This window comes from Rhea pennata, chromosome 18 (assembly GCF_028389875.1).
Source record: "Rhea pennata isolate bPtePen1 chromosome 18, bPtePen1.pri, whole genome shotgun sequence".
NCBI lineage: Eukaryota > Metazoa > Chordata > Aves > Rheiformes > Rheidae > Rhea > Rhea pennata.
In genome coordinates, this window is record NC_084680.1 from 4,185,172 (window position 1) to 4,325,463 (window position 140,292).

General features: G+C 45.5%; 5 protein-coding genes and 1 long non-coding RNA gene across 12 annotated transcripts; 3 read left to right on the plus strand and 3 right to left on the minus strand.

Moving 5' to 3' along the window:
* Nucleotides 1-5,686: 5,686 nt before the first annotated feature.
* Nucleotides 5,687-65,952, plus strand: LOC134148528 (discoidin domain-containing receptor 2-like). 4 transcript variants are annotated; one of them, XM_062590734.1, is made up of 17 exons: nt 5,687-5,748; nt 32,357-32,491; nt 36,795-36,897; nt 39,555-39,783; nt 42,798-42,945; nt 43,152-43,257; nt 46,121-46,307; nt 50,039-50,285; nt 51,508-51,600; nt 52,130-52,287; nt 52,512-52,707; nt 53,922-54,166; nt 56,750-56,871; nt 57,262-57,459; nt 60,351-60,585; nt 61,937-62,086; nt 63,348-65,952. In XM_062590734.1, exons 2-17 carry the CDS (start codon nt 32,428-32,430, stop codon nt 63,486-63,488), a joined length of 2,622 nt encoding a protein of 873 aa, XP_062446718.1. In that variant the 5' UTR covers nt 5,687-5,748; nt 32,357-32,427; the 3' UTR covers nt 63,489-65,952. The 4 variants fall into 4 exon arrangements, with proteins under 4 accessions (XP_062446718.1, XP_062446717.1, XP_062446721.1 ...); XM_062590733.1 differs by lacking the exon at nt 5,687-5,748 and adding an exon at nt 21,239-21,328; XM_062590736.1 differs by lacking the exon at nt 5,687-5,748 and adding an exon at nt 21,457-21,526.
* Nucleotides 65,953-74,610: 8,658 nt separating this feature from the next.
* Nucleotides 74,611-81,954, plus strand: CIMIP2A (ciliary microtubule inner protein 2A). 2 transcript variants are annotated; one of them, XM_062591200.1, is made up of 6 exons: nt 74,611-74,696; nt 74,854-75,230; nt 76,278-76,395; nt 77,518-77,612; nt 79,746-79,863; nt 81,454-81,954. In XM_062591200.1, exons 1-6 carry the CDS (start codon nt 74,663-74,665, stop codon nt 81,552-81,554), a joined length of 843 nt encoding a protein of 280 aa, XP_062447184.1. In that variant the 5' UTR covers nt 74,611-74,662; the 3' UTR covers nt 81,555-81,954. The 2 variants fall into 2 exon arrangements, with proteins under 2 accessions (XP_062447184.1, XP_062447185.1); XM_062591201.1 differs by lacking the exons at nt 79,746-79,863; nt 81,454-81,954 and adding an exon at nt 78,349-78,549.
* Nucleotides 77,170-81,174, minus strand: LOC134148744 (uncharacterized). The gene is made up of 2 exons (XR_009960268.1): nt 80,237-81,174; nt 77,170-79,572 (listed from the first exon to the last, which is right to left on the minus strand). It is a non-coding gene; the product is annotated as an uncharacterized LOC134148744 (long non-coding RNA).
* TUBB4B (tubulin beta 4B class IVb) lies at nt 81,533-83,712 on the minus strand. Its single transcript, XM_062591199.1, has 4 exons — nt 83,613-83,712; nt 83,418-83,526; nt 83,234-83,344; nt 81,533-82,743 (listed from the first exon to the last, which is right to left on the minus strand). The coding sequence occupies exons 1-4, from the start codon at nt 83,667-83,669 to the stop codon at nt 81,683-81,685; spliced, it is 1,338 nt and encodes a 445-aa protein (XP_062447183.1). The 5' UTR covers nt 83,670-83,712; the 3' UTR covers nt 81,533-81,682.
* A 9,173-nt stretch (nt 83,713-92,885) lies between these two features.
* Nucleotides 92,886-106,457, minus strand: LOC134148578 (ectonucleoside triphosphate diphosphohydrolase 2-like). Of its 3 annotated transcripts, none has more exons than XM_062590861.1 (9): nt 106,308-106,457; nt 104,095-104,212; nt 102,197-102,347; nt 101,268-101,427; nt 99,534-99,761; nt 97,893-98,165; nt 96,908-97,003; nt 95,837-95,971; nt 92,886-94,773 (listed from the first exon to the last, which is right to left on the minus strand). In XM_062590861.1, exons 1-9 carry the CDS (start codon nt 106,419-106,421, stop codon nt 94,543-94,545), a joined length of 1,506 nt encoding a protein of 501 aa, XP_062446845.1. In that variant the 5' UTR covers nt 106,422-106,457; the 3' UTR covers nt 92,886-94,542. The 3 variants fall into 3 exon arrangements, 2 of the variants coding, with proteins under 2 accessions (XP_062446845.1, XP_062446846.1); XR_009960239.1 differs by having other exon boundaries at nt 94,686-94,773; nt 95,837-95,967; XM_062590862.1 differs by lacking the exon at nt 95,837-95,971.
* Nucleotides 106,458-109,253: 2,796 nt separating this feature from the next.
* NELFB (negative elongation factor complex member B) lies at nt 109,254-121,385 on the plus strand. Its single transcript, XM_062590804.1, has 13 exons — nt 109,254-109,385; nt 109,632-109,795; nt 109,988-110,087; nt 110,881-111,111; nt 112,544-112,729; nt 114,073-114,185; nt 114,872-114,974; nt 115,967-116,062; nt 117,421-117,563; nt 118,532-118,638; nt 119,613-119,754; nt 120,567-120,675; nt 120,932-121,385. The coding sequence occupies exons 1-13, from the start codon at nt 109,284-109,286 to the stop codon at nt 121,067-121,069; spliced, it is 1,734 nt and encodes a 577-aa protein (XP_062446788.1). The 5' UTR covers nt 109,254-109,283; the 3' UTR covers nt 121,070-121,385.
* Nucleotides 121,386-140,292: the final 18,907 nt, after the last annotated feature.

Here is a 140,292-nt window from a genome sequence, read left to right on the forward strand (position 1 = left end):
TACAGTTGTGTGCTGGGTTTGTACTGTGTTTACCTTCCTGTCATTACTGTATAACTTCTTTCAGCACCTCCGTTTGCATGCTGTAATTTAGTGTCAGCTCTCACAAAGAAGTAGCTCAGCTCTCAAAGCAATGGGAGTTCAGAAGTCCTGCATGTTGTTCTCCCTCTGTAACACTGTAGAAATAAAACTGCTAAGATCAAACTTTCAAAGTGCAAATTGAGATTTTTTTTAACTGAGATTTTAAAATTAAAGTTTGCCGCTGTACTGCAGCCTGATTATTGCTGACAAACCTGGGGAAATAAATCCATCCAACAGCAGGATCAGTGGAGTCAAAGCCACAGCAGGACTCCGACACTGACATGCTGGAGCCCAGCACCAGGACAGGGTTCATCATAGGTCCAGATCAGGCACAGCAGTTCTGATCAGGGATATAGGGTGCAACATGAACCACAGCACTTGTGTAAAATGTCCTCCTGGTAAAAAGTTGGGAGTCCCCTGAAGGCAAGCATAGGACATGCTGGAAAAGAGGACTGGTCAAGGGGAGATTGAACTAGTGCTCACCAGAGGTCCTTCTAACCAACGCTTCTAGGATTTCTATGTTTCTCAGCAGGGTGTAGGGAATTCAGCAGCGCACTGGGGTTCTCCGTGTGAAATGTGGGATTTGCCACTGGTCCAGGGCAGCATGTCCACAGCTTTTTTTGGGCAGAGCAAATGTGATGGTCTATACAGCAATGTGTAGAGCTGGGCTGTTGCCTCCCAAACAAGAGCATGCTTAGTGAGTCAGACATAAAGAAATCTGGTTCAAGACCTGCCTCCACTCCTTGTCCAGCCATGAGGTCTATTGCCTAAGAACCACTCAAAGTCCCCTGCTGGAAATGCATGGTCCAGGATTTGCAGTGTGTGCAATTTTGAGTTTATTGACACTGAATTTCCTGGGCTGCTTTATCACCTAGTCCCTCAGGCTAGGCTTCAGCTGCCCTAATTCAGATATTCTGAGGAAGTGTGACTAAGTCTATCTTAGATTTTCCCCCAGTCCAGTGCCCTGGGCAGTGCCTTCTGGGAAGCCCAGTCTTGGAGAAATGACACCAGAAACCCTTTTCCAAGCCACGGCCTATGCTCTGTGCTCATGTATTGCTTTTCCTCAGATGAAGGTCAGTCCCCAAAGGCCATGCTACACCTTTGTAGCCCCAGACTGTGCCCCTCTGGTCACTAGTCCAAGCTCCCACTCCGCAGAACAGCTTCAAAACTTCAGTGGGTTACTCAGGGCCTTGTCCAGATGAACTTTTACAATGTCCAGGGATGGAGATTCCACCACCTCTGTGGGTAACCCATTCCAGTCACCCAGGTCTTAATTCAGGTCTTTTCCATACCACATCATCACAGACTGCTGGTGTTACTCAGCTGTTCACCAATCAGCTTGTCTCAGAAAGCATATCTTTTCATGGCAAAATGAAAATTTGACCACTTAATTTCAACTGGATAAGTGAGCAATCTGTCCCTGTACAGACAGGGAACTGTCAGGAGAAAAAAAATATTTTTTATATGGAACAGAGTAAGTAGCAGCTGCAACATCACTTCTGTGAGTGGTGGTCTGGGACCGGTCCTTCAGAGGGGCTCTACATTCCTTATGACATGCAGGTAAGACATGTGATCGTAGGAAATTACTGAATGTGGAGTTTGCAAAACTATGGAAGTCTTAAGATTGTTGAAAATAAAATGATCTTCCAACGATTCTGGGGGAGAATTTGAAATCTTTTGGAGCTGATGGTGAACTTGGTGAGGAAGGACTTTCCTGAAGCCTGGCATGTCCCAAAGGCATCACGAGAGGGCAGCAGAGACAGAATTTGAGCAGGACACACAAAGGCAGTGAACTGCAGCATTTCAGCTATCCAAATATTAAACTGCAATGGCGCATAAGCAAGAAACCCTGAAGATGCTGTTAGTACCCTGCAGAAAGCTGATTTGGTGGGAAAACAGCCTCACAAAATAAACCTGCATGTCAGGGTTTACACAGCAAAAGGATGCAGAGACCTCCTTAAATGTAACCAACCCATCACTGAGTCTCATGGATAGGATGTTCCGTTTTTTCCATATGGAGCAGGATGCTGAGCTGAGATATGCGGTGATGCAGATGTAACAGAGACTACCTTCAACAAACTTCCAATCCAGACATCTACAGCCTAATTACTGAAAATCCATTTCAGATCTGATGACTTGAATGAGCTAAATACAAAAGGGAGTGTTACATTCAGTCTATTGCATAGAGTCCAGCACTTCATGGCATCGTCAGTCCCTACTCTTATCTCTTACATTCCCATTTGCTGCAACACTTTTTTTTTTTTCCTAGCTTGCTATAACATGGACAGAATCAGCTCAGACTGATAGCAGAAGTGAAGGAGACTGCTCTCCAGGAGACATCCCTGGCATAGTAGTGCATGTCCTGCTGTGCAGCCATCCCTCACCCAGCCCTCTCATAGCTGTCCCCAGGCTTGTGCCTTGCTTGGGTAGTTTAGAGGCAGGTAGCTCCAGCCAAGCTACCTATGGATGAGGCATCCTAGGAGGGCGGCTTCAAGAGATTTATGGTGCCCTGGAGCAGGGGGGTAATGTGCTTGCACTGTGCTGCAGTCTGCAGAGCAACATATCCGGGCAGGCTCTGTAGCCAGGACAAGCCAGGACTCAGTCCTGTACCTGCACACCCAGCCCTAAGCAGGGGTTGTGGCTCCTGGTAGTAACTGCCTTTTCTGTGGGTGGGTGGGGGGCCCTTGCACCCCAGCTCTATTGCCTTGGAGGCTTCCACCCCCACATGAAGTCTCCTCACTCCTTCCCCTCTCAGAAGTCCCAATTCCCCCTTCTTCTTGCTCCAGAGCCTCCCAGTCCATGCTACAGCCCCAGCCCCTTCATACCATCCCTGCCTCCGCTTCCTCCAACCTCTTTCTGTAACCAGGTCTCTTTGCACTGCTCTCAGCTCCCTCTTCCTGCTGCCCTGAAGTCCCCCATTCCTGCTGCTGTGAACTGGGTCCTTTGCTCCAGCACAAGTCTCTGCTGGCAAAATCGCTTCGTCTCCAAAACAAACTGCACCCGGATGCATAATGGGAGCAGTCAGTGCAACATTCCCACTCCCGAGTCTTCCTGAGGAATGGCTGCGGAGAGTGATGACTGTAGTACACCAAACACACGCCAGGGACCATTCTGGCAGTTAATCATTACAGATGATCCCATTCCTGTATCCAGCAGAATTCCCAGGAGCTGCTTCATTTAGTAGCATAGATTTATCCTAAGGGACCAGGCACACTCGAGTTTCTTTGACTCTCCCAAGGTGTATGAGCTGCAGTACTCTAAAGATGCTGCTAAAGGGGTACCTCTTGTCATATTTACCTGATGCTGTAGTATCAACAACCCTTTTAATCCCAGGTTCCCATGCCACTCACAGTTTGGAAACAGCTGCTCAATATTTTTTTTTCAGAGGAAGATCTGTTATAACCGTGCTAGCACAGATCCAGTCTCTGTCACTGCAACAGAGAGCTCTGTGGCAGCTTTTTGACTCTCCACTCAACATACAGTCTGCACCGCTTCTTTTCACTGGGATCTGAGGGCACTGAGGTTGCTCCATGCAGAGGCATGCCAGGGGAATTATAAACACAGCTGCCTTCATTAGACACATTATTCACCCTCTGGCTCAGTCTAATCTCTTCTGTCGGACTGATGATGTCTCAGGAACGCAATGGAAGGAATGGGAGATAGTAGAGAAAATATTAAAACGCTTTTTCATACTTCAGTTACACTGCCTCACTTAGATATTATGAGCTGGACGACCTCATTTCGTTGAAAAGGATAACGCAGAACAACAGAGGGCTATAGATAGGACGAGCACAACTGGATGCCTAATAAAGGGAAGCCTGAAAAGAATATTGTAGACAAGACTTTAAAAAGAAGACAAAAGTGAAGGGAAGCAACAAAAAAATCTAGAATCCAGTGAACATTTGTCAGGATCTGTACCTCTCCTTGCCTCACAGCATTAGAGCAAAAGGCCACGGAACAAACTAGCTAAAAGCTGTGAAATTCAAAACTGATTAAAGGAAGCATTCATTCACACAACAAAGAGTGAAAATTCTTCATTAGAGACAGAATATTTGATTATAAGGACCACAGAATCCTTATAAAGTACCCTAGCACTTCCAGCACTTCTCCTTCCTGAAGCAATGGAATGTTCTTCAGTTTACTATGTTTTTGCTCTTTAACAGTAACTTCAAAAAGTTGATCAATACTTTACATCACAAGACTATGTAGCTCAGTCTGACTAGTCACTAGTCTAATGTTTTAGCTATGTTTTCAGAAGATGCATTGAAAATCTCTTCTGAGAACATTCTTTCCCTGGTAACCAGTGCTTTCCTTTCTTTGTATGTCACAATAAATTATGCAACTTTCTCCCATGCTCTGCTCAGGAGAGTTTTTCTGCTTGCCTTGCTTTCTCCTTTCTCTTAGCTATGTGTCTGGACAACCCAAGGGAAGTGCCAGTCTTCTTTACAAAACCTAGCCGAAATGATAGGAAGTTTGCTAAGAACAGACATGTAGGGGAAATACCATTGCAACAAAAGCTCTTCTCCATCTGCAGAGCCAGCAGAAAGCCTTTAACCACTAGGACATTTTGATGGTGTCCCAATGGATGCCAAGTGCCAGAGCAGCCACAGACCACATTGGCCTTGGCCCAGCTGGGAAACAGGGAGGTTGGCAGGAGCTGGGAGCTCTGCGGAGAGGAGAGCCCTGGTGATGATCGAGGAGGCGTTGGGGACATGGTGGTGACCTGGGGAGCTCTGGGGCAACCTGGTGGCAACCCGGGCAGTGGCCTGGGATCATGTGGTACACAATGGTGGCATGGGAACATAGCAGGGTCCTGGGGGACATAGGGTGACCCAGGAAACATTGTGGTCCTGAGGTACATCAGGGTGACAAAGGAACATGGCAGGGCCCCGAGCTGCACAGGGCGACCCCGGGACATGGCCAAGCCCTAAGCTGCACAGGAACAGGGCAAGGCCCTGAGAAACATGTCACGACCCAGGAAACACAGCAGGGCCCTGAGCTACACAGGATAACCGAGGAATAGGGCAAAGCTCTGAGGTGCTCTGAGGCCCCAGGGTGACCTGGGGACACGACAAGGCTCCAAGGCATATAGGGTGACCCAGAAAAACAGCAGGGCCCTGAGGCACACCGGCTGGCAGAGAAACACTGGAACGTGCCCTGAGGAACGCGCCACAACCTGGGAACACGGCAGGGCCGCGAGGCCCACGAGGTGACAGAGGCAGGCGGCAGGGTCCTGAGGAACATGTCGCGACCCAGTAACGTGCCCAGGCCCCGAGGCCTGCGGGCTGACACAGGAACCCAGCCGGGCCCCGAGGCCCTTGGAGCACCGCAGCGCGGCGGGGCCAGGCCGGAGACCACCCGGGGAGGCCAGGCCGCGCCAGGGCCGCTCTTCCCCCGCCGCCGCCGCCCGCAGGAGCCGGGGGCCGCCAGGCCGGGCGGGCTGCGCTCCCGCTCCCGCTCCCGCGCCGCGGCGGCGGGCGGCGTTGCCGTGGCGACGCCGCCCCTCCCCGCGGCGAGCTGTCGCTTTAAGAGCGGCGAGCCCGGCCCCGCCCCGCCCCTGCCCGGCGGCTCGAAGCGGGGCGTGGTGCAGCGCGCCCGCCCGCCCGCGCGCCGCCGCCGCCGCCGCTGCTGCTCCCCCGCCGCTCCCCCGCCTCGGGCTCCCGCTCCCAGGTAAGCGCCGCGCCGCGGCCCGGCCCGGCCGCCACCGCCGCCGGCGTGGGCGGCTCCGCGCGCGGAGGAGCCTCCGCGGGGGCAGCGCGCCGCGGGAGAAGCGTTTCGAGGCGGCGGCTCGGCCCCCTTCTCCCTCGCCGATTGAGCGCGGGGGGCCCGCGGGGCAGCGCTGCCCCGTCGTGCCGCCTGGCCGCCGCGCTGGGCTGCAGCCCGCCCCCGGCCTGGCGCGGCTCGGCCTCGCGGAGCGCGGCGGCGGGCGCCGGCGCTGCCCGGCGGTTTCCTCTGTCGCTCCCTCCTGGACGCGAGCTCTCCGTTTTTCCTCCCGCTGCCCGGCCTCTGGGCGAGAACCTCGGGCTCCTAGTTCGGCTTTTTGTTGGATTAAAGTTTGGTGTTCCCGTTTGTTTCACTGGTGTTTTTTTCCCTTTCTTTTTCGCTGCTAGTAACACAGATGCCAGTCAGTCCTTGGCTTGATTTTCCTGCTTCTTTTACTTGTCTGCCTTGTAAGTGTTAGCTTGGGGGTGGGATAGTGGGAAAAGATAAAATCTGCAGCTCTTCCATGTTAACTTTTCAAATGCAGAAAGGGAAAAACGTTGTGAAGGGGTGCCACTGAGACTTTTGTCTTTTTTTTTGTTTGACTTTTGTGCAAAAGAATTTTAAAAAGTGGGGTGAACCAACATTTTGAACTGCTTCTCTTTGAAATGCCAAGCTGTTCTTTTCCTTTTCATCCAACTCCATTGAAAAAAAGCTATTAAAAAAAAAAAAAGTGGAAGCAGTTCTCCAGCTGCGGAGCCAGAAGTGCTGAGTGTGTGGGCAGAGAAGCCTTTCTACTCCTCCATCGGACATTCCTGCCTTCTCTCTGCGGACAGTAAAATTAGAAAGGCTCTTGTGTCCATTTAGCCTGATTGCCTGGACAACGTGGGCCATCAAACTGAAGAGACTTAGCCGCGATGCCTCCTGGAGCTTGCCGCTCAGCCTGCGGGTTCTGGCCGTTGCGCTGTATAAAACAGAATTGCTTTTCTCAATTACATTTTTAAGAAGATCTGAATCTATTACCTAGGCGTTTGTTTGTCCCCTGGGAAAGATGTTGGGGTATATGAGGTTTTTCTTTTGCTGCTAGCAAGTGACCTGTGGTGATCCTTGACTGCAGTTTGTAAACCAGCTTATCTTGAGAAACTTCCAGGAGCCTTCCACATCAAACCTGTAGGCTTTATTCTCTTCTCCTCCTCTGCAAGAGTTGCCCAGGTGACCTGCCTTTTGACCCCTTGCATTTCTCAGCAGCTCTCATTTTTTCTCATTGAATTCCCTGTCCCAGAAGGCTATTTTTGTAAGGAAGGTGATTGGTGTTTGTTGCTTCTCTCCTGAATTTGCTTTTGTATTCAGCCCAGCCATGGTCATCCAGAAGCTGTGAGCACAGATCTGTGGTGAGGGAAGGAGAGCCAAGAACAACTAGAACCATGTGTAATTGAAAACTGTCAACTTTGCAGCAAAGGAGGAAGTTCAAAATAGGTGACCATCTACTGAGGCTTAAGAGACTTCCTTGGATGACACTGAATAGAGATTTGGATCCTCCAGTCCTGAACAGTTGCTGAGGAGAGTGGCCAAAAGTTGCCTGAGACTCCAAATGTCATGGATTCATTCAACTGGAGTCCACAGTGAAGTGGAAAGAGGACTGAATGGTTTTTCTTTAGAAGAGCTCCTGTTTGCTATAGCTGATGTGGTCACTGGTTACTGTTCCTCTGTGGAAGATGTTCTAGAGTAGCTTCCCATCAGACTGAAATGTCCAGAAATCATTGTGTCAAAGTACTTGCCTTGTTCCTTGTCCCCTGCCCTGCCCAGGGAGTTTTCTTGCAGAGGGGGTCTCTGGGGGCTGGGCATAGGAAACAGTGTGGCTGAGATGGCTGCTGCTTCCATCTGACATACCTTGACTTCATCAGCTCCCAGTATATTCCCGACTGGAGCTCTTGGGGTGAAATCTGTTGTCTCATTCCTATAATCCCTAAATGTCTGCCATCCCCTCGGGCCATTTATATAGGCTCGTGTTTGCCAAACAGTGCTTGAACTGCTTTTTAGCTGCAGCTGTTTTTGCAGGTTCCCAGTTACTGCACAGTTGTTCTTACTGTGTTTATTTTAAGTGGTTATAAACTGATTTTTTTTAAAGGAGTTGGAACTTGAGCCGGAAAATCTCCTTTTTCTTTCCCTTCCATGATTTGGTTGAGAAACTGCACTGTAGGAGGTAGCAGCTGAGCCCTTCAATATTGTGTCCACCCCCCCTTCCTGCTTTGAATTTGCTGAGATGTGTTTTCCCAGGCTTTCAGGGGCAGTTGTCCTGTACCTGGGCAGTATACTTTGCTTTTAGTGGCTAATTTATTGTGGGAGAGTTTCTGCTCTTGTGAAATTAGGAATTTGGCTAAGGACTAAAGAGTTTGGAAGAGACTTTTTTCCCCTCATTTTTTTCCCCTCAGTGCTGCTGAAGTGTCTGTCCTCATGGTAATAAATGTGTGTTGTTTTTCTACTCTGATTTGCTTCCTTCTGCTTGTTTCATAACAGTTACCTTTGCAAGTTGAACTGAAAATAGGTGCTGAAAGCTGTGAATAATGATTTCACATGAAGTAATCTGTGGCTGAGAAGAGGCATGGATTCAGTTCTCCTAATCTCTTTTGCCAGAGACAGGCTAGAGGGTTTTTTGTTTAGTTTGCTTGTTCCCCCTCTGCCCCATATGCTGTGTTGAACAGTCATTTATATGCAAAAATTTCAAGGAAAATCTTTCAAAGTGCTCAGATGACCAACAGTGTCTGGGGAAGGGCTGCCCTGCTGATGCTGTTGAGAGCAGCTATGCAGGCTTTCATCAAAGGAAGTGAAGAGCCGGGATCAAGGTCCTGCTTCCCTTTGGGTTGTAAAAGTGGCTGTCTTTGTCCTTCTGAAGGCTCAGGAGATGACACTCCGAGTTTGCAGGCATGAGAATGCTGCTTGTTCTACTCACCCCAATACCTCTTCGAAGAAGAACAAGGTGCAGCCATCCTGCACTGAGGAACCAGTAGCGTAATCTAGGAATCAGTCACTGTTTCTCTTTCTACCCTTGGTCTGTTCCTGCTTCCCCAAGGCAGTCACCAGGAAGCAAAGCCTGGTGACTAGCGTGAATTTAGCACAGGGAAGAGCATAGGACTTCTGGATGTTCCTGGAGCTTTAAGAGAAACTAGGTAAAATTCCTTCACACCATTTTAAACCATCTCAGTGTAAAGATGGTTTCCAGGGACCCTGTTGACCACTTCTCCTGCTGTGATGATGAGTCTTCTCTTTGAGAGCGTGTCTAGGATACAGCTGTAATTGTGGAGAAATGCTGATATATATGTAAAGAATCCAGAAATAAAGGAAATACTGTCTTACATGTCCAGTTTACCACTGTTCACTGTTTAATGGATTTCTTTTCTGGATGATAGTTAACTTGGAGCCCTGAGTTTGTTTGTATAGTCTTCTAGTGGCTTCTTAAAATGAAAGAGTTTGCATAGAAGTGAGTGCTTTCAGACTGCGGAGAATCAAAATGTGATGCTCCAGTTAGGTGTTGGCAATGTGTCCTGCTGTCTGGAATGGTGTGGGAGGAGAAATGATTTCTTGGTTGTGTGACCCCTTTGGGGAGAAGAGCAGCTGGTGTTTAACAAACTGGTTAAAATTGTATAGGCCCCCAAATTCTCCAGAGACATCTTTGCTTTCCTAGAAGCTTCCTTTAACAAGCTGATTTCTCAGGCTGATTGCTTGCAGATGAGGTCATGCAGTGTGTTTTGCAGGGAAAGAATCTGAACTCAGACTGGTGAGCCAGAAAGATTTAACACACGAGTCACATGTCCAGTGTCCTCATGGCACATACAAAACACTAAAGACTGCAAAAGCATCTGTCTTTGGCGCAGCTTTGTGCTCCAGAAAGCTTTATCAGTATAGAGGGTACCAAGGGATGCTCTTAAGTGCTAGGCCCTCATGCTTGGACAGCAACAGAAGATAGCAAGAAGTGTTTCATTTTTCCTTAGCTCTGTTTCTCTCTAGCATGTGTGGTGCTGGGATGAGCCCAAGTTAGAGAAGACTTTCATCAGCTTTGATTCTGCATCGTTCTGTTGGCTTCAGCAAAGGAATTTGTGTAAAATGGATAGTATTTTTGATGTTAATGCATGAGAACTTACTTAGCAGTAGAGACTGAATATTCATGCTCTGCTGTAGAGAATTGCACAAAACCCTGCTCTCCTTTGAAAGGGCCCTTGTTTTCCCTTTGAATAGCTGCTGAGTTTAAGGGGTCCTTAATAGGCAGCTTCTTCCAAAATAATCATAGCTGTTGTTTAAGAATTTTCAGAATTAAACAAGACTCTAAGATGATGATGGGTGCTCTCAGCATAAAGGAACAAGCTAAAAAGCTTCCTTGCCATTAATTTTGCCCAAGAGAATGGGTTTTTGCTTTAAAATGGAATGATACCTTTCTGATACCAGGGCTGCTTCATGTCTAGGATGATTTTGTCCTCCAAATCAAGAAAATACTAGTAATTCAAAAAAAAAAAAAAATATGAAGGGAAAAATAAAATAGTTTTGCTAATGCTGGTCAGGGAAATAGGGAACTGCTTGTTCCCATTTTCTAGTTTGGAGTCCTTGTGACTGTAGTATAAGAAAGTCAATATCTACTGAGTATCTCCTATTTCCTATGTCTTAGTATTGTTTTATTCCCTAGATAAAACAGTTGTGAATGTAAGTTGTTTCAGTTCCATTTCCTTACTTGGTGGTTAATAATCCCAGGATCCCTTTTCTTAAATGAAAAAGACTGGTAAAACACTTGTTGCTCTGACTGATTTCAGTGAGGTTGTATATTTTTCTTAGCAGCTCAACCATTTCATTCTTCAAGCTGCTTGCTGCTCTTGGATGGGATCCCGTTTGGGCCTGCTCACAGGCTATCCACCTGGAGGCCAGCGGATGATCGCCTACGGCTGCTGGCTGGGAAGAGCATTGCATACCCATGGGAGGTGGGGATCTGTAGCCTGAAGTGCTGCCTAAACCTTGTTTTGTCCGTGAAGCTTCAGGTATAGAGCTTTTAAAACAGCAACCCGGTCAGAACTAATGCTTGCAGAATGCATGAGCAAGAGATTAAACTGGGTGGAGTTGCTCCAAATTTTGGATATGTGGGCCTGTCTGCTCCTAGTGCAGCAGCTCTCTGGGTGTTTGCTTGGAAGGGCTCCTGGGGTGGATGATGCTCTCCTGACCTGGTTTGACTCTTTTCATGATGTTTGAGTACTGTGCCTGGATCTGTCTGAAGGATTCTGCAGTGCACAGCTCAGTGTCTGATGAACCTGAAGCAAGTGCTGCAGGGCAGCTCCAGTTCAACGAATGTAGGAGATGATTGGTTTGTGTGTGCCATGGGAGATGGAGGAGAGGGCAAGAGGACAAGGGGAGGGAGGGACAAAGTAAACAGTTGTGTTTCTTCCGAAGGATTGTTGTGCATCTCAAGTCTGCCAGCTGCAATTTAGAAGCCAGAAGAATAGGGTGGGGTATTTTCTTCCAACTAGATGAATTTATGCAGTGAAAATGAGAAGTTAGTTTGGTTTCTCTGGGAATAGCATTTAAGATGTAAGTGTCCCACCCCTCAGTAACAGATCTGCTGAAGAGTGAGCAAATACTGACACAGAGCGTGTAGAGCACACTTTGCAACTTTTCTTTTTTCTTGAAGGATAAAGGGAATATTTTTGTTGAACGTATCATTTGGAAGTGGTCTGGTCATTTGGCCTCTTTATTGAGAGCTGAACTAGCCAGGATTCAGGATTTGTTGTCCATCTGTATTACTGCTGTGTTATTTCACTTGTCCTCCTTTATTTCTGCCTGTCAGAGTACAAAAAAAGAAAGCTACAGCAGAAATAACTGGCGTACTAGTATTGTCTAATATGAAAATGTCAGTCTATAAGTAGTGCTTTTCACTAAGCTCAGGGCTGTTTCCACTGTCCCTGACGAGCTGTCACATCTTCATGCTGGGTAATGTGATCTTCCAGGAATGTTTCTTTTGCTTCTGCATTTATAGTGGGAATGAGTCGTGGGCGCTTGCGTGAACATGTGCAGCGTGAGCCTTCGATGCCATGTTATTGTTTGGGATGAGAAACTGTCCATGTGCAGTGTGATTCAGCAGTTGAAGAGAACAAATTGACTGAGTAGCAGAGCAAGTCATAGTGGGAGCTCTCTCGCTGTTTACCTGGACATAGGTCCCAATGCTGTAAATTCATCCCATGGACTTTGGTTTCTTTGTCTGGATTGTGATGGATATTAGTCAAATAACCTTACTTTCCAAAGTACATACTTAACTAGCAGCAATTTTGTTCTCTTTCTCGTTTTGAGACAACCTGGGTAGGGCTTCATCCTGAGAAAATAGCCTTTTGGCCAGTGTCATGTGCAGATATTCTGGGTCAATTCTGGTAGCACCACAGGTAGACAGGCAGGAGGAGCTAACAGCAGTTTATTGTGCATGCATTGCTGGCCAACTGCCCTCTCTAGCCACGTGCCTGCAGCTGCTTCCTGATCGCCCTCTGTGCAGCTCCTTGGGCAGATGTGCTGCCTTTCTTCTGATGACTGAGCCCCCAGGTGTTTAGGAGTTCCTCAGTTTCTGGTATGGCACTTTTGTAGCCTCGTCCCAGTACTGGAAGGACACTTCTAAGACCTCCCTAGAGTAAAGTCTTACACTAGGGAATGATTTTTCTAGATGCTATGAACTTCTTGAGAACTATTGGCTAGGACAGTCTGACTCAGTATATTGATCCTGTTTGAGGTCAGTGCACAAATACTGGTATTTCAATGTCTGTCAGTACAAAATTAGCTGCAGTTATGTTAGGATATCTTTGTTTACCAAGCTTTTAATATACTTTAGAAATGTCTCTTCAGAGAAACTTGATGCAAGTCTCAAAATTGGCAGTAATTATTCCACCTCTTCTCATTCTCTAGCCGAGAATCATGGAAACACTGGTTGGAAAGAACACTTGGAGGTCTGACCTCATGCTTGAAGTGGGATTGTGTCCAGCGTGTGATCAGCTCTGCCATGGCTTTCTGTGGGCAAGTCTTAAAATGTCCAAGGATGGAGCAGTGTACTATGCCACACTGGCTTTTGGTTGCTTTTGCTTGAGCTATACCAGTGAACCCCCTTATAGTGTGAGCTTATCCATTTGGGTTTGAATTACCTCATCCTGCACGTTTAAAAACTGTGAACTGTTAGCAAATACTTCAGTAGGGCACATGCTGTAATGCATGGTATATCTGAATACTTGTCTTCCACATCAGTAGGTGATAAATGACAGATCCTAGCTCTGTTTCTGTGGATAAAAGGCAGGCATCGCGTGTTAGGTGGTTTTCTCATGTTTGCATAGGATATTACAAGTGAAACAGCACTTGTACAACCTGTGTCCCATTGCATGAATAAAATCATGGGTGTTTTCTTGTCAGTTTTATCTGTATTTACCCAGATATGAGCTGCTCTTGTCAGAAAGCACAGGATGAGTGCTGAGAGCATCCTTTACCCTGAAGCTTAGTGTGGGATTGGATGCACACCAGTTGTTGAGACCAGGCTGAGGCCACACACGCAGAAGGCATCTGGTTGCCTTTTATCTATCTTCCTCAGTCCCCTGTAATATGAGAGAGGGAGGAGGTTTTCCCCAGAGACTGTTGTATTTGTTTCAGAAAAATACCAGGTCATGAGATCAGCATGCCTGTTAACGCGCACACCTAAGTTGCCCATCATATTCCTGAGTGTTAATGGGCTCAGAATGATTCTCTACGTCTGAGAAGTAAACTTGCCTCCAGAAATGCCACAAGCTTCTAGGTACAGTTGATGTCAATGAATGGCATGTAGTCAGGCCAGACCAGAGGCCTACTGTTTCATCTGGATTTGGATGTATTTCTTCAGAAAAAATTGGGGATTGCAACATCCATCTACTTAGGCTGTGAGGCCTTGATTGAAAGAGAAATGGTTGAAATACAAGGAGCTGCTGAGGAGGTAAAAGCTTCACCGGCCAAAGCCTCTTTGCTGCTAGACCAACGCAAATTTGGCTGCATCCCTGGATACTGCCATCGCCTCATGTAGTGGGGAGGAGATCCTGAAATTTTATACCACCTTCACTGATGTTAAACGTGAGATCCTATGAGTTAATCATGATGTTGCCAGCTGTAATCATTATGCTGTCCTGTGTTCTGTATTTGCCTGGAGACTTGGATTGTGGTCCTATTGCAATGTAAATCAAACTGTCTCAGATGAGTCTAGTGCTGTGCGATGAGGAACACTGTCTTTGGATGTGTTAAAATTCTTGCTGTCTCCAAGCAGGAAAGCTTGCTGATGTTCTGCCAAGTGCACTCCATACCCGTGAGCCCCTTCTGCCTTTTTTTCCTCTTCCTTATAAGAGCGAGGGAAGAGAGCTGTGAGTGCTGGCTTCTGTTATCTTTGGGTTATTTGAAGATGATAGTCCTTGCTGAGGAACCAGAAATGTGATGCTCACTGTTGTCAGCTGCTCCTTGCATACTAGCTTGGGCCTAAAGTGCAGAGGTCAGGTTTTGGGCTGTGCGGCCACAGGGCCCTGGAGCAGCAGCTATACAAGACTTCAGGGACCTTGACTAGATGCTGATCTTGATAGCTTGTTTTCCAGCCAATTCTTTGGTGTATCGCTTTTGCAGCAGGATAACCGCATGCCTCAGACTAAGGAGATATGAGACTCTGCCACAAGCTATGCTATGCTCATATGGTTATTCTGTTGCTTTTAGTGTCTGTGGCAGGGAAAGCGAATGGTTTGTGCTGAGTCTCTTCCACGTGTTGCTCTTCCCAGTTGAAGCTTATAGCTGGTTCTCATGGTTTGTTTTGGCTTTCTGCTTCACTTCATGTCTCTGGAATAAAATCTACAGTGAAGGAAGTTGAATAGCTTTTCTAGGAGCTGGATTTGGAATAACTGCTCAAGTGCTGGGTCTTCTCAGATCCCCACAACCTACAGTTTTCTGACCTGAAATGTGCCCAATGCAGACTTACCGAGCTTCTAGGAGAGGGTAAGAGACATAGAAAAGTTGCTGCTTGTGGGAAGGCAGTGTGTTCTCCAGCAGGCCCTGAGACCCGCACAACTCAGCTCATCAGTGGTAGCCCTTTTTATGCCTTCTTCCTTGTCTGAACTCACTACAGAGGTGGAGGGCAGAAAGAGCTGGCCTGTTGGAACAGGGGAAGAAAGTGCAGAGGGTAGTTGCTTAGGATAGTGGATAATCCCTTGCTTAAAGAAGGGTCAACTTTGAAAGAGGACAGATGCCTGTTGAACATGCACCAGCTGCTTCCAGGGTTTAGGTGTCAAAAGCTGTCTCCAGCCATATAAACCATGGGCAGAGACTTATTTGCTCCTGAGAGTGAGTTAAGCCCTTCCCTGGAGTAGCAGTGATTCTCATCTGCAGTGCTCACTGTTGCAGGATGCCAGTGGGCGCTTGGCTCCGCATGCGGACAATATAGTGAGGCAGAGGCTGGAGACATCCTGCTTGTGCTGGTCCCAGTGCCCAGGGGTAGGGAGGGGTGACTGTTTGCACACAATGTTTCTCTCTGCCTCCTTTTTCACAGTTCAACTGGCAAGGATGATCAGGGAAAGTGTTTACAGGTGTCTCTTTGGGCCTCCCTTCTACCCTAGAAGCTTTCTCTTTGGATGAAGTGTTCAGTGCTGTCATTGCCACAAAAAGCTGAATTGATCTCACAGTGCAAGTACAACTTTTCTTCCCTCTCTTTGTCCACATCTTTGAGGCAGCCCAAAATAAGGCAGCTGGGAACAGTGTTTAAAACAGGGTAAGCAGGAGGCTGTCAGGTGCTGCTGTTTTGATCTTCCATGATCTCTGAAGGGAAGGTGTCAAGGGGATGGGGCTAAACTCTTTTTCAGTTGTCCCATGTGACAGGACAAGAGGCAATGGGCAAAAATTGAACCACAGGAAGTTCCACCTGAACATGAGGGGGAATTTCTTCACTGTGGGAGTGACAGAGCACTGGAAGAGGTTGCCTGGAGAGGCTGTGGAGTCTCCTTCTCTGGAGATATTCAAGGCCCGCCTGGATGCAGTCCTGTCTAGCATGCTGTAGGTGACCCTGCTTGAGCAGGGGAGTTGGACTAGATGATCTCCAGAGGCCCCTTCCAACCTTACTGATTCTGTGATAGTATTTAATAAGTGCAGTGAGGTTTTGGGGGCTGGATAAGGAGACATTTCTCCTTCACCTCCTCCCCAGCCATTCACATCCGGTCTGGATGTGGTTGTGGTGGTGGCCGCTGAGTGAAGCAGTGCTGAGGGCCTGTTCTGCTCCTGCATCCCAATGGAAATGGGATTTCTCTGTGCAGCAGTCTGTGAGCCCAGGAGCAAGGCAACTTGGAGCAGCTGCAGAATTCTGTCAGCTGGAAGCATCTCCATGCTTCCCATGGCTGGAGCAGAGGTTGTGCTTGTTTTAGTGAGTTAGCTCTGGGGCAATCACTGGGGTGCAAAGGAGATGCTGTACTGCTGTGGTATTTGCCCTCTTACAGGCTCTCCTCAGGCTGTCAGTAGTGCAGGAACAGCTTTCTCAGCATGATGAGGGTGGGGGTTAACATTTCCCTTGTGCTCTGAAATCCCTTCTCATTTTATACTCCTTGGGGATGCACAGGGCTGTACTTGGGGAAGGTCAAGTGCCTGCAAATATTGCGCTGTTCACTGTCTTGTCATCTCTTATCCCTCTTCCAGTAATCCTGCAGTATATGCAGCTTGCTGCACTGATGAAGCAGCAAGATGTAGTTGTAGCCAGCACTGCGTAAAAGTGTTTGAAACACTTGTAGGCTTTTTCAGAGGATGCCACACAGGCTTCCCAAACCTTTTCTCATCCTAGTGCCAAGTTTTGCTCTTTTGCCATCCTTTTCCCTGGGTGTATGGCTGGAGGTTGCTTTCTTTGCTGCAAAAGGATACCAGCAGTCTTTGAGCAGTCAGAAACAGTCTTCTGCATTGGCTCACCATGAAAAGTCCTTGGGTAGGAAGGGTAGCCTGGTAGTAGTGCAGCGGCTTGTTGCCCTGTTGCAGGGGGAGATGCCTGGCAGAAAAGCTTTAGGCTCTGTTCTAATCTTATCAGTCTTCTCACTTGGACGTGTATTCCTATATCACAACTAACTGGGGGAGTGCTCTGGCTGCAGATTTTAGGATCTGGTGCATCTCTATTGGCCTTAGTTTTCAGTGTGATTATGTATCAAATTTCTGCTTTGCTGCTTGGACTCGACCAACTATAGGTGCTATTTTTAAACATAGATGGGAAGAAAGTTTTTTTTTAATACAGAGCAGAAATGATTAAGCCAATCTGAGAACAAAATGAATGTTAAAGAAAAAAGACCTACTTAAGTTTCTTAAATGTCAGAGTTGTAAGCAACTGACAACGCTTTCAAGACATTTCCTTTTTTTTTTTCTGACCACCTTTTCTCTTCTACAGTGCTTTTGAAATATTCATAGGTTACAGGATACCACATGATTCCTTAAAAACAGCCAAACTGCCCCTATCAGAATAAACAGGCTTTTGTGTCTAAATTTGCATGTGGAATTTAGATATTTGTTAATAGGTTTTCCTCTGTTAATTGGTTTGATCTTTTCTGCAGCCAAATGCAGAAATGCAATGGAGAAAGTATAAATGCCAGCCAGGGCCTGAGCTGGGTCTGTTCCCTTGCTGTTTGGAAACCTGCTCATGCTGCAGAAAGCTGTTCTGTGCAAAACCAAAACAGGGTCTGTTGATGTTATTTCTGGTCCTTTGAGAAGATGACTTACTGGTCACATGTGCTGCTATGAGGTCATTAGGAAGTCTCTCAAACACACAATTTGAGAAATGATGATGCTATTGCAGAACTATGCACCCTCTGAGATGCAAGATGCACAACTTAAGTACTTTGGTTTGTAATAGCTTTGAGGGGATTTGTTATACTGTGCCTTTGGGCTTGTTCCAGTGTTGAGGGGGGAGGACTATTTTCTGCTTTTGTTTTATGCTGAGAACTGCTTAGTGAATGTATAGCTATGTCAGGATCAAGTTACATTTCAGAGCACATCTAGCAGAGTCCTCGTTTCTGTGCTTAAGTGCTGAAGAGAACAGTGAGTCTAACCACAAATTTTGTGGTTTTTCTAGCAGTGGTTTGTGCCCCCGCAGCATGTTCCCTGGGGAAGGACAGAGCTCCTCTGATCCCTGGGCAAGCTGGGCCCTTGCTCTTCCCGGCTTAGGGAGGGAGTAGGGAGCCTTCTCCAGATCCTTGATCCTTGGTGAAAGGCACCTGCACTGGTGCTTTTATTGGCTTCTCTCCAGGACTCCACGCTCCTGAGTGCCCAGAGGTATCTTCTGCCCCATGTCATCCAAAGGGAGTCCTGTTGAGCCCAGATTACCCCAGGGGTCTGATCCAAGTTCGGACCCTGTGGGCTGTTATGTGAATGGAGCAGGCATCCTTATTTTGGTGGTAGCGTTTCATCTGAATCAGTAACACGCTGTTTGTGTACGACTGTGTGGGTGGAGGTCTCATTCCTTTTCACTTCCAACCTGCTGCTGGTCATATGCTTCCGTCCCAAGCCATATATGAACCTTGGTGTTTGTCTGATCCCTCTCTGAGCTGATTTAACACACTAAAACGGGGGAAAATTTCCCAAGAGGAGGAAACAAGTAAATAGCTTTCAACTCTTGAGTGTCAGTGCGGAGGTGGATTGTGTGGCTGAGGTGGGGTAAGGAGACAGGGAAGAAAATAAGAGCAAGGTGGCGTCTGACTACACATTGCCCTGTATTTTAGCTGTCAGCTGTATTTTCCCGTGGAGCGTTAGTAGATAGGACAGTGCAGTTCATGTCTGGTAGTAGTTCTTCGATGCCAAATACATGGTTCTTCTGGTTTATGCTTTTGTCATTCCTACTTGAAGCCTGGTGCAGCATATGGGAATTTGAAGGATGGGATGGATTGCTGTGCTGCCATCTCTGCTTTTCAGCTTTCTGCTGTGGTGTCTGCAGACATGCTTTGTGCTGTACAACAGCTGCATCCATGTCCCATCCCTGCACTCCTACTGCTCACCTGCATGACTCCAGGAGGATGCTTCCCCTCTCTTGGAGTCTCCAAATGGGCCCTTGCAGCCCTGTGCCTCGCTGTTCTGCCTCCTTGCCGGAGGCAGGCCAGCACCTGCTGCTGTATTTCCAAATCAACGAGTCAAAGTGCTGCTGCTCTTCAGTCTCCCTCTGCTGTACTATTCCCTGCTGCTGGTCCCTTAAGTGCAGCATCACATCAGTGACCCCCAGGTGCCATTCCTCTCAAATCCCAGGGACCTCAGTCACCCAGAGGCAGGGTTAGTGTGGCCCCTGCCTGCTCTGCAGCCTGCAGGGCTCTGCAGTGACTGCTGCACCTGGCCCTCCTGCAGCTGTAACTGAAGCTTCCTGTCTTGCCTCGCTCCCTGCAGTGTCGGCCGCCGCTGGAGCGGGTTCCTGGCTGCACGCACGGCCGTGTACCTTGTCGTGGGGCCTCTCGCGCGGTTGCATGAGGCCCTGCTGGCTGGCCTCTCACAGCAAAGGCACCGGCTCCTCCCATTGCTCGTACCAGTTCCAGAGTCAAATGCTCCTGCTTGTGTGGCTGTTGCACTGTTGCTCTCACCCCAAAGGACCCTGCTTCTGGAGATGAATGCAGTGGCAACGTACCGCTCCAGATATTCAGCCTTCTAGTGCAGTTGCCTCATTTCAAATCACGGCACTGCCAGTTCCCCTCTGGCATCTCCACCCTGAGCTGTCTTTAATGCCGTCTGCTCCATCCCTCCTGCTTTCAGCCCCCTCCCTGCCTTTAGAGGTATGTGGTCAGACCTGTGTTCCCTGCAGTTCAGTTTCCCAAAACATGAAATCATAGTGGTGGCCCTGTGCCCGGTCCTGCTTTGCCATTTCTGCGTGCCCCTCTCCCTGGAGCCAAGCTGGTTGCTGCGAGCTTGCTGGCGTTGTGCTGCCTGGCGTTGGTGGGTGCATTGCAGCAGCCCTCCCTGCCGTGCCTGCAGACCTGTTCCTGCAAATCGTTCCTCCGGCTCTCATAGTGGAGCACAGGAATGGCAGTGCTGTTTGGGTCTGTCATGAGACTGGTACCAAACAGATTATAAAGGCACCAGATATATCAGTTATCTTGAATCTTTTGAGCAAGGACCCAGTAGTGGGAAGCTGTGAATGCCAGCAGAGCAAGCTGTGCTGATGAGGTGATCCTGGGCCTTGAGGTGGGAGGGAAGGAGAGAAGAGGTCTTGGCAATCCCTCATCACTGATGCAGCCACCACCAAGGTTTCAGGCTCCTGCCCGCAATGCTAGGAGGCAGGAACCTGGAGATGACTCCTGATGCTGCCTCACAGTTCCCTAAACCCTCTCTAGTGTAGGCTCCACTCTGCTGCTTGGCTGAGCCCAGCCACGGCCCAGGGGAGTCAAAACATGTTTTGCAGGGCTGCTCAGCCAAAGAGTAGTCTGGCAGCCCCATGGCTCTGCTCTATAGTGGTGCCTCCTCGCCCGCGCGCTCCGGTGGTCTCGGCAGGATGCCCACAGCCTGCCTGGTCGCCGGACCTGTGATGGGACCTCCTGCGGTCCTGCCCACGCTGCTGTTGGCCTCCCACCGCGGAGCCCCAGCGATGCCCCGAGCGCTTCACCTCCCGGCAGCGCTCGCCCTCGGCGGGTATCCCCAGGCTGCCGCCTTTGGGGAGCGAGTTCTGCGTTTCCCGCTGCCTCTATTCCTGTGTTTTGAAGTGAGAAGGAAATGAGAGGTGATGTCACGCAGCTGTCCGACAGCTGCTGCAGGGAACCGCTGCTGCGGGATCCCAGCCTGGGAGGAGCGGCGGGATAAGCCGCCCGGTGTCACGGCTAGGCTCTCCCTCTTTCAGGAGGAACTTCGGAGGCAGGAGTCCGGGTGTGCGAGCAGCCCCCTGCTCTGCTTTTTCAGTCACAGCAATTTCTTTGGCTGGATGTAATGAAAGGCTCATTACAATTTTGCTTTTAAATTCCCCCCTGCCAATGCCACAGGCCAGAGAGAGGGGCTTGGAGCGCGCGGAGACCGCTGTGGCCGGGGCGTGAAAGGGAGATGTCTGCGCTGCGACGCTTCCCCGGCGCGCCGGCCGCGGAGGGCCGAGGCGTTTGGGCAGCGCCGGGCCCGGCTCGCCCCGGGACTACGCGGGCCCCGCTTCCTGAGCGCGAGAGCTGCTTTATGTTGTGGTTTGACTAAATGAATTCAAAGCTTGGCCTTTCTCCAGGCAAAGCCCGGGCCGTGTGCCAGCGGAGCAGCCCCCGGGGAGCGCGCTGGAGCGAGGAGGGGCCGGCGGAGCGGGGAAGAGCGCAGGAATCCAGAACGGCTGCTTTTTTTTTTTTTTTTTTTTGCCTAGAAAACGGTGCTGTTTCCATCTGTTCGGGCAGGAGTCGCCATGGGAACGGCGCAGCCCGAGGCAGGGCCATCCTCGGGGCCTGTCCCTGGGTGCGCGGGGAGGGAGGAGTCGCGCGCCTTTGAACAGCTCGTGCGGGCCCATGGCAAGTCGCACGGAAGGTCCCGACTGCCGCCCGGCCCCGTCCGTGGGGCCCCAAAGACCCTGTTCAGTCATTCCCGGCGGCAGGTAGGGGCCTTCCTGCTTGATTAAGACGCCTCTGGGCTCGTCCCCCGCGCGCGGCTGCTGGGGATGGAGGGTGCTGGGAGGCGAAGGCGCTCCCCGCTGCGCTGGCGAGGCGGTGGTGGCTCTCGGCACGCCGCTCTGCCCCGTGGATCCAGCGCCGTGTGCCCAGGCACCTCCAGGATTTGCGATATCTCTTATCCGGTAGGAAAGTGAAGCCGGATGGTGTGTTTCTCTGCGCGGCAGCGGCTCCTGCGGCCGTACCTCCGTGGGCGAACGCACGGTGTTTAAGCTTTCCGCTCGTGCTTGTCTTAATTTGGGGCTGGGGCAGAGCCCGATAGGCAAAATCAGCGGCTGTTGCTGGATTGCAGATGGCGAGCTGGGGGCTCCCTGCCTCCCCCCTCCCTCCGCCTGGCCCCGCGCGGCTCCTGCGTGCTTTGCGCCCGGCGCTGCCTGCGCGCGCCCGGCTCTTCCCCGGGGGGCTGCGACCTCCCCGTTCCCCCCGCGAGCCGCGTCGCTGCAAGACGCCGTCTCAGCGTCGTCACGGGTAGCGTAAAACCCAGAAGTATAAATACGGAGGAAGCCGCTTCTGAAAACCCGCGTCGTTAGGGTTGACCGCGGGGCTCTCCGCTAGCAGCCCCTCCTGATGAATCGCGGGCGGTTTCCCCTGTAAACCTCCCTTTCCAGGTGCTCAGAACTTCTCAAAATAATCCTGTTTGCCCTGGACCGTTCCAGGGCCAACCTCTGCTCAGGAGGTATTTTTTCGATAGGGCTGGGTGGAATTTCACCTATCCCCATGCCTTATAGAGGGTAAGCTCCACTTTTAAAAAGCAAAACAATACTATCCCCACCTTTTTTTTTTTTTTTTTTTTGGTAGAGGCTACACAATAAGCTGCGGGAGACGGAAACGCGATCCGTGTGCGCAGACATAGAGCTTGCCAAACCGGATTAGATCAGAGCCCACCTACTCAGCCGCCCCTCTTATCGCAGGCAATAGCTGCTCGGCATGTTGCAGCTGAAAGCCCAAGACCTCGAATGCAGTTAAATATGGAATAACTTATCTGCACAGGAGATACCTTTCTGGTCACGTTAATTACTGGTTTACTTAGGCCTGGATGGATGAAAATTTCTATCCAGTGTACCGTTTTATTTTACTCTGTGCGATTGTAGATGTTTGTTATGTGTATCCATTTCTAGTACTTTATTAAATTACTGCCGCAAAGCAAAGGGGGAGTATGTCCCGGAGGCTTAACTTGGCGTGCTATGGAATTGCATTTACTGTTTTAATTTTTTGCTTTGTAATTTCAGTTTATTTTCAGTAAGGAAAAGAGATAAATGAGTTTTTTTTTTTTCTTTTGCCTACACTTCATTTTTTTTCTTATGCTCTCATATTTTTCTCCTCTTTGCCTGAAACAATCCCAAGGTTTTCAGATTTTTTTTCCTACAGCTACCTGCTTTCTGTTTAATCTGTAAATCCTACTACCTATACGTGGACTTTTGTTTCTGTCTTGAGGAAAGCTTGGCCAGAACCTACTGTTCTGCTTTTCCATAGGTGCGAAGTGGTATTAGAGCATTTCTGGTGTCACTGTCCTTTTCTTTGACTATAAACAAAAAATTCAGCTTGATTGTTCAAAATGCGTGGTGGTAAGCAAAGGCCCCACGTCTTGCTTATTCCAAATATCGTGCTAGAACTCTTGGTTGATTGTAACCTCATCTCTGTGAGTAAGAAGTTAAACTTTATCTTTTAGATTTGTACTAGTAAATACTAGTAAATAGCTAACCTAGCCAGAACATGATTGGATCTTCTTGAAAATCCTCGCTGGGTTGTCCAGGTAGTTTCAGCTAGCAATTTCAGCCGAGTTCTCCTCTCCCAGGCGAGCGTGCTGTGGGGGTCTAATAATGACTTTCCACTTTTGTACTTCGGTATTGGAAGAATTTATGTCTGTGGAATGCAACACATAGTAATTTTTACAAAAATGCTAGTTTTTATTTCTTTCTAATATTTGCAAAGTTTATTTCACTTCTGTATCTTTTTGCAGATGTGTGGCAAGCCTTACTTTTCACATTTAGTACTGCTTTTTGTAAAATTACAGCAGCTCTAGTAGTACTCAGGACAAGGCAAATGTGAGTGACAGCTGCACTAAATTTTGGGGTTATAAATATGAGGAGAGTTTAAAAAATTGTAAAATGTGCACCCATAGCTTTATGTAGTTTCAGCATTTCTGTAGTGTTTGGGTGGCAACTAGGTTGCTAGCTAAATTAACAAATGTTCCCAAATTGTTTTTTCTGTTTTAATTTTCACTGAACCATCTTTTTGGTGTTTGGATTGCACCCTTTTAAAAAAATAGAAGATTTTTAACTTGATGCTAAAAGATGCAGGTAGGTAGCTGCTAATAAAAATTAGATATTCTGGAAGGTAGGCAGTTGATGGGGAAGGCCAAAAATAGCTGAAGAAGGGTAGGAACCAGAAACCAGGACTGAGGAAAAGTGTTTTTTTAAATCTGTGGAACAGAATGAATTCTATCAATGATGTTTGCATCTGTTAGGAAAGGTTAAAAAAATTGATTGCTAATAACAATACTGAGAATTACTGAGAAGGAGTTTCCTCCATCTGGGGATGATATACTGTCCTTTATAAGGAAATAGAAATGTGCTCTGTTGCACTGGTAACAAAGGAGGGAGTTAAACACAAGATAACATTTTAAAAATCTTTGAAACTTGAGCAGGATTTGAACCTGTTTGTTTAAAACAAGTTGGTACAGCAACTTTCTGAATCATGGCTGTTGAGGCGTGATAAATCTGGGAAGACTGAAGGAGTTGCAGAGGTTTGGAAAAACATTAGTGCTATGGCAATGCTTAAAAAAAAGTGAAAAAGGGTGAAAGCAGGTAAGTAACTGGCAGCTGAGGCTTAATACCAGTCCAGAGCAGAATCTGGGGAGGCTGATACATTTTAAGTCGTTGTCAAATTAAAGAAAAAACAGCTCTCTGATCCATGTTCTCACTGAACGCAGATCTTGTCAGAAAGACTTCAGATTGGGTGTTTTAGTGAGGTTCCTACACTGGTTGCCAAAAGGAACTGGGTTGATTGACATCGTGTACCTGGATTCAGACTAAGTTCCACCACGACTGAACGCTGCTGCTCCTGGGAGGAAGAGGTGGCTCTGCTTCAGCAGTGGGAGCACACGGAGTCCCTGAAGGAGCTGAGGCAGCTTCACTCTCCTCCTTTCTTCTATCTTCCTTTTTGCAGTGCTGCCTGGAACTGCAGGAAGGAGAATGGACCCATTTTAGCAGCGCAGCCTCTGTGGGATGGGGCAGTGATGTCTTGGTCCCATAGCTGCCTCCTGTTTTGCTCTCAACAGCTTCGTCTCTGGCATTTCTCAGGCAGGGGATAGATGGCAGGATATCCCTAATTCCTGGTTTGAGTGTCTCAGGACCACTGGTAGCTGGTGGGTTCTGGGCTTAGAAACATCCTCCTGGTGATATCCAGTCCTTATTTGTTGTTAATATGACCAGTCCTTGCCCTTTAGCTGTACTAAGGTGCTTGATTCTGAGTTTCTACTTTGGCCAATTATTGGATATGTCAAGTTGATTGGAAAGTGCCACCTGATACCTCTCAAAAATGCTGATGGCAATTGTGATCCACACAGTGCCTAAACAGAGGGAGCTGCTGTAATGCTCTAGTTGTGTTCTGGCTCCAGTTTGGGACATAATGAGCTATCCTCTAGCTTCCCCATGAGGACGCCAGTAGGAGTTTTACCACAATCAGACCAGGGCTGTCCTGGAATCTGGACAGATCCCCAGTCTCTCTAGTGGTGATTTGGGAGAAAATATTAAGTAATTTGATGGTGAAAGTTGGCTTTGTTGGGGAGACTGAGGGAGCTAGGTCTGCCTATTCTGGAAAGGAGAAGGTTTTGAGGTACCTAATACTAGAATTCTAGTATGTAAGAGGAGTTTATCAAGAAGACAGAAACAAGCTCTTTACTGAGGTGCATGGGAGGAGGATGAGAGAAAATGGCTATAGATTGAAATAGGGGTGAGTTCTGGCTTAGTGAAAGGGTTAAAAAGGACAGTGAAACAGTATAACCACTCTTCCAGAGAGGTGGTAGAACCTCCCTCTTCGGAGGTTTTTAAGCCGGAGATGGACAAAGCCCTGTGCAGCCTGCTCTGAAAGCAGTGCTAACCCTGCCTTGAGCAGGAGGTTGGATTAGATCTCCTGAGGATCTCTTCCAACCTGAATATTTCTGACTCGGTAACTTGATCTCATTTTGACTTCAATGAGTTTGAGTACAGCTAAGTAAAAGATTATAGTGGAACCCCTTGAGAATGAGGAGGGAGGAAGGTGGTTTAGATTGAGTGCTCTTAATACTCCATCTGTCATCTGTGTGGTTAACATGTCATATATGGTTGCTATGTGAGACTCTCAGTGGAAGATTGTAGGTCTTGAATATTGCTAACTTGTTGTGTTTTAAGGATTTTTTTTAAAAAAGTAAACAACCTCCTCAGAAAATAAAAAAACCCATAAAGCTGGAGAGAGAGATGCTAATGTAAGGAATATGGGAAAAATGTGAACGTGCTGCATGTTTCCCTGTGCCCATTCTGAACGAGAAGGAAGCTCTGATAAAGGACATAGATGGATCACTGCCGTGTAGGCAAGAGGAGGAGATAATCAAAGCCTTTAGGCTGTGCCCATTTTCCATTCTCTTGCCAGTTCTTCCATCCCAATGTCATCTCAAAGAAACTGGAGAACTGGAGCCTGTAGGCTATTCCTCCAAAGGGGCCTATATTTTGAAGGGCATTCTGGAATGCAGGGAGGCTCCTTCTACCTCTCCTGGTCTAGGGTTTGCAATGGAAGGTGTGTGCTCATGTTTCATGATGTCCCTGATGTGTTCACCTGGGTTGTGGAACATGTTTCCAGGCTCCTGAGTTGAGATGAGCTCAGAGTACTCCGGCCCTAAGCTTGGTGGGGCAGGGTAGCTGGGTTCTTGAGTTAGCTGAGATAGTGAAATAGCTAAGAACCACCTCATTGTTACTGAATTGCACTTCCTTGTCTTTGGCTTTGCCTTTGTAACGGTTCCTAATTTTGGCATAGTTATCTCAATGGATTAAATTGCATTTGTTCATTTATCCTTAAATCTGTTTTATAACAAAGTGCTCTAAGCAGTTTCTCAAACCCAGGACACTACTCCTTTGGGACTGGCCAACAGGCAATAGGAAAATGCTGGAGATTTGCAGGTTCAAAAAAACAAACAAACAAAAAAACCCCAAACCCCTCGATTCTTTTGCCAAAGTACTTGCATCTCTCTCCAGGCTGTAGGTAAAGCACTCATTCATGCTTGGGTTCACAACCTGAACCTTCTGCCAGTTTTTAATGGTTAGGTCACATATGGGTAACTAGAACACTATTTTTCTCCAAAAATATAGCAAGAGTGAGATGTCATCTACTTTTTTTCCATGATAGCCTCATTAGCCATGTTATGGTAGTGATAGCCACTGTTTGACTACAACATGGAAAATGAGGTTCAGACTCTCTTCAGCCTTATGGTAGCCATATCTCCCACCCTCCAGGAGGGTACCCCCAAGTACACAGAGATCAATGTTCCCATTCTTCTATCACTATCTCAGATGCAGCGCTCTGTCCTTGCCCCTATCACATGGGCCACTCCAGAACTTTGAGGTCCGTTTCTTAGCCCCACGTGTTCTTCTCTTCTCCTTTTGTTGTGATAGGCCTCCTAATGTCACCTCAAAGATCATGCTGAGGTCTTGTAATTCCTGTCTCGCTTTTCCCATTATTGCCTCTCATTTCACCTAAAATTTGGTTGTTATCTGTTCAGCCCTGACAGCTCTAGATGTCACTTTGTGGTGTCACTGTTCCCTGCCCTAGGTCTGCTATCACATTGTTAACACTGGCACTGGTTTTTGTGCTTTCTGGTGGTGCATATATTCAAGATCTCCTATTGCAGCCTCATGCTTCATGCAAGTATCTTGGTGGGAGTGGGCAGCAGCCTTCACAGGCAAGTGGTTGTGATAGCTGCTATGTTTTTTCTGGCTGTTGTCAATTGGTTTAAATAGAAGATACTGCCTCTCCTTAAGACTCTTATCCTTGTGCTCTCCTGACATGGTGTCAATGGTGTTGCAAAGGCAGCATCTTTGTTGATGGTAAATAGGAATGTGTAGGGAGAGAAGATGACGAGCTTTAAGTCCTCTTAAAAAAACTTGGATATCTGGAGCAAGAAAAAGTATTTGAGCTGTAAAGTAAGCAACATATATTTGAAGAGAAGGTTGGAATATTTTCTGCTAAGCATTTTCATTGGCATATTTTGTTTTGTCAAAACTGGCACTGTAGAGACTGCTAAGAGTATGCTCCAGAGGAAGACTAAGTTTCAGGTATCTCAGATTAATCTTAGGCAAGGAGAAAAATTCCACCACCATTCTGGAACCCTTCTTAAAAATGGGCATCACATTTGACAACTTCTATTTCTTCAGGCTTCAAATATTACCATAATTAGTAGCTCTACTGTTTCCTCCTTGAATTTATTTAGGACTCCCAGTCATGCTATCCGATCCAGTCCTCCTGACTGTTCCAGAACCTTGTCTGAGGATACTCTGATTTCACATAAATCCTCCTGTAATACATACAAAGTGCATTATACATACAGCTATCAGTGTTGATTATAACCAGAGTATCTTGGAAGATTTTGGGCACCTCTAACGGGTTTCTTGTAACAAACCATAAGATCCCACTTTGAGGTAATAATCTGTGAAGAAACCAGTTTAAATAAATGTCTGGTTCAGTTGAGACCTAAAGAGGCTTGCAAACATGCTGGACCTCCATAATGGATCTCTGGAGGCAGAACAGTACCTGGAGGAGCTCCAGGTCCCACCTTCTTCATGCGGCTCACTAAAGAATAGCTCCCTCCTGTGCCTGCTGGGCCGTGCGGTTTTGTGCTGTGCGGTTTTGCGCTGTGCGGTTTTGCTTGTAGTCCGTGTGCTATGCTAGGGACAGTGCTAGTTCATGGCAAGCTGTTTGTCTGTGGAGGGATGGGTTGGCTTCTTAGGCATGATATCTGCTTGGTATATTGGAAAAAAAACCTGCCCTCTCTTGCATTTCTTAGCAAGTTTTTCAGCAAGTAATTTTTTTCCACTCTCACAATGATTGTAACAGGATTGTGTTCTCCTGCAGCCAGCTGTTAGCAATTAGCAACTTGATCCATTCAGTCCTGAGAACAGTTTAACACTTTCTTGCCTCTGTGAGAATGTTACTAATCCTGTTTTTGCTGGTTTCAGGCTTGTGCTGCAATTTTGGTACTTTCTGTGTATGGGTGGGCAGGCTGGGAATACAGACACAAAGTAGGGAACCATAATGCAGTTGAAATAGAACTATAAAGAAAAATGCTGCGAGTCCTCTACTGAGAAGAATCTTTGGGAAGATACTTTTCCAAGCCATTTGTACAGAGGTTTGCATTTAGTATATTCCAGTGTGTTCTAGCACTTGGAAGTGCAGATTGGGAATCAAATTTATCACCAGCTGAGATTTAGACTTAGCAGAAACCAACATCAACAGTTCTTCCTACGGGGAATTCCAGTAGTAAGGGCTGATGAGTGGAGCTGAGGCTGTACATTCTTCTAAGTTGAGACAGGTATGAAAAATTGATTCTTGGTGTCCTTGCTCAAAGCATGAACAGCTGCTATAAAGTGTTAGAAGATTAGAAATGAAAACCATTTGCTCCTTATTCACAGCACCTATCCCAGGACTACCAAACACACATCCTTGGTCTGGGACCAAGTATACCATGAAGAACAAACCCAGCACAGTCAGAACCTGGCCGCTGAGGTTCTTGCGTAGAGCTAATCTGCTGGAAATATTTCTTCACTGCCAGAAATGCCGAAGGTGAGGATTCATCTCGCCCAACTGTAGCCATTTGGAAGTTGAGGCTAGTCAAAGCCAGCCCTTTAGGTTCCCTCTGTAATTAGTAGAGAAAGACACATCCAGAGAGCATTCAGTCTACTGCATTGTTTCTGCTTGATCTGTGGAGCTCCATGTGCTCTGTGAATCTTGGGGAGCCCCTGGTTTATGGCTGGGGTGCTGCCTGGGGCCAGGCAGCCATTTGCTGCACCAGCCCAGAGCTCCCCTCCAATTCTAGGTGCTGGCTCAGGGTCAGTAGCTGACATGTTGCTCGGGCATTTGTTGACTCACCTTGGCTCCCTTCCTTGTTCCCTCTTTCCTCTTGTTATCTTTTACATTGTGATTGCTGTATTTAGGCAGTTAAATTATAACGTGACTAGATATATGGTAATAAAATTGAGTATGATTTAGAGCAAGTCATGATCTTTGCATAAAGTAAATAGGCAGTTGATTTACAGCATTTGGATTTGTACCTGGTCAAATGAGATAATGCACGTCGCATTCATTATGTTGCTGTCACGTTGGCTTCCATTGTTGTGACTTGCTCATGCTCCCTTTTGAGGGGATAAGAGGAACTTAGCACAACAGCTCTTGCGTCAAAAGACAACATGAATGTCCTAATGCTAAGACTTAGCTTAGTGTCTTATATTCAAGACTCTGAAGGCTTGCTGTGATAGCCCATCCCAGCTGGGGTTGTTCTGGTGTCTTTTTTCAATAAGTGCACTTGGTCTTCACCTGGCAGGTCTTGCCAATACATGACTGCATTTTTAGCACTGTTTGGCTACTGTTTTTCTTAATGTTGGCCAACTCTAAGAGGAAAATCCTGGAGTATTTTTGTGGGAGCTAGCCTCTGTCTTTACAGATGCCTAATCCTATGTTTGACATGCTCTGTTTTGAGGCTCTGGAGAGCCTTCAAAGGGCAGTGGAGGTGGGTGAATGGGGCGTGGAGCATACCTGTGTGCTCTTCTACCATCTGAGGGCTTCAATACAACTGGCAGCTCTTTAACAGCTGAGAAGGTGTCACCTGGGTGATACCCAAGCTATTGTTCTCATGCCAGGACCTCTGGAAAGAGTTATAGCTCTGTTCAGTGGCTGGTCCAGCATGGCCCAAAAGAAGGATCTTCTTGCCTAGGCTATGCTACATCCATTTAGTGGAGCTGATATCTGGACTGCGGTCAGGATACTCCATATACCACACAAACAGCTATCTGCTATGTTTCCCGCTACCTGCTGCAGGAAGGGTGGTTTTGCTTAATGTCCGTCACACTTTCTTTTCTATGGCTCTGTGGGAGGACAGTCTCCTTTTGTGCCTGACTCTCGACAGCCCTAACATCCACTTGGTCTGTCTTTGAACTGCCACTGAAATGTCTGTACAAAAATTCTTCTCTGCACAACTATGAGAAGTCTCTGCTCCAGCTACACCCAGCTGAACAGTCTGCCATGGGACAGCATTTGCATCGGAGTTTGTGGAGCCCTCTCCATTTCACAGAGGGAGTATGACCTTGAGAGTGTTTGATTGAAATCTTTTCTGATTGCCAGAACCTCCTGTTGGGATGTAGGCTGACTTTTCTCTGCAACAGTTTGCTTTCATGCATTTCCTACTTGAGGTTCAACAAAATTGCAGGCTCTTCTGGCCTGGAACAAGGTGCTCATGCACAGTACAAGAAGGTAGCTTAAACAGGTGGGGTCTTGGCAGTGGTAGGGTCTTTCTCCATTTGCTTATACTGCTGCATTGATGGGAGCAACACTACTGGGCAGTATTCAGTGATCTCCCCGTGCAGCATGCACATTTGGCTCTTTCTCCAAGAAGGCCCTTAGACTGTCTTTTAGGCTGAGAGCCATCTTTTCTAAAGGAATCCAGCAGGGACAATGGTCAGTAGCAAATCCTTAGGAAAGAGAATTTAAAACAGGCAAGCCTCAGTGACTCTAACTGTGATTTAGCTGCTGGGTGCCTAGCAACCTGTGGCTCGGAATTTCCTGAGCCAAAGGCTTTATCTTTGGATTTAAGAACCTTCATGTATCTTTCTATTGTGAATATATTTAATTATTTTGGTATCCATAGCAACTCAGGGCTGTGACTTGTGCAGCTTAATTATTGTGTAGAAAAACGTAGTCTTTTGTTATAAGTCTGAGTTAATGGCAACTGATGTTCTGATTCTTGTACGTGTTTACATGCTGGCATAGTGATGGTCTCTCTTCCCTTTCTTCCTTTGCTAACGTGCAGTTTGCCTTTTACTACCACTGTGAGAATTCTTGAGCAAATACCCTCTGGTCCTGGCAACTTTCCTTTTATTGATTTGTTCTATTCTCTTTTCTCCTGACGTTTCTGTATGAGACAGATCCTTTAACCTGCCTTCTATAAAGCAATGTGTCAGGGTGGGAACCTCCCCGTGCTCATTGCAGTAAATATGGACACAAAAAATTCATGTAGCTCTGCTGATATGACCTTGTGTTCTTCAAGGTGTTATCATGGCTTTCCAGTGAAATTGCCAGAGTTTAAGCCCTTTGCTATTTTCCTCATTTCCAAACAGGAAATTAAGTGTACTTGTGTGTGTGAGTGCACATTCTCTTTTGGCAGCGATACGGGCATATAGGGAGGGATTGTTTTCACCTTCTTTTAGACATTTATCTTGAGATTGGATAAGAATTTCCAGAGTGGCCACTTGGCTGCCTGGAGCAGACATCTAGTGCAGATAGAGTTGAGCATTCAGATAGATAAACCCCTCTTAGGGAGCTGGTCTGCGCCAACTCCCTGGTTGGACCATCCAGGTTCACTGTAGAAGTAGCCTCTGTAGCTGCTAATATAATAAGGAAAGACCAAATGGGAGGGAGATGAATTTACATTGAACTAGCTTAAGAGCAGGAGTTGAGTATATCTGCATAGTACTCATAGCAGCCAAGCTCCTAGAAGCTGAATTATATTAATAGCTTTAGAGACAATACTGGTAGTCAGACAATTGCTAGTTTAACAGCCTCTGGTTAGAAGGATCGGAGCAGAGCTGAGGTCAGGACCCTTTTGAAGGCGTGGGCAGTGGTCTGACCCACTGCCAGGCAATGGCAGTATAGTGAGTCTGCAGCACAGAAGGCCTGTCTTTGGAGGACGCTCATCTCTCCTTTGCTTTGTCTTTCAGAAATGTAGATGGCTGCTGCCTGTGAAGGACTCGCACTCATCTGACCCTGCACAGAGCCTCCGATTGCTACCATGATCCTCTGCATGCTGCTGTTGGCCTCACTGCCTGAGCCGTCTGGCACAGAAGTCAACCCTGGTAGGGAGCTGCTAGGCTGGGAGGACTCTAATCTCTTGCCTTTCATATGTTCATTCTCAGCCTTTCTTTCCTCCCTTTCATGATATTCACACAGAAATGTAGTCACTAACATATTCCATATTCACTAACATAACTTTGAGATGGTGGAGTTCGGGATCCTGCAGGAAAGAAGTAAGGCAACAAGCAGGATTGCAACCCTGGACTTCTGGAGAGCAGACTTTGGGCTCTTCAGAGACCTACTTGGAGGAATCTCATGGGTTAAGGCCCTAGAAGGAAGGGGGGATCCAGGAGAGCGGGCTAGTATTCAAACATCACTTCCTCCAAGCTCAAGAACGGTGCATCCCTCTGAGTAAGAAGTGCAGGAGACCTGCATGGGTGAGCAAGGAGCTCTTGGCCAAATTCAGACAGAAAAAAGTACACAATGTGGAAGAGGGGACAGGCTACTTGGGAGAACTATAGGAATGCCATCAGAGTATGTAGAGATGCTGCGAGGAAGGCTAAGGCCCAGCTGGAATTGTCTTGCAAGGGATGTTAAGGACAATAGGAAGGGCTTCTTCAAATACATCAGCAGCAGGATGAAGACTAGGGAAAATGTGGCCCCGCTACTGAAAGGGACGAGGGACCTGGTGACAAAGGATACAGAGAAGGCAGAATTATTGAATGCCTTCTTTGCTTCAGTCTTCACTGCTGGGGCAACTCTCATGAATCCCCTAGCCTGGATGTAAAGGGGAAAGTCTGGAGAAAGGAAGACTTTCCCCTGTTTGAGGAGGATAGGATTAGAGATCATCTGGGCAGGCTAGGCATCCACAAATCCATGGGCCCAGATGGGATGCACCCACGGGTACTGAGGGAGCTGGCGGATGTTGTTGCCAGGCTGCTCTCCATCATCTTTGAAAAGTCACGGAGAGCTGGAGAGGTGCCTGAGGACTGGAAGAAGGCCACTGCCTTCAAGAAGGGCAAGAAGGAGGAGCCAGGCAACTATAGGCCAATCAGCCTCACCTCCATCCCTGGAAAGGTGATGGAACAGCTCATTCTGGATGTCATCTCCAGACATACAGAGGAAAAGGTGATCAAGAGTAGCCAGCATGGATTCACCAAGGCGAAATCCTGCTTAACCAACCTGATAGCCTTCTATGATGGAATGACTGGCTAGGTAGATGAGGGGAGAGCAGTGGATGTTGTGTACCTTGACTTTAACAAGGCTTTTGACACTGTCTCCCATAATATCCTCTTACATAAGCTCAGGAAGTGTGAGCTAGACAAGTGGACAGAACTGGCTGAAAGGCAGAGCTCAGAGGGTTGTTATCAGTGGTGTGGAGTCCAGTTGGAGGCCTGTGGCTAGTGGAGTCCCCCAGGGCTCAGTACTGGGTCCCATCCTGTTCAACTTATTCATCAGTGACCTGGATGAGGGGACGGAGTGCCTCCTCAGCAAGTTCGCTGGTCATACCAAGCTGGGAGGAGTAGCTGATACACCTGAGGGCTGTGCTGCATTCAAAGAGACCTGGACAGGCTGGAGAGTTGGGCAGGGAGGAACCTCCTGAGGTTCAACAAGGGTAAGTGCAGAGTCCTGCACCTAGGGAGAAATAACCCTAGGCACCAGTCCAAGCTGGGGGCTGACCTTGTGGAGAGCAGCTCTGCAGAGAAGGACCTCGGAGTGCTGATGGATGACAGGTTGACCATGAGCCAGCAACATGCCCTTGTGGCCAAGAAGGCCAATGGTGTCCTGGGGTGCATTAGGAAGAGTGCTGCCAGCAGGTGGAGGGAGGTGATCCTGCCCCTCTACTCAGCCCTGCTGAGGCCTCATCTCGAGTACTGCATCCAGTTCTGGGCTCTGCAGTGCAAGAGAGACCTGGAGCTACTGGAGAGAGTCCAGTGTAGGGCTACGAAGATGATCAGAGGGCTGGAGCATCTGCCCTATGAGGAACAGTTGCGAGAACTGGGCCTGTTTAGCCTGGAGGAGAGAAGACTGAGGGGGGATCTTATCAATGTGTAGAAGTATCTGATGGGAGGGTGTCAAGGGGACGGGGACGAACTCTTCTCAGTTGTCACATGTGACAGGACGAGGCAATGGGCAGAAACTGAACCGCAGGAAGTTCCACCTGAATGTGGGGAGGAATTTCTTCACTGTGAGGGTGACAGAGGACTGGAACAGGTTGCCCAGAGAGGCCGTGGAGTCTCCTTCTCTGGAGATACTCAAAGCCTGCCTGGATGCAACCCTGTCTAACATGCTGTAGGTGACCCTGCTTGAGCAAGGGGGTTGGACTAGATGATCTCCAGAGGCCCCTTCCGACCTTACTCATTCTATGATTCCCTGAATGCTCTTCTATGTGCTAAGGTTGCCTGTCTTCTTGGACTGCTCTGTTGGAGTGGACCACCTTTCTGGTCAGTCCCAAGAGTCCAGACACGTGGACAAATATATATATATATATATATATATATTTTTTTTTTTTTTCTTGTTCATCACCTGCATTGCCTTCTCTACCTTTTGATGTGAGAAGGCAGGAGAAAGAGCTATATACCAGCCTGTCAGACTTAGCGTATCATGAATTTAGACAATAGTATAATGATGTCTTCTGATTTATTTTATATGCATTTCCATAGTAATAAGTTGCTTTTTGACCTCTCAGTTGAACACAGAGTTCAAGCTTTCATAACCTGTATATTGGAGCTATGAGGTAGCCTTCCTATCCTGAAGTAGCTTATTCAGTGTCTTCACTTAGTTCTTGTACTTACCAATATTGAATTGTGCTGCTATTTTACGGCAGAATAGTACAGTGTCATGGAATCATTCTTCTTTCAGTTGTATTTTTCCTATATCTGAGTAACTTAATATCATCAGCAAACATTGTTACTTTATTACACATCTCCCTTTTAAGACTATATGAATGTATAGAACACCATAGACTGATATTGCACCTGACAATAATTGCAGCAAAATCCTTCTGAAATAACCTTTGCTCACAGGCATTTTTGTGTTGAAATTTGTTGTTCAGCCTCTGCCTTGTTCTATAAGGTGGCATCAGAGAGGTGGATTTCATGCTTCTGTGTTTTCTTACACCTTCTGAACCTAGTTAACAACTTTATCAAAGCTGCATAGAAAGATAGTGGTCTTGGAGATGAAGAAATGAGGAGACTCAAGGCAGTGCCTTTGCTGAGGAAAGGGCAGGCAAAGCTGCTGATATGGCAGCAGGTAGTTTGGGGAGTATGTGAATAATGATGTCAACCACTGTGCCTGTGGCTCTGGAGTGACTACTGCGTATCTTGTCTTTTGCCTGTGCCCCGGTAGACAAGGGGAAGAGCTGGAGCTGTTGTAAGTTCAGAGGACAAAGACCAAAAATCTGTAGGAAAGTATTTTGTTTGTTCTGGAACTTACCACTGACTATGCTTTTGTCTTTTAATTTTTTCATTTACGTAGTGGTTTTGTCTGCTGATGATGTTGACCTGACATGAATATCTTGCTTGCATTTTTTTTTTGAATTCTCATACAACATTGAGACTTTTGGTTTCCTGATACATCTAATATTCCAGGATGTATTTCAAAGATGATGTGAGAGGGAGAGCTCTTGGCTGGTTTATACTTGTAAGCTATGTCTACAGTGCCTTTGGTAGCTGTATTGAGCTTACAGAGCGTAATGGCTTGAGCTGGTTGTGTCCTTCCTTCCTGGAAGCACCAAGTCAAAGAGGCTGTTCATGCCTGGAGAGAAACACCTGGTTCCACTCAAGTCTAGAAGCAGAGAATAGACTAGTGTGGGGCAATGTGGATAATCGGGGGATTAGGCTCAAATATAAGCTGTAACCTGCAGTGACATGATAGAGTAGATGTTCCTGTAACTTGAAGTTGTCTGGTTGTCTGGAATTAGATGCTTTTTAACTTTTCACTTGTTATTGGACTGCAGAACATTATATCAGTTGGTCTTATCTGAATGCAAGTCAAGCATTGTGTTTCTTCCAGGAGGGAAAAAATATATAAAAAAAGACCTATTCTACAATGACATATTACTTATCAATAATGATGCAATGTAAAAGGAAGTATTGTATCAAAGATTCTGTGTAATGTGTAACACTGTCTTTTGATGTTAAAAATGCATCTCTGCAAAGTCTTTGCTCTTCCAAGGTTCTGACTCAATGCATTTTCATTACTTGCAATTTTAGTTTATAGTAATTATGAAGTATTTTGTCCTTTTTATTGCTTTCTCTATTATTGCCACGTTTATTCCATAGGCTATCAATTAGACTTGTCCAATTAAAAAAAAAAAAACAAAAAAAACAACTTTTTTTTACTTGCTTTTGTTTCCACTTTCAGCCATATGCCGTTATCCTTTGGGCATGCATGAAGGAACGATACGGGATGAAGATATCACTGCTTCCAGTCAGTGGTATGATTCCACAGGACCTCAGTATGCACGGTAGGCTAATCTTTGGCAAAACTGTAATCCTATTCTTTTACTTATCTAATATGGTCAAAGATAAAAATTCTTCTTTAGCCTCACTCACAAAGAAACCCATTTGCTTAGCTTTTTCACTGCTTCCGTAGTAGATCTAAACGCACAGTGAAAGGCCAGAAGGCAATGATCAAGGTCACAAGTTGCAACTTCGGAAATTCTGACTCAAAAAACCCTTCCCATTTAGAAGGAAGGGGTGCAGCTTTTAGATTTCCAGAGAGGTGCTGACCTCTCCATGGTTGGAGATTTTCAAGACATGGTTGGACAACGTCCTCTAGGTGACCTTGCTTTTGAGCAAGGGCGGGGCTGGACTAGATGATCTCCAGAGGTCCCTTCCAACTTCAACCATTCTGTGATTGTGTGACAAGGCCTTGAGGAAAGCAATGTAGCTTTGAAGTTAGCCATGCTGCAAGCAAGTGATTGGACTAGAGACCTCCAGAGGCACTTCCAGCCCTGTTCTTTCTGTAGCTCTATAACCATCTCTAATGGATTTGTGATTTACAGGTCAACTAGGGACAGTGCCTTTGGAACTCTTGTTGGAGCACTTGAAATTCCGAATCATAGGAAGTCACTTAGGTGAATGGACTTTTCAACAGTATCGTAATGAAGAAATGGACTGTGTGCACTTTAATTCAGAGAAGTTCTGAATTCTTTGGCTGTTTTGAATGTGATCACCCTGACCTGATGGCACTGACTGCAAAATAGTGGTGTTCTGCATCAGTTAGATACATTGGCCTTTTATGGAACTGGTTACAAAAGTGTTTCTCTTTTCTCTGTCATGAATTTTTACTTTCTCCCTAGTTAGAAGCAAGGAGAAATAACTGTTCCTAATTCAGCTTTTCTGCTGTATTCATTATAGCATCATTACAAGAAATCATGTCACCAACTTTTTTATTTTGATCAAATTTTCTAAAACTAACAGTCTGTTTTGTAAACTTGAAAATATAGAGTTAAGGAGTTGTTAAAAAGCAGGTACAGGATTTTATTTTAATGTCAAGAACTGTTAGTCTTTTTCAGCAGTTTGGCTTTTCATTCTTATGTTATTCCACTTCTTTCAAAGCTGTAGACTAATGATTTACAAAGTAACTCCAAAAGGTAAGTTTCCTTACAGTTGTTTGTAATGATATCAAACATTCGTATAATTTCTACGCAAACTAGATATGCATTACAGGTTAATTATGATGGTTATATTTATTCAAAGACTTTAGACAGTCCAAAATTATGAAATTCTTGTAGCGCTTGCTTTTTTCTTACTCTATTTTAGAGCAAGGATGCTGAATGCCATGTGTTTTGCAAAGTTTGAACAAGCCTGTGGGTCTGAAGGCTGGAAGATGTATTTTGTTCTCTCAAGGATGACTTAATCCAAATTCTGCAAGTAGTTGTTGTCACTTGCCATCTGTTACCATCATCTTTTTCTGCTAGCGCAGTCTGGATGTCCACAGGCAGAAAATGTGAAAAGACACCTTCTAGCTGACTTCATTTTTTTTTTAGAGGTCATGGATCTCTTATGCAGATGCTGCTTGTCCCTGTCACTTCACAATTGCCCTTCGCACCTTTCTTATAACTTGTTTTACTTGCTAATTCACTCTAAAAGTATACAACAGGGTACTGACTGAGCTGAGACAAAACTCCTGTTTCTAGCCTGTACCTTGACCTTCTGTGTCTCCTTCTGGGTATTTTCTTCCTTGATAGGAGATTTGACTGTGCTCACCATTCCCACTAATTAGAGTTAGGAAGGCTGTCAGAAAGAAGAGGACATTTCAAGGGCTTGTTCTTTTCTGGGATATCTCTGTTACTTCAAAGCTCATGTGGATTTACCATGTCCAGATAAATTTTTCACACTTAAAACTACTTTCACCGCCTTGTGGCTTGCAGAGCTGGATCTGGAGATGCTTTGGTAACCTGATGTTTCCTTCAGTAGCTCCACCTGCTGATTGCTAGAGCACTTGGCATGCAATCTCCAAGGCTAAAAGCTTGAGTCTTTGCAGCTAGTGCTGAAATGTTCAACTGTAAGCAGAGAAATTCTCATCAAACACTGAACAGTGTCTTGCACCAGCAACTCAGATCAATGAGGGAAACAGGAAAGATGTGTTGAGATGACCCACAATAATTTGGAGGTGGCAGAGCTTTTTTCTAGAATGTATTTTAAGATAGCTCCTCTTTGTGCTTGTAACAGCTATAGGAGGGCTAGGCAGAGGTTCAGGTGTTACTGTATGGGGTATTTAGGTAAAGTGACAATGTACTTTACAGGCCATCTGCTAAAAAGCAGTCGATACACAATAGCCTACTGACTAATATAGTTGTTTCCAAGTCAACATTAAAGTATTGGCTCCAAGAAAGAAGTGACTTACAGTAGTTAATGAGATATACCCAAAACAGTGGCTCTGCAAAGGGTAAGACTGGTTACAGGTGTCTCAGATAAGCCTCTACAGATCCTCACCCAGAAGAGGAGAGGTGTTCAGTAGTTAGCTGCCAGGGCTGACTTCTTTCTGTGCAATTCTCAGTTTCAGCAGGTCTCCTCAGTTACTGGGAAGGCTGGCTCCTCAGGAAGAAAGTGCTTTTTTTTTTTATTATTATTTTTCGTGTGGTTTTTATTTTATGTATTTGGTTTTTCTCCTCAGGTTACAAAGGGAAGAGGGGGATGGAGCTTGGTGCCCGGCTGGCTTGTTGCAGCCAGAAGATGTGCAGTTCCTCCAAATTGACCTGCACAAGCTCTTTTTCATCACCTTGATTGGGACTCAGGGACGGCACGCCCGTGCCACAGGCAAAGAATTTGCCCGTGCTTACCGAATTGACTACAGCCGCAATGGAGAGCGCTGGGTCTCCTGGAAAGATCGTCAAGGCAGGCAGGTGAGTGTAGCAGGAGCTGAACCCAAGTAAAGTCATAGGGAATTAGACTGTGGAAGATGTGTCCTTCCTTTGTCTCTGCCTACTGCCTAGTGCATCTTACTCTTCTGATTCTTCTCTGGGTCAGGTGTTCAATGTTCTCTGCCTTAGTCCTCTATTTGCTGGGGCTATTACTCACTTGACCTGGTTCCCCAAATCCTTCCCATGGCCTTGACCTAAAATAGTGGCTCTTTGCTATGTTTCTATATGTATTCAAAACATGAAATACAATGTGACTGTCCCTCTGCCAGCCTGGGACTCGCTTCTAAATTCAAAGCTGCAAAGCAAGCTTCATGTCCAGTGTCTGCTTTTGACTATTAACTACTTTGGGATCTGGCATGCCTGCTTTGTGGGTGTGTTATTTTTTTTTTTTAAGAGGTGGAGCATGGAAAGGCAATAAGGTTCTGGATGTCTGGTGGAGTTTAATTTAGCTGTGAGAAGGGAGAAACTTAGAGGGTAGAAAACATGTTGAATGCACACCCACAGAGGCTTCACTGCCTAACTGCAGTTGTTTCTGACACCCTCCAGATTCAAGCATGCAGCGCTGTACTAGCAGCACTCTGCTTGTGTTCATAAGCCTTTCTTAAAATTCACTGGAAATAAGTTTTCTTCCCTTTGCAGCTTGTCTGAGCTGATTCCTGTGTCTTGGTCATAAGCCAGGATCTAGCCCTCATGAGAAAGGTAGTTGGTGCCGTGGTGTTTTCTAGCACCGAGGGTACTTCAGAAGTAACAGTGGGGTCTGCAATGCTAGAAACAGTTCAGGTACTAACTTCTAGCTTGTTAATGAATGACTTGTTCACTCAGATCTTTAATTTGTTACTTGGCCATTACTTATCTTGCCTGTCCCTTGACTTTTTGTGCCTAGGAAAGTCGGCTCTAGCTTTGATACACTCAGAGGCAAAGGGTCAAACAGTTGTCCCCTTGTCTCTGACATCTGTTCATAGTGTCTACTAGCACTAATGTTGTGTAGTGCAGCACTGTTGGTCCTGGTCTCTCCTGATGCTGTTGGGAATGTTAATTGCCACCATCTGTTGCTGGTGCTGGAGTCTGGGGTTCATTCCACACACAGCTCATCACTTTGTTTTTCTGGTCATGAGAAACTGCAAGTGCTCAACCGCAGCAACCCCTACTTGTGGGAGGTACTGTGCTAAGTGCGTTTTTCCTTTTGCTTATCTCAGGTGATGCCTGTATCAGGCAGAAATGTTGGCTCTTCCACTATAGAGCTGATGTAAAGGTATCTTTTTATGAGCAGGGAATAGCTCTTGGAAGCTTCTTGCTCTTACTCTGTCTAGCAGCGAGTCCATGTTGGTCTACGTAAGACTTTTTGGCTTGATATTATCTTGGAGATTCCCTTCAGGTGTGGTCAACTCCAGAGGATCCGTCTAGCTCCTGTAATGAAGGCATGGGATATTTCAAGGCCATCTGCAGTGAAATGGCAGAACTTCTGCACATCCTTCCTAAGGAAGTAAACAAATCAATTTGCAGTCAAAATGAAATTCATGCCAAATGAATTCTAGCTTCTATAGGGTCTCTTTTCCTATCAATAAGATCAGGTGGTGCCAGCTGAGCTGTTTTACAGCTCTCTAATCTTAAGTCATCTGATGGTTGTGTTAATCCCTGTTACTAGATGTCTGAAGAAAAGGGTCATTTATGTGTCCATATTTCATTGGAAGAGATCATAAGTGTTTGTCTTAAGAACAGAGATGTTAAGAGGCTGCAAGTTAAGAGCCTGTTGAGAGGCTGAAGAAGATGAGAAAGCGAGCCTGCTCTCTGACTGTCCTGTATGTTGAGACTATGCTGCTTGTGGTTTCCTCCCTCACCCCAGTCAGATGTACAAGAGCATTTCATGCTATCCTGGTGGAGTTCAGAAGACTTTCTGTAAAGCTCTGTAAAGGTGGCTTTTGATAAAATAGATATGGTCTCCCTTCACATTGCTTCAACTGCCTTCCTGGGGCTGTCAATCCTGGCTGATCTTGAGAAAGATGCAGTGTTCTGAGGAGCTTCCTCTTGTGATATAACAAGGTCCAAGGTCCTTTACCTCTTTAGTGACTCTGGAGAGCTTTCCTGCTGCTATGAAGAGGAAGCCATTTTTCTGCTCCCTCATTGGCCTCTCTCGTCTTTTAAATTGCCTGCAGACCAACAGTTCCAGTCCATGTGGTCTTTTGAGCAGTCTCAGCTTCTGGTCCATTCTTTTTTCTGAGAGTGTCTTTGAACAGGAGCCCTCGCACCAGCAGTTCAGGCTCTTGATGTCAGAAGTGTTCTTATTTTGTCTCCATAGGTCCAGACCTTTACAAAAATCTCTTAGGCTTTTGGAGCCCTTCACTGGGGAATTGACAGCTCCAGCTGTTCTCATACAGTGGCCATCGAAGCAGATAGTGGGCTGTTCCTAGAACTGCGATCAAATGGGGTGGGGGGTGGAACTCCCTGCCAGATCACACTGCTCTTTACCGGGATGGAGCAGTCGTGGTAATGCTGAGTATTTCAGTTCAAGACATTTGCTGTGCAGCTACTTGGATCTTCATCCATGAATGCTGCACCAACTCTGACATTTTGTTGGTTTGTGCAGTATTTCTTAGAAAAAGGACAACAAGACCCTCTTCAGGTAACTGGTGAAGAGGGCAAGCGCTGACCACTATCTGCTATTAGAATGTACATGTAGACTCCTCAAAAGAGAGGTTACATACCAGTAACTGAAGTTCTCTGTAACGTATAGTCCACATGTACATTTGTCTTCCACCTGCCTTTCTTCTCTCTCTAAGTCCTTCCTGGTATCAGTCTGCAGTGTACAGGAAGCAAAACGGCAGGAAGCACCTTTCACCTAAGCCATGCACTGGGTAGGAGGAGGGGAACAGCAGCAGCAAACCCTCTGCGTATACTGCATGGGGAAACTCCTCAGTCTCAAATGATGGGGTACGAGTAAACTTCTGTACATATGAACTACGCACCAGGAAGTTACTGGTAGGACCTCTCTTTTCCAGGTGATCCAAGGCAACATTGATACGTATGATGTGGTCTTGAAAGATCTTCGGCCTCCCATCATTGCTCGTTTTATCCGGGTGATTCCTGTGACAGAGTTGCCAATGACTGTCTGTATGAGGGTTGAGCTCTATGGCTGCGTCTGGTATGGTAAGTAGTGACTTCCATGCCTGTGACTGAAAAGTAGCCTTTACACAACACTGACTGGGACTCTTCAGCATCCTCATGTATGAGAAAGATTTCCAGGTCCACAGAGCTGCTTTGGTGGTCCACATCATAAATAACAATCACATGGGCAGAGATGGTGGAAGGCGGCTGCTGCTGTGTTTCTGAGGTGTATGGCCTTCTTTTTTTAGATGGTTTGGCATCCTATAGCATCCCTGAAGGAGGGACAATAGCGGCTCCTGGCTTCCCCATCGTTTATCTGAATGACTCGACCTATGATGGCTACCATGAGCGCAGGTGGGAGAAGTCGTCCTGTTCTCTCTCTGTCATTGTGCAAATTATCTCTTCTTTCTTTCTTTTCCTGTCATTAGTATCCTGTATCCTAAATACTTTCTTGGTGAGACCTCCCTAGTCCAAGCTAGCCTCCTAGTTCTCCAAAGTGTTTAATATTTGAGTAGCTTGGTTGTTCCAGACCCTGTGATGCATTATCAGTTGCTGTTCTGAAGGAGGGCACAAGCTCAAGATTCATCCCGTCCTAGCTGGTGAAGGTGACCAGGAAGCAAATTATTTGTCTGTTATTGGAAGTCTTTTGATGCTTCTCTTCAAAGAGAAGGTTCTGTCATTATACAGCCAAGTACGTCTTTGTTCATGGCTTCCCATCTGTACATGGTGTGATAAGACAGTTCTGATATGTCTGGTTGCCTTAAAGCCTTCATCATTCTTGGTCTCTACTGTGACCATATTCATTGCACTGGTTTCACTGCTGATCAGGTGTAGCCCTAAGCTGTTGTTAATACTGCAGATCATAAGGTGCTGCTACTCTTTTGTTGCCCAAAGTCGGAGTGGGAGAGCTGGCTGGACCTTTTACTTGCACAATCATGGTGCCCTTGGATCAGCTGAAGGTCCTTCCCCTCTTCATTGCCTTTGCTTGTGGAGTTTGATATTTGAAATGCATTCTCCAGCAGACTGCATCTTAAACTGTTGCAGGAGGTCTCCAGGGTAAATTGGGCATCTGAGAAAGTACGCAACACCTGAACTCTAGGCCTGCACTTGATACCTGTGAGCTTCTGGACAGATGTGAAATACTCTTTTTGAAAATAAAGCCCTGAAGGACTTGAAACAATTTGGAAAACTGCATCAGTCCATGTGAGAAGCTGCAAGTCAGCAGAGGCACCACTGCCAATGTGGTATCAAAGGAAGGTGGCTGATGTCTCACTGTAAAGATTTCTTGGGTATGATGCTTTTCCAGTTTGGAGTCAAAAAGCCCAGAGTCATTGGATTTTACAGCTCATTACAAGGCATGCTAGTATTTCAAATCACTGAGGTAAATTAGGACATTTGTTGACATTTTGAGGTTTGTGGTTTATCTTATAGTGACTCCTTTGGAAGACAGAATTCATTAAGAGTCTGAATCTGAAACATTAAACTGGCTGAACTTTCAGAGATTTAGCATGATCATTTTTCTTTGCTATAAACACAGATTTGAATATGTTTTTGAATGGCTTGAAATGTTGGGCAATGGGCCTCTTGAGGCGCAGCAGATTCCTGCTTGTGCAGAAAGGTGACTGGTAAGTGACCTGGTGGCACCCATTGAGCTAAGGAGATTCTAGTGTACATTCACATTTCAGTGATTATTAACCTCCGAAAATTTCTGCTGATGCCTGAAGTTCTTCGTGTTTAGAGATGATTTTTTTTTTTAAGTAACTTGTGTCCTACTATGCTGGAGTCAAAAATGTGTGAAGAGAATACCTTCTTTGTACTTGAGGGATGTTGCAAGATAGCGGGTAATTAGGTCTTGATGGGGTAATATCTGATGCTTTCAAGCTGTATTGAGATATTGAAGTTTGAACATGAAAACCTGGCATTTGAATAAAGAGTTTCGCGTAGAGTGTTTTTTTACTTGCAGAAAATATTTTAAAAAGCAGATATTTAGAAATTCAAGGTCTGTGTTGAGATCAAAATTTCCTTTGAATCACAACTTATGTTTTAGAGTGTCTTATAAAAAGTTATATGTGTAGAATGATGTAGGGGTTGCACTTAGGTGCTGAGCCCTAACTTAGGAAGCAAGCTTTGCTGGAGAGTGCCTGGGAGCTCCAGATGCAGACATAAAACCCAACGTGCTGAGCAAGGAGTCTTTCAAACTAATTGAATTGTTGATCAAGCGCCTGACTGACCTGCAGACAGGAGTCTGCCTTTTCCAGGTGTGAATCCTGTTTGGAGTTCACAAAACATGCAGACTAGTACAAATCCCAATTATAGGAAGGCTTTCTTGGAGTGGACCTGAGGACCTTCAATGCATGTACCAGCAGTTCAGCCTTGGTTACAAAGACTGCCTAATTAAATGGAACAGGTCTAGGAAGCGAGCTCAGGCGTTGATACTGCTGAACAGTTAGCACTCTCCTTGCCATAGGACAAGGGGCAGAATATGCCAGGCAGCATTCCCAAAAGGCAGTTAAGTCAGGAACATACTGTGTTTAGCCTTTCCTACTCCATGTCGTCTTCCAGCACTATCCCAATGGGGTCTGCTCTTGCTGATACAAAGTGGAGCTAGGCAGAGTCTGGGGAAGAGAATCTAATCAGTCTTGAAAATGGTGCTGGTAACACTCTCCTCTTGAGAAGTAATGTCAGATGTAATCCCAGACAGAATTGGCTGTGTCTGCTTGTGAGTGGCTGGACTAGCTGACCGTGGCCTCTCACCGCTTCTTTTCTGCACTTTTCTGTGCCTGCCTGCAAAACTGTCTCCCACTTGTTCTCCAAGGGTAGGATAGAGCAGTGTTCCTCCTGTGCAGCTCCACAATCAAATGTTTCACTTAGGGTTTTCCTAACAGAGAGCTTTAAGTGTCTTCTCTAGAGCCTTCACTTTCATTCTCAATAGATTACTTATTGCTAGATTTTGCTGTCAGTATGTCACATCAATGCAAAAACTTATGCCTTTTGCAAAGCAGGGAAAGGTTTTCAAAGTTCAGCCTGAATAAAATAAAGGTGAGGTTGTACAATAACAAGGAATAAGTTCTTGCCCAGGATGGGTTAAGAGAAATTAAATTCATGTTTTCCTGGTACCAGCTGAAAGACTTAACTGCTTTCACACTCGGGTAGATCAAGGAGCCTGAGTGTTTTTCCTAGCTGGTGTTCTGTACAACTGTTAGTTCTTTCTTGTTAGGCACTTGTATGGAGGCCTGGGCCAGCTGACGGACGGCGTGCTGGGACTGGATGATTTCACCCAGAGCCACCAGTACCGTGTGTGGCCAGGCTATGACTACGTCGGCTGGAAAAATGAGAGCTTTAGCACAGGCGCTGTTGAAATGGAGTTTCAGTTTGACCGACCGAGGAACTTCACCTCCATGAAGGTATCAATGTCCTCCCTCTCCTGTTGCCTGGGGTGGGCTTTGGGTCTGGGTGCTTCCAAGTTGCACCTCTAGGCTCTTTTCCCAAAGCATGAGCATTTAAGGCACTTAGCAGCAGAGCCCACCAGAGGCAGGTTTTGAGCAGGTAATGTCTCACGTTTGCCTATGCAGAAAGCTGCAGCAGGGGAGTGCTTGCCTCTCTGGAGCTGAGATGCTTTCCTTTCACAGAATCAGTAAGGCTGGAAGGGACTACTGGAAATCATCTAGTCCAAACCCCTGCTCAAGCAGGGTCACCTAGAGCATGTTAGACAGGGTTGCATCCAGGCAGGCTTTGAGTATCTCCAGAGAAGGAGACTCCACAACCTCTCTGGACAACCTGCTCCAGTGCTCTGTCACTCCCACAGTGAAGAAATTCCTCCTCGCATTCAGGCAGAACTTCTGTGGTTCAGTTTTTGCCCATTGCCTCTAGTCCTTTCTCATGGGACAACTGAAAGGAGTTTAGCCTCATCCCCTTTCACCATTTAGATTAAATGACTAAGGACTATAAAGCAGACACGTGGGTGGTGCTTTGGCAGCCCCTGTTGACAACAAAGATAGATTTCAGGTTGCAGGCTACTGACTGTCTTACAGGCCTTGCCTGACCCTTGAGGCAACAAAATGTGATCGTGTTTCCCCTTTTTTGACCAAAAACGTCTCTGGATGCCTAAACCTATGCTTATGCTGTGAGAAATTACTGAATTATGCAGGAAAAGGATGAACAAAAGGTTTAGAGTCTGTAGTAAACAGCAGAATCTTTTTAAAAGGATCAGTGGCTTTTCTCGTAAAGATTTCAAATGAAGGAGAACCCACCACATCCTTAAGTAAATTGTTTTGGTGGTTACTTACCCTGGTTTTATTTTGTCTATTTTTAGCTTGCAACCATTGGCTTTTTGCCTGCTTTCAATGGCAAAAAATCTTGAGTCCTGCCTTCTCAAATTTTCCTGTTTCTAGACTGTGATTAAACCACTTTCTTAATCTTTGCTTCAGTAAACTAAGTTGGCTGAGCTGCTCAATTCCTTCATTGTGAGAGCCAGGATTACTTGTGCTGTTTTCTTCCAATCCTTTTTTTGCTTGCCAATATGCTTTTGGAGGTGTAGAGGGTAGAATTGGATGCAGGCTTTTGATCAAACTGCTTAGAAGAATAGTACTGACTTTCTACTTTTGTTTATACTTTGTTTATAAATGCTGTGATCACGTTTTCTTTTTAAGCCAAAGGACAGGCTACCAACGATCATTTAGCTTTTAGCATGATACTAAAATCTTATCCAAAAGTATTGGTTTCCAGAATAAAAGTCCAATCCAGAAAGCTTGATTTACATTTTGATGCTGAATTCTTTATCTTGAAATAAGTCAGTCAGAGGACCCAGCTTACTGCATAGTTCAGATTATTTGAGAAACTGCCGTTTCTGTTTGATTTTGCTGCTTTGTTTCTTCTATTTTATTCTTAGTGATTTTATTGTCTCTTCAGATTATTGAGAAAGATAGTGAATAGCCTTGGACTAGGAACTTGTGCCTGCTAGGAAAAAAAAAAACTGCTGAAGAATGGTGCCTTGATTAAAACTTGCCAATCTTAAAAGTTAAATTATATAATTCATGAGTTCATATTATGTTAGTTGGAGTTGCATATTACAATGAGAGTAAATGAAATGCTATATTAAAATCTGTCCTGTAAACACAGCCATTCTCGTCAGCCAAATACATAAGCTCATAGAAATAGCAACTTTGTTTAGTGTTTTATGATAAGGCTATTTTGATTAGCATAAATTATCCTTCATTTTTAATTGTGTATGCTGTTTTACTTCTGCATTTATTTCGTGTAAGCTAGCTATTCAGTAATCACTTACTCATCACTATCATGATACATATCTATCTTAATATTAGTACCTGTTAGCTTTATTTCAGTCCTTTGAACTTCTCCAATATACAAGGGAATGTTAAAAATAAATGTTATCAAATTTTGCAACTACATTGCAAATTACTTAGGCTTGCATATTGTAGAGTTGGACTTCAGTAGGTGGTGCTTAACACTACACTCGTAATAGTTGGACTAGAAAGTATTCCTGTATCACTCTAAGATGTGAACATGTCCAACTACTGTCCAAATCTGGCACAAACTGTATTGCAGGCATCAGGCTTTCCTGCCTTGTTACAGATGACTATACCTCCTTATTGAATAACATTATCTAGGCTTCATCTGTTCCTGATTATACTCAATACCCTCTTTTTGTCTTCTTCCTGCTCATCAGGCCTGTTGTCCTCATTACTGCCTCACTCCTATTCACTGCAAGACATCAAGGAGGTGAAGCAATTAAGATTCAAAGCTGCACTTATGCAGAAACTGTTGTTGTTGCAGTTGTTAATACTGCGCAGTCATTAGAAAATAATTTCTTGAGCTTTGAGGGAGAGTCAGACCACCATGGCTATGAAATAGAGGGGCTGGCTGGGAGGAACACCATGGGCTTCGAGGGCCACTTTATTTCTTTTATAGTTCCTGACACTGGTGCTTTGGTCCAGATCTTCAGTATTTCATGGCAGAATCTAAACTGTCGTTAAAAAAACCCCAAAACAAAAACAAACAAAACTCAAAACCAAAAACAAACAAAAAATACCCTAAACCAGAGACAATATTTGCGTTTAAGTAAGAGAGCATAAGTAACAGCATAAGGGATCCATATGAGCCTTGTCTCTGTGAAGTCCACTTTGCTGGAGGTCCGGCAGGGTGCTGTGTGTCAGTGTTGATGGGCCTGCAGTGCTGCAGCCTGGGGAAGCAGAGGAGCCGTAGGTCCCCTGCCCCTGTCGCTTATGCCAGAGGCCCTTGGCTTAGGTGCAGCCCAAGAGCAGGAAGGGAAAGGTTCCTACCAGCTTGTAGGAGGGTAAAACAAACCTCCCAAATAGAGAGATGTGAAGCCAGCCTGGCAGCAGTCTGCAAACTGCTTAGTCTGAAAGCAGACTCCGTGGAGCCGTAACCCGAAGATGCACGGGGAGGCCTCTGTGTTAGTGAGACGTTAGCTTGGCAGTGTAGCAATGGTGGTTTAAATTTCAGCATCATTAGCTAAGCCAGTGGTGCCGTTGCAGCAGGGACACCCTGGTGATGTACTGAGCCCCCATGGCAGCCTGATAGGTGCAGGCTTACATGATGGTATGAAGAAAACGTAGATCCTTTGTTGTCGTTAGGGAGCAGCCACAGCAGAACTAGTGCTATTTGTCAGTGGAATAGCTTCTCTGGCTTGCATATACTGCTTGGTAATTTTTTTTTTGAAGAAAGTAACTTACACTGCAGATGCTGTGGGCTTCCTCAAAGAGGCTATAGAGGCTAGATGTGGTTTCCTTTCCCCTCTTAAGATATATGTTCATGCAGAATTGTTCTGTGAGGCTTTGGATTAACATAGGGTGGTATGTTTGGGGCTGTTCTTTTTGATGATGCATTTTGCTGGGTCTTTTGGAGAGCTTGCTAAGACTGGACCATTAATTTAGTTTTTGCATGTAAGGTTAACAGTTGTTTTGAAATCACTTCTTGTACAGACATTCCCACTACAGACTAAAGGTGAATTGGGCTGTCTTAGAATAAGTCACTCAGACTGGTTTAAGAGTATTCATACAGACAGCTGTTTGAAGAGCTGCATGAACAAAAAATCATCAAGCCTCGATTTTTGATTTCAGTATGTCTTCCTGTCTGATCTGTTTCTTCGTACTAGGTGCATTGTAACAACATGTTTTCTAAGGGAGTGAAGATCTTCCAGAAGGTGGAGTGTTTGTTCAAACCTCGCCTGATTGCAGACTGGGAGTCTGAACCTGTTGGAGTGGCAACTGTCTTAGATGACAAAAACCCCAGTGCAAGGTTTGTGACTGTCCCCCTCAATCAGCGTGTGGGTAAAGCCATACTTTGCCGCTTCTACTTTGCCGACTCCTGGATGATGATGAGTGAGATTTCCTTCCAGTCTGGTGAGTATTCCTCCAGCTCAGAAGATCTAGGGGAGCATGGAGGGCAGAAGCAATGGTGTAGAGATGCTGGATGTATGAGGTTAACAGCAGTGCAGGGCAGCGTGGGGCTTCTCAAGGAGGAGCAAGAGGTAGTACTGCTGTAGGCACTGTGAGAGGTAGGAGGGTAATAGGGAAATGCAGGATAGCTGGGAGGCTGCAGGATGGTGGGGGAGTGGAGAAGGCAGCCTAGGGTTCACACCAGGGACATGGCTTAAGGTATGGTGTAGCCTATCAGTGGAAACAGGGCAGGCTGAGTTGTGTGAGGAAGAATGTGGGCATGAAGCTGATCAGGGTTGGAAAGGCAATGCAGAAACAGCAAATGTACAAGGAGGATGTTCAAGCTTAGGCTGATACAAGTGTGCAGTAGCAGGACCAGGGGAACTAGAATAGGGATTATAAGGCATTTCTTCTTTTGAGACAGTTGCTTGCTGCTTACTGAGTTGACTTTTATGCTGTGTTTTTTAATGAATAATTAAATTACATCCATAGATATCCATAAAGCTTAGCAGATTGCAAGTTTATTAAAAAGCAGAAGGCAGATATTTTTTTTTGGGGGGGGGGGGAGGTTCTTCCCCTCTTGAGTCCTAGCTGTGAGGTGGAAGGTGTTGCTGTGAGGTGCTTGGGAGGGCTCAATCTTGGAGAAAACAATTATCACTGAGAATGAAATGCAATGACTTGGGTATAGGTTCCCACTCAGAAAATCCCTAAACAGCTACAGCGAGAGGATAGTGAGAGGATAGTACTATAGTTTGCAGCCTGCTTCTGTCTTGTTGGTGGCAGCCTCTCCTGGCCACCCTCCCCATCAGACGTGCGACTGGGCAGGCTGTGGGTCTGGCCTGGGATGACCGTTCTCATGATCATGCCAAAAATGAAGCAAAGCTCCTGTCCTGGTTTCTTCTACATCTGGCCAAGCTCGGGGAAGAGTCCTGCCTGCAGTATGGCTTACTGAGGCTGGGAAAGTACAGGGCACTCCACTGAGAGGCTGTGAAGCTTCTGCTTCTCTGTGCAGGAGCTCTGGGAAGTGCTGGCTGAGCAGAGAAGCGTGCTCACACTTCGTGATCTGCTACATGGGTCTCAGCCTGGCTCCAGCTGGGGGGCCAGGGGCTTGACTGGGATTGCACTGACTGCTGGCAAAGCAGGAGCAGAGACTGACTGAACTGATGTTTTCCCTTCCATGCTGCAGACATGGAGAGTGTCAATCCTATTTTGGTGACAGTAGCCCCAAGCACAACGGAACTCCTGGAAGCAGAATACAACATCACTGAGGGGACCTGGGGTAAGGATTTCTGTCACTTAGCTGTGCTAAGGCCTCAAATGCCTGGTGATTTCACCATAACACCCTAGTAAATATGGTCTGTCCATGTTTTTCTGGATATGGTCTGGTTATCACCCTTGTACACAGGGTTGCATTTTAGTCCTCTGAGCCTCAGCTGTTTCTTCCTCCCTTGGCTGACCTAGGCTGCCTCAGAGCAAGTGGGCTGAATGCACAGGTGCAGCCACTGAAACTTTGAAAACTTTCTCCTTGGAGGTGTTGTCTGCTTTAACACAAATCCAGGCAAGGGATCTTTTCCAATGCTAGGAATGGTGTTTAGTTGAAGTAGTCCTCTGCATAGTTCTTAGCTCTGAACCTCCAAAATAAGAATTTCTGATTAAAGCAAAGTGTGAACACAGCTAACACTTGGGAAGCTGCTTAAGATCCTTTCTGTATCAGACTGAAGAAAGGAACATTGTCTCATGGAAGCTGGCTAGCACATAAAACAACCTATACTTTGACTCTAGATTCTTATCAATTCCTCTAATTGCAGAAACCACATCTTCTGTAACCAGCACCTGGATAGGAGAGAAAGCAGATGACTCTAATACCTCCATCCTTGTGGGCTGCCTTGTGGCTATTATTCTTCTGCTCTTGATGATTATAATCATCATTCTTTGGAAGCAGTATGTTCAAAAAAGGTTGGAAAAGGTAATACGATGGGGCTATTTGGCAGTTCAGTATTAAGTATTAACCCTAATGAGTTCTGAATTACATTGAAAGTACAGGGCTTCACCTGTTTTGTCTAGTAGCTAAAATGCTATTTGTAGGGCAGGGGAGGACGGAGGCCTTACCCAAGATGTTACTGGAAATGGTTGCAGCTGACACATCACTCAACGTAGCGTCAACTCAGCAGTTTTTGCTCTTCTCCCAAGGCCCCGCGCCGAATCCTGGAGGAGGATGCCACAGTTCGTCTCTCCTTCTACAGCTACACTATTGCCAACAACCAGACCCAGATCCACCAGTCAAATCCCACCTATGAACGTGCTTTCCCACTGGATTTGGAATATCATCAGCCAACTACACTGCTCCACAAGCTTCCGGAGCTCTCACAAAGTGCGGAGGATTCAGGTAATATAATCATCAGTCTCTGGAAATTGTGCTTATTTTTTCTATCTTCATCAGCTTTTAAAACTTGCCTTTTTTTTACCCCTTTGCCTTGAGTAATCTTCTCACTACTACACAATGTTAACTCACAGACCTGAGACTAATATTCTGGAGCCGTGACATTTTTTTAGTATGTAGCTTTGGCAGATGGTGTATCAGCCTCAGTACACAGTCTTTTATTCTTTTTGAAGACTGTTTGTGTTAGCCAGGTCATCTTTTAGCAGCTGCTTTTAGCTATCACAGCAGCAAATCATTGTTTGTCTCAGCTTCTTGGCAGTGGTGTTGCTGCCTGCAGCGCTCCAGGACTGTCCGAACTGGCTTGCAGAGGGGAGAAAGGCCTTTAGCACCTCTTCTTGAAGGAATGGTTATTTGAAATTGCCTCAGAAGAAGCAGAGGCAAAGTTGGCAGAAAATTATCCATGGTGCACTGGCTCCCAGACCCCTGGGAAGCTTTTGGAAGTGTTCCCTTCTGTATGCATCCAACAGGCTTTTGTACTCAGAAATGGCACTGCTGCATTAGTGAATGGAAGGGCAGTACCACATTCCTCAAGCACAGATGGGTCGCTCAGTTATTTTGTGCAGGGATGTTGACTTGGATCAAGTCAGGCAAGTTTAAAGCAAAACGAATGTTCTGTGTAGTACTGATCATATAGGAAGTTAAATACTGATTATACAGAGAGTTAATTATAAAGAGTTATTCCTCAGTATTTATGTGAGTAAGCTGTAAGAAGGTCAGGTGAAATGATAACAGCACACAGAAAATGAAGACTTCCATCAGTTTGTGTTGCAGAGGAAGATCTACAACAAACTTGCCATTTCAAACAATATTCCCTGCCTCAGGTGATAGGGACAGCTCTCATTTAGGGTGAATCAGAAGCAGGAAATCACCTTCAACTCGAACCTCTGTGTCTGGGCCAGAGTTCTAGCTCATGTTAACTAGGCAGAGCAAGCAGCTGGTTAACATGGGGTCTGCAAGTGTGGGCTTGTTCAGGTTTAAGCCTCAGTTACAACAGAGCACAGTCCTCATCTAGATGTCCAGTGCTGATGGTATAAGGTAACAGATGTGCAGCTAGGCTAAGGTTCCTAGATGGTTGCAGGATCAAGAAGAATGGAAGCCAGGCCATACTAGTTTTGAAGAAGCAAGAGCGTTCAACTCAGCTGTCTGTGGTTTCCCCTCAGTGTGCAGTGGGGACTATGCTGAGCCTGACCTGACCAAGTCCACTCCTCACCAAGGCTTCCAGAACAACGTGCCTCACTACGCTGAAACAGATATTGTCCACCTGCAAGGTGTGACAGGCAACAATATGTATGCAGTGCCAGCTCTCACTGTGGATTCACTCACCAAGAAGGACATCTCAGTAGGTGAATTCCCGCGGCAACAGCTTCGACTCAAGGAGAAGCTGGGAGAAGGCCAATTTGGAGAGGTACAGCCATTCTTTTCCATACTTCTCTCTAGTAGAAGGGAAATACCTGGCACAGCAAATGTTCTGAGCTGCTTATCGGGCACTGCTTCCCTCGTAGGGGCTGAGGGACCTACATGTCAGTTTAATACTTGCCTTTGCATTTGGGGAAAGTCAATGTCCTTTAAGATTAGGCTTCAGAGAGACCCACTTTGCACCTATGAGCTTGCTGCCTGATGCCACAGAAAAGTCTTTCCAGCAGATGAAATATTTGTGAATTTTGTTAGCTGTTTGCTCTCTGTATCCATATTTATGACAATGCAGAAAGGGCCTGAGTTGTGAATTCAGACTGTTCTATACTCTTCCATGGAGGCCTTGAACATCTGGTGACTCTCACATTCAGATACCCACCTTTAGGCATGCGAATTTGAAAGCTCTAGTGGTGAGTCCAGCCAAGGCAGATTTAGCCTAGCTCTAAAAATAGGTTGCACATTAAGAGGCAGAGAAGCCCAGACAGAGACAGACATTTCCCAAGCATGTGGTGCCCTTGCATGTTTTCTGGCATACCTGCTTACTCAAATCTCCAGTTTGTGTCAGAAGCCTCAGGCAGCATGGTATATATGGCTCAGTCACCTCCTAAGCTCTCATTTTACCCTTTGAACTCCTTTTGAGCTGTGAATGTTTCATTTGTCCTTTTCTTCTCTTTCTTTCATTACTACAGTATCCCTAGTTCCCTACTGAGCCAGATCTTCCTCTTGTTTACTCCTACTCTTCGAGTATGTGTCTGTACCCTTCCCAGCTTTCACTCACTTCCAGCCTTAAGTTCTAGCTTTCTGTTATGTTTCTGGCGAAGCACCAACCCTTTACTGCTCCCTCATTCTTTCCCATGGCCTATCTTCATGTTCCTCCCTATTGACTGCACACTATTCCCTGTTCCCCCTTCATTTCTTTTTGGGTGTCTCAGAGTATTAAATAGCTTGTGACATCCTTTGCTGTCACCCTTGGGTGTCAGCCCCTTCTGCTGCAGCCTGGATCCTGCCCCTATTATGGGTTGCACTCCAAAAGTAAAACGGTTTGGGGTTTTTCACTGTTCTGTTTGTTTCCCTCTTCCCACTCATTTCTTTCATTCTAATAACTGTTAAGAGTTCCTCCTCCTCCCACTTTGTGTTGTCAAACAGCAGTGGCCAGGCTGTCCAGCCCCATTTTTTAGTTTGATTAATAGCCTCTTCCTTTCCTTGCGTCACAGGCTCTTTCTTTTCTCATCTTCACAAATGTGCCATATTAGCCTGCCGCCTTCTCTCCTTCTTGCCTTTATAGTCTTTACCAGACTTGGTTGTCATCAAATGTTCTCCTCCACTGATGTGGCTTGCTGTGCAGTCTTGCTTCTAGCAACATGGCTCATTCATACTCTCTTTACCTCTCCACTCAGAGCTCCCTTCACTTTCAAGTGAGTCTTCTGCTCCTAACCACCCACTTCCTGGACACTTTACTTCCACTTCGTGCCCTTAATGCCATGACTCTGTTTTCTATTCCATGTTTGTACAGCCAGTCTCTGCTTGATTTTGCTGGATTTTGTGAGTGACAGAAGGACAAGTCTTGTGACCATACTTTCACTATAGCAATTTCATTCTTCCTGTAACTGCAGAAGACTCTTCATATTTTTGTTCTGCGGCTTTGTGCTGTCTCCTCTTTCTTCTCACCATGTTTGTCACATGCTCTTGACTGTTGCTTCATATAAAATTCATTAAGCTCCTATTATGTTCTCCTGTTGCACATTTTCCTGGAACTGACGCATCCAGTCTGCTCCTCTCCTTCATTCTCTTTTCCTATCCTGTACACTCGGGTCTGTCCCCTTTCCTTTATTGCAGTATCTCTTGTCTTGTTCTTCTCTTATACATGCATTTTTCTCAAGAAAGCTTTTTCATAAGACCTTAGCAGTAATTTCAAGTCTTAATTCATTTATTTATTTTAAGAATTTGGGGATTCTGTGTTCTCCTTGGAGAGCTCCTTTGAATACATTCACAGCTGAGGTGTCCATGTCACAAGCATTTCTCCTGTTTGGAGTTTAAGGATGTCAGAGTTTTCTTTGTGATTTTCGGATACTCCTCAGTTAAATTGGAGCAGTGACTCAGGCCAGACTGCAAACATCTGACAACCTGGGGCATGCTCACTCTATATGTATGGCTGGTCTGGCATGCTGTACATGCCAAACCTGCTGCAGCCGTGCTGTTTGTCTGCATGTGGAGAGCAAAACAGAAAACTTAAGGCATAGTGGCCTTCCTGAGCATGTCCAGAGCTTGTTTGGCAAGTTGGACCCCCAGTCGTGTATTGTAGCAGCAAGCTGTGTGTGTAGTAAATCTGGTGCGTTAGGGACCCATCAGGGTGCAGTCTGTGTCCTTTCCTACATCGTGGCCTATGTACTGTAAGGACATTCTTTTTGTCTAGGATCTAGGGCTGTTTGCTGTCAGAATAAAGGATTACCTTCATTAAATCGTTCACTCAGTTATTTTGCCAGCTGTGACCAAACATGGCTCAATGTGGCATTGTTTTCCTCTGGTTTTCTCCCCATTTGTGCTTTTGTAGTTGCTACTGCTTTCTGCCCTGCAGGTGCACCTATGTGAAGCCGATGGCCTGCTAGAATTTCTGGGAGTCTCTTCCACAGAATTCACCCGCCAACCAGTTCTAGTAGCAGTTAAAATGCTAAGATCAGATGTCAACAAAACAGCCAGGTAAGCCCATCTGCAGTAGCAGCCGTCTGAGAATGAGGGCTAGCATTTTCCACACAACAGTTTAACACAGATTAACCCTAGTGACTTCTGTAAGAGACAGGCTGCTGTGCACATTTTGTGTGTTTGTGTAAAGAACAGGACACAAGCAGGAAGTTGAGAATAGGAATAGACATAATGTCTATTTGTGACATGTCTATGTGCTGCCTTTGTCCCCTTTGCTGTGGAAAGGGTGGATGTTGCCCACAAGCAGAGAACCATCTTTTAAACTTACGATGCACAGATAGTTTACTGTCTCTGATCAGGGTTTTCTAGCTTCCTTACATGCTGCTTCCGTTTCCTTTAGATAAAGGAATAGCCTAGGATTCAAACCTGTGTTTTCTATTTTACAAGAAATGATTTCCTGAAGGAGATCAAGATCATGTCGCGGCTGAAAAACCCAAACATCATCCGGCTCCTGGGTGTGTGCGTGCGTGATGACCCACTGTGCATGATAACAGAGTACATGGAAAATGGTGACCTCAATCAGTTCCTGTCGCAAAGGGAGATCTACAGCAAATTTGCTGTTTCGAACAACATTCCCTGTGTCAGGTAAGAGCAGCCTATGTTTAGGACTAATCAGGAATACCATGCTACCATAGCTTCATCTGCTGTGCCTTCCAGTGAGTCACCTTCTCCCAGACTGGCCATCACTACAGCATGTATTGTGGGCAACAGTCCTACTTTGAGTGGGAGGTTGTTTTAAAGGCCTCTAGAGGCCCATCTTCCTGGGAAGAGTCCCTGACTGGGCTATGCTGGTCGCAATGAGCACCTTAGATGTTTTGTAACTGACTTAACCATCTCTTAGCAAGCTTGTATCAACTATTTAATTAATATAACTAACTAGTTACATTGGGGTGAAAGTCAAAATTTTCTACTAGGCTTTTAAAATATTACCTTGGTTCCAGATGGGTGCTTGTGTGGGGTGTTTTTGTTTCATTTTGTTAAATGAAAGAGGCAAAAAAAGGGGAGGGAGGGAAAGAGTTGAGTGTAGAACCTCACTAAGGAAAGATTTTGTCAGCCAGCTTAAAGAGAACATTTAGAACATTTCTCTGGCAAGGAAACAGTTTTTTTGTCAGCATTGGCACTAATCTGTCTTATGCAGAAAGATTAAATCTAACTTAAAAGCATCTCCACTGTTGCAGAAAGTCCTTTCCTCCTAAAGGAGTATTGTGTGTAGGATGAAGACTTATTCTGCTCAATTAAAAGACCTGCTCTGAGAATTCAATGCATTGCTTAGCCCTTGGCATGTACCCCTACAAGTGTTAAAGATTTATTTATAATCAAGCAGCAGGGCAGAACAACTTCTGTTAATGGACTGGACAGAAGATGGCTATATCTTACCATGTCTAGATAACATCAATGTTTCTGCTGGTAGCTGGCTGTGGGCAGCAGCTTTTTTGGGGAGTGTTACTCTGGTATCCTGCAGAGTCATGATACACTGGGAACTATGGGATGGGAGAGGATTTACATCTGTGTAGAAACCTGTTCCTGCTCTCTCCAGTCTCTTGTCTCTCCCACACATCCACAACAACTTCTGCCTTTAGACTTAGGGCACTTACTTGACCAAAGCCTTGAACTACCTGTTCTTCATTCTGCTCCTGACATGTCAGCACTGTCACTCATATTCTTCTTTTTTGGTCTCCATTCCTTTATGATTTGGTCTGACTTTTGGTTTTCCTATCTGTCTGATCCTTCACCCCATCCTTTAGTGTTTCCTTTTATCCCAGCTTCCCACCAAGTATAGTTTGTTATTAAAGAAGTCATGTATGACTAGCTCAGCATTTGTCTGTATAGGAGGTGTTTATTGAAAATGACATGAATCCCCCAGCCAAAGATTGCAGCATGTTTCTACTAGTGCCTCTAGATGTCTAATTCACATGACAAAATCCCACCATCCCACCCATCACTGAAGCTTATTGCTTCATGCCCAAATATGGCCTGTTTGAAGGAGAGGGCTGGTCACCATGCTTCTTAAGCCCTTATAGCTTTTAGGTGTTTGAAATGTCTTACTGTCTTTGGCTATCTAGCAAACTGTGAAGACAAGTGGGTAGTTGACTGAGAAGTATTGCCTATCCTGCCCATCTTTGTGCAGGGCATCAGGCGCTGCAGATTTTGCTGAGCAGGAGGGGCTGGGAGCCAAACGATGGTTGCTGACAGGACCTTGCCAGGATGCAGATGGGATGATGGGGCTGCTTGAGTAGCCTGTGCTAACCCCAAGAAGGGAGACAACTACAGCTGAGCAGGGGCTTCGGAGAAAGTAGGGCCTGGAGACTTTGCCTGGTCCCATGCAGAAAACTGATGACCAGGTTAACAAAGCACAAGCAGGTGGCAGAGCTGCTTCTCTGGGGAGACAACAGGTCTGCAGGGATCATGAGCAATGTTCAGCTGGCTGTGGGCCTGGCCAAGTGTCACCTGGCTGGGTTGTGATTTCACCGTGCTGAAAGGCCAGGAGGGCAGTGGTACCTAGGCCTTCCTGATGGTGCTCTGTTGGAAAAGAGACACTACCTCTGAACTGCTGTAGTAATAGCTTAGCTGTAGTTTATAATAGAAAGATTGGATATATTATCATTAGATAATTGGATTAGTATAATTTAGATAACCTGATATGCATTGCTTTTTTTCATTGCCACCAAAACATAGAGGAAGAGAGTATGGCCTCCCCCACTGGGCTTTATCAGAGAACTATTGACTGTAAACAGTTTATTCATATCAGATTTCTTGTGATAAATGCTTGTTTATGTGAAGTGTTTGAGAGTGTAAAATGGGAATTAAACAGAGCAGCATCACAAAAAAGTGGCATGTGAAGAATCTTAAGTCGGATGATCCATACTCAGCTCGTATATATTGCAGCTTTATTAATATTACCTTCCTTTTTCTAATAAAAGGAATTACAGATAAAATTATAATAGCAAATGCATTTGTTTAAATATTTAGTAATACTAAATATATAAAGCAAGAAGGATAAGCTTGCTTTAATGTTATGTGGCATACTTAGTGATATTTACAGTGCGTGTGAAACACCAAATTAAGTGATTTCTGAGACATGAGATTCTGATCTCATGATCATGAGACTGTACAACTTAATTTTTCCTGGCTCTCTGAAAAGTTGATGCTATGATGCGTAAATTCCTTGCATATCTGCTCCTTGTATGTGGAACCAATAAATTACTGCTTATGAATTATTAAACCTCTTTCAGGGGTAGTCTGTCTGTCCTTGCTTGGTCAGCGCAGGGACTTGGCCTAGACCGACAGGTAGGACTTTTAATGTCCTGCAACTGGACAACTTAGTTTTTTGCCATAACAGTGAAACTAAGTGATAGGATAAAACTACGTCCATATGGTGCATCTAATACAAGGCCCCAGCAGTGGGTAGTGTCAAGGAGGAGTTGAATGCAAGGAACGCCTCTACTCATTTTCTGTATTGTTCTGTTTTGATGCAGCTACTCTAACCTGCTGTACATGGCCACCCAGATTGCCTCAGGAATGAAGTATTTAGCATCTCTGAATTTTGTGCACAGAGATCTGGCCACACGCAACTGCTTAGTGGGAAACAACTACACCATCAAGATTGCAGACTTTGGCATGAGCAGGAACCTTTACAGTGGGGATTACTACCGTATCCAAGGGAGAGCTGTACTGCCAATACGTTGGATGGCTTGGGAAAGCATCCTTCTGGTAGGGACTGTACAAAACAATTCTCTGCCCGCTTTGCTGATTTCTCGTTGTGCCTCTGAATCAGTAACATGTCTGCATACCAACCCTCACAGCATCCCAACATATGGTGTTGGTGGCCCCTGGAGAGATGTCCTTGTGCCAGGCGTATTGCATCTCCTGGAGGAGGAGGGTGCCCTTGCAAATACAATGCAGCACAGACCATCCACAGCCTGATTTGTGTTCTGTTCCTAGCATACGTGATTCCTGCTGGAATGTAAACAAGTTGTCTTTCTGTGTCTGTATCCCAGCTGTGAAGCTTAGAAGGGCAGGGATAAAACCTGATGAGTTTCTTGTGCCAATCTGTTTTTGAGGTTTGGGTTTTTCATGTATAAGGATCCTATTGTCTCCCCTTAAGAGCAGGTTTAACAGCTGAACAAATTCAGTCCAAAGGCAGTTCTTTAATATTCAGCTTGATAGTTCCTTTTCAGACTAATCTGTGTGATCATCTACCTATATTTTTTTTACAAGTGCATAGCAAAATTGTGATTATGCATCATTATGAAGGCTGATATATTGCCTAAGCTTTTCTAAATTCACACTGCTGTCCTAGTTACAGCTTCATCTAAACTATAAATCACTTCCATCTTCCTTGTTTAACATCTTTCCAATATTTACAGACTACTAGGGTTGCCAGATAAGCCTGAGCAGTCTGGGTCTTGGGTGTTATCTGACAAAACAGGCTCTCTGGCCCCCTGATTATTTTGTCTGCTGTCTTGTGAGTAATATTTAGTTTCCCGTTATTTCTCTAGAAACACATTGCTCCAAACACAGCAGGTTTGGGCACCTTTTTTCTAAGGCAGAGAACAGATAATGAGTAGAATGTCACCAACTCCTGCATGTTCAGAGACCAACATTTTTGCCCTTCTTCCTTCAAGACATAAGCTAGAGTCTGCTTTCACCCCTAGCATTTTGCTTCATGTTCGGAACCTTTTCTGTGCTGCATTGCTGTGTTGCAGGGGATGGTAGGCTGCAGCTATCCCCTTTCCCACCCTTGTCTGCGTTGTTCTGCTACTACTGCAAACAAACATGTACTTTTTCCTCTAGAGAGGCACGAGTAACCTCTGGCTTTTTCCTGAGACTTGCTCCCTGTTTCTAGGGCTCTGCCCTGGTGAAAGTTGCACCTTCTTAGAGCTGTCTGGATCGCTCTTTGCATTGCTGAGAGCAGGTCAGCTGCTCTATCTCTATGGCGAACCTTTTCCCAGGTGCAAATGCTGTGTCCTCACATCTGGCTGCTGAGAGCTTAAATGGCAATGGCTTTCCCCAATGTGTACTGTGAGCAAAGCAGACTTTACAACATCATTTCTGTTCACAGGGCAAGTTCACCACAGCCAGTGACGTCTGGGCATTCGGGGTCACCCTCTGGGAGATGTTCGTACTGTGTAAGGAGCAACCTTACAGCCTTCTCTCAGATGAGCAGGTCATTGAGAACACAGGTGAATTTTTCCGGAGCCAGGGCAGGCAGGTAAGAGAATGCAAATGTGACTACTTTACTTGCCTCCATCACATCCAAGTGGATCTCCCAGGGGCTTTCCTGGTAGCCTGATATTCTCTGCAGAGGTCCGTACTTTTATTCCTCACCTTTTCAAGTGTGTCCCAACTCTTATATTCTTCATCCAGGCTCATTGCACTGGCTTTCCTTTCTTGGAGTCCCACTGGAAGAACCTCTTGGCCCTGCCCAGTGCTTCTTCCTTACTATAAGCCACCTCCATTTCAAGCTGCCTTTGATGCACTGTCCTTCTTAGCTTCCCTGAGCTCTCTTATACAATCCTTTTGCTCTTTTCCCTTGTCAGATCTCTCTCCTGTTACTATTTCCTCTGAAACATGAGAAAGCACTTAATGAGTTGGGGAAGGAGGAACTGATAGTTCCTGCAAGTTAGATGTTCCCTCTACTATCTCTATGCATGTAAAGATACCTCTGACCATCTCTAGTTGCTGAGGGGTTTTTTTTGTGTCATTATCTATCCTCTCTTTCTAATTTCCAAGCAGGACTGTGCAGTCCTACTACTGTTATCTTTATTCCCTTGAATCAGTGCAGATCTTTGACGTCAGTGATGGTGCTAGATCACACACAGACCGGTACTTTGGTACTGAGGATCACTCTGCCCAAAGAAGTGGAGTGCCTGTTATTTGCTGGTCTTCCAAAACTCACTATTAGCACCAAACAAATTAAAGGAAGTAAATTAAAATAAAGGAAGATTTTACCCATTATCTCCCAGATAGTGATTTATGAAGAGGCTAAAAGATGAGCCTATTGAGAGAAAAATTTAGAAAAAGCTATTTCTGCCAACCTGTGCCTTAGATGAGCTCTAAAAGGTTTTTTTTTTCCTGTCTCTGCTAACAAGCTATCACGATGCTTAGAAAGCCTCATGGGTTGTCTACGGTGAGTGAAAATATTTGGATTTTATCGTGGTAAATTGTGTTTTTAGTTTGTGTGTTGCTGTCACTTGGAAGAAACAAATATTTTAGAGAATTTCTTACGGGACAAAGGACTGTGTTATGACCAGCTCTGTCATTAAACATGTCGGCAAAGTGTTTTCTGTGCCATTTAAGGTGTCAAAATTTCATCCAGACTTCACTTCCAGATTCATGCTTAGTGGATTTTTGAACACTGCATGACTGCTATGTCTTGTAAAACCTAAAATGAAACTGTCCTTTGGTTTTAATTGAGTAAAGTTTCAGTTCTTCTGACAAAAATCACTGAAATGATTGTATTTTTCTTCCAGATCTATCTCTCCCAGACTCCTCTGTGTCCTAATCCTGTGTTTGACCTGATGCTGAAGTGCTGGAGCAGGGATATAAAAGATCGTCCCACTTTTGACATGATTCACCACTTCCTGCTAGAACAGATGGAATCAAATATTTGACTCGAGAAAAGGAGACAAACTGTGGAGAACTGAGTGACTTTGGTATCTCTCTTTGCCTGTACCTCATGGGAAGACGGTCAGGCTGCCTTGCTCTCCTCCCTTGACTGTAATATTTAAGTTGAGACGTCCATGGCAGCTGCTCATTCTATTGGCCATGGTCTGACACACAGGACCAGAGGATCTCATTTGGTTGAAAAATCATCTCCTCTTCTGAATCATTTCCTGGGAATACTGTGAGAGGGATTTTATTAGATGCCCATACACCTTTGGGCAAAATGAATGAGTAAAACTTTGCAAGGGACTTGGAGCTCTCTCCTGAATGGAATAGAAAGTTACCGGTGGATTTGGGAGTTAAGATTCAAGAAAAGATTTGTAGAAGCAGTCTTCTAAAACTATTCCATTAAATCAAATGGAAGTCTTGTGCACATTAGCAAGTATTTCAGTATGCTCTTGCTGCAGACAATTATAGTGAGAAACTAGAAATGACTAGAACTAGGAAATGGTTTAACAGACTTGAGAACTGGCAGAGCTGGATTTAGCAAACCTTTGGAAATAATTTTACAAGGGTCTACGGAGGATGCAGATAGAGTCCAAGATAGTGTTCTTTTTTTCCTGTGGTTGTTAAGCACTGCTTTGGTTATATATGTGCATTTTCCCCACACTGGATTTTTTTCTAAAAAAAGAAAAAAAATGAATGTTAAAGGTCACCAGAGGGTTGCTACAGTAGATCTTCTTTTGACCTACAAATAAAGACTAGGGTAGGGAGTTTGTATTGAAAAGTAGCTGATACTGTACTACTGTCACTATGTAGATTTATTAGCCTAATGAACTTGTAGCCACAACGGACTGATGTGCAATTAATCCTGTATAAGTACCCATTAATATGAGACCTCTAAGTCAATGCTGTTACATGTGCAGAGGGAACTTGCCTTCGGTGAAACCGAATGGCTGAGAGCAGAACTCACTATGTCACTTGTCATAGCTCGTGGGAGAGGAAAAGGAACAGGGTACGTATTGCCCCCCAGCCCACGTGCGTGTACACACACAAAAGCACGCGCACACACACACACACACACACACACACACACACACACACTCTCCCTCCCTCCCTCCCTCCCTCCCTCCCTCCCTCCCTCCTGGCATTGGTGGTTCCCCTTCAGGTCTGCAGGACTTCCAGGGGGGCCGGTTGAGCTCTGTCAGCCAGGCAGATGCACTGCACTTCGGCCCAGGCTCCTCTGTGGCTGTGATCAAACCTGGCCTCGGGAGGTGGGACTGTCGTAGCCCCTTATTCTGATCAGGGTGGGCTTGCATGTTATTTCGGATGCTTTCTGCTCAGATGAGACAATTTATTCGTTGAAGCGGGGTTGTTTTTTGTTTCGGTTACGTCACAAGCGGCTCATTCTGCAGAGGTTTTACAGGGCTCTGAAACCCATTTGGCGTGAGTTAGAGAATTCAGCTTGTTCCCACAGTAAATCCATTGTGGATTTGTCGGGTGCCTGGGGAATACTCTGCTATACTGTCCCTAATTATATAACAAGATGCTCTAGGACAAAATCAAATATTTTATAAGCTGGGAAAAGGTGAGAGTTCAGCACTTGGCTTTTGAAACAGCATTCAGTGTAGTGTATATATTGGGTAAAGCTTGTAAAGATTAATTTTTATTTTAGCCACAAGCATAGTGTGAATGGCTGTCTGTGCTAGGAGCTCTGTATGGGGACACTGCTGAGAGAAGGAATGTTGAACCAGTTATAATAAGGTAATTAAGACAGTTACATTCAAAGAAAAAACTGTTTCTGAATTGGCAGGCGCCAGGACCGTGTGTATTATGTCCATTTCTGCTCTCCAAGCAGAACAAATTCTGTAATGAAGTTGCCCAGTTGCATTTCACTCGTGTATGACTCTATCCATGTTGTCATGTTCAAGAGCTGATGTGGGATTCGTCTAACTGTATGAAGGTGTCGCCATCTGAGCTGGTCTTCTGAGCTCCCTTTACCAGATAAAGAGCCCGAGAGTACAAGTCATCTCATCCCCATGGGAGAGCTACACTGTGTCAGGTGAATCTCACCTGAAAATAGGTATTTTTCACTTGTGACTCGAAGGGGCCCTGGGTGACTCACTGCAGCACGTGTGTGCTGCAACATCTGAAGCTGAGTGAGAGGAGTCGAAGCCAGCAGTGGTTCCTGCTGCAGGCTGTGGCTGCCTATGTGACGTGATGCGCTGGTGACTGGCTAACCACATGTTGGTTTTATTTCTGGAATCTTTCCATCATGTCTTATAAAAGGTACCTGAGTAATACACAGCTGTGTGAGTGATCTCCTGTACCTCTGAGTTCAGAGATATCCATGTGCTGTAACTTCACCTGGATGGGCTTTGTACTTGTGTTGTCAGAACATGCTGTTCCTCAATTGAAATGTTGACATAAAAAGTTTCTTATCAATAAATCCTAATGATAACCTTGACAAAAGTGAATTTCTTTCTTTCTTTCTTTTTTAACCTAGGTGTCTGCAGTGAGTACAAGTATTTTGGATTGACTGTTCAGTAGCTGTTTGGTAAATCTGTAACCTCCAAGTTTGCAGGAGCAGCCACTGGCTGATTAAAGGAGCAAACTTGAAGGGAGTTTCTGAAAAAACAGGGAAGATGGGCCTGGCCCACCCTCCTGAGCTGAGGAGGGCTGATGGGACCTGGAACAGCCTGCAGTCATTGTTCCAGTGCTGTGAAACCTCCTTTGAAATACAGTGCTGCATTTCAGTAAGCGATCTTTTTCTTGTTAATATTAAACTCACAGGAAGATCTGGGTTAGGGGGGACCTCTGGAGATCTCTGATCCAATTGTCCCCTAAGAACGGAGCTAACTTGAAGGCTGCATCAGGTTGCTTAGGGTTTTGTCCAGCTGAGTTTTGAAGATCCCCAAGGATGGGGATGCTGCCACCTCTTTTTTCCATGTCCCAGTACTTCACCGCTGTCTTGGGGAAGAATTTTATGTCCAGTGGGCCTCTTCCCAGTTGCAGCTTGTGAGAGACTCTTGGTCTCACACTGGGCACATCCAGATTTGTCATGCCCTTCATGGCCCCCATCCGCACTGCAGACCTAGGGCTGCTGGTAGAGATCTGCCATGAATCAGAGCTTAAATTCTTAAGGCCGGAAACCCCAGGTGTCCCTGAGTTTAGGCACCAAGAGCAAGAGTCAAGACAGCGTTTTATCTCCGATACAATTTAGGCAAATATAGATGCCTAAACAAATGAGAATTCCTGAATAACTCTGCTTTCTGACGGGTATCTCTGAAGCCCTAAAAAGGTCCTGCTGGCCACGTGGCCCAGGTTCTCCGAGGCCGTTCAGGGAGTTTACAGTGCTCTGTGTTTCCAGCCCTTGCATGGGCCTGGTCACTGCTGGTATCACAGTTAGCTGAAGTGGCACTGGTGCAACGTGCGTGGTGCTTGTGCAAGAACGTGCTGATCACAGCGCTTGGTCAGAAGGTGGGAGACCTTCGTCCTGGGCTGCCTTCAGGCAAGGGAACTGAAACCAGGTGTGTGCGAGGCACCTTGACTGTGTGATACTCGGACCAGGAACGGCCTTTTACCCCGTTCGGAGCGAGGTAGCTCAAGCCTGCGGCTGCGAACAGCCAAAGCAGGAGCCAGGCTGCAGGTAGCCCCCCTGCCATCGAAGGGGTGGTCTGCGTCAGGCTGCCCAGGCGCAGAGGAGATGGGAGAGGAGGCTCAAAACCTCTGTGGCCCACCCTGTGCGGTGGCCGCTTATGGGAACATCTGGTGCTGCTGTCCCAAGGGCGGCGAGCCTTCAGGAAGCCTTTGACAAATGCTGTAAAACCTTTCTGCTCCTCCAAGGTTTTCAGGCAGGGGGAAAAAAGACGTATCCAGAAAAACCGGGGCTCGCGGCGCTGCGTATCTCCCGGGGCGGCCGCCGCCGGCCCCAGCGTCACAGAGGTCGTCCAGGCAACTGCGTCGGCCCTGCCGCCGCGTCCCCCGGCTTCCCCAGGCGCGGGAGGCGCCGCGCTGCCATGGCAGTCGTGAAGAGAAGCAGCCTCTTCCCTCCCGATCCTCACCACATCCCAGGGTAAGCTCTGAGGTTCGTCCGGCGCGGATGTTCGTTCCCGGTGCAGGGGATCTGGTTGGGATAAAACGCTCTTTATAGTTCATGTTTTCTGGTTTGGGGGGGTTTGATACTATTACGTATTTCATGTAAACGTGCAATGAAGGAGAAGGGGCTCCAGGGAGGGGGAAAAATAAAATACTGCCTTACAGCAGGGCACAACTCAAGCCTATGCCATAGCGCATTAGGGGAACTTTAAAATTGTTCTTTTTTTTTTTTTTAACTATTCATTTCAAGCTGCCGAATATTACTGGTGCTGCTATTCAGCCTTTGGTTCCACATTTAAATGATCCTTGTATCAAGCATGTTGGAATACATTCTTCAAATAAATATTTGCATAAACATGATATACTGTTGGCAAATTCATAGGGAGGCATCACGCTTCCAGATCTATCCAAGGTTTTTGAAGAAATTAGTGCGTATGTGGGTAATGGTGATCTAGTTAACACATGGTTGGATTCCTTTTTTTTTTTTTTTTTTTTATCGAAAGCTTTTTACAAAGTCCCCCTCAAAAAGCCTTTTGAAAAAAACAAAGCTCTCTTTTGGCTGAGAGGTCCTGTGAATTAGTGAAAAGAAAAGAAAAGGTAGAAATAAGTGGAGAGGTTTCATGGTGAAATAGAGAGAAGTAGCCGGTGGGGTCCCCGGTGATCCATGCTGGGACACGCGACCTCCAATGCACACGTAAGTGATTTGGAAAGGGCCGGATGATGTGGATGACACCGAGGTAACAACAGTTTCTAATGGTGCGAAATTGCTCGCGTTACTCAAGTCCGAGGCCAACTTTGAAAGACGTCCAAAAGACCTCGCAAGATGGAGCAGCTGGGAACAAGACAGGCAGTGAAAATCAGTGCAGAGACAAGTAATGGGAGTCGCACGCGGAGCAGACCCAGCACGCGGGTACGGGCCGGGGAAGGAGGCAGAGCTGAAACCGCAGCTGGAGCATATTTTTGTTCTTAATGACTCTCCTCTGGTGATGTAAAGATCAAATCAGTCCTTGCAATTTGAGTAACAGGCAGGATATTTCCATTACTGAACTACATATTATCTTTACAAATTATGTAAGGGAGGGGTTTCTGGTTTTTGGTTTAAGTGCCGCTGCGTTACTGCGGTTGTCCATGTGACTTCCTACCACGCGTGCTACCAGGTTCAAAGCTCTGCGCTGAGACGAGGAGTAGTAACGCGGCAGGTGCCCCGGCTGGCGCTGCGTCGCCTTTGTGGAGACGAAAGGCTCGAAATCTTCCCTTCCTCGCTCTTGTCCTCAGACATGCTCTAGCACTGAAACGTAGCAGCGGGGGCTGCTCCCCTTCGCTTCGCTGCTCCATCATCGCCTGAAGGGATGAGGAGAAACACTGACCCGAAAAGGGCAAGTTCTGCTGCCGGTTTTCCCAGTGCCAGCGCGGTCTCGCCCCGTAGGCTGGTAGCACCTCTCCAGAGCCCTGAAGAAGACCTGGCAGATGGGCGAGCGCGTTGAGCCTGAGCAGGCCCCGACCAAGCGGACACGGCGCCTGGGCGTCACTGTGCTCGGAGGGGGTTTGTCCCCGTGCCGGAGCCGGCACGCTGCGGTGCCGCACAGGCGAGTACCGCGCGGCCCGGGGGAGCCGCTAGCCGGCTCTACCGCACGTGGGGCGGCGACTGCCGCACACCCCAGCGCTGCCCCGGGCAGGCGAGCGCCCGGGAGGGCTCGGCCGCGTCTTGGGATCGCCAGCACGGCGCTCAGAAGCGTTAGGAAGGGAAATCAACTGGTAGGAAAGGACAAAGCGTACGGAGACCCGGTAAATCCACGTCCTGGGTCGGGTGCTAGGTGCTATCCCACCCACCCCGCTCGGGGAGGCTCAGCAGAGCTGGGGCGAGGATGGGCAGAGGGCCAGGGCTTTTCCTTGGCGATTAGGAAGGCCAGGCGGGTTTACACGGCAGTCTGGGGAGTGGCGACTGAAAAGAGAGAGGATTGAGTAATAGGAAAGTGAAGTTAGGCACGGCCTCGAGAAAGCGGGCTATTTGCTAGCTGCCTGCATACGAGTTTTGAGGCCCGTGACTGAAATGGTTTAGCGTGAGCTACAGAAACGGTGGATCTCGTACTTTCTTTATCAAAACGCTGCATGCAACAAGGTCACGTAGCACCTAGAAGCCCAGGTCCGTTGCCAAAGCTCCGCTGCTTTCATCAGCAGAAGCTGTAATTCAGCGATGGGGCAGATCCGTTCCCCACAACCCCAGACTGACTCACCTGAGCTCCTCTGATTAGCCTGCTTTTAATTGTTTATAAACTGAATCCTTTCTCAGCCCTGCCATTATTTTGTTCATGTTCAAAATCCCTTTAGCAAGCCTGTAATTATTTGGGCTCTGTCGTCTGTGCTCTTGCTCGGCTTTACCATCCCTGTGTATCTTCCTTGTCCCCCAAGACTTATTGAAAAATCAACGAGAACGAGCCGTGGAGCTCCTCCGCAGCTCTTGGTGAAAAGATCCTGCATACGAAATGGGGAAACTTGCCAGCTGTAAATGTGTACCTGTGCTAGCTGTTGTTCAATGCGTTTGGCAGGGGAAGTACTTACTCATCATCTTGTGATACTCATGCATCATCTGACTTTTTTCCCAAATACGCGGCAGGATCATTGATTGGGCATTTCTACCTCTGTTGCGATTGGCAGTTCTGCCTTTCTCCTTCGGCAGTGGAATAACATCACCATCAAGTAACTCTTGATGCTGGGAAGAGTTACAGCTTGTGTTTCATACCTGAGCTCAGACTCCTTCCCCGAGTCCCTAAAGCCCAATCCACCTCCCCCACCGTTAGCTATGGAGAAGTCGAAACGTTCACTGTCAGGATGTCCAATGCTCTATCCTGAGCAGGGCGAAAGGGAAGACTGGCACCTTGAGGGAAGCAGTGGCCTTCCTGGTGGGGTCTGTCTGCTTCGGAGACTGGGCCAGGTCCAGAGCGACCTGGATGCCGAGGTTTGCTTAGACACCTACCTTTGGAAAAGCTGGAGTTAATGTGATGCATCTGACTTGCAGGAAAACTGACCCTTCTCCTCCAAATGGGACAAGTCCCACGTACTCGCGGTGCGAGGACCCCACGGCTCCCCAGCTGGCAGACAGCCCTGCCATTAATGGCCTTGATTTTGATGAGAACGGGGATGGTTACATGTGATTGCGCTAAAACGTCACTTCACGCCTTGCACAAAGGTCCTCAGACAACGTGGTGAGCTGCCCTGGCTACGGGCAGCAGCGTGGCTTTTTGCAAATTTCCTGCTCAAGCCCTGTCCTGCCTTGTTCTTCCTTACAAGGATATGAGATAGAATTATTTGGAGGTTAAAGCATTTTTTCATTACCTGAGTTTTAATATTGAACAAGAGACATCTGGAAATTGCCAGTAATTCACTATATTTTAGAACTGTGAGAGAGATCACAACATTTCAAATTGAAGCATATTTAAATAGTATTAGAACTGAGCCTCTCCAAAGTCAAAGCTTCATGCTTTGCTCCCGCGGTAAGTTTTCTTGTCGTACCATACGCGCGTGCTGCTGCAGGCGTGTTCACTGACCTTGTCCCCTATTCATACACGAGCCCAAGCACAAGACTGCCTACATACAGCTTTAACTTCATGAGCCAGTGGTTTTTGCTCCCATGTGAAAGTGTGTCTGCCCACACATACGCGTGCTATGCGGGAGCACAGGCGTGCCTGGGTTCACGCATAAGCAGGCACATCTCCACGTTGCTCATGCCGGTTCTGTCTACATGCTGCCTGCATAGCTACACCCTGGCAAAAACACATTCATGCTCACAGACTTCTTACTCTGCAAATCCCATTCCCAGGGCCCATGTTGCCAAATCCACATACATCCCCATACATGTTCTTTCAAAGGTGCAAAAGCCCCAAGCCAAGTTATTCTATATATGGAAAAGACATCCTCAAATGTTCTATGAGTGAATGCTCTTTTTTGATGTCCTCCTCAGATACGAAGGCTTTGTCCCTCAGTACGGCTACCAGTTTGGAGAAACCTTTGGCAAAACCACTTTTCGTCTGCTGACAGATCCTAACGTTCGGAAGAGCCCTCGCTCCCTGCTGGCACCACTGCAAAAGCTGAGGTTCATAGAGGACTTCAGTGGGACAAAGCATGAAGTCCCAGATTATATCCCTGCGCATCCAGGTGAGCAGAAGGCAGGATTTCATCCCTTCAGCAAAGTAGGAGGTTCTGTAACTGGAGTCACGATGTTACTTGGGAGCAGGGAAGTCCGCAGTCAACCTGGATGATCTCCTGAGGATCAGTGTGATGTTTCTCATGGAGCAATCATACCTCTCATGTGAACAAGGACACCTGGATAGCAGCACTGATGAGAAACTTAAGCATGAATTCACTCTAACTCCTTTATATTCCACTGGCTAAAATTTCCTCTTTTTCTTTAGGTGGGATTGGCTCTGCCCCCTCCTGGCATCCCACCTATCCCTCGCGTTCCCCTTCCTTTTTTCTCAGGTGACCAACCTGGTAAAGAGCTCATCAGATTTGGAGTCTTATTCTCAGCTTGTATTTAATTCTGCTTTTACTTCGGCTCTGCTGGCGTCTCATGTGCTCTTCTCTTCCTCGTTTCTGCCAGTTCTGCTAGTGTGGATCTCCTTATGGTCCCATCAAGAGAACGTATACGAGCCCTTCTCAGTCCTCACACTCCGCACTAACCTCATACAAGTCCAAGCCCCTTTGAGCCCCTGCTCCTTCCTGAGCAGATGCCTTGTTTAATGAGAGCAAGTCATCCCTTGGCTGCGTGTAAGGGAACGGGCAGTAGTTATGTGCTGGGGGAGTGTCTGTGTTTTGAGCTACCTGGAGATGGCCACATTAAAGTGCTGCTTTCCCATTTCATGATGGGAATTTGTGCTGGTTCTTGCAGACTTTGGTCTTCCCGTACTTTTTAGTCTGTTTTCCAGGATACAGGCCTGCATTATGCAGATGTAGTTTGCTAGCTTTATTCCTGGACATCTAAATTTGCATTTCCTTGAATTCAAATGTTGCTTGTTTGAATGGACCCAACTAACCAGCTGACTTAGGAGCTCTCTGTCATTATCCTGTGTTCATTATTATTTTATATTTGCCAACCTTTAAGTCACCTATGAACAATTGCAGCTTAGATTTCACATTTACTTCTTGTTAGTGAAGATGCTGAAGAAAGTGGTCACAGGAAGCACTTAATTCTGCTAAAAAGTCTTCATCGAGAGCTATTACGTTAGAGCTGTCAGTGAGCAAGTCCTTAATTCTTCCATTGTAAACTTTATCAATACTGTGTGGCATTCCTTTTTTAAGGAGAATATTGGATGTTACTAAGGGCAAATATCTCATGGCAGCATATTGTATCTGTGCGGTTTGCCTTCAGCAAATGTGGAGTCTAAAGAGTGCTCATCAAGATCTATCTTCTGTAAGACCTTGCTGATGTGGGACCTTTTTATCAGTTGAATCCCAGATGTGTTATTTTTTTCCGGAAGTGATGGCAAACTCATTGGAATGATGACCTCAGATTTGCTCCCCCACCCCCGGTTATGCTGGGTCTTCAGGGGCTGCTGTGCTGTTTTTGAGGTGTTATTCCAGGGAGCAAGCGCACGAGGCGACCTGCGTGGGCTCCCCAGAGCCAGGGACCAGGCAATGACGCCCTCCCAGCCGGAAGAACGGACGGTCGCTCGCTCGTACGGTCGTGACGAAAGGAGACGAAAAGGTTAAAACAACAAAATACCCCTGTATGCATGTTGAAGCTGAACCTTTAGTGGTTCTCCTGGAAGCTTCTGCTGCCTCGGAGGCCCCATCTCCTGCACGTGGTGTTTTTTACAGCAAGATGCTGGAGTATTCAGAAATAGCTCCTCTATGTTAGTCACCAGCCTCCGGATTGTCGCGTGATTGGGAAGAGATTGACTGGAGTGCACATATTTTCCTCTGTCAAATAGACAACGCTTCCTTGGCTTTAGATTTTGGGCCTAATTCAGCAACCTTTCTGAATCGATACGTTTGCAAAAATCAAGAACAAAGTAAGGTAACGATGAGCTAGTATGGATTTCTCAAGTACGCAACTGCTTCATTTTTCCTTTGGCGAAATAACTGGCTTGCTGGGTAAAAGGGAAAGAGCAGGTTCTATATTTTCAATAATAATCTAAAGAAATAATAAGATGAAGCTATTCTAAAACTTGCTCAGTGATTTGAAAAATCACTTTTATTGACTGTTTTTCTTTGATTTGTTGCTAATCTGGGAATAGTACATGACAATAGAGTTATAAGTAGATTCCAAACTTAAATACGGATCAGAATTATTATATCCTTGCAGAAAGGGTCAAACTTCATGCTATTTTAGATGGGATAGATAATTATTCCACTAGATTTTTTGCAGATAGGGCCTTAGATGAAAGACAGCATCTAGGCTGTGGGGTTTTGCACTGTAAAACAAACATAAATAAAACAAAAGAAGAGTTCAGGGAGAGGCAGCAATGACCAGAGGGTTGAAGAAAAATGACCTATAAGAACAAAAATTGAAGGAATTTGGTTTGTTTAAAAAAGAGCAGACTGACACGGTAACAATTTTCCAATAAGAAAAAGGTGGTTACAGAGGGTAAGATCAATTGTTCCTCATAACTACCAAGCAAAAACAGAAATTGGTTTAGGAAAGCTTTGGACTGCAGAGGGTCGGGGAGCCCGAGGGACGTACGTCACCGGCTATTTTTAAGGGGAAGTTCGACAGAAGCTGCCAAGCTCGGCCGTCCCTGCAGAGTCTCAATCCACAGGGCTCTGCCTCTGCTTTGCAGCACACAGTAGCTGGAGGATTTTATATATATATATATATATATATATATATACATATATATATATATTTTTTTTATTTCTCCCTGAGCAGCGTCAGCAGACCCTTTCCTTGACTAACAGCAGCAAAGCCAGCGAGGGAATTCCCCACTTGACGTGGCAGGGGCGGTGGTTGGGGGTACTGACATAGTCGAAGGGAGCAAAGTATTTGACTATTTTTAAAGGATTTTTTTTCCTGCCTTACTGCTAGCTGGTAGATGTAGGGAAGCTGACAACATTTTATGGTTTAGGCATGGCCAAGATCAAATTTTAAATGATTGAACTTCTCAAGCCGTTTTTCCCTGCAGGCAAGTTCATCAGATGGGGCTGATGGCACCAGCAGGCCAGCCCACAGGATGTCCTCCACCTCCAGACCGAGCGGAGCGTGGTGGGGCCCAGGTCCACCTCGACCGGGATGCCCTAGTTCTGCTGCTCCTTCCCCATAATTTGGTGTCTCTCTCACAGGTGATTTCTCCTCTACAAAAGCCACAGCTGGAGCAAACCTTCCTGACCCAGCTCTCGAACCGAGCGCTGCCGCGTCCCGGCGGGGGCCGGCGGAGGAGCGACCCATGCCGGCGCGCACGGGCCCTGGGGACGCCGCACCTTTGCGCGAGCAGACCAAGCACGTTCCCAGCCATCCTGGCCTGAGGCTGGCGTATGCGTACGAGCAGAGGATTTCACCCCAGTCCAGCACGACACCAAAGGCATCTGAGGAAAAAGAGGGGCGGTTGCCGGACATAACCGTGGCCAGTGGACGGGAAGAAAAAGATGGTCCCTGCCAACCTGACAGCGCCTGTGGCCAGGGATGGACGAGCTTTCCTTGCGTCCCAGAGATCAAACGGGTAAGCCGTTTTGGGTGGAAGAGGCACATTTTGCAGAGGGATGGATGGTTCAGGTTCTCTGCTACATTGCAGAGCTGCATACGGTGTGTGGGCAGGGAAGGGCTCTCTTTGGTATACGGGGTGCGACAGGGCAATTTCCTCTGGGCCTGGCAAGGAGAGGAAGTCAAAAGCATCTTGCGGAATCATATCAAACTCATGTTAGTGTTTCTAGCGGTGATGAACCTGCTGTAGCCTCCGGAAATCGTTCCAACAATTAATTATTCTTCCTAATCAAAAAGGCTTCGTTTCTCATTTGATTGAGCTTTCATTTCAAATTGTGGTCACTAGATCTTGAGCTATTCAAACAGCCAGCCCCCTTGCACTAGGCTTATCTTTCCTTTGCAGGTACTAAAAGCCCAACCCACCGTCGTTCACTTTGACAAAATAGTGCTCCTGGCATCTTTCGTTACGTGACATGTTTTTGGTCTCTTAACTGCTCCCATAACTCACCTGAATTTTCTACAATTTGTTATTATCCCTCATGAAACACAAGAGAAACACAAGCATTGGGATCTGACACAGTAAAACACCATCGGGCTCAACACTGCAGGTAGCATGGCACAGCCAGTATGACACTGGTACTACATGTTTGATCTCCTTATTTCCTCTGGCCCCAAAGATAGCATTTGTCACGTCACAGTCAGCTGGGGCTCCGCAAATCCCCTGAAGGCAGAGATTAGAGATTTGACGTACTCAGTCGAAAGCTGGATTGGATATAAATCCCAAGAACATTCATTCCTGCTCCTTGCTCTAAAAAAATACTCCATGGAACAGATTTTTTCAAAGGAGCTCAACCCCAAAAGCTCCCCTTGTTCTCCCTGGGGTATTTTGCATATACAGATCTCATCTAGTAATTTGACTTCAGCAGAAATTCTTTGAAGCTCTTAATGTAAAGCCAGAAATAAATGACAGCTGTGATCAGTAGGTTCTGGCAGTGAATTAAATTGTGGAGTCAAAGGAGGAAGCGGATTTTACTCTTGTTCATTATATTTCTGCTTTTATTTTGAGCCTGGAAAAACTGTAGGTGCGACTCTGCCAGCGGTGGCTGAGCCAGTGGATGCAGAGAGCTATAATCGGTTCCCCAGGCTGGATGTACCAAACGCCATCCAACAGAAAGTCATTTCAGGTAAAAGAATGAGGTTATGTGCAGCACAAGTCCACCTGGGAAGGAGTAGTGTCATCTTCCCCCCGCCCGGGGGAAACCTTAGAGACATTTGCCAGTTGTTCCAGCTCTTTGAAGGCTTTGAGGTGGAGGAAAACGTCCCAATGCCGTGGCGTTTCTTTGGGACGCTGTCGTCCTGGTGAGTCTCGCAGGTGCCTTCGGGCAGGCGGAAGGGTCGCGGGAGCTGAGTCCTCCTCCGGTCCGTGCAACGGCGAACCCTTGCTAGCACGCGCTGCGGAAGGCAGGAAGGCAGAGCGGGACGCGGGCTCTGCGCCAGCAGATGAATAACTGCTACCATGGAGTCACTTCTCTCCTAGAAATGCAGGACAGCTTTCTGAATCATCAGATTAACGAACAGTGCTGCGCTGCACTAGCACAAATAGGTAAAACTGTCTTACAAGGCATTGGTTACACTTTCCAACTTCACCATGGACCCTGGAAGAGCGTTCCTCTGCACACAGGAAAATTAGAAAAAATTGCTGAATTTCCCTGCTAAAAGATACCGCATCCGCTGGAGGCGTTACCTTACTGTGCTGCTGACCATAGCGAATGTGGTGATTTCAAGTCAAAATGTTGCAGACTGAGTAAAAGAGGACTAAGCACCAGTGTGAGAAATTTTGAGGGTTTTTTGCCTTTACTTTTTTCTTTCCCCATCTTACAGAGTTAGTCCAGTTTCTACATTAGTTAGTGACAATTTGTTGGGTGGGAAGGGTAAATGAAAAAATGTTAGACACTTACTAGTTAGCACCTGCATGTTTATTAAATTGGAAGAGAGCTTGGCAGAGCTATTGGTTTAAAGAAAACATGGTAAGAAAATAAAATGTGTTTTTTTCCATACCACATGGAGACCAACCATGGATCACCTCAGCCCACTTCAGAGTTTTCTTTGGGATCATGAAAAAGACAGTTTCAAAACAGCTCTTACATGTGAAATATCTGATTTTACAATGTAAACAGAAGAGTTTTAAAAAGTTTTCTTCCCTATAATTTGCCAAGATCTTATATTTATCCCAGTCTCTTCCACTTGCAAATTGGTTGATCCTTACATATGTTCTTAAGCAGAAAATATTCTCTCTCCATCTGCAGGTTACACTGGATACATACCCCGCTACACCTGGATTACTGGCGTTACCTACCTCCAGGGTGTCAAGGATGCCATGAATGAATTTGACAGAAATCAGGTATATTATATGTGCAAGCTTCATTTCAGCAATGTAATGTTGGTCTTGAACCCTTCATGCCACTGAAAGTGGTTTCATTTACACTAGTAGTATTAGAACTGGGATTATAAATACAAGTAAAATAAAATCCTATTAAGTAACACGTTGAAAAAAAGTCACAGGCAATTACATTTTGTAACTCATTTCCTTGGGACATTAAGGGAGGATAAATGAGTTCATAAAAAGATTAAGCAAATTTATTGAAGGTAAGTTGATAGCTTGCAATTAATGTTGCTCTGAGTGCAGAAACACAGGATCCATGTATTTTCACTCCCTTTATGCACTTCCCTACCTGGATGGTAGTGGTGGATGGCTTCCTGGGCTGCTTGGATAGATACTTCTGCTTGTAGTACTTTTTCCTTTATTAGCATAATATGTTTTGGAAGGATCTATAATCTTTTCCTTTCTCCTTTGGGAAGGATGCAGAAATATCCTTACAGCACCACTCTTATTTCCTTCTCTCCCTGCAATATCCCCCGTACAATGCCATACAGTCCTCCAAATGAACAAAAGTGCGCTCTCCCACGGGAGTTCGACTGCATTCAAACCTGCACGTTTCTTCCTGCTATCCAGAGCAGAATGCAATCACTGCAGTACAGAAGTCGCTGGCCTAGAGCAAGTGAGGATTCATCAGCTCAGTCACTACACAGCTAATTAAAAGCAGGTTACAAAATTTCCTACCCCTTCTTGTCACTAGGATTCACTGTGGTGCCTTCGTCCCAGAGCAAATCGGTCTGATGTAGAAGAAAGTCCAAGATAGAGGCAGCCCTTTGACTCGGAGGAACTCAGCCGAGCATAAATGACTCAGCAGCAGGCAGTAGCAGGGCTGATATTTCCTGGTGGCATCCTGATGGTTTTGCTGAATTTATTTTCCCTGTGCTGGTTTGCTTATCCTTTTCTTGTGCAGTTAAAAGAAATTGAAATAAAGCAAACAGAACAAAACCCAGATGTTATCAAAACTAAATGTGCTGTTTGCAAATCCTTCCTGCCCCTGTATCCTGCATCTCTGCGAGATGTCTGCCAGCGACGCCACGCAGTGAACCTGTGAGGGAGGTGGGTGGTGTTTCTCCCATGTCATGGGAATCGCAGGCTTGTAGCGGTTATCTGCAGCACACAAGGAATAAAAACATGCTAAAAATTCACTGAACAGTTCTAAGATGGCTTCTGATTTCAAGCCATTAATCTTCTGCCCTAAATCTGTGTTGCCCTAGGTTATGTGCTAGGATGTGCCACGGATCATTTCTTACTATCTACCTCGGGCAAAATAATGAAATCCTCCTGCTTCAGTGCTGCTTTTGAGGGAGTTCTAGTAATCAGGCCATCGTCATCCACAGATGGTTCAAAGGACCCAGCAGCTCATTCAGGTTTATGAACCCTGCCCACCAGTAAGCAGGGTATGCCTTAATGAGGTCAGGGAAGCTTTATTGACACTTTTGGGCTTTTGCCACCAAAGCCATCTGCAGAACTGCAATATCCTTCAAGGCATCCTGTTATCTCAGTTTGACCTCTGGAGTCAGGTAGCAGGTCCAAGAGAGATGACTTAGTCTCCCTTTAGCTAACATTCCCTAAACCTTCCTGTTCCTGCTGCCCTGGGAATTACTGGCTAATCACCATGAGTGGGATTCACAGAACAACAAAACCAGTTGAAGGTGTCAGAACAAAATGCTGATGTGCAGAGTCATAGCAGCCAAGGCATCTATCCAATTCCCGCAGCTACAGTCAGCTGACAGTAATTCCAGTTTATGAGCACAAGGCCCCTGGGACTTGTGGATGATGCCCAAATGTGACCAACGCAGTGTACTCTAGAGAGCCCCTGGAAGCATAATTTGAGGACAGGAAGCTGATCTGTGCACCTGGTGGGGCATTAGCTATCAAACCCACTGCTGTAGAGGCGTCTTCCACCACCATTCAGGAGTAAATTCTAAGTGGAAAAAGAGAAGATGCAATGTATCCAGCTGCTAACTGGAGAACAGGACTGGTAAGAGAACTGCTCTGCATTAGCTTAAATACTTCCTTTCACATGAAGTCAAGTCACATCACTTGTGTAACAAAAAAACGTTGTAAAATAAATATACTTTTTTTTTTTCCTTCCAGCTTTTGCTGAGGAACCCAGTTTGTGAGTTTGGCAAGAGACTACCGCAAACATACTGGCCTAACAACAGAATTTACACCAGTGTTGGACTGATACCTTTCTATACAGGCTTTGTACCAAGTAAGTTTATCAGTTGAACGAAAACAAAAGTCACTAGTTACTATTATTAAGTAGTACTGTTGCTGTAAGTAGCAGTAGTGTCACAGTAGAGAGCAGTTACTGCAATTTCAGCAAAAGAGCAATTGACATTGGAATGATTGACAGTGCAAAGCATCAACATCTTAATGCGCAAGGGACAGGAAAGCACAGAAACAAACTCACAGTTTGTACTTGATGCAATAAATAGAAGGAAAGTGGTAGAGAACGTAAATTATGGAAGAAGTGAAAGCAGACTTGTACAAAGCTGTAGCCTGCAAGTCACGAAATCTCTTGGAGAAAGGCTACTGTAATGCTGGTGGAAACGAGTGAGCTGGACTCCAGTGTCAACACTGACCTTCGCATTTTGTCACCTCACCCAAAAGCTCACAGAAAGGCGGGGGAAGAAGCTGTAGCGCTTTAAGTGGTTTTCCGCGCGCTGCAGTGCTCCCAGCGATGTCGGCCTTCAGCAGGGGGCAGGGATGCTGGGTTGGGGGCTTAAGAGTAACTCATGGAACTTTGCTGAAAAGGATCTTGGGAGGCTGACACTGTCCCTTCAGGAACCAGCAAGGCAGGGTCTTGTTCCAAGCTACAGAAAAACATAAAACACACTGTAAGAGTATGTGAACTTCCGTCTAACCAAAGGGAAGAGACCCAAAAATCCACTGCTTGATGAAGTGTTATATCACACTTCAAAAATCTAACTTCTGTCATCTCTGTATCCACATTCTATCCCATCTCAGTTACTGAGTAAATGTTCTCCTTTGTCATTTTAGCTAACACTGAACACCAGTTGTTCCCATAGCAAATGTTTGTTTTGCTAGTAACGCTTTCAAGACGCAAAACAGTGTAACTTGGGAGCAGGTATTAATACTAACCAAACACAGAAAGAGAAGCTGCTACCTCGTGAATATTTTATGTTATTATTTAAGGTGAGTAGATACTGGCTTAAACATGACTCCGCCAAGAGATGCTCTGGCTGCTGAAACTGGAAATCTTCAGCAATACTTTTGGCCTCAGCTGTAGATGTAAAAACAGCTGTGACCTCTGGAATTGGAGCTCTCCGTAACAAGCTATCTGCTAGGTTTATGCTGCTAAATAGGTGCAGAGGATCAGCCCTAGGTGAGGCCAGCTTACTTTCTTCCAGAAATAGCCACACTATCAGAACAGCAACAGGCCTCTGCCACTTTATGATCCAGACAGCAGGAGGAAGCTACAGCTGTAGCTTCCATTCTGGTCTGAAGAGCTGCTCAGCTCTCTATATGAGACTTAAGTTTGGACAGCTGACCCATCACCTGTAATAGGAACCCCCACACAGGTACCTAAATTTAGACACAGCTGACTTTCATCCTTGATGTTAACTGTCTCTCCTGCTGCCAGTACATTTGATTATAAAATAATACCAGAGTATTTTTTCTATTTCCTCAATACAAGGAAAAAGCAATAGTGCCACTATCCAGTGACACAAGCAACAGGTGTTTACTCTGTTAGAAAGCAGAGAGAAAAATGTCATTGCCAATCGCACAGTGGCAGACAGTAGGTGTTCACTCAACATGCTGTATTTTTGTTTTCCAGCCCTCAGAAACAGCTATGCACTTACTTTTGGAAACAGCACCCGAAAGGCTTACCAAAAGGAACAAAGGAGACAAGCCTGTGCACTGCGAAAAAAACTTTAATGATGCCTGTACAGCATTTGAAGTGACTTTGGAACAGGAAGAGGAACACAACACAGACAAGAGAAGTTTTGAATGAAAGAGTTCATACAGCTTTAAACAAAATTTACAGGTGTTCATTTGCATAGGTTTTATTCTGCCTCTTCCTCAGCCTCCTCTTCAAACTCCCCCTCTTCCTCAGCTGTAGCATCCTGATACTGCTGATACTCAGACACCAGGTCATTCATATTGCTCTCAGCTTCTGTGAACTCCATCTCATCCATGCCCTCACCAGTATACCAATGCAAGAAAGCCTTTCGGCGGAACATAGCAGTGAATTGTTCAGAAATGCGTTTAAAAAGCTCCTGGATAGCTGTACTGTTACCAATAAACGTGGCAGACATTTTCAGGCCACGAGGTGGAATGTCACAGACCGCTGTTTTAACGTTATTGGGAATCCATTCAACAAAATAGCTGCTATTTTTGTTTTGAACATTGAGCATTTGCTCGTCAACCTCTTTCATGGACATGCGTCCTCTGAAAACAGCAGCTACTGTGAGATAGCGGCCATGACGTGGGTCACACGCCGCCATCATATTTTTCGCATCGAACATCTGCTGCGTTAGCTCTGGTACAGTTAAAGCACGGTATTGCTGGCTCCCACGGCTTGTGAGTGGGGCAAAACCAGGCATGAAAAAGTGCAGACGGGGAAAGGGAACCATGTTAACCGCTAGCTTACGCAAGTCAGCATTAAGCTGGCCTGGGAAACGCAGGCAGGTGGTAACACCGCTCATGGTTGCTGACACTAAATGGTTCAGATCACCGTATGTTGGAGTAGTTAACTTCAGTGTTCTGAAGCATATGTCATAGAGTGCTTCATTATCAATACAGTATGTTTCATCTGTGTTCTCCACAAGCTGGTGCACTGAAAGTGTTGCATTGTAGGGCTCTACTACAGTATCTGATACTTTAGGGGAAGGTACAACACTGAAAGTATTCATAATTCGGTCTGGGTACTCTTCACGAATTTTGCTGATTAGGAGGGTACCCATGCCAGAGCCAGTGCCACCACCAAGAGAGTGAGTAAGCTGAAAGCCCTGGAGACAATCACAGCTTTCTGCCTCCTTTCTTACAACATCTAACACTGAATCAACTAATTCGGCACCTTCAGTATAGTGGCCCTTTGCCCAGTTATTTCCTGCTCCGCTCTGACCTGGAAGAGAGACATTTCCATATTAAATTACAGTCACTGCTTCCTGCTTATGGCTTGCAAGCAAAGCATAGAAGCATCAAACTGAACACAGCGATGCTTTCATTTTATGAAGCACAGAGCCATGGTGTCACACAAGCACCTCTAAAATGACTGGAAGCCAGACAGAAAGCATGTACTATCCAAGGATACAGCAGCCATTTGAGTTCTCCCGATATTACTGAGAAGAGGACGAGAATCGGAAGAGCAACGACACCTTGCGCCTTCCCGGACCTGCTCTCCCACGAGCTGCCATCATGCACCATCCGCAGATCCCGATATTTCATGCCAGCAGAAGCGCCAGGATTAACTCCCCCTCCCCTCCCGCGGCCGCACTCGCCCTGGGAGCATGTGCGGCAGCGAAGCCCGCAGTGCAGCGTCGCTGCCCTGCCCACCCCACCGCACCCCGAGCCGGTTACACGAGCGCTCCCTCCCCCGCTCCCGGCGCACTCACCGAACACGAAGTTGTCTGGCCTGAATATCTGCCCGAAGGGCCCGGAGCGCACCGAGTCCATGGTGCCGGGCTCCAGGTCCACCAGCACAGCGCGGGGCACGTATTTGCCACCTGCAAAACAGGGAGAAGCCGTGACTGCGGCGCCGGGGGCGGCGCCGGGGGCGGCTGGCGCGCCGGGCCCTACCTGTAGCCTCGTTGTAGTAGACGTTAATGCGCTCAAGCTGCAAGTCGCTGTCTCCATGGTAGGTGCCGGTGGGGTCGATACCATGTTCGTCGCTGATCACCTCCCAGAACTGCCGGACAAAATCGCGTCAGGGGCGGCCGGGCCCCGCCCGCCGCCCCCGCCCGCGGCCCGCCGCCCCCTCCCCGCCACCCGGACCTTGGCCCCGATCTGGTTCCCGCACTGCCCGGCCTGCAGGTGCACGATCTCCCTCATGATGGCGGCAGCACAGCGCGCTCTCACCAGCACCGCTCCTTCCCCCAACTGACTCTGCCTGCGTGAGGTAACCGCCAACCCTTATATAGCAGCGGAATGCGCGCGCATCCTTCTTTTCCCCGCCCAGGCAGCCATAGGCAGCAGCTATTGGCTACTCATAACGAGGCTCCACAAATGATGAGATCTGATTGGTTGAAGTTCTGTCACTCAAACTATGGGGTCCTATTTGCTCCGCCTGTTTTTCCTGTTGGTTTTACTGTTAGGCAACGGGCCTCCACGAATGCCCGCCCCTACTTGCTTAGCGCACTCTCCATTGGCTTAATTGAATGATTGATGTCGCGCATGATTGGCTGTCGGCCTCAGCGATAAGCTAGCGTCATTTGATTGGATGAAAACACAGTGTCCTAGTAACCGTCGCAGTGACTCCGCAGCGGGCCCTGGGCGGTGGCTCGCCCGGCTGCCTATTCCCGAAGCTCTGCGCGCACTTTGCGCGGCGTAGGCGGCAGCTCGTCCTGGTTGCGGAGGGAGCGATCTCTTGGGAACCCCTGCCCGGCCGTTTCCCCCCGCGGGTCTCGGGGCACCCGCCGCCGCTGGCCCCAGCGCCGGCTTCTCCGGGAGGGCCTCCCTCTGCCGTCCCCGCCGCCACCGCCTCCCCCCGCCCGCCGCTGGCCGCAGGCGCTGCGGCGGCGCTGTGGGGGCGGGGAGCTCGTCTGCGCAGGCGCGGGCTGCGGCGCGTTTCTAGCACTTTCTGGCGCGCAGCCGCCTGAGGCAGCGGGGTTGGGCGGCCGTTGCCGTGACAGCCCCGCTCAACACAGGGGCGGGCAGGCCGGGGTTAGGCCGGGGCACGGCTTGCGGCAAAGCAAGACGCAGGGGGATGTTAAGCCTTCGGCTTCGGGATGCTAAAAGTCTGCGTAGGCTTAGGAGGAGCTGGCGGGGGGGGGGGGGAGCTTTTCCACACCCCTTTTGTGGAGAGGGTCTTCCCCTGCGCGGTGGAGGCTGAGGGAGTGCTGGTGAGAGGTGGTGGCCTCTCAGAGTTCTCAAGGTGACCAGCTGGATGCAGGCTCCAGCTCTGGTCCTGTCTCTTACAGAGCAGGCATGGTTCAGACAGAGGTTCAGGTAAGTCTGAAAACTACGAGGCAAGGCCCTGTTACGTTTGTCATGTAAAATATGAGGTATTAACACACAAATGGATATGATAAGCAAGTTGATGAAACACTGTGTGGACCAATGCAGCGTTCAAGTGGCATTTGCATTTTACAGAGTGAGCAGAAGAGTGCTGTGCTAGGTGACACCTATGCTGAGCTGGAGGTACACCAGTGCCTTACAAGTTCCAGCCCTGTTACTAGGCAGTTGAGCATCCAAAGCTGAATAAATGTCTCCTTTAGTTTACTTTTATCTGTCTCTTGTTCTGCAGGACTGTTCATCTTCTACAATCTGATTTTGTTAGCACATTCTTGCACAGACAGTTCATCCGTTGGTCACAGCTTCCATGGAGCACACCATGATTGTTATTTTAACAGAGCCTTTATGATTATACATATTTATTAGGATGCCAGCACGGTCTACTTGTCTTAGCATCTCTTACTGTTTCATCATGCAGCTACAACTTGAAAGAGGCTCCTAACTGAGTTCTCCAAACCTAGCTTGTCTCAAACTGGTGCCTTGATGTGTGAGTGGACTGAGGCAGAAGAAGCAGATGACTGCGATTCTTCCTACATGGAATGCATTCAGCTGATCTCTATATCATTCAGGCTTCTGTATAAGATAGAGGTACATTAGGACTTGTATACATACAATGATCTGGGCTTGGATAACAACCCAAACATTTCTGTGACTGGGTCAGCTGGGGAGATGAGCAGAGAAAGAATAACATCACAAAAACTGATGGAGATAGAATAGCCTTGGGTAATTGGCCTAATATGTGAGTATTGGTGATTGCTACTTCTAGCATGTAAAGATCATAGCTCCCAATGATTTTGGGAAGAGAACCCAGAGCTCCAAGAGGAGCCCCGTAGGCACTGAGACTGCTCCTAGAGACCGTAGGAAAAGCTGCAGAACATCTGGAGTAACCTGGGAGTCTCAGACAGCCTCAAGAGGCCATGGGAGAGCCCCTTAACAGTCTCAGAGGTGCCCAGATGCTTCCTGAGGATGACATACTGATACATGGCTTGTCCTCCACATTAGAAACCAGAATGTAGGAGGTTTATGCAATTTACTCAGAGATAGCTGAGTCATGCAAAGATGCTGGATCCAGATTTATCCCACCTAATTTTAAACATTGAGTTGAAGAGCTAACTCTGGTCTGTATGCACACTGAATTTGGTGGAAAGAGTTTATTCAGCCCACTGCAGCTCTGAATTGCCCCTTGACAGCATGTTTCTCCGATGTCTGTAAAGGTGGGTTAGGTGACCAGATCGAAAACTTTGGTGTCTTGTTTGAATATCGAAGGTAATTGAGGTGAATCTGAACTAGACTTGCTCAAGATTTCGTACAAATGTACAATGATCAGTAAAGACAGCTTTTCCTCTGGGATGTGATACAGTATTTTCATCTTCAAACAGAGAAATGTAAAACTTGAATACTGCGTTCTCTCTGACTAAGAAGACAGGAGGGAGTCTTGCCTGGGTTTTACTGCTTGCAGTGTTCTACTATCTAGGAAAGTATATTCAGCAGAAATTCTCAGAAAAGCCTGCTCAGAACAGCGTTAGTAAGCTTCTGCGCTTTTGAAGCCCTAGACAGCGCTCCCTGTAAAAGAGCAGGGGGAGCCATTGCAGCGTGAGTAGGAGATGTGCCCATTCAAGTGTTGCTCTATTTCATGCAGATACAGTGGTTTTTTTCCAGCCCGTGGGAGAAAGGGAAGGACTGTGCATCACTGACAACGATCTGCTTCCTCACTTTATTAGAAATCATGAGCGTTTGTAGCTTGTGCCTCTTGACAACTTGTGGTTCAACCCTCACTGCCTTTAATGTTTGGGAAGCTATTTGATATTGTGTAGAGTGACAAATGGTTGCCATCCCAGCATTCCTAGTGGCAGCAAAAAAAAAAAAAAAAAAAAAAAAAAAAAGTCCTGCTCCATTAAGACTTCGATATCTATCTCTAAAATGCTATGCAGTATGCAATATCACATGCAGCAGAGCAGGTGATAAATACCCTGTGTGATGGCTGAAACTTAGCTTCTGTGATTGAATCCCCAGAGGCTTCACTGGCAGAATCTGTGGGTTAGGAGACATTTCATATTCACCTAAAATTTATTTTTGCTAATTCTAGCCCAGTCAGTCAGTATTTTTGCCCCTAGCTACATCCAGATCCACAGCAAATGAGAATTCTATTTTAAATATTTTTGCATTTTTAAAATTAAATGCCAATATTTCTAAGCTCTCTGAGGAAGAATACTGCCAAGCTGCAAGGAATCTCTATGCGAAGCTGCCGGAGCTGCAGACGATCTTAGCCCTATGACTTCCAATGCAGTGGCATCCCAGCAACCTAATTAGTATGTACCAGAAGATGAACTGGCAAGTAACAAGGCAGATTTCTGCCAGAACCACATCTCACACAAAACATTCCTTCAAAGGCAAACCATCCACACAAAACATTGACAATTGGGCAAATCCTAGGAGAAAAAATAATTTCAAATTTCTTAGTCCTGATGGAACAAAATGTTTAAGTGCGTTTCTGAATGTTGGTGGTTTCGTGGGCAGTCTGCATAGAGGAGTTTCTGCAAATTCCCTGGGCAGGAGAGCGGGGGGCAGTTGGGAAGAACACAGGATTGCAGGGAGGGGAACAGCTAGCCCAAACTGAGGAGGAACATGTCTCACACATTATGTCTATTGTTGAAGACACCTATTTTATCTGGTATTTGATTCTTTCAAGGCTCTTTCCTCAAACCTTGGTGTAAGTGACAAGCAAGGAGACTTCAGCACTTCATTCATTTAGCTGCTTCTGAATTTTCCACCCTTAAGTTTCTTTAATGAATTAATGGCTGTAACAGGGATATTAGAAAACATTAGAAGCTGTTGTTACCAGGCCAAAGTCCGTAGGTATAATCCAGAGGAAGTCACAGTAATGAAGTTAGAGTTAAGGTTGGAAATTGAATTTCTATTTTTTGAACTATAAGTTATTTCTTACCTTTTATTGTGATTTTCTGTACAGCTTTTGGCAGGGGATGAAAAAAGATTTTGCTGTGAATACACTCAATTTGAGCACAGCAAGGAGATACCTTTTTTGACTTCATGAATATTATTTGTTCCCCTTTTACTGAATCACTGTTCTGTTGTGTGCAGTAGGGTGTAAAGAGATCCCCTTGGCCTGTAGGCAGACAAGGGTTTTAATTCTTGTGTTGATATATAACCATCAAGACAGCAGTCTAAGTCTTTGGAATAGTGTTCTTACCTAAACTGAGCCTAGTATTTGGGGTTGGGGTGGTGGTGGGACTGTCAGCACTCCAAACAGAAATCATGGAACAAATTCTGTTTATATAGATAAAATCTGAAGCTCCGACTTCAACAGAGGGACATTGCAGAATGAATGCAGTTGGAAGTCTCCTTCCAGAACTGAAGAGCTTTCGGTGCTGAGGCTGCTCCAGATACATAGTAAAACTCCGGTATGACACGGATATATGCAGACTTTTGGTCATTCTAGCCTGTCTCCGATTGTTATTTCTAAGGATAAACAGTACTTGTTTTTAAGTAATTGCTGCATTCCTGCTGAGAGATTCTAGTTCTCATGGATCTCCTGAGGAAGCACTTACTGAACATGAGGGGCTGTTGCCAAAGACTGGTGAGTGAGAGGTACAAGTGTAGGTTTCGTTACAAAAGGAATAGGAACAGCTGAATGGGATCATGCCACGAGACTGTCTGGGCCAGTTTCTTGTCTCGACCAGTAGCAGATGCCAAAGATGAACAGGGCAAACATATATGTATGTGGTGGGTGGTTCAGGAAATTCTTTAGCCACATGCAAGTATTCTTTTGTTTAATAGCCTTGATGGATTTTTTTTTTCTTATAAATTTGTCTAATCACTTTTTGCAGCCACTTAAGATTTTGGTATAAACAATTTCCTGTAATAATGACCTCCATGGTTTAACCATAGCTATGTGGAAAAAGATCTCCTACCATTTGGTTTGATGATTTCCACTGAGCACCTCAGCTCGAAAAGAGGCTGTGGGCCTGTTACTTCAAAACTTACACTCAGAAGAGACTTTAACATTGTCAGTGATTACTGTGAAACAGAATATAACACTAAAACAGCATTTCCTTTACAGAATGTTCATCATTAACTGACACCATTCTATTTATATCTCCTTCATGCTTGAAACCAGTGAACTTTGAACACTTCCCATAACATTTCCCTCATCCAGTTCTACAGCTTCACTGCTGTACATGTCCAGAGATAAACACTACAGGCAGCACCTTCATTCATGCAGGAAGCTACTTGCTGGAGACAATTTCCACCGAGAAGTGGTGACTAATTCAATCATGAGGTGGGCATATGGTGACACCCCCTGCTGTGAACAAAAATAAGCTTTCTTTCACACAAAAATTGATTTTTTTTCATTCCTCTGTCTTTCCCAGAGCCTCCTCTACTTCATTTTCAGGGCGGTCCTCTTCCTTTTAGGGATTAGTCTCCCCCTTGTTTCCAAAAGAGCCTGCTTCCAAGCCACCTGTGCACATGCTGCTGTACATCTCCTTGCGTAGAAAACTTCTTCCAGTAATGCCAAGGCGTCTTAAATTATTACTAAGAGCTACTTCCGCATTTCACACATAGAGAACTTCCATATCGCAGTGTCTTTCATTTGTGTCCATATCGTAGGTCTCCTTGTCAAGTTTCAAGACAAGCCTGCTTCCCAGTATATTCGAGCTGTAGTGGAACCAGCTACTAATTGGGTAAAAATGGTATTAATGATTTCCTAAGGCTAAGGTGCTGTCCAGCAAGCCTCCCTCTTGTGACTAAATCCTGTCATTACACACTCAGCGAGCAGGAGCTTGTTTTCAGTGTTTATCTGATGTGAACAGGGGTCCTAAAAGTACTCTGCTGCAAGAAGTCTCTCTGAATGTCTGATGTAGAAAGATGTAGTGGAATCCAGGTCAAACCTGCGTAGTCTCTACTGTGTACTAGTACACATTAGAAAGATTAGGTGTGCTATACTTGCAAAACACTGATTTTTCTGGATTTGAGGCATTATGAAAGGACTTTTTAGAGAGAGTTGTGGCAAAAATTGAGGTTTTACTGATCCCAGTTTTCAGTCAGGTTCGCTCTATTGATAGCGTTTTCATCTACTTCCGTGTATTCTGAATTAGCTTGTGAAGTAGGAGTGATAGTCCACGAGATAGGATATAAACATCATATGGCTTTCTATTTCTTTGCAACATGTTCAGATATATGATCATAGGCATGGTATAAGAACAAAATAAAAATATACTGATAGATCTCTAAATCCAGCCATCTTAAAAGGCATTCCTCTCATGTCCTGCTGGATTTGCTCCACCAGTGACTGTGGGTTTCAAGTGATTTCACTGTTATTTATAATAACAGCTCCAAACTGCTTAAATGATTTCAAGTACAGCAGTACTTGGTGGTGTACCCTGATTCTACACTTTGTATTTCAGAGACCTTCCTTTGACCACCGAATTAGAAATCTTCGTAGACAGGACAATATCTGGAAGAGAGAAAGAGTTGCAGTCACCGCATTACCAGTGGGAAGCTGAGGCTTACCCATTATGGCAAGTTTTGCAAAGTTCTTGAGGCACACCATTCTCCTTGACCTTCTCCCGACTTGCCAGGATCGCCTAGGAAGTCCATGACAGTGTTCTGGGATAGTGTAGTGATTATCACATCTACTTTACATGCTGAAGGTCCTGGGTTCAAGCCCCAGTAGAACCAGGACCAGGAAATCTCTGGGATGTTGGACTAGATGATCTCCAGAGGTCCCTTCCAGCCTTACTGATTCTGTGATTCTGTGTTCTGGAGTAAGTCCAACTCGAAATCCCAATACAGTGATTCATCCATGAGTGTTCTGTGAAATACTTGTATCTCAAAAGTGGTGCTTCATCAACAGCCAAGTAATGAGAGGAGGGCTAGGCCTCTGCTTAGGATGCTCTCTTATGACCCTGAGGAGTTTGATGCCTCAGGGAGAAAAAAGCAACTCTGCTCTTGTGGCGGTGGCTTTGGCACTGCGGAAATGCACTGCAGGGAATGTACCGTTACTTCTCTCCATTTATGTGGGAATTCATTGGCTGTCCATAGAAGTCCATAAGAGTGAGTCGCTCACAGCTGAAGACCAACTCAAGAAATTATGCAAAAAGTCTGTAAAAGGGGTCTGGTGGTGCAGTCTGGATGGGATGTACTGGCTGGGAACTATGACACTTTGGAAATGGTATAAACTGGAAGGAAGCCAATGTGTTAATATACTCCTAGGAACACTCTGATAGGCAATTTAGGCCAGTCTAGACAGCAGCAAGTCAGTTAACCTATTGTGTTTCTGGAGCTAAAGTAGAAAGCTTCTCTCTGATGTCAATTTTTATATCAAATACTTTTAATTTCTTTCTTGTTGATACTTGCTGACAGCAGCAGAACTGCAATTACGTGTGAGCAGACATCACCTGCTAGATCTTCCTCATGGTTTAGCCCAGAGTGAGATGGGAAGGAGCTATGCATAAAAACACTAGATTTGTGAACAGTTAAAAATCCTCTGTATTAATCATTTCCACGATAAAATACTGCATTGTTACTAAAGGGTTTCAAACATCTTTGTTTCAAAGCAAATGAGCTGGTCAAAAAATCTCTTTTAAGTAGATTTCTGCTGTACAGGTAATCTGGTGATTAGTTCTGCAAACTTGTACAGTGCTGACATGTAGCAGCTGCTTCTGCAGAGAGCTGGGAGAAAGGAATATGTCCTCCCAGGTTCCCAATTTTGCTATTTTTACCTTTTTATGACTAACAGCATACTTCAAGGCTTTTAGAATACAATCCAGCTCAACATTTAATAAGTATATCTGTAAGTGGTTTTTTTTTTCTTTTTTTCTCTCAGGGAGAGAATTAAATGCATCTGCAATGCTACCTGTTCCCTCTACTGAATGGCACAAGACCCATACACCTGGGAATGCTGGCCCTTCGGGGACTGAAGGTTGGGATGGGTAGCACAGCCATTGTATGAGAAAAAATTGTCTATCCCCCTTCTGATACCACTATTTGCCTGCAGTAGGCCTGCAGCAGAAGACTGAGCAGAAAGCAGCAGTCGCAGTATTTGGAAGAGTGATGGGAAAGGAGGGAACAGAGCTGCTACTTGTGATGAGTGAACCACTGCGGAAAAGGAATTCTAGTTGTGAAAATGTCTCACTGCGTCTTTGCTAAGAAGAGCAACAGATTGTCTTTCAGCTCAAGAGTTTAGGATCTGCTCTAAAATAAGTGGATGTGGGTTGTGTTCACATCTCAGAGCAATAGCTTGATGTGGAATGGTGGCTGTCAAGCGTCAGGGATTTAATGGGGCAAATTATGGCCATGTGTGCTGTCACTGTGTGAGGCAAGAGTGAAGTGTCAGGAGTATGTGCTGAGCTTCTTGCCCCATTGCTCATTTGTTACCTGAGCAAATCCCAGAGCTTCTGAACAAGAGTTTGGAGAAGTTACACTCAGCGTCCCTTTTCTTGGACCCTAGGATCTCGTGTCCAAAATTGAGGATGCACAGTGACTGAGCCAGCCAGAATACCTGGAGTCCTGGGGCTCCTGGCGTCTCGTTGGCTTATTTCTACTTCTGACACTGGTAGGATCCTTCTTGGGCAAGATCTTTCTCAGTGTGGAATCCCACAGGTCTCCTATGTGCTGACAGGTCCCGAGCCAGCGCTGTGTTTAATGATAGCATTTCCAGATGTGAGAGGGATGAAGTCTCAGGAATTTCCCTGATACCACTGACTCCCTGACAACTTCAGGCTGTTTCTATGCTGGCCTGCCTGTCTCCTTCCTTCTTCAGACCGTTTGAGCAAAGAATGCATCAAAGATGTTGACATGTCTCATTAACTAGATACCAACAGCCAGGTTATCTGAAGTCATTTGCTGCTTGCCTGCTACTGGGAAGAGAGTGCCTTCAGGGAGTCTCATTGTGTACCCCAAAAGTACACAGCATAACAGCTCTTTAGTAAACAGAGGCAAAATCCTCCCTGAAACACTTTGTATTCACAATAAGAAAACCCCTTCTTTGATCCCTTGCCAAGAATAACAGAGACAGGCTATTAAAATATCTTTAATAACATGACATAATTAAAAATGTCTAATGTGCAACTCAAATTAATATGAAGCTTGTTTAAATCTGCTTCTGTACTCCTCCAAACTTGACTGACAAGTTTCAAATCTTCATTAAAGGGCTTGAAAATTTATGAGTATACCCACCAATATTATGAGTGGGAATTCCTGTATGTGAGTTAGGAGCACAAAGGAATAAGAACCATATTTGAATGGATTTGGGCACCATGGTAACTTTAAAGATCCTACAAAGCACAGCACTGCATCTATAAGCAATAAAACATGGTTAAAGTAGTATGAAATGAGTTGGAGGCTGTCATCCCTTCGGCTTTTAACAGAGCTTATATGTTTAAGTCACTGAAACTATCTCAGAAATGAACTCTAAATGCTTTAGTAAAAGTATTTGTCTGAATCTGTACTTTTTCTTCACAGTAACACTGGGAACTTGTACTGCACCTCATGTGTTAGATGAGCAGAGCAGACCAGAGGAGGTAGAATGACTGCTAAGTCCCAGAGGAATCCTGCGTATTGGATTATAAGGTAACTTTGGTCACAGTCTAACAAACACAGAAGTCATTGGACTAACAACTGGGAAATTCACCCTCTGTTCTTGGGTCTGCTCTTCTCTAAAGGGCAGTATTAGGTGAAATACATCACCTTCCAGAGTTTAGTGAAGTAAATGAACTGGTGAACCTCAGCCAGGCATGTCCCCAGATTTAGCAAATGTGAGATAAAATGCATTAATTTAATCCCCGATGAAAGAGTTTAAATTGACAAGCGTAATCTTGAGTTACCATGGCTTAGTTGAGAGGCAGGAACTCATTTGCATGTCTGTGCTTTTTGTTTCTGCTTTGGTACTTTGTACATTTTCTGCAGTTGTGGAACAGAGATTCTCTTAATACATACTTTCAGAGTTGCTGCCACAGGAAGGTGTTGATCTCTACCAAGGCCTCTGCATGCTACTGTAACACTGATAACAGTAACATTACCACCAGACAAGGACCATTGCTTTTGAAGGATTGTCATGCAGTAGCAGCATTCCCTGGAGGGGAGACTGGCATGCATCCTGTTGCTAAGATAGAAAAACAGATCAGCAGTAGCAGGAAAAAAAAATTTGCTTTTTTTCTCTAGAACAGGGAAGCAAGTTAGCTGTTATATTCTGACTGTATTTTAAGGCTGTTTCAGTCTTCATTCCTGCAGATACTGCAGGAATCTTCTCTTCTGTAGTCAGAGAAGAGACAGAGCACCTTTTCCAGAAACCACCTCACTTGACTGGGTAAGAGTATTGAATATTAACTTTACAGTACAGTTTTACAGCCTGCTCAATGTATGGTTCCATTGTGTGAACACTGGTAATCTTAGTTGCAGCCTTAGATTTGTGCAAGCTGATCATTTGGAGAACATATAGCTTGCCATCCACCGGAAATCTCAGGCTTCCTACCGAGCAACATCTGTTGTATTTATGTACAACAGTATCTATGTATCTATGTAGTGCAAGTGCTAGCAGGTTGAAATAAGGCACTGAGGCTCTAGAGTCTTGTAGGAAAATCCCTTGCATCTTCCATCGAGGTACACCTGTGTATTTTTTATTTGTACCTTGTTAACTGCCCTCTCCTAAGAGCATCCACTCCTGGAATAACAGTCAGTTGTCATCAAAAACACTGCTGTTTCTGTTACTGAAACTGTTTTCCTTGACCATCACTCGGTATGAAATGCGCATGAAAGAGCCAGTGAGTAGCACAACAAAGAGGATGAGGAGCAAAGACCAGACTCCTGGTTCAATCCCCTTGAGGAAGCTTGGGTTGTCCTGGGGGATGGTGTTGGTCAGACTCAGTAGGTATCCAAGAGTCCAGCCAGATGATATGTCACCAATCTATTAAAATAAAAAGGAGGAGAAGTCAGAAAAGAAGCAGAGAGTGGACCCTAAGTCTGGACCCCAGCTGTGTTTCTGTGCGCAGGCCTAAAGCCTAACATACTTCATTTGAGAGTTATCCAAGGGTTAAGCTTGAAATCTCAAGAGAGCAGGCTCTCCCACTGTCAGGGCCCTGAGTGCACTGACAGGTCTTGATTACCCTAACTAGCTTCACCTGGGGCTTACACCCATGCACTCTCTGCCCCTTGACCAGGGAGCTGCATTTATGCTAAGGCCTGGGACTCAGCTTTCCCCTGGGCTATGCTGTAGATGTACCTGTGTCCTGTTCTTTCTCCTGGGGTCTCAGCTTACTGTTTTTCCTGAATAAATTGTTCGAAGCTTTGTCTCTGTCTCCTGGATGGATCTCAGACTTACGTTTTAAGTAGTTCATATCTGGCTCTTCCTGAGTGGACTGCTTGGATGGATCATGGATCTGACTTTTACCTTGCCTTTTCAGAGAGTGGATAGAATCACTGTTACCAGTGTGGCCATATTCAGATAGTATGGGACTGTGTCTTCATCAGTGAGCTGAGAAATTTGGAAAAGGGCTTTCTTTGTTTTTGTGAAGGAAGTTAAGAAGCCTGCATCAAATCCCCCTTTCCTTAGGGGTTCCAGATCTTGAAGCAATTTTAGTGCTGCCTCCACCAGTTACAAACTCTCACTGATATGAGGTTGATTGCAAAGAGAGAGGATAGGCTCTCCTGGCTCTGGAAATAGTATCAGCCTCCTCCCCTTAGCATTAAGTAGCAACTAAGCTATCTTCTTTCCCCCACTGTTGGTTGCAGACTTTTAAAGATGATACTGCTTTCAAATGAGATTTTGACCCATCTGTTTTTCAGTGGAGACAAGTGGAATCTTTACCTTTTTGACATTAGTTTCTTGGTCATTAGAACTGTGAATTTATTTTATGAAAATATCTTCTTGGAGAAACCCAGTTGGTTAGGCCTTGTGGGAGTAGGGGCAGTCTGGCTTTACTCAGACCACCTTCCCTCACAGTTGGAATACCACACTGAAAGTAACTGACCTTCTCCTGGAGCTCAGTCTGAGCAGAGCTGTGAAAGTCAGACGTGTATCCCTTTGTACTTAGATGAAAGATAAAGGTGGACACAGCGCAGTAATCAGCAAGTGTATCCAGACTTGTCTGGGATTCCTTCGCTAGCTGGTGTCATTTCCGAAAGGAGATGGAGGGGAAAGAAGAGGGGAAAAAATCAACAGCTGAATTTCAGGCATGATTAAGACCCATCATGTCCCGCTCTAGGACTAACTGCAGGGCTGGAGGAGAAGCATTTGTGTGTCCTGCGCAGACTGAGGCCATACTTCCCTGCACTTACTGGGCTGTCGTCTGAGAGTCACCGTCAGCTCTCTATGTCAGTTCCCATCTCATTGAAAGATCAGGCAGTTCCAAGAGCAGCAGAACTGACAATCCACTCTCCTACAGTTGTCCTCCAGGTGAACTCCTTAGTACTATTTTCTGCTCTTTAATTAAGTCAAGCTAGTGCTGCAACCTTTAGCTCATTAGGAACACTAGGATCTTTCTCTTCTATCCAGAAGATAAAGCATTAGGCATTGCTACTCCATTATCAATCCTAGTAGAGAATGGCCAATTTGGATGTTATTGTGGAAGGGATACTTGGTGTAAGCTCAAATGAGGATGACTTCATAAGTTGCCAAGCTAGGAAAAGAACTTGCATTTCCCCACAGGTCAGTCTCCATGGGTCCAGATGAAATGGGAAGATCCCTAGATGCTGAATAATGCAGTCCTTGCACATAAGGAGAGAACGATAATGGGAAGAACAAGGTAATGCATAAGTGAGACTAGGCAGGCTGCCTCTCTATCCCTAATATGCAGTAAAAAGTACTTGTGGGTTTTCATTTAATGAAGTCCAGGTGTTAGCAACAGCTGAGATTTGAGAGGGAGGGAAATAAGCAGAATCTGTTTTCTTAAAGTGGAGGGAAAAAAAAAACAGGCAAATCCAAGTTTGCATCCTCTGAGGGGGTCAGAAGCTTACAGCTCTGTCAGCCTGAGCCACAAGAGCTTTTACAACTAGACTGTTGCTTTACTCTATTCCTGCACACTAAGTTATTCCACATTTACCTCTTTGACAGACATCCCACAAAGCTTGTTGACTGCCTGACTCAAATCAGGAGAGGGTACAGTCTCTCTCAGGAAGTCCAGGGCCTCAGAAATGACCTGTAACAGCAGCAGGAACAGTCATGAGTTGGACTGGACTTGGCATGCTTCCATACAATGTGTAAGGGCAAGTAAGTGGCAATAGCCATGGGGCATGTTTCCAGGATGTCCTTTCTACCTGTTTGTGTTTGGTGGTTACAGTGCCTCTGATGGGCACTGGGAAAACAAGCAGAATCAGTTAGTGTCTGAAGATGGAAACTGGACTGTTTCTAGCTTGAATACAGCAGCTTTCCTGGCTCTGCCTGGACGTTAAGTAGACTAGTCTTTATGTTCCTTGGCACTATATCCATGGGACACTCTTGGCAACAGGAAATTGTAAAATTCCTTCCTCCGCATCCCTTCTCTGAAATGAACTCAGTGTGCCCTAGGATCTTGAGCTGGTCCTCACTTAACATTGCAATGACTTTGAACACTAGATCCAGCATTTCATATATGAGGACACTTGTGGTAGAACATCCTCAGATGTTTGCTCAGAAAGGGTCAGAAGGTCTTTAGCTTCACCACAGACTTGGCATGGGAAGAGATGCCCAGTGCAGGACTCCTGCCTGCTCTGACCCTGCTGGCTCACGTGAGCTCTGTTATGGCTCTGTAGCACACTTATTTCACAAACAGAAATTGCTGACACACTGGATCAGAGTGCCCTACCACAATTATCAGTGGGAAGTCTGGATTGCCTGTTTGAACAGTTGAGTGCTGAGGAGAGGGAGAGGACAGGACTGCATGTCTATAGCATTAGCACCGTGTATTCAGCACTAGCCAGAGCATGGGCACTCATGGCTATCCCAGGGTACAGCTTGGTTTGTCCCACTACATTTATGAATAACAAAGGTGGTCCAATTTCATGGGCTCTTCATGCCAATTGCTTACCCCAGTGTAAATGAGAACCCACCAGAAACCTGGTCCAGGGGGGCTTGAAGACACTGCTGAGAGAATGCTTGAAGAAGCTACAGGAAGAAGAAGAGTTGAGCAGACTTTGCACAAGTCTCCTGCAGGCAGTAGAATTGCTGGAGCCGGTGACATTGAACATATCTTCAGGGCTGGGGATGCCCAATGTGTCGTCACTGACAACACAGGGCCCAGCATGCACTGAATGCCATTGCACTTCCTGGGAGTAGGTGAGGGGCCAGCAGGGGTTAGATACAGTTTTCACATTTCTCTGATCCTAGAGGGACAGAATAAAATGGAGACAGGTAGAAAGAGAGGAGACCCAAGAGAGATCTGCCCAAAACTTTCTAAAAGAAAATGAAATATAACACAATGAAAAACAGAGGGTTCTTTCTTTGCTTTTTTTCCCTGACATGACAATGTCATAATTGAGCAGGCAAGTTGAAAAAGGTTTACAAAAAGCTTATCTAAACTATTGAGCTGCAAGGCCTAGACCACTGGGGCTTAGCTCCCACTGAGTTCAGGGCAGGCTGAAGGTTTAGGGCTGATTCAGGACTGGGCCTGCTGTCAGAGGCTGAGAAGTTGCAGTCTATGGGAGTCCTGGCCCTGTCTGATCCCTGTCAGGCCAGAAATACAATTTCAGTGTAGAGGCTGTTGTGGTCTGCCTTCCAGACAGACATTCAATTCCTGTTTTGTCTATATTTATAAGTCTGGTCACTGAATTTCTGGGGAATTCAGTGTTTTGTGATGCCTCAGCCCTCATGCTCCCTGGTAGCTATGGTGACGCAGGTGGCATGCAGCTTCCTAATCCCCTCTTCCTGAGTAGCTCTTTGCCCACAGGGCCACGCAGGTTGGAGGGAACCCCTCAAGAATTAGCATTTTTCATTCCTAGGGATTTATTGTAATATAATTGTGAAGTGGGTCCTCACGCGAGTCTCAGATAAGGGGCTGTTTGCTAGTGAAAGGTGTGGTTGGAGCAGGTTTATAGGGAGGCAAGTGGGGGTGAATTCATTTATGAGTTCATTTTTGAAAAAAATCAGTTTTAGTGAGGACCAAAATGATTCATGACTTTACATCAGATCCAGCCAGCCCTCTATGCCCCCTCCACTCTCAATGAAACAAGAAGGATGGAAAATTTGAAACACCTGAATGTTTTCAAAATCGAATATTACTATTTTAAAGACTATCTCAAAGTTAAAATTGGCAAAGAACAGAAATAGCAAGCAGTATCCCAGCTTGTTCTCAGGTCCAGCAGGTTCTCAGGTGTTTAGGCTCCCCTTGTAGAATGGAGGAGCAGTTCAGAGGAGCCAAGGGAAGTGTTTTCCTCTCTCCACTATGAAAGTGGTCTTACCACCTCTGGAGAGCCATTTTGTGCTTATGTGTATTAAACAGTGAGCCAAATAGATCCTGCAAATTAGAAACTGGAATAGGTACCTTTGTATCTACTTAGAGGACATCAATTCAGGCATGGAGAGCATCTGATGCACCGGGCTTGTTTATGCATACAGTCACCTCAATTAAAGATGGTCACTGATGTTTCACCGATTACCAGCTACACCAACTCTTGCCTTATGCTACTGTCATTTGATGCAGGGGGTAGACATTGTATCCAGGAAACTCGCAAATGCCACGAGCAGATACTCACTTGTATGAGCATGGAGAGCAGCCTGCTGCGGAGCTGGTCTGTGCCATGGCAGGGGCACTGGTGAGTGTACACTGTGTATGTTTGCCCATACAGCTGCAGCATCACTCCTCCTTTTGGTACCTGGTTCTTTTCTTCCATCATGGAAGTGAGCTGTGCTGAGGTTCCGCTGAAGGACAGGACTCCTGCTGTCTCCTTCCTAGAGTGGACCAACTGTCCTCGCCAGTCGTACTGACCCAAAGAGAAAGAGAGAGGTCAGTTCTTACGACATTTGCATCTAAGTCATAGTCAGATACAAGCATTAGTGTACAGGGAGCAGCTTCCTAGTGCAGTATAGTCCAGCTTTTATTTCCCCATAGGGCACAAGAATGCTGAACTGGTGGCTCTGGAGGGAGCAGAGGAGAGCCACTGTGTAAGCACTACCATCTGCAGAGAGAGCTTCCCACAGCCAGTGAGAGCAAATAGAGTGCAGAGTTCAGCACCTCAGTGGGCTGTTCAAGGCAGTGGTCTCTGCAGGTCAGAACAGGGAAAAGAGGAGAGGAGAGGGGAGAGCAGGAGGGAGGCTGCCACATGGGTAGATAGGGGCTTCAAGTGCTGCCTTAATGTTGAAGTAATCCTCCTGTCAGAAGAGTCCTGTGGTTTCGTTTCCCACAGTCTTGCAGAACTGATTTTGGCAATGCTGAAGTTAGCAGTAGAGGCAGGAAAGTTTATCTGACTGCAGATGTAAATACTCTGTCCCTGGATGGTGGGGGGGAGGTGGGAGGGGGGTCTGTGCTGATGCTAGTGATGCTATCAGTTGCCTGACTGATGCACACTTGCTGCGTGTTATCAAAACTCCCTTTTAATCCCCTGCTGTGGAGAAACTCAGCTGCTGCTGTCTAACCCTCCTTCATCTGGCACTTTGAGACCTCACTGAGACCTTCTGGCATGAGAAACTGTGGCTGGAGCAAGGAAAATTAAATGTATTCTTTAGTGAGCTCTTTCTGAATACAGGACAGGGCCCCTATGCTGTCTCAATAAGAGGAACATTTGAGGGCTTTTGCTTTGGCAGCAAAGGACTCATGTCCACCATTCACAGGACATTTCCTGGGACAGCTGGACTCAAGTGACAGTCTCATGGTAACCCTGCAGAGAGGGCAGCAATGCCTGTTTCACAGTGGTTCTGAGTTAGAACTGAAGGGGCTCAGGGCAATGGTGTTTTTGCTTTAAGCACCAGGGCCAGCTATCATAGAATCACAGAATTGGTAAGGTTGGAAGGGACCTCTGGAGGTCCTCTAGTCCAACCTTCGAGCCCTCTGGAGATCATCTAGTCCAACCCTCGAGCGAGCGGCCCTTATGGGGATAGAACCCACGACCTTGGCATTATTAGCACCATGCTCTAACCAGCTGAGCTAAACCTAGCCCCCCCAGCTATCTAATGTTATCTGTGTTTGAATGTCCCAGATGTGTTCTGCAGAAAACCTCAGATCAGTTACAGCAACAGCATGAGCATATCCATGAACATATCCTATATTAGAGGTTTGGTACTTCAATCTGGTTTTAACAGTGTTGTCTCATGTCTACCAGCCAGCTGGCGTTTGATATAACTTGCCGTCTTTGAAAGTCAGTGAAAGCTCTGCTTAAGTGTTGTTCAAGCTGCAGAGCTATAACAATCCCTCCACGTGTCACTGATGCTGTTTGATTGTGGGAATCCCTCAGCTCAGCTCTGTACTCCCCAGGGAAGGACCCCCCCTTTACCTTAATGAAGTTTTCCAGGATGTAATTAACAGTAACCCAGTTGAATGCTTCCTCATCCAGGCTGGACAGGATTTGCACCCCCTGAAAGTCAAAGGGGGATGACCTCAAGGCAACAGTCAGGGCCGCAAGGAGAGCATCAGAGAGGGTGGGATGGGTGAGGCTAGACAAAAAAGGAAAAGAAGCACATTTGTTGTTTACAGAGCTCCACCAGAGGTAGCCTACAGTGGCTGCAGCAGCAGGACTTCTGCTATGTTCCACGCTTTTTTTAAGTGTACAGTGAGATGCAATGAAAATCCTCCTCCTGCTGCCTTTTCCCTCTGCCCTTGCACAGCACTGGGGGCAAGCACAGCCTGGGCAACAAAAATATGGAAGGGTGATTGAGCAGCTGAGCTGCCATTTGGGAGCCTTAAGTTCAGCTCCCTCTGCCACTGCAGGATCCTGTGGCCGTGGCCACTCCAGATCTTTTTTTTCCCCAGTGTCTAATAGGAGATGGAGAAGTCCTGGTAATGAGATAATTAGGAACAGGGTCCAAAGAAGTATGTATGATAAAGTGGAGCTTCCCACTGACAGAACTGCTGACAGCCTACTGACAAGAACCAGCACTGCAACCCCATGCAGGTTGTGACAGACTGAAAACTCTTCAGCTTCCAAACTGATAGATCTTGTCCCAAGCCCTAGTTGTGAAGGAGACACAACTAGGTCTGCTTGGTAGCGGTAGCAACTCTGTCATCCTCTTGGCTGTCTTGGGGGATGGTATGGACACACAGCTGTGCTGTATTCCCCTTGAGTGCACGGGGAGCTGAGAAGGGTTTACCTGACCAGTGGATTGAGGATGAAACACTGCAGAGAAGACAGGGTGAGATTCATTTACAGAATGATCCACATGGCTTGTGCTGATCTCTGTGTGTGGGTTTGCAACATTCACTCACTTCAGCTGCCTCATGCTGGCAGTTGCTCCCAAGTAGAGGGGGGTTTGGCTGTGCTGCTCTGCCGGGATCTCTCTCTGGGCCCAGTGCAAGCATGGCTCCAAACTCTTCCCTACTTTCTGAGGAGAATCTGAGTAGTTGGAGACTCCAGGACCTAAGGATCAGGGGAAAGAATGACATATCCTACGGGAAGATGGAGAAAGGTGAGGCAGGACCTGTCACAGGCAGAACAAAGGAGTTGTTTCAGTGGACTCGTAGCCATTCTGCTAAAGCACTGCACTGGGAGCAAAACAGCAAATATATGTAATTCTTAAATCACACTCAAAGAGAACTCTAGCTGTGCCTATAGATGGCCACATATCAGCCATGTGACAACTCTTAGAGCTGAGGCTGTCTCAACCCACAGAAGTGTGGCTTTCACCACAGTAAGAGATAAGCAAAAGGATACACTGACACGGAGATGAGACTTGTGCATCAGCTGCCTCTTAGAGCCACTTCCTCATGTGTTGACAGACATGGTTTCTGAATTGCATGCCTGCAAGCAGGATGCCTCTGCTCTGGAGGAAGCTGGTGCTGCAAGGAGAGGAGCTGTGTGCAAGCCTTGACTCATCTTTTCAGCAAGATGCAATGGGCTTTTAAATGTTTTTGAACTACTATCCATATAGGGCCTTGCTTCCTCATCCTCTGGCCCACTTACCTTGCTGGCTGCATGACTACTTCACCACATACCTTGCTCTCCTGGGCACTGAATAGAGCTGAGCTGCAGCTTGCCTATGGCTACTCAAAGACTAGCAAAAGTAGAATTAGAATCACTCTTTCCAAGTTGGCTCTCTAAGGCCTGACCATACATTTCCCTCCAGCTTTATTCCAATTACCACAGTTCTCTGCTGGCCCAAATTGCCTGCAGACTGAGGACTGCTTCTTGCATCTGGGAAAGAGACTTGCCTGGATGTCTTTACACTGCTGCAGGTTCAAGTAAGTATTCAAAAACTGAACTACAATTGTAATTTTTAACACCATGAAGATACCAAATGGCAGCAGTTGAAGGATACAGACAAGGTTTCAGGGAACTATTATTGCATCATCTGTAGGGGCTGGTATTGTCGACAGACTGTGAGAGCAGGAGCCCCCCTTCTCTGCTCACTGTGTGGCTGCCTTCCCACAGCACACTGACACTGAGAGTTCGGGGGTTTTCCAGCATCTTGCTATAATCATGCTTCAATATCAATGCAAGATTGTGAGATAGGGAAGAAAAACCCCAAGCATTTCCCTTGCATGAACCCTCTTTGGCTGGACTGAACAGACTCAAACCAGTGAGGAAGACCCCACGATTCTCTAAAACCTGACAACCTAAAACCACAGCCTGGCACTGTATTGGGGGACCAGCTGTGACATGTCAAGCTGAACTCAAACCTGTGCAGCCAAACCTCACATAGGGGGTTGGAGGCTTCATATCTCTGTTGCTGTGGTGCTACAACACCTACTGCCCAGATAACAGGAGAAGGAGAAGGTTATTAGGAGTCCCTCTCTGTGGCCAGACTTGTCTCCACTGCTTTTCACCATCTCCCTTGGATGAGAGGCTCAGCAACCTTGGTTCTGCCACTGGTCCATGTGGTCCCCACCCCCTCTGTGTCCTTCCTTGCCTATAGCGGGTTAGTAAAACTGTTCACTTGCTCCTGCAGAATGCCCTGACATCCAGCTGTATATAGCTAGCACTACCCATGATGAGAAGACCCATGCTGAAAGTGTGCAGCCTGCACTTCACTGTCACTGCTATCTCAGTCTGCAGCTAGATGATACAGGACTCACAAACTGTAGAGATGGGCTACATGCAGCTGTCTTCATTTCCAGTCATCCCATGCCAATCACATACACCTCCCAAACACGAATTGGCCTCTTACCTTGCACAGTACAGGAGCTGCATTCCCTGATCACTCCGGTGTTGTTTGCTTTGTTGGCAGTCCACTGGTAGATGAACAGGATGGTGTGGGATGGGCGAGCATCCAGAACAATGCCATACTGGAAAACCCCCAAACCATTGAATACCTAAACACCATTGAATGCACACTTCCTAACTGCAGGGTTACTCAGCATTATACAGGTATGCTGGGTAACCCATGTGCCCATGCTGCAGTATTTGAGTTAGCTTTTTAAATTCAAAGAAAGGTTAAAGCCAGAAGATAATGTGGATGTGCAGTAGATCATCTGCATTGCTGAATACTTGTGAGGAGCAGCAGGAGTGGAGAAATTTCAGTGCTGCTCTTCAGTGGCAGTGGCTGGACATGCTCTGTAGCAGTTCCTGAAACCATGCAGAGGGTTTCCATTGAGAGCTAAGCCATCTGAAGCACAAGAGAAACAGGTCTTAAAGAAATGGGAGGCTGCACTATACAGGCCAAGACATCTGGGGAGTAAGCAGAGGGCTGTGGCTTGTTCTTGCTCCTGAGAAACTCAAGAGACTTGTATGTCTGTCTGAAGCCCTGCTGCAGAGATGGCGTGACACAGATTAAGCTCTGCTGCAGAGATGATGTGACACAGATTAGGTTTGCCCTCATGCATACCAGGTATGTTGGAGCCACAGTGTACTCAGGCATACATGCTGTCCAACACAGCAGTCCCGCAGAGGCCAAGATAATGTCTCAGCAAAACTGGCAACAGCCATCATGAGATTCTCAACAGCTTCTCTGCTGAGAGCGACCCTTCTTAGTGCCTTGCACTGAGGCTGAGGACTTTCTTGCTTTTTGCAGCCCAGTGTGTGGATTTGGAAATCAGAGGCAAGGGTACCCCATAGCATAGCATGGTGGCTGTTACGAATGTCCCCACTTTCAAAATGGCCCTTCCCACACAGAAAGGAAACTTAGGAGATCTGGGAGATATGTGGTTCTGCATGACCTAAGCTGTGTCTCGCACAGCAAAATTTATGAGTGAAGGAGAAACAGCCTCGGAAGTTGGAGTTAATATGGTCAGAAGAGTTTAGCACTAGACAACCTGGTTGCACCTTCTAAGTGCAACTGGCTTCCTCCTTCCTTTTGGGAGTGCTCTCGGCTTCACCAGATAGGCACTACTGCTCCCAGGCCAGGAGCTGGTGCAACTGGAGCCTGAGCAGAAATGCGGAAGGAGGATGGAGCTCCCTGCCTGAGCCTGCTGGCATCCTCCCACACAAGTGACAGCTCATATTTCTCGCAGGGACATGTCAGCTGCTGCAGAAGAGGAAGAAATGAATGATCTTGGCAGAGAAACTCAGATTTTTTTCTCCCTTACAAAATTAGAGGCTGCTGTTGGGAACAAAAAAGAGAAGACCACATTTATGCCACAGATCAACATCAGGGAAGGACACAGAGATTGGTGTTATTTTGGGTGGGCAAAGCATGGAACAAGGAGGATTTTTTTAAATGCAGTTTTGTTTCTGAGTGGAGTGTGGAGAGTGGGGAATATCGGTAAAATCATGTGCTAACCTACTTCTGTTCAAGTAAACCACAGCATGTAATTAACCTCACCTCAGCAGCTTTGCATCAAGAGGCATAAGCAGATAGAGATTAACCTCTGGATGACGGATCTGAACCTGCTGCGTAGAGCAGGTTGGCACTTCAATAAAAATCAACAGTGGAAGGGAAAGAAAAGGAGTAAGCAAAAAAGATTTTTTTTAAGGACAGAAGCAGTTCAGGGCTGTTTAAGCCACTGATCCCTTCCTGCTCTGGGGCAGTTCCTGACACAGGCTACCGCCAGCCTGCAGGGAGTGTCTCTGCTGATCAGTGGACAATATTCTGCCTGTGCTTTCTTTGACCAACTGAACACCTGAAATCAAACAGGCTAGTTTGTTTTCAGTTTGAAAAACTACAGTATTTTGAAGGAGACTAATCTCAGAGACTTGTGCTAGTCCCCTTCTCAGTTTGTTGATTTGGGCTAGTAAGTCACTCAGTAGTACAATGAATGTAAAAAGCAACAAAGTACAACAGTTTTTTTGTTTAAATGTCAGGCACCAGCGATAAGCTCAAGGAAATAGGCAGCTTCTACTTAAGAAGAAACCTTACCAGACAAGGATAACGCCCTCTGCTTATTGCCCTACTTGACCCCAGAGTTGGCTGGGGTTGACCCTGCCTGAGACAGATGACCTTACCTTGGTCCTGAGAGGGGTGGCGGGCACATCTTTAGTGGAGACACAAAGTAGCACGATGCCTGTTAGTCCTGCTACGATCACCAGCCAAGGGGGAAGGAGTTCACGCCAAGACATGAAGCACTTTCTCCTTTTTCTGAAAAGTCAGAGGAAGCAGTGGAGCAGCAAATGCAAAGTCTGCAACTGACAGTGGCTGCTTTTTACAGTCTTTAAAAAGAGAAGAAAGGCGGGGCCAGGGCCAGGCTCTGGCGTCAACCCAGCCCCAAGCCACACGACCATGAAAAACACGTGGGCCAAGCTATGATGTGTCAGGCGATTCTCCCTTCCACTATCCACACAATAAATAAAACTGAGGCTTGGTGCTGATTGCAGGGCTTTTTTGCAAAGATATCAGTAGAGCCTTGAAACTGCTCCAGGCGATGGTGTTGAGGTAAACAGAAATGTGAGGTTAACTCATCTGTTTAATAAGCAGAAAGCAGACAAACTCATCTGTTTGGAATTCTGAGCTTGGCAGAGTGAGGAATAATTCCAAAATTGGAAGTGGGAAACTCCTTTTAGATGGATTTACATTTCGTCTGAGGGCCATGCTCAGCATCATTGTGGACCTGGGGCATTTTTCTGCAAGCAAACATTCCTCTGGGCTGGCAGTGAGAGTTGGCACTCTGCCAATTTCTGCTCCTTTCCTTTCTTTTACTGTGTCCAGTTCTGTGCTCCCTAGTACAAGAGAGACATGGACCTGCTGGAGAGGGTCCAGCATAGGGCTGTGAAGATGATCAGAGGACTGCAGCATCTCCCCTATGAGGAAAGGCTGCAAGACCTGGACCTATTTAGAGTGGAGAAGACCGAGAGGGGATCTTATCAATGTCTACAAATACCTTATGGGTGGGGGGTGTCAAGGGGATGGGGCCAAACTCTTTTCAGTGGTGTCCAACAAAAACACAAAAGGCAACAGGCACAAACTGAAACACAGCAAGTTCCGCCTGAATATGAAGAGCTTCTTTACTGTCAGAGAGCACTGGAATAGGTTGCCCAGAGAGGTTGTGGAGTCTCCTTCTCTGGAGATATCCAAAACCTAGCTCGATGTAATCCTGTCTAACATGCTGTAGGTGACCCTGCTTGAGCAGAGGGGTTGGACTAGATGATCTCCAGAGGTCCTTTCCAACTTCAACCATTCTGTGATTCTGTGATTCAACTTGCTCTTACCATCTCATTTACATTTAGGTGGCAACTGGGACAGGAAAATAGCTGCATTTCTGGGTTTCCACACACAGGAGACTTTGGCTGGCTTAGTCCTTGCTGTGGGTCCTGTTAGTGAAGCAGGACTTTTCCTGGAAGACGGGGAGTTGCTCAGATGGTTTTTGCTGCAGAATGACCAATATTAGCCTCGGTACCCGTATATCTCTTTCTGAAAAATAGTCCTCAGACTTCACAAAAGGGGCACCCGCTTTTTCCTTTCCCAGTGCCAAAAGCAAAAGTCTCCAGAAAGAGAATTTCTGAAGAAAAATCTGGAAGGAGGGTATTTGTTGCATGTTGTCTCTATTTCATAGTGATTGAGTCTAGAAATATAAGTGCAACTCCCATAAAGAAACATTTTAATTTCTGCTATCTAGACTGTTTATTGGCAAGACTTGATGGTGGCATCTTGTCCCCATAGCTGGCAGAAGATTTTGCTAGTCAGGCCTCCATCTACAGAATTAAAAGGATGACACATTCTTGGTGCAGAGATATGCATCTCTCAGTCTTAGGTATTTTTAAGGGAAGTGCCAAGGATGCCTTCATTTTCCTACAGTGCAGCCAGACTCCTGTTCAGATTTTGCTGGTCCATAGCTCAAACGTGTATGTGCCTGCAGTGCTGTTTACATCTGCCCTAGCTAAGGCAGCAGCTTAGGGATTGTTTACATTTGGGCTGATAATGCTCCACTTTGTAATGAGGATGCCAATTAAATTGCCTGAGTGCTGACGATCCTCCTTCCTCACTGCTCTCACATCTGCCCAGAAGGACAGGCACGCTTTCACGTAGCTCACTGGGAAGAGTCAAAGAGCAGTCCAGCTTGCTGCAGCATAGGGAACAAAAGAGGTGCCCTAGGCATCGCTCCTCTCAAAGAAGTGCCGTCTGTGTGCAGAGTGGAGAGTGAAATTCCACATACTTAAACATTCCCCTGCTGTCAGGAGGGAAAATATTGCAGCCTGGTTCTGTGCCCAATGGACAGCGTGTAAGAGAGCTGATTTTTGAGAGTGAATTTAACCAGAAATTCCAGCCAGATGAGGAAGAGAATAATCCTGGAGCATGTCTGCAGATCTTAGAAGGAAGTAGGGTAGCAGGAATTTGTTATCCGTTTTGTAACAAATATCCTAAAGTAGGGGCTTGTGAAGGTCAAACGACGGAAGAGGAGAGGCTACTTCTCCTTTCCCAAGTTTTGCTTGCATTTCCCGTTTCCATGAGCCTCTGTCAGCAATCAGCCAAGGAGTCACAGCCCACCCTGAGCACCGGGCTAATAAAGCGACAGGTCACGCTGCGGGTAATACGGCCAGCTGCGTGGAGCGCGCACCCTGCACAGCAACGCTCCAAGCACAGATCGCCCCCCGAGGCCCGGCAGAGCCTGGGCCGCCCTCCCGGGGGCCGCAGCTCGGGCTCCAGCCGTCTGCAGCCGGTGGCGCCGGGGCGGCGAAGGCCCAGGGCCCGCTGGCTCGCCGTGGCGGGGGCGCAGCGAGCCCCGCAGCGCCCCGCACGCCCTGGCGGCCGAGCTCGAGGCGTGCGAGGAGCGGGAGCTGCCCGGGCCGGCACGGCAGGCGCCGCCGCGGAACCTTGGTGCGGCGCAACGCGTTCCGCAGGCCGGCGCGGGCGGGCGGAGAAGAGTGAGGGACCGGCTCGAGCCGGGGGACCCGAGAGCGCGACGGACCGCGGCGGCCGCGGGGGAGCCGGGGGGCGGGGGGGAGGCGGTGGCGGGAGCGGGCCCGGCTGGGCCCGGCGGCGCCGCCATGTACGCGGGGCTGCAGGAGCTGGGGGTGGCCAACGGCGAGGACCTCAAGGAGACGCTGACCAACTGCACGGAGCCGCTGAAGGCCATCGAGCAGTTCCAGGTGGTGCGGGGCGCCGCGGGGAGGGCCGGCGGCAGCGGGCCGGCTGCGTGCGCGAGGGCGGCGCGGGAAGGCCTGAAGGGGGCTCCTGGGGCTCCTCCCTTCTCTCTCTCCCTTTTTTTCTATTTTATTTTATTTTGTGTTTGTTTTTCCGTAGCCAGCATAGCTTTAGCGCTCCGTGCTGTCGTTTGTGGCCAGCGGAGCGAGCTAACCGAGCCCTCTGTCCCTGTCCGGTGTTTGTGTTGGCAGACGGAAAATGGAGTCCTGCTGCCCTCCCTGCAGTCGGCCCTGCCCTTCCTGGACCTGCACGGCACCCCCAGACTCGAGTTTCACCAGTCGGTGTTCGATGAGCTGAGGGAGAAGCTGCTGGAGAGGGTCTCGGCCATTGCTTTGGAAGGGAAAGTTGAGGAAAGGTGTGTGAGCAGTCTGGTTGGTTCTTTGGGCTGAGTTAGAAAATCCATTTGTAAGCACTTACTGTAGGCAAGTGACTTGTGCGTGAGAGTTAGGATTCTGGGAGCACAAGTTGCAGTGGCCTTGAGATGAGTCACTGTGGTCCTTTCCTGATAATCATTGCTTAGAGTCTCTTTAAATGTATCCACTTTCAGATACAAGAAGCTGGAAGATCTCCTAGAGAAGAGTTTTTCCCTGGTCAAGATGCCTTCCATACAGCCTGTAGTAATGTGTGTCATGAAGCATTTGCCCAAGGTAAAAGCACTGCTGCAGTTGGCCTGTTCTATCACATCTCTGCTGGGTAGCTTCCCTTAGCTGTGCTCTTAGCTGGGCTGCATCTGCAGACAGTCTATAGGTTTGTTGTTCACTGTTAGGAAACAAGTAAAGATTTATTTCATTCTTGTATCTGTTAGCAATTTAATAGATCAGTTCAAAAAGCATTTTACATTTTCATAATTAGAGAAGACTGTTTCTTCTTTATTCAATACATGGAGCTTCCTAAAAACAGTCAAGTTCAGCAATAGGAGGTTTTTTTCATAGCTGACTTATACTTATCTATGGCAAATGGAAAATAAGAGTTGAAGAATACAACTAGAGGTGGACAGGAGAGATAAAGGTCTATGAAGCAAGATTCCTAGAAGGAGCAGCTTTGTTAAAAGCATCATATTGTGCCTAAGGCAATGGATTCAAAACTGCCACTAGAATTTTTAAAGCTACTGAGTTTTTAATCATCACCCTAAAACTTAGTTTCATAGTTTTAAATCAAGCCTTTTATCCTCTTTGGAGAGACAAAAAAAAAAGATGAAAAACTTGGTGTATTATCTGGTTTTATAAGAACTAAGTGTCTTAAGACTGGCTTACTGTTACAGGAATAGGGGAGGCAAAAGGTGAATCAGTGATATTTCCTTTTATTAAATAGCATTGTTGTGCAAATTATGAAACTGTCTCGGACTGTGATTTAGATGTCTTCTGTAGTCAATAACCTGTTGCTTGGACAGTCAGGTAACTCAGCTGCTCTATACTTTGGTAACTGCTAAACTGATTATAGGTCCCTGAAAAGAAGCTGAAGTTAGTAATGGCAGACAAGGATTTGTATAAAGCATGTGCCGTGGAGGTAAAACGCCAGATCTGGCAGGATAACCAAGCCCTCTTTGGTGATGAAGTATCTCCGCTGCTGAAGCAATACATTCTGGAGAAAGAAAATATTCTCTTCAGCAATGATATTTCTGTCTTGCACAACTTTTTCAGCCCATCTCCCAAAACAAGACGTCAAGGAGAGGTAAGAACAAGGAAACCTCTTACAACATGTTCTCAAGTGGAATTTGTTAACTTTATTGTCAACTTCAAATAATCAAGAGTCTGTCTTACCTCCCCAACTTTGCTACTAACTTCAAGTTGATTGAATGGACAAATAATTTACAAGAAAAGCCAGCTTACATACTTTGATCAAAGCAGCAGGAATTATTTTAATAGTTAATCAGTGCTGTGTGATAATTTGTTAATGTTCTAGGTTGCCTTTATCACTCAATCTGGCTTTAATATCCCTCAGTTATTCTGAAGACTGAACATCTCTATCAAATCAGTTTGGATATCTTAAATCTTTTTTTTCTTTAGCAGGACAAACAAAATCTTTTCTGTTTTTTTTCTTTTTTTTTTCTTTTTATAAAAATGGAAAGGAGCATTGAAAATTGTAGCTAAGCTGGCCTTCAGAAAAGATGGATGGAAGTACTTGAGGTGGCTGAGCTGATCCAACACTGCCACTGGAAGGGCAGGTCCTGCTCCTCTCCTCCCTACTTCTAGCTCTGGCGATTATCACACCCTTCTGTGAGCTGATTCAGCTCAGTAAATGCCACAGAAACCTTAGCAAATAAGAACAGTAAGTAGTTTTCCAAGTTAGTGAGTTGAACCTGCTCAACAAAGAGATCAGCAAGCACCAAAGCTGTTGCAAGGAGGTGTGCTGGATCACACAGGTAGGCTTGAGCTGGGATAGGACAGTGTCACAGTTGTTAGGAGGAGTGAGTCTCTCCCCTTTCTGGTGATAGCAAACTATTAGATTGGCTCAACTATAATATATCCCATTACTTCAGGAGGCTTTTGCTCCAAAAGGGAAATGCTAGAGTTTCTGTAAGGACCTTGAGGATGCTAACAAATCACCGTGATAAGACAGTGTAAAGCTCCAATATCAGAGAAGGTAGCGCATCTGTTATTTGAGGGATTTGGCTTGTATCTGATTTACTTTCAAGAGCCTGCTTTTAATGTAAGTTCACTGGTGCAATTGCTTGAGATTTTTATGCTGCAGATTTACCTCATCCTCATGATCATTGTCTAAAGGTAGACGGAAGTACAAAAAGCCTTCCAATGAAAAGCGAATTTCCTTCCGTGTTACAGTAATTGTAAGTTTTATTATTAATAACAAGTACTGCTGTCTACCCTTTTGCATAACTGAACACTTTACTAAAACAAATTGAAGCACTTGTAAAGAGAGACATTTTTTAAAAGTTTGTTCTTCCATAATGGCTGTGAAATAGCTAGTGAACATTTCTTGAATAAACACTATTGGAAATTCTGGTATAAAATATCCTTTTAAGGAACTCATTTCAATGTGGATGTTTCAGACTTGATAAATCATGTAAAAGAATTAACTTTTAAGTCTTTTGTGAGGTAGCAGGATCTCTTGATAGTGAGTGCACATTTTTCTGCTTTGGGTTTAGGTGGTTCAGAAGCTGACCCAGATGATTGGGAAGAATGTGAAGCTCTACGATATGGTGTTACAGTTTCTGAGAACTTTGTTCCTTCGGACAAGGAATGTTCATTACTGCACACTAAGAGCAGAGCTCCTGATGTCGCTGCATGACCTGGATATCAGTGAAATCTGCACCGTTGACCCATGTCATAAGGTATTAAGCATGTTGGACAGATAGGAGTATTACTGGACAATTTTCTGTTTCGCCCACTGTTGTGCATACCTGCTGCCCTGTAGGTCTTCAGCTCAGAGAAGATGACTCCTCTCTGTGAAGAGAGTTCAGAACTTGAATCCAAAAGTCATCTTATATTCCTTGGAACTTCAGGTGAAAATTTCATCTTGGTTAACCAGCAGCTTTCATTTCATTACCCATAAATCGTTCAAATTTATGGTACTTGTGCAGTGTTTAAAGTAGTGTCTAATCTGACCTATGCAGATGCTGCAACAATAATCAAAAACGTTAGCTAGTCCCAGGTTCTTAATCAAAGCATACTGCCCTCCCTGTTTTGCCTGTAGTGTGATACACTCCATCTATCAACAGACTATGTGTGTAACTGATTAAGTACTTCGGATCTTGAATTATAAGAAACATTAAACTATTAAAATATTGGGGGACATGCTAAGTTTTACGTGTATTCTGCTTATAGAGAATAGGTACTAAAGTGATGATAAATGTTATTGCACGCTCTTTAATGTCCTCTGGTCAAGAGTCTCAAAACCAGTACGCGCACCCGGACTGTGTACAAGACGGCAGTTCTTGTTTTATTTATAGATCATTTTTAGTGACCTCGTTCTTTCCACTTCCAATGCAGTGACTGATGTGAGGAAAGTATGCTGTGATGAAAGCATTTCAGAAAACTTGGACAGATTTTTGTCTTTTTTTAATTTTAAAATGACAACTGAAATGTTGATGAATGTATGTTGTTTTCACAATGGGAAAACGCTTTATTTTAGGTTGGATAAAATGTTTCACTCAACTGTCTTTCCATTTTGATAATGAAATTATAAAGGAGAGGCAGCTCTACTTTCATTATCCCTTCCTTAAAGGGTAGGAGTGGTATTGCTGTGGCTAAAATATCCCACGTTCTTACTGCTAAATGATGCTGCTTCTGTATAAACCTCCTCCTTCTGTAACTCCACACTGATCGGGTGTACTAGGCAGTTGTATATTTTATAGGTGTTTATTCCTTAATTACCAGGGAGTGTGTTTTTCGGGGTGTGTGGGGGGGAGAAAGTGGTATCCATTGAACTTACATCTCTGTCTCTGGCCTTCTTTTGAGAAGCTTGTATTTTTGACCTCCTCTGTATTTGTGATCAGCTTGTTACCATATATTAGTATACTAATGAAGGATATTAATTCTAGAGATTTGGAGGTTATTCTGAGCCTATTTTCTATGACATCATGTATTTTATGCCAGTTTAGATTAATTTCTGTGGTTATCATAAAGTGTTCTCTTTTTTTTTCTTTTTTTTTCTTTTTTTTTTTTTTTGTAACAGTTCACCTGGTGCCTTGATGCCTGCATTCGTGAGAAGTTTGTGGACAACAAGAGAGCTCGTGAGTTGCAAGGGTTTCTGGACGGAGTGAAGAAAGGACAGGAACAAGTATTGGGGTAAGCTGTTTTAGGCTGTTTATTGAGAAATCAAAAATGGGTTCCTAACAGCCACAACATCTGACAGGTATGTTAGGTGTTAGTTCTTCCTTCCTTGAAGCCACGTAACAACCAGTAGTCCTACCATATGCTCCGATTCAGTGCACTGATCGGCATCATTCTGCTAGGCACGCTCACATGATGCAATTTATACTGCTTACGTTACCATCCTTCAGTGATTGTTACAGTCTCCCTCATGGCCTGGCAACTGATTTTGTGAGGTCACCTGTTTCATTTCAGTGCAAAAAACCTTTAGTAGTCATTTTCAGAGAACTTCCTCTTTCAAGTCAAAAGAAGTAATATTCATGGTGTTTTTTTCAAGGCTAGAGAATGTTCATCAGATTGATAGGTAGTAAAAGCTAGAAATTCACATTTTTGTGTTATTACAGTGAGGTTATTGCTACAATATTTGTCCTGAATCTATATATCTCTCTCTCTTTCTATATATACTGTAACTATATGTATATAGTTATAAAAATGTAAAACATACACACACTGCTTGATACTCCATCTGATACTTTATAGACTCAGTTCTCATGCTGGTGTAAATGTGCCCTCTAGAAGTTGGTGTCCTACAGCTGGATGCAGAACTAGATTGTAAGATTAGTTGCCATGCGTGACATACATTTGATTTTGCTTCTTTTTAGGGACTTATCTATGATCTTGTGTGATCCCTTTGCCATTAACACCTTAGCCTTGAGTACCATAAGGCACCTACAAGACCTGGTTGGGCAGGACACCTTACCCAGGGTGAGTATGGGGAGCCTGTGTGCTTGATGTGATACTGCTAGAGCCTAAATTGAGTGGCATTCATCATCAAATTCCAGAGACTGGCACAATGGAGGTAGTACAGCTAAGCTCTCAAATGCATGTGTAAACTGAAATAGGGGAAATGTAATACCACCTTTCCATTCGTAGCACTTAACTTAGAACTCTATATGTGCGCTCTTCAGAGGCAGGTATTTTTAAGCTTTCCAAACTGGCAGTGACTTCTCTGTCTGGCTTATTCTGTCCTAAGAGTTATGTCTGTGTGCATATTCCTGCTTTGTCCTTCCAGCAATTTGTCTTACAGCAGCAGCACTTCTTCCCTGCTGTGGTAAACTTGATGGGTTAATTTACACTGCTCTGGTCTGTTGGCTCTGATATGGTACACTTCCTGCGAGTAGTATCTGCAGGAGGTACTTAAATGTTAAGAGGAGGCTAGCCTTACAGGAGCCTGAACAGTACGAGGCATTTGCTGTTTTTCATCCCTGGGATTTTCAAATTTCATTGTTGGATTAAATAATTGCTTCATGACAGTTTAAAATTGAAAATTGTTTTGGTTTCAGGGCATGATATAAATGATAAACTGATATCATTCTTACATAGTCTTTCTGTTACTTGCTTCTGTTGAGATGCTGTGATTCATCCTGTCACACATTGTATTTCATTATGCTAATTTGACTGGACACCTTTGAAAACAGTGTCGTGATCAGAATGGCTGCATAACTCTTGGCACTTTATAAAATGTTATGAAAAAAAAGACCTTGGGTGTGGCTGATTTGTGCTTGCGGCTATTTGAATCACTTTGAGCAATCAGTTGTCAATTAAATCAGAGAACTGGTTGCCTCCAGCAATCTTTGACCAGCAATCTTTAATCCAGGAGAAATTTGAATCTGAGCTACTACTTTCAAATAAATGTCCATATATACAACTTGTAGAAGATGAAAATAGCTGTTTTTTTCTTCCTCTTAAAATTCGAGGAAAGCCCAGATCTGCTGCTGCTCCTTAGGATGCTGTCTCTAGGACAAGGTGCTTGGGACATGATTGACAGCCAAGTCTTCAAGGAACCAAAAATGGTGAGCCTTCTTTAGATTTGTTTCTTGTTTTCTTTGTCTTCTGTTTGCATATTTCAATATTCAGGTCAGCTTTCTGCATACGTCTCGTTATAGCTTTCATGGAAAAAGAATGTAACTGTTCACAGAGCAGCAAATCAACTGGCACACTGTAAACCTTGTTTACATACTTTTTCATTTCCATGAATGTCTGGCATTTGCTGTTTTTAATCTGATCTCTCGCTCTATTACTGTTCTCACTGATTGCTCATTATTCCTGGGACATTCCACCCAAATGACAGGTTTATAAAGCAGATTTTATATGAGAAAGCAGCATTTTGGAGGCTGCTGTGAAGCTTTGGTAACAGTGTGGTACCTTCTCATTGACAGGAAAAATATTTTTGCCTTCCAGATCTCTGTGACAGTAGATTTATGTAAGGGTTACATTCAGCTGCTGAATTACTGAATGGCAATTTCTCTGTGTTGTTCCTTTGGCCAATATTATAGGCAGCCCTAATGAGCTCTGGGAGCAGATATATTCAGCTGACAGTGGGAAGGCCAACCACGGTGTTGCACAGTAGTACAGTTTCTCAAGAGAAACTTGATGTTTCTATTCTGGAGTGTAAAGCATCCCTCAGGGACGGTTGAAGTCTCCAAGATGTGTGTTGCAGGCTGATTGCATGTTTAAATTTACCATGGGAGGAGTGTGCATCAATACTCAGACTGTAATGGTAAAGATTACTGACACTCTAGTAGCACTATGATTATCCTGCAGCTCATTGGAAGTGTTCTCCTGAATCCTGTGGAAAGAAATTTTGAAGCTTTCTTCTAAAGGAAATCACATCTGTATTTAAAATCTGTTCTATTTGTGATTTCACAAGCGGTAGCCTCCCGTTCTGTGAATGGGACAACACAGGTGGTTGATCTGTCTCTTACAGAGCCAGTGTGTGTGGAGGGGAGATGCACACAAACTTTTTCTTGTTGCTATTCAATCAGTTTAGGGAATGAACAAAAGAATTTACAATTGTTGATAAAAGCAGTTTGATACCATCCTTATTATATAGCGCTTGCAGAAATACTGGAAAAGATATCTCTGAAGAAATACACATTATGTAATTGTCAATTCAAAGAGTTTGAGCAGGAGCACATCTTTAGATGTGGTGATGTACTGCAGTTTTCCTAATTACCACTGGAGCACGTGGAAGTGAAGTTTTCAAGCAGGTTGAAAGGAACTAGATGTCTGAAAGGTGTTTTCCTAAGTTTAGAATGGGGATCATAATATTGGCTCAATATTTGTTAAAATACTCTTGAGACTTTTAGATGGCATTAACTGATTGATGCATATACTGTTTTTTTCCCCTCTATTCTTTCGTCCTTCTAAGGAAGCTGAGTTGATCACGAAGTTCTTGCCTATGTTGATGTCTTTTGTGGTGGACGACCACACGTTCAATGTAGATCAGAAACTGCCTTCAGAAGAGAAGGGGCCAATTCCCTACCCCAGCGCGATCCCTGAAGCTTTCACCAAGTACGTAATCTGCCTTGCCAATTTTATACACATTAGTCATATTACCAAAGCAAAACATCCTGTCAGCCAATGCTGACAGGAAATAGCAGCGTATGTGGTAAAATGAAGACTTTCTTGGGGTATGATTTAGCTCTAACTAATTAAGGCTGAAATTATCCATTGGCAGAACAGTTTTCCACCATGATTCCTCAAATACGATTTACTTACATAAAATAATGTTTCTTGATACGACTGTTGTTTCTGCATGGTGTATATGAAAGTATTTGGTATTACAGCTTTCAAATATACTGCTTACGTAGCTTCGCAAGCAGTGCATGATAAATGTTTGAGTGATATCATTTAACTTGGGTGCATCTGCCCATGCTTGCTATCTAATGAGTGCTGGTGTAGATTGTAAGATTAGCATTTTATCACAGAGACTCATTCTTTGTTGATAACCTATCACTCCAGGGACTTCAAGATAAACAAACATCCTCTGTATGTTCAGTTGTGTTCAGCTCTTGCACTAATTTTGAGCAAAATTCTTATCTGTGTGTCAGAATCCAGAATGAATATTGTATCCCAGTAGAGGCGTACTTACAGCTGCTTTATTGCAGCATTGGTATTTGACCTTTGGGAAACCTTTAAAACAAAACAAAATTGGACTTTGTATCATGTTTAAGTCTTTAGGCCTGTTCTAAATCTCATTTTGAATGAGAACTTTTTATTGTTAATACTATTTTAAATGCTCACAATCAAATCTGATTGTTTGATTGTGAGACAGGGCAAATGGTACTTTTTTTGGATTGTGGCAGTGGATATAGTGATTTACTCAGTCACCAAGTAGCTGCTTCTCGTCAGGTTTGAGGTTAACTATTGCAGTAACTGCTTGATTCCTACCCAACACTGAATTTTAAATCCTCTTATTTTTATTTTTTTTGGATCTGTACTTGCTTTATTGATTAAGAGCCTTTTTTGGGCCATAACAGATTCTTGCAGGAGAACAGAATAGCTTGTGAGATTGGGCTATATTACATCCTTCACATCACTAAACAGAGGAACAAGAATGCTTTCCTTAGACTTCTGCCGGCACTGGGTGAGTTTTGTTCTTGTCTTCTACTCTATAACTGTTTGCCTTGTGTTGGAAAGCTAGAAGAAGGCATAGAAGAACCTGAAGTCAATGTGATTTTTGAAGTCAAAGAGATTGCATTTTGGTTTTGGCTGTTCTGGTAACTTAGTTGTAAGGCCCTGCAAAAGGATGTGCTTATTTCTGTCTGCAATTGGAATTTTTCTGCTGATCCAAGAATTTAGGCATATTGACTGAAGTTCAGAAGTTCTTTATATCAAAGATTGTATTAACAATGAAATTAGCTGAGAGCTATTTGAAGTGAAACTGAAAGATAAAACAGCAGGTGGCTTAATTCTTCTGCAGCTCACAGTAGTTGTATATGGCTTGAAATCTGTGGGACTCAGCAGTGTAGTGAAAAAACTTGTAACAAAACAAGACCAAAGACATCCCTAAACTTCTCCCTGGGGTTACCTTCTTCACTGACTTCTGTAGGTTAAGTTTAATAAGAGCTCTGAATTAATCTTAGGAATTGCTGCTGCCAGTAATGGGGGGGGGGTTTCATGTCTCCACTCCTTGCCTTCCCCCACCTCTGGTGTTTTGACACTTTTCTGAGCTCATCTGTGCTGGGGAATTTTCCACCAGGTAAGTGGTTTGCATCTGCTCACTGTGGGGTCTAAGAAGCACAAGGAGGTGGACATGGCCATGAGCAGAGAGGATTGTGGAGAAGGTTTTTAGGGGAGTTTGTGATTTTGGCAACAGTCAGCTATTACGTGGGACTTGAGTCTTGGTGCAGACACGGGTTTTCCACAAACTCTTCTCACCCCCACTGTTTTTAGTATTTTTATATCTGGAAGGTCGTAGCCACCTGCATGGATTACATCTTGCAGAAGTCAGTGAAGGAAAGTTTACTGCAAAGCTTTCGGCAGGAACACCTGCTGCTGTGTTGTCAGGGTCTGGCACATTCTTGCCAATCTTAATCTCTTTGCTTTTGTGTTGTGCAGTTGAGACGTTCAGTGACTTGGCCTTCAGTGATATTTTTCTGCATTTGCTCACTGGTAACCTCACACTGCTGGGTGATGAATTTGCAATTGAGGAGTTCTGCACCAGTCTCTTTGATGGCTTTTTTCTCACTGCATGCTCAAGGTAAATCTGATGTTTCTCAACAAAAGTGAGTTTACGAGACAGCGGAGAGAGGCTGTACTGTTTGGATCTATTGTTTAATCTTTCAGCATATAGTGGAAATATTAGCCCAATAACATTTTTTCTTTAAAAAAAGGTTTATGTTTTGTGATTTTTTTTTTAACTGAAAAAATGTGTTGATTATAAATTATTACCTAAACTGTAAGTTTCTTGTTTGCAAAATGGGGTTACAAAAGACAGTATTCTTCATGGTTTGCAGTTGCTGTGAATACAAAAGGTTAACTTCAGCTTTTTGTAGTATCAGCTGCACACAAAAAACTTGTTTTTATCTGTTAATTCTGTAAAGTCAGTGTGGTTTAACTGGTGGCCTTCAGAGCAAATCTAACCTCCAGAATGCTTCCCCAAAGGTGACTAGAACTGCTGTTCAAGCATAGCAGAATCTGCTGCTGCTACCACTTCCTCCACGTATACTGAGGCACAGACATTCTCCTGAATGTGCATAAGGCCTGGCCAACAGAGAGACCAGCTGCTGCCACTTAATACAGTCTGTACTTAAAATCTGTCCTTCCTTTCTCATAGCTGCTATAGTTAGTCCACCGCTGTTGAATGATTATATGAATTGCTTGGAGATCTAAGGCAGGCTTAGCATTTTGTAGCATGCAGGCAGTTCTGAGGTGTTTTGGCAAATTATAAGAAAGCTCTCAGTCTCTGGGTGTGTAAGGTATCCTTCTAATACTATTGCTTAGCTTTCTCTTTCTCAAGTAAGACCATGTTTGTTTATATCAGTTATTCTGCTTTAAAATTGCTGTTTGCAGAAAGGAGAATGTACATAGACATGTCCTAAGACTGCTGCTTCATCTCCATCATAAAGTGGCTCCTGCCAAGTTAGAGTCTCTCCAGAAGGCTTTGGAACCCACCAAGCAGGTAAGAAGAGAAGCATGAGAAAGGAAGAAATAATTGCAAATGAAGCAGCTGCCTCCCCAGACATAATTTAATGGAACATGTGTTCAGCTCAGATAGCAGCTTTCGCAGTGTTCCAAGTTATGTCTTAATTACATTGTAACTTCCTCTTTGTACATTGGTTTGTGTTAAAACATTCGTGGTAATTGCATATTTAGTGCTCTAGCTGGAATGAAGTATGACTCTTCTGTTTCTCCCCTCCCTGTTTCTCATTCAACAGAGTGGAGAAGCTGTGAAGGAGCTTTATAACCAGCTCACTGAGAAACTGGAGCTTCGCAAGCCTAGTCCAGCTGAAGTGACTGAGACTCCCTCCATGGAACTGCCCTTGCCCACTGTTCCTACACCAGCCTCACGCTGAGCTCTGGCTGTAGTGCAAGAGTGAGACAGAAGAACTAACCTAGTGCCCTGCATCTTGAAGGCATTGCATGCCTTGTCAAGCGTCTCTGCCTACAGGGTGGAAACTTAAAAAAAAAAAAAAAAAAAAAAAAAAAGCCACTGAGGCTCTCTCAGACACTTCAGATTGCCCTGCTCACTGGCTCTGGCCAGATAGAAAACTTTGTATGCAGTGCATTGCAAAGGTTTACTTTTCTTAAAGATAGCTGAGTGTCTTCTTGTAGATCCACTTAAATCTGACTGTACGTTTCTTTTTCCGAAAAGAAAAGACATATTTTTAAGCTTGGTATCTTGTATTTTTAAATTCAATTTCATGAAGTGATAAACGAGTGCTAAACTCCATTATGAATGCACAGATAGCTCATGTAAGCATAGATTTCCCATGGCTGTTAGTTTGCTTCTCTGAGTTGTTAGAGAGCTTAACAGAAGGAAATGTCAGAGAAGGTTACCTCCACTGATGTAATTTCCTGTTTTAGATTCTAGCACTTTTGGTACACCATAAGATGTGCTGCTTTAAATTCAAATGCACCAAGAGCTGTCACTAGACCAAGAAGCAGTGAGCAGCCATCTTCTCAATTAGACTTTTATGAAGAAGGTCAGAAACTGAATCATTTCCTCTCGCCTTCCTTTTCCCCACTTTTCCCCAAAGGAGTAGCTTGAAATGAGTCTTGGAGCCACTGAAGAAAACAAAGGCTAACGTGAGGGTAGGCAGAATGAAATACTGTCTTGAAAAAACAGCATATTCTTCATGTCTCGTCTGTGTTGCTCTCTATAATGTTACAGTTAATTTTTTTTTTGCTGTCTCAGTGTAAGCAGAGTGTGCAGGAAGAGGGGTATGAGAGAAGAGTATGTCATGTGAGTTTACAGGTGACTTGTGTTGATCTCAGCAGATGCAATGAACCTGAAAAAAAATTGTCTGGTCCTCTGTAACCAGGAAGCTGCCTACATGTAAATCACAGAACGATTTAGGTTGGAAGACATCTTTGAAAGTCTCTAGTCAAACCATTAAGTCGGAATGGGGCCAAACTACATTATGTTGCTCAAGGGCAGAACTGCATTTGCCTTTGTTGAGCTTCATGAGGATTCTGTCAGCCCATTTCTCCAGCCTGTTGAGATCCCTCTGAGTAGCAGCCCTGCCCTCCAGAGCATCAACTCATTCCCACAGTTTGATACCATCTGCAAACTTGCTGGGGATGTGTTCTCTCCTCTGGTCATTAATAGAGGCATTAAGCAATATTAGCCCCAGACTGACCCCTGAGGAATGCCCTTAGTAGCCAGCTGTCAATTGGACTCAGTACTGTTAATCACAACCCTTTGAGCCTGGTGATCCTGCCATTTTCTATGCACTTAACAAATCCATAGTTCAGCAATGTAGTGATACAGATTTTTCAGGCAGCTGTGTTAAAAGCCATTTAAAGTCAATGTAAACAATATCCACTGCTCTCCCCTCATCCACGAAGCCAGGTGTCTCGTCACAGAAGGTTATCAGATTTGTCAGACACAGCTGGCCCTTGGAATTTGCCTGTGCATGCTGGCTGTGGCCAGTCACTTTGTTGTCCTTTATTTTGAATGTAGCTTCCAAGATTTGCTTCATAATCTTCCCAGGAAAGGTTGTCCTGATCTTACAAAGCATATTTTTATTCCCATCTCTCCTTATTTCTTGGGACTGGAGTGTTCCTAGTACCCAGTTGAGTTGATGAGACATTCCACTCCTGAAGCTGCATCAAAAAGAAACAGAAGCTAGCTAAGTAGAGGTGGAAATCCCTTCCAGATGTTCCTTGCTTCCTCTTTGCATGGTTTTCTTCCTTCTGAGAGCTCAAGGGCTTCATAACAAAAGTGAGACTCATCTCTCTTCGTCACCTCAGTGCCTTGTTTCTCCAATTATGCAGTGACTTGTCTGTATCTTTTGGGAGAAATGGGTTGGGTTTCTGCATGAGTCTAGGTTTTGGTCCCCTACTGCTTTGGTGTACCTCATCTCTAATCTAGCTCCTGGGGTCAGTATTGTGTTTGGTAGGCTCTCTGCAGCTCTATCATCAAACACCTTGGAAACAAGAACTGAGGTTAACCATCACGTCTTGCTTGCGGAGTTTTGTTTTTCTAACTGTTAAAACTGCCGTGGTAACTTACGCAAACTAACATCACTCACTGCTGGTCAGTCTTTCGCAATGCTGCTATTCAAGCTCATGTTTTACTCTGACACTGAGGTTGTTTTAGCCTTATTTCAGGGATCCTTTTTGTCACAAAAGGTTTCCCTTATGCTGCAGGTTGACCACCTTTTAGTCTGGGCTGTCTGATGCATGGTTTACTGTCCACCAGGTAGGAAGACCTCTGTTTCAGCCCTTATCCACAGTCCTGAGAGATGTACTGATCTTGATTTTGTTGTCCCAGGTTTTTAGATTCACAGCAATGGCACAATGAAATTGAATCCAAGAACACAAACTGGCCATTACATGGGCTAATTGTGCTGGTGGGTGCTTCAGCTGAGAAGAGGAAATCTGTAGGCGGTGGAAGATGGGAGTGCTGCCACAACTGATGCTCTCTTGGCTTAGCTTCTTGCAAAAAGGTGCTGTGGTAAGTTAGAGAAGAAAACAATGTATTTTTTCAATTGGTCTGTCCATTTTTTTTTCTGCTTAGACTGAGACAAGACTGATTTCACTCCAGGACCAGAAATTATACAGACTTCTGCTCTGTGGATTAACCTCTGCACAGCCTAAGGGAGGCTCCAGCTGTGGGCAGGATGCTTGTTTTCCTCCAGGTCCAGAGTTCAGGCACCTCTGGATACTTCTTTTAGAGTTCCCACTGGCAGGAGCTCACTCATTTCTTCTGCTCCAAAAGCTCTTTTATCAGATTGTACTGTAATGCTGGAAAGCTACCTCCTGAAGTTTGGTTGGACTGTATCAGGGAATTCTTTTTTTTCCTTCTCACCTTTTCACAGTGCCCCCCTATGTAGCCCTTCGTATTAATGGTGTCCACTGAGATGCAAAGGAGACTATGTGGCAACTGTGCACTGCTGTCGATGCACACTAGAGGGTAGTGCACACTTAACTGTCCTGCCTTACCATTAAGTCTCTGCTGCCTAAAATCCCTCCCCATTTGCTGGAATAATTTACTTCCCTATTTATGCTTAGATGTGATACTTATGATATGGAAAAATACCTATTCTCACCACACCTGTAGTGCCTGACTGGAGAATTAATTTTTACAATGAATTCTAATTATAGTGAACAATTTTGTCCTCTCTGAGCACTTTTCCCTGAAAGATCACAGTAAATAATAGTACAGAGAGGTTCTTCAAGCTTTTTGGATGGCTGATGTTTAATTGAAATTTTACATTGAGCTGTGAAGCAAGTTGTTTGTATTGAACTACATTTGCAAAGTGATAGAGCACTGTAATTGCAGTATTCCAGTCAGTAAGAGTAGCTCTAAAATTCAGTAATTGAGGCCTCCACTAGAAGAGGAGTCAGGTTTCTCTTAAGCAAAATTAGTGGAAAAGAGGATTACTACGGTGAAAATATGATAAACTGCATGACACCCTAAGCATGCTTAACATCATTTTGAAACACAGCCGTATTCCATTTGACATAATGATTTGATGCACAATAGCTCTTCATGGACCAAGATAAAAGGAGACTAAATGAATCTACTTGCACAGAAGAAATGTGAAGACCCTTTGGACACCGATCAGCTGTTGTGAGTCCTGTCTATTTTGCCAGAAACTGCTTGCTTTTAGGTGCTTTCTGGCCTTCTGTTCATGTGACAGTGTAAAGGAAACTTGCTATAGGTTTAAATTTGAAGGCACTTTTAAGCAGTATGTGCAGTGCTGATAGGACACCTCTGTCTGAGAGCAAGAACATGCTTGTTTCAGGAGCCTGGGTTTCAACTCGTCATGCTGGTCTGAGGTGACTCTGTTCTGCTCTGCTGGGTGTGTGATTTTTGGAAACCTGGGTGTGTGTGAACATCAGGTCCCAAAGGAAGTTGATGGGCTGGACTGAAATTCCAGCTCTGGGACACTGGGGATTTATTATCTTAAAAGTCTTTTGAAAACACTTTGGAAAAGAAATGGCTGAAATCCAGAGAAAATCATTTTTCTTTCAAATCTCTCTGCATTTAGCTGCAGTCCAGAACAATGGAATTTCTTCCAACAAAAAAAAAAAAAAAAAAAAAAAAAAGTAGGTGTTAGCCCAAACTCAGATATTACAGTGGCATAGGAATTGGAAGGGGAATTCATAGAAACAGGAAGCTTGTGCAGAAGAAATAGGGACAGACTTTCACATCCCGCAGACCCTGGGATGAGGTAAGGACGAGGGACAGTGGCCACATAGGACGATGAGTTTCTGATTCAAGAGAGAGACCAGCTATGAGTGAGATAATAGAGGTTTCTCTCTAAGTGAAAAAAGCTCCTGAGCAGCGAATAAAGTAAGCTGAGGATGTACGCAGTATGCGTTTGGTCTAAATCCACTTGATTCCCTTCCTGACTTTCAGTGGCCAGGTTTGGGAACACAGGTAGTCTGTGTGCCTGGCGTGTGTTCTTGAAAGGGTGAATGGGAAACTGGGGCTGTCCCGAACTTCAGCTCTGCAATCCCTGTGCAGCTGGCTCTGGAGCACAGGCCTGCCGGCAGACCAGCTGGAGCTACTCTATTCTGGGGGATTAACAAATTACTGCTGCCAGCTCCCTTTATCGCTGTTAAGGCGATGTGGTTCTGTCTTGCTAGTGGAGTAACCAGTTCTTTGACATGGACAGTTGCCAGCATCTCCCCTACCTTAACTCAGGTACAAGATTCATGCCCATCATGTCTTTGATTTTTGCCTCTAGTATTAAACATGAATCTCTTTTGTTTTTCTAATTTCATGCCTCAGCCCACTTTGATGCCTCAGGTAAAGATGAACATTTGGCCAAAACAAGGAGCAGTAGATCAGGCTTATGAGTGACTGGCCCTCTGCTCCTTTCCAACAAGACTATTGAGTGGCAGAGGTGAGTTCCTGCAGGAAGGCTCTGTGCTTCCCCAAACACTATCCCAGTATGTTCTTTGCCAATGTAACTTCAGGGAACTGGTCTGGAAATACATTGGAGCGAGCCTGGTAAGAAAAGTTTATGATAAATACTGACAAAAATCACAGCATTTCCGTTCTCAAATATTTAAAGCTTCAGAACCCAAATAATCACATTTTCAGATCTTAATCATTTCAGCAGCCTGTAGTACAGCAGAGAAACATGCACTCTATTTTCCTGTGATGTGTTCTTTACTTCATCTGCTCTACCTGGTCATCATCATACTATGAAAAGAGGGCTTGTAGTCTTGCTGGATTCTATGGAAAGGGAGAGAGGTTGTCAGTTCTAGAGAACATACACCTTTCCTGGTCTTGCTCATTGCTACTAAAGTGCCTTGAAACCCCACCAACTCGTTCCTGTTGTGATTTTAAATGTTGGCTACTGAGGCAGTGTGTCGTGAAGGAAGGTAGGCCCATCTTCTCGGCCTGATGAGACTTCTGCCATGAAAACACTGAAGGCTTTAGTACCCAATATGTGCCTTCATCAGGCCTGAGTGGAGGGTTAATCTGGGAATGGTGCCAGCATGACCCTGATTGCCCCATGCTGTTGAGAGGTCCTGACCATCCTGGCTTTGTTTGTATTTCAGCAAGTCTTTTACTGCATCCCCCTGGCCCCGGCCCCCAGCAAATCTTTGGGCAATGTTGATTCCTGCAGTCCTCACAGCAGCTAAGCAACTTCCTGTGGCATTTTTCTTATTTGGTGCATGAAGAACAAGGTCCTCTGATGATGGCCTCCTCCTCTTGATGACTTTGCTGTCAGCAGCCTGCAGTGTCTGCTTACTTGAACATGCTGATGTTAGGCTCCAACTGAACCCCTGCTCCTGCACCTGCTTTTCTTTGCCTTCACCTCCTTCAGCTGCCCTGCTTCCCTGGAGCACCCTGAGGCTGGGGTGACCCCTCTGTCTTTGCCTGACTGATCCTTTTCAAGGACGAGCATAACCTTTCTCTCGGTGCGCACACATCCTTTCACTGACCAGCACTAACTTGCTGGCCTTGTGTGTCAGCTCTGACATTCTGTGTGAGATGTAAAATGTGCCTCACCTTGAAAAATCTTCCAGCAGCTCGCCAGATGTGTTGATCAGTGGATATCTCCTGGAAGACAGAAAAGATAAGCTGTGGGATAGCAGGATGCTCTCTGCTTGCAAGAGTCGCACCATAATCTGGCACAAAAAAATGAGACTCAGGTGGTTTTGCTGCTGCCATTTCAGTGTCTTAGCAAAATCTATCTAAGTCCTGCTCAGCTGGAATGTGCTCATAAAAATTAGAAGCACTTTACCCCCCCCCCCCCACATGACCTCAGTTTCATTAAGGAATTTTAGTACCTCCCCACTAGGTAGGCTGCTAATTTCCCACTGAGATCCATCCAATTTAATCATTTAAACCTTGGCCCTTTGATGAGAGGCCCTGTGGGTTGACCCCATGCTTTAGGAGGAGTCTCAGCAGTTTGAATAGGAGCCATTATCTCTCATGCCTTCTGCACTCTGAGGTGGGGGGAGGAACACAGGAAAGCTGAGGAGCTTCATGATGAACTGAGCATTCAGAAGTCTTTTGGGTTTTTTTGATTGATTGGGTTTTATTTAAAGATTAAGAACCCTGGGAATGTAAGGCCTTGTTAGGATCATTAAGGCTGCAACAGGGAATTGTTGCACCCTTTCCATTTCCATTTTCAACACATAAAAAGAAGCCTCTTGCAGAAAAGGAGGGCTGGATTCTGACAGTCTGTAACTCCTGAATTTCTCTAGGTTAAGCCTAAACTTGGTGGAAAAGAGGAGAAAATTTACCTCCTAGAGAGTGCTGGCTTCCAAGTCCTGATTTCCAGCCCATTAACAGAATTTCCTAAATAGTCCCACAGAACTGCATCTGGGACCATATTAAGGAAAGGCTCCATCAGCCTGTAACTTAAAGGAGAAAAAGAAGTGGAGACAGCAATCCAAAGGCATTGTCATGCATCTTTACATATGTGAAGGCTCAAAAATGTCTGTTGGCAGAATACTCTGCTCTCCCTTGTTGCTGTGGGCAGTAAATCCTTTCGAAAAGTGGTCAGAAATGACGGGTCGTAATGCAGATGGCTGGAAGGAATCCGACATTTAAAAGGAATGTCCAACAACATCAACAGCAGACGCCATGTGGCAGAAAAAGCGGAATTATCACTCTCTGAGATACTTTTCTGGAAGAGCTGCTACATGGGTTGAGCTTTGCATTCCACCCAGGGGTTAATTCTGATGAGTTGCACATGGTGGGAGATGTGGTATGTGACTTTCATTGTAAGTGAGGGTCCCCTTACCCAGCTTCCCTTGAGAGGAATGTCTTTAACTTTGGAAGAGTTTCATCTGGCTCAGAAAATTAAATGATGTGAGCAATCTTGCTAACTCCTTTTTCATACAGTTCAGACTCCTCAGGAGGGAGGACAGCACAGATTTTGCCTGTAGTATAAATGTATAAATATGCTTCTAGATGATCTAAATATTATTTTAGATCTACCTACACTGGAGCTGTGTTTCAGTCAAAGAAAAAAGGTGTTTGGAAATAACCAGCAGTGCTGCCAGCACTGTTTGGGACAGCAGGGCCGAGTGGAACAGGAGCTCTGCACCAGCCTGTGCATGAACTCTGCGTGTCTTCCAGAAGCAGAGAGCTGAATGAGCAATGTGGGGTGATTTAGGCGGTTTCTAACCTTTCTTGCAATTTAGATAGATGGCATGCAGATGCTAATTTGTTTTCCATTGTAAAGTGGTAAAAGGTCTGTCCTGGAATACAAGCACAATCGTTAATGCCACTGTCTCTCTGAAGAGGTATCTCGATGGAGCAGCTTTACTTAAGGAGTGAGTATTTCTGTGCAGGTTATTTGGCAGCACTGGCAGATCTCACTGCAGCCTGAAGAGACCTCTATGTTTTCAACCTAACTTTCCCACCTTTATCCCGATCACATTATTATGTTAACAAGGACTGAGCTGAGTAGGGCTCGTGAGCTGGTCTGAGCTCCATCCCCGTGTCTGTGACCCACAAGAATCTCCTGGGCATCCTTGCCAGTGTTCCCCTGCTACTAGAGTCAAGCTCAGCAGTAAAAACAAGGATCAAGTCAGTTTTGAGCTTCAGATGGCTGCAAGACAGGGGCTGGGAGCAGCTCACACAAGTTCAGATCTCTCTCAGTATTGAAGGCGCCTCAGATAGGGTTTCATATTCGTGGATGCTCCAGACTCTGCTGTTCATGGACGTCCTGTGCATCCACTGCTCTTTTTCAGTTCTTCTTTTTACCTCTTGCCCTGGGGAGCCTGTTAATGTCATCGCTGCTGTCCGCAGTGCCATTGTCTCCCCTCTCCCTTTATCTGATCCTCCAAAACAATGCAGCCTAAATGGAAGAGATCTTTTTTTATCTAGGCAAGGCTTAACTCTTTCTTCTATTAGGGTTACGAAGAGGAGCTGAGACATCATGGTCTTAAAGCCAGTGTAGTAGGATATTCTGCATTTGTGCTAACTTCTAAACCGAGTCCAATAGGAACCCAAGCTCCTGCAGGCTGCATGTCAGAGCACAGCATCCTTCTGCCTTGATTAAATGAAATAGAGCTGTAGATGCATCTATGAATTTGGCTAGGGAGACAACATTTTAAACAGAAGCTGTTTGTGTGTCTCTTTGTCCTTGGGTAGAAAAAGGGGCTGGGGTAACTAGAGATACTTTTTCTATATGCAAGCCTTTCCTCAGAGCTGCTGACAGCCACGGTTTGTATGAGAAAAGCCCATCTGCACCTCGCCTGGCCCTGGATTGACTGCTTGGCTGGGCAGAGGGGTGTTGTGTGGTTGTGTGCGCACTCAAGCCCTGGCTCTGTCTGGGTTGCTTTGTTTACGGCTTGGTGCTCTCTGCTTGGGAGTAAACCACAGTTTGGCTTAGAGTACTTAGGGGCCTGGGACGTGAGTAGTTTACATTTGCTTTCTAGGGGAATCATATTTTAAAATGTGGTTAATACCATCCTCTGTAGTGCAAGAAGGACCATCAGTGGATAAAGAATTATTTATCAGCATTTACAGACCATCTTAAAGAATGAGATCAATCCAACTTGTCCATGGGATAATTTCACAGAAAGCAGCTAAACAATCTTTGTGGGCGGGTTTTGGCCTGCCAGAAATGCAAGAGGAGTTTGATGGGAAAAAAGAAAGCTAAACAATTGGATATAGAGAACCAACTTCCTTTTCTTGTAAAACAATTGCACATTTGGTAAAGGTATCTTACCTGGGATTATAAACTAGCAGAGTGAGGTGACCTCCTATCACTTCTCCTGACCAAGAGGGCTCAGAGTGTGCTCAGAAAAGAGCAGTATCAGACCACAGCAGCTGCTGTTCTTGGCTCTGGCTGTGTTAAGAGCAGCTTCCCAGAAGTGGGTATCGGTATCTTTCCTTGTTTATCAGGTTCTGCAAATGACTATGGCATGGAAATATCAAAGAAAATTCCTGTAACCACCCATCCAATCTGAGTCAAACTAAACTCTACGGTTCTTACATCATTGCCATTAAAAAATCCAGAACTCAGGAGACAATTATTTTGATGTTTTTATCCTCAGACTAGCATCAATTTGCTCTTCCAAAGCTGCATTGGCTGATCAGGGTTAACAGAATTAACAAGGGGTGAAGTGTTGATAAAATCCTAGTGATGACTCATAAATACTCAAAACAATCTGATGATTAATAATGCTAGTTTTATATGACTGCTTTTTCTACCACATTTGTAGGTAAGGTCAGTTAAAATCCTCAAAATACAGCTCAGAACATCTTCCATTGTCCTTTCATTGTCAACTATTGCCTCATTCAAGGCTACTGAAGGTGCTGATAGATAGTGCGGTACCTCCTCTTAACTCTCTGGAAATCATTTTGCCTTTCCACGTCTGGTGGTCTGCTGTCTTCTGGCTATGCCGGCAGTTTTAGCTCCACTTTCCTCTCTGGTTCTAGATCCATTTGACTTCTGAGTTTAGGAAGGACACACTAGATGTGAATGAGAAAGCAAAGAGTCAGACCTGTCTGTAGGTAAAGCTCATTCCCCTGGCCTGAACTGGAAGCCTCGTTCAGGATGTCAGAGTAGTTCAGCTGGGGTCATTAGTGACCTGCTCCACTTGTGAAATGATGCCTGGGAAGCAACAACAATACAATCCAACAAGTCATAGCGAGATTTGTTACCAGCCCGATGGCCTACTCAGAACGTGTACCATAGTCTCTGTTTAATCTCCAATGGACAATCATGTAATTACTAAGGGCTTGTTGCAAGGATGTTCATTGATAAAAGAGAGGCCAAAGTGCAGAGAATCTGCCAAATTTGTCTACCATCTGTCCTGTCCCAGTAGAACTACGTTCATGGGCTCTGGCTAAAGAAAAGTGCTGGGGATGCAGGAAGCCCCCCAGTAGGGAGCTGTTCAGGGGCTATTTGAAGATATCAGATTCTAGGACCTCAGATTCACCTTCTTGATTAGTACTGTACCTAAGTGGAAATGTTCACAATTGCAGATGCTTGTGGTCTAACTGCTGGCTGTGGGGGATCACCATATCTTCTGGATTCCATAGGAGTTTTGGACTATGCCCCGCGACCTGCTATAGGAGTTGCTTGGCCTTATCTTCTGATTTGGCTTATTTGGGGGAAGTCAAAGGTTTCCAGTTGTTGAATACCCTGTTGGCTAGATGGATCCTTGCAGATTTAGGGGTCCCCTATAAGGAGAATATAGATCACTGTCCTTTCAGTGAAGCTCACAAGTTTCTTGTAAAAAAAAAACAGTAATTGCGACAAGACAAACACACAGTTTAGGTCATCCCTCATCTACTGCCTCAAAACTATTATTGCTACCTTTTTGTGTCATGGTTTGGAGTTCATGTGAGTTCTCGGTCAATGACCAGCCTTAAAAGGTTAAGTTTTCCGGCTTGTTTGTCAGTTGTGCCACCTTCCAAGTGGAAGAATTGGGGGAGAGGTGCTTCCAAGGATCTTGAGGGAAGGTGATCTTTGATGTTGCAGTGCATTCTTAGCGCTGGAATGAAGAGGAAAATATGCCCTAAGTAGCAGGATGACACAGTCCTGTTCCTCAGTCCTTTTGTTCTAACAATACATAGCCCAAAGAATGGGATACTGCAGCAGTGAGACCAGTGGAGACGCTCCTCAGAGCCACCACTTGCAACACATTAAGGGCTCAGTGATGGTTCACGTATTCTGGATTTTTTTTTATCCCACCTAGCTGCAATGAGCTTATTGGACAAAGGAGCATGGCCTCATTTCCATCCTGGCTTCACAAAGGAATTGCAAACCTTCACATGCTGAAAGTGAGCTGAAAATGTTGTCCTCTGCATGAGTTTCTACCCTGCTAACCCTGACACAGGTCACCTTTCACTCCAGAGCCTGCTCTTCATTTTCTTTTGTTTCTCAGAGCCTGCCCGAGTCCCAGGCTCTCTGATATTCTCTCAAAGGTCCTGCTCCTCCTCTCAGTTCAAACTTGGAGAGCTCTTCTTTCAACTCTGCTGCTTTTATACAGCCTTTTTTTCCCCTGTTTGTCCTTTTTTGTACAAGCAGAGTTGTCTGAAAACAAAGCAGAAACGTATGATGATGTATCTGAGAACTGGCTTTTCATTAAAAGCATTTTGCAGAACAGTGGACGACTTGAGAAGCAAATCAATGCCCCAGCCTGAAGGTCGGTTTCAGCATGCAGGAATCTATGGTATGTAGTAGTCTTGTGTATGCATTTTATTGGCATATCCATTGCATAGTCCTGACCAGCAAAGTGTGCAATAGTCCAATTAATATTCACACAAAATATTTAGGAGTCCTCAGCACTCTTGCTAACTGCTTCTTGCCATTTTATATGGAGATTATTTGTCCTTAGTGAATTGAAGGAGGACACAAGCAGGTGCTTCTGCTTCCTCCTAGCTTAGGCAGGAGGGCATCAAGGCTATGGATTTAAGCACCCTTCTAGGGAGCTACTGAGCTCACACAGATCCCACGGACCTCACTGAGGTGGTGGGAAACAGTGGGAAATACTCCGTCTTCATGGAGACTCTGCAACCAGCAGAGTTGAGGCCCCACACCCATGTTAGCCTAGGGAAAAGCAGGGAGTTGGGTGGCCTAGGGGAGGGAGTGTGTCCTGCTATTCCAGGGATAGAACACTCCATGTCCCAGTATCCCAGGGTGGAATGCTTGGTGTCCTGGTGTTCCCATGTGGAACAGTTGGTGTCTCAGCAGCCTGCTGGAACACTCAGTGTCCCAGTGTGCAAGGGTGGCATGCTTGGTGTTCCAAGGCAAAATGCTTGGTGTCTTGGTGGGATGCAATCCAGGGAGAGAATGCTCAGTGTCCGGGTGTCCTGGTGTTCCAATGGTGGAACACTTGCTCTCACAGGGGTGAATGTGTGGTGTCTTTGTGCATGTGTCCCGGTGTGCCAGGAGCAGAATGCTCCGTGTTCCACTGATCCAGGCTGGAACGCTCCACATCCTGGCGTTCCAGCGCAGCGTTGGTTCCCGCCATCCTGCCCCCACCGCCGGCCAGAGGGGACCTTCAGCACCACGGCTAGTTCCACGCTGGCGGCCCGGGCGGCCCCTCCGGCGGCTCCCTGGAGGGTCCGGGGGCTGTTCCTGCTGCAGGGATCGGGACTGTGCTCCGTGCTCCCTGATTAATAGAGTTGGGAGGGAGGAGCTAAGCAGAGAGAATAAGAAAGGAGCCTGATATGCATGGGACAGGGCTTCTGTTCCTTATAGACCCAAAGCCACCCCGAGAGCTCTGGTCTATGGTGTAGTGTAGGGTGCTCACAGGTCACTCCTGCTCCTCTAGCACCCAGCTAGCATGCATGGGATAAAACGCCTGATGAAGAGAAATAACAACTAGGTCTTTTCTTCTTCTATTCCTGAAGACTGGAGCAGATTTCCAAAAATCCAAAGTGGCGTAAGTGCACTTTAGTCAGGTGTAGCCACTGTCCCCCATGCACACTCCCCAGTAGTGAGAATTCACATGCAATCCTGTATATAATCCCTAAACATTCCTAGGGGCAAGATGAAGCAGATCCAAGGAGAAATATCTCATTTGTCTGAGACAGTTCTTCGGAACAAAAATTACTATGATTTTTAGTGGAGTTGATCAGATTACTCATGAGAAGTATTAGTCTCTGTAAAATAAGCCTTTTTAGTTCCTTTTCTGAATCATTTGTGAGTTAACTTATTGCTTATGTCTAGTCATGAAGCTGTTTAGAAAACAATTGTCATATTAAGAAGTTTTGATAATAACTCGTAGGTTATTTGCTTTCTACCTTACGTAGTATTAAGAATGAATTGGTGAAATTTTAAACTGGAGTCTACAATTGTTTTAAAATTCAGGTCACTTTTTGAGGACTCAAGAAGATTTTCAGATCTAGACAGTTTTTGCTTGAATATTCCAGATGGCAAAGAGCAAAGGCAGCATGGTTAAATGTACAATCTGTTAGGATTTTAAAAGGAGCATTAGTCAATGAAGCTGTAAGTTCAGCAACAAGCAGAGCTTTTTCTTTTTTTTTTCCTCCCTTTTTTTGAAAGTGTGTTCATAAGATGCAACACCTAACACAAAATCAAAATTAAGTTGCAGTGTGTTATCCAGCCAGTCTTACCCCAGTAATTTCTGTCTTTGATTATGTGGAAAAAGCTGCTCTTCTCTGAAACATAGGATTCACGGTGTCTTTATTTATTCAAATTGCATATGTATAAAATATCAGTGTTGTCTTTAGCCTAAAATCCCTCACTGTATGCCTTGTACCGTACATCAAAACCTATCTCCCACAGCCTGGCAACTGTCTCTGTTGCTATAGAAACATGGTTCCACTATCCTTTCATGCTGAACTTCAAGTATTCCCATTTTTTGTAGCTGCTAGAACACCTCCCGTTCCTGTTTGTTTCATTCACTTGCTCGCACGTCCGTAAGACCTCCTCCTAAATTAGGGAGTTATTCAGCTCTTCTGGATCTGTAAATGAAAGAAGAGCGTTAGTTAGCTGAAGAGAAGTCGCACAATACTTTGAGCTGCACATTTGACTGCGACGTTGCTACTAGCATTGGGTTTATTTAACACGCAGACGTGCTGAGTAATTAGCATCCCTGAGGGTCCATTAAATTTATCGTTCTGTGTTTAATATTAAACTTCCAAATACATGGCTCCTGTGCGCTTGTCTGTGGTTATATTTGAAAGGGCAAAAGTTTCTGAGGAATATCTAAGCTCAGGTGTTGAACCTGAAGGTACCATAACCTGAGTTAGCTAAGGAAAAACTTCCTCATGCTGAGTTTATTTCAAAATTGTGTATTATGTGGCTGTTGTGCCTGCCCTTGAAATATCACATTGACCAATGTGTCAGACAGCATACTGTGTTACACTGCAAGCCTAGTACTTCATTTATTTACATAGGTGCTGTAGCATTAAAGGTCGTAAGACCCCGGTATTTGACCCTCATCTGGGCCTGCTCTTCTGTAACGAATAACGAACTGGCACAGCTCCATTAAGCAAAGATAAATTGTTTGATCTGCCCTCGCATTTCTAGATAACCATGGTATTTAAATAATTGTTGAGGGCTTCCTGTTTCACTCATGGTAAAGTTCCACTAATATAGCATGAATTTTGTGTAAAATGCTCTTGGAAACAGAAGATAAATATAGATAAGGCTTGATTTTAAACAGTGAAAAAAGAGTGCTTTTTTTTTTTTTTTTTTTTTTTTTTGTTGTTGTTGTTCTTTATATACAGGTGTCTAAACAAGGCTGGGCTATGGCTTTATCCTGCTAGAAATATGAGGCAAGTGTATAGAGTCCGGAGGCTCTCCAAGGGGGAGGGGAGGAAGAAGCCTAAATGTGCTAGTGTCACAAATAAATCTCAGTTGAACAAGACCCTACACTGCCAAAACGCAGGAGGTCAGGGGGCTGGGAGAGGAGCTGGAGTGTGGAAAAGATTGGAAGCTGTGGCACCAGGGCTTTCCTGCACATCGTGTACCCCTCCAGGGCATTACTATGGGGAAATAGCAGCTGAAGAGTCGGATAAGGAGCAGTAGCACAGGGAAAAAAATAAGAATGTGAGAAAAGCAAGTGGAAGAAAAGCTTTCCCAGCTGCAAAATACTCAGTAATGCTCAAAATCAACATTGGCTCACTGCAGCCCAAAATCCCGAGATACCAGGAAGAGGCAGCTAGGAGAATCCCTAGTCATTTGCTGGGGGGTTGAATTTATTCCTTACAGCCAGACAGCGCTCCCACTCCAGGCTGCGGGCATGGCAGCCAACTCTCCCCCACCGCAGCCAATGGAAGGGGCGCTGCCGAAGCTGGGCTGCTCCTGGGATAAAAGTGTAGGAAGCTCATGGCTGCAGAGTAATGCAGACAAAGCACGAGTGAGAGGGAGACGGAAAGGACGGAGTCCCAGGCGATGTAATCCGCCCTGCGAGATGTAATCCACCCTGTTAAAGGGAACGCCGTAACCGCTACAGCTGTGTTTATGCTGCTTCATGCAATAGGCACCAGCCTCTCATCCCTCGGGAGATTTTTTTTACAACATTAATTCATTCTGAACGAACCCAGCCAGCAAGGCTCCTCTTCAGCAGCGACCTTTTCCATTCCTCCGTCCCCCCCCACCCGATTCCAAGAGCCCTGCCAGCAGGAACTGCACCCCTCCAGCTGACCTTGCATTGCTCTGGATCAAATGTCTCCTGTACCCGATGAAGCAGATCCTGAAGTGCCACGAATGGACCCCAGGATTCTCATTTTCCTCCTGTATGTGATGATCCTCCATGAGCTGGTCAGTGGCTGGATGGAGTATCAAAAGCAAGTAGCCAAGCCGAAGAAGCAAGCGGGTCCGGTTTGGTCTTCTAGGTGAGTTAATGCATCTTATGTTTTCAAAAGGTGACTAGCTCAATTCTTGACGCAGGTGTGTTTTGCTGGGGATGATTGCCTTTTCCGTGCACGCAGCAGTCCTTACGAATGTGTGCATGTGTGTATCGTCTGTTGTGTGTCGATGTGCAGTGCTAGGATTAGATCTGATAATCTTTCGAAGCTGCACTGCCTGAGCACGTCGTGGATTGGACACACTCACGGATACATATACCTGTGAATTGTTATTTTAAAGAGACGTGCTGTAACTCAGCATATTTCCCATGACTCAGGTTCCCAACCAACATACCTTGAAGAGAAACTGTGGGTAGCACAGCAGCTGCACTTCGTGCATGGTATTCATCAATGAGACACAAACCTCTAGAGACTCCTCATAATCGGAGTATTTTATATGAAATCACTACAGTGTATGTCACTATCTCTCCGTATCCTCCCACCTCCTGGGCTGCACCCACTAATCTCTTTCTTGTTTCTGCCCAGCAGCAAAAATAGGGCATAAAAATAAGGATATATAGAAAAACTCAGCATGTCCTTAAAATTTAAATATATCTCTGCAAATATTGTTCAGGTATTGTGTAGTCTAACATTATAATGATATTTGGGATAACTGATCTTAATGTTGTTGGGTTTTTATAATGAAAGTGATTTTGACAGCTATCCATCAGCTACCCGGTTAAAGAGACTCCCAGCCAGGGATCTACAACTCGCCTCACGTCAGAGCTCAGGCAATAGCGTACCAACACCTCCTAGCTTTGGATCTGAAAAGATACCTGTGACCCAATTTCCTCTAGGTCTGACTGTGGCAGCGCTAGTGAGCAGCACTCGCTATTCATCCTAATCCTGTGACATGTCCCAGCAATAATCACAGCCCCAGTGTGCTTGGTGCTGCACATGCAGATATTAGAAGTGTCTCCACAGATGAGACTTCCTAGGGACAAGATAGAGAAAGCAGTGACGTAAGGATGTACCCACGTCTTGCTGAAATCAGTACTTAGACCATGGGCAGTGACCAATCTCTTCATCTGCAGTTCAGGGCTAAATTTGCTGGTTGATTTTCCTGACCAGCAAAGCTGAACTACACCTTGCACTGGTTATAGCTACAGGTGAAATGATTTGCACTGGGAACACAGCCACGGGTGGAGACAACCTCAGTAGAGGAATAGCTTAAAAGCAATAGGATAGTTGGATTATAATTGAGGTCAGAGACAAATTTCCTTGCTGTCTTCACGTAGAAGCACAGAAAGGCACTGGAAAACAGCTTGCGCTTTAGGTATGAGGAACCCCAGTGCTGGCAGAATGAAGTAACGCAGATAACCTGCGTTGCGGTGACAGTGGAATCACTTTATTCACCAGCAGCCATCAACTAACTTGCATTCAGCAGCCATATCTTAGGCTGGGATTTTCAAGGGAGCCTAAGGAAATTAGGTACCCCCATCTGAAAACAAAGAATCTCTGGGAGCTGGTGTCTAACCCAGCCTCATTTGCAATCTTCAACCTTACCTTAGGGGAAAAGCAGGACCAAGCAGGACAATTTGTGCAGGGCCCAGCACCCTGAGGGTGTCTTAGACTCTTCAATCTCAGCTAAACACGCAGCCCACCCCACCTGCTCTCACAGAAGGTCTTACCCAACCCATCTCTGCCCTAACTCTCTGTTCCTCTGACCCAAGGAGGTGCTGCGATTGTATTCGGAGATGCTCAGGTTTTGCCAGAGCAGTAGAAGGGACTGCCATACTGGGGAGCGGTGCAGCAAGGATCCAAAGCCTCGTTGTCCTGAAGCCTAAGCCTTAACTTGAGCCTAGGGAGAGTTTGCACAAGATACATACTGTTTTTTTCTGGTGGTTGGGGGAAAGGTATCTCTCAGTTTCCTCTGTGCTCTAGCAGAAATGCTAGCAAAGCCTCTATTTTGCTCCAGCCAAAAAAAAAAAAAAAAAAAAAAAGGAGCCACGAGGTCTGTGTGTGTGTGTGTGTGTGTCTGGTGTGCACAGCAGTGCTCAAGATGCTCTTGGTCATACAGGTCATTCACAGATTTCCCCTTGAACAAGTGAAGCTCTGCTGCCCAGAGAATTTGAAAATAAAGGGATGAAATGAGATCCTTTCTGCGGAATTAAAATTGCCCTGCATGGACACTGTCATTGTGGTGTACCCTGGAGTCATCCCACCTCTGAGCTCACTCACCTCGGGAAGGGGCTGAGCAGAGTCAGAACAAGCTGGTCCTGAGTCCGGGTGAGCAGGGGCTGTGTGGCTGTCCTGCGCACAGCGGTCGTTACACCCCCATTGCGATAATGCAATGCCTGGAGGAGCTTTCTCAGGCAATGAGCCCTTGGGACCAGATTTTTTGGTGCTCTCTGAGCACACCTGGAGCCAGGTGTTCACACAGTGTAGGCTTGGTTTTACCAGATCCTCAGAAATGGTTGTCACAGTTGTAGCCTGGTTCTCCAAAGAGTTCAAGCCGTGGCACAGCGGTACAGGAAAGCTTAATCACACTTAGCATCAGGTCAGGAGTGTCACAGCACAAGTCAGGTCAAAAGTGAATTTCGTACCAGCTGATTCAAGACTGAGCCAAGCACCGTCTCTCCACGGCTGCCTAACTTTCGGCTCGCTCGCAAAGCAATTCTGACCTCTCCTCTTGCAGCTGATAAAGAGCTGCCACTAAAGCACAAAGACAGCCATAATATCTGCTTTGGTTTAACAGATGGAAAGTGGCTGTACGCCCGTACCTGAACTAGATTGAACGTATGTACCTGGGGCCGGCAGCAGAGCTCAGCCTTGGCGTCAGAGGTGGTGGACCGTGCTCACGGCTCCCACTGGGCACGCGGCCTTCTGAGCTGCCTCGCGGCGCTTAGTGCCTCTGCTGTTACAGTCTCACGCTGGGAGGAATGCGAGTGAGTGACTGGTGCGAGCTGAGATTTGAGAATTATTTAATTTTAGGAAGGATTTGCAGACAGTGCCAAGGAAGTCACCCAAAACCTTCCTCTAAGAGCTTAGCCCCGCGATAACAGCAAGCCAGGTCTTGGGAAAGATGGATGCAAGGCCATCTCACTTCCCAGCACGGTCTGGAATTGGGCCAGCGCTATAGAGGTGAAGCTTCATCTCAAGAGGCCTGAATTGCCACAGGGCTTGAACTGCCACTTCCTCAGCCTGCTTGTTTCAAGTAATTAACTTGAAAAACAATTAGGAAATTAAGTTATAAACCAGAAAGCTAATTAGGACATGGCAGAGCTGCCTCTTGACTGTGCCCTCAGCAGAGATAGGGATTTCAGGGCTCTTCCTCCTTTTCTGGATACTGAATAGTAACAAGCTCTGTTG

Excerpts from the sequence above, each read along its gene's own strand:
- LOC134148578 (XM_062590861.1), bottom strand. The coding sequence starts at position 106,421 with ATGTCTTGGCGTGAACTCCTTCCCCCTTGGCTGGTGATCGTAGCAGGA. Across the intron at positions 99,762-101,267 it reads TCCTGGAAAACTTCATTAAG|TACGACTGGCGAGGACAGTT; the intron begins GTAAAGGGGGGG and ends TCTTTGGGTCAG. Across the intron at positions 94,774-95,836 it reads AGACTGAGCTCCAGGAGAAG|ATTGGTGACATATCATCTGG; the intron begins GTCAGTTACTTT and ends TTATTTTAATAG.
- NELFB (XM_062590804.1), top strand. The coding sequence starts at position 109,284 with ATGTACGCGGGGCTGCAGGAGCTGGGGGTGGCCAACGGCGAGGACCTC. Across the intron at positions 114,186-114,871 it reads GGACAGGAACAAGTATTGGG|GGACTTATCTATGATCTTGT; the intron begins GTAAGCTGTTTT and ends GCTTCTTTTTAG. Across the intron at positions 114,975-115,966 it reads GGCAGGACACCTTACCCAGG|GAAAGCCCAGATCTGCTGCT; the intron begins GTGAGTATGGGG and ends TTAAAATTCGAG.
- LOC134148528 (XM_062590734.1), top strand. The coding sequence starts at position 32,428 with ATGATCCTCTGCATGCTGCTGTTGGCCTCACTGCCTGAGCCGTCTGGC. Across the intron at positions 43,258-46,120 it reads GATGGCTACCATGAGCGCAG|GCACTTGTATGGAGGCCTGG; the intron begins GTGGGAGAAGTC and ends CTTTCTTGTTAG. Across the intron at positions 56,872-57,261 it reads GATGTCAACAAAACAGCCAG|AAATGATTTCCTGAAGGAGA; the intron begins GTAAGCCCATCT and ends CTATTTTACAAG.
- TUBB4B (XM_062591199.1), bottom strand. The coding sequence starts at position 83,669 with ATGAGGGAGATCGTGCACCTGCAGGCCGGGCAGTGCGGGAACCAGATC. Across the intron at positions 83,527-83,612 it reads GGAACCAGATCGGGGCCAAG|TTCTGGGAGGTGATCAGCGA; the intron begins GTCCGGGTGGCG and ends TTTGTCCGGCAG. Across the intron at positions 82,744-83,233 it reads GCCAGACAACTTCGTGTTCG|GTCAGAGCGGAGCAGGAAAT; the intron begins GTGAGTGCGCCG and ends TCTCTCTTCCAG.
- CIMIP2A (XM_062591200.1), top strand. The coding sequence starts at position 74,663 with ATGATTGAACTTCTCAAGCCGTTTTTCCCTGCAG. Across the intron at positions 74,697-74,853 it reads CAAGCCGTTTTTCCCTGCAG|GTGATTTCTCCTCTACAAAA; the intron begins GCAAGTTCATCA and ends TCTCTCTCACAG. Across the intron at positions 77,613-79,745 it reads ATGAATTTGACAGAAATCAG|CTTTTGCTGAGGAACCCAGT; the intron begins GTATATTATATG and ends TTTTCCTTCCAG.